The 144,179-nt window shown below is 43.7% G+C and overlaps 3 protein-coding genes across 5 annotated transcripts in view; 2 read left to right on the top strand and 1 right to left on the bottom strand.

Moving 5' to 3' along the window:
- LOC147421805 (uncharacterized) overlaps window positions 1–393 on the top strand; it is a 15,506-nt gene extending 15,113 nt beyond the window's left edge. For all 3 annotated transcript variants that reach the window (XM_086502615.1, XM_086502616.1, XM_086502614.1), the window contains one exon: window positions 1–393. This exon is cut by the window's left edge and continues 104 nt beyond it. The gene's annotated coding sequence lies outside the window, so the exon portion shown is untranslated.
- Window positions 394–1,297: 904 nt separating this feature from the next.
- On the bottom strand, window positions 1,298–2,947 carry LOC147421804 (uncharacterized). Its single transcript, XM_086503442.1, has 2 exons — window positions 2,414–2,947; window positions 1,298–1,638 (listed from the first exon to the last, which is right to left on the bottom strand). Exons 1-2 carry the CDS (start codon window positions 2,574–2,576, stop codon window positions 1,514–1,516), a joined length of 288 nt encoding a protein of 95 aa, XP_086359568.1. The 5' UTR covers window positions 2,577–2,947; the 3' UTR covers window positions 1,298–1,513.
- Window positions 2,948–55,201: 52,254 nt separating this feature from the next.
- LOC147421803 (uncharacterized) lies at window positions 55,202–125,378 on the top strand. Its single transcript, XM_086502829.1, has 8 exons — window positions 55,202–55,513; window positions 76,804–77,153; window positions 114,964–115,078; window positions 115,475–115,593; window positions 115,701–115,771; window positions 116,509–116,588; window positions 116,687–116,871; window positions 124,904–125,378. Exons 1-8 carry the CDS (start codon window positions 55,270–55,272, stop codon window positions 124,985–124,987), a joined length of 1,248 nt encoding a protein of 415 aa, XP_086358955.1. The 5' UTR covers window positions 55,202–55,269; the 3' UTR covers window positions 124,988–125,378.
- The last annotated feature ends 18,801 nt before the right edge of the window (window positions 125,379–144,179 follow it).

The raw sequence follows: 144,179 nt of genomic DNA, 5'->3' as shown, positions 1-144,179 counted from the left end.
AATGACTAAAAGCAGAAAGAAGTCGAGGCAATAGTATTCCATACTTTCTGGTTGCAGATAGTCTTGAAGAGTGTTACAGAGAGGTGGCACATCAAGTAGGGAGAAGATTTATTCGGAACAGCGTGAGGTCACCTTGCAATGAGATTAGCTGCTTCGGATGAAGCCTCTGTACAGTCATGTTTCTTGGTGCATAGGCAGCTTGGATTTTGCAATGAAGTTTTTACTGGAGCTAATTTAGCAAAAGTTTACAGCCTTAGCCAATCTACAAGTAGTAGGTTTTGAAAATATGGACAGCAGTAGCTGAGTTGCAAGCTCTTCTCAAAGCATGTACATATACAGGAAAAATTATTGACAGATATATGTTAATGTATGTTGATAGAGAAAATTTTGTAAGGATGGGTGTGTTATGTCATTGTCATGTCTCTTATTTGAAAAGTTTTTGTGATTATGCGGATGGTGTGGAGGTTTTATGGGGTTCATCAAAAGAAGTAAAGTGAATGTAAAACTGTAGTTGTTACATCTCGTGCCAAGGGTCACAAGGAATCTCACAGGTTTTCTTCTAAAGTAGAACTTGGCAGGCCAAAAAAATTGTAAAGTTTCGTGCTGGTTCCTCTATTCCTTCGAAGACCAGTATTATCGATAAGTTGAGTTCTCCTTTTCTTTTCAATTGATGATATCCATAGGCCTTGAGCATAATTCACCTGATCAGAGGAAATGTCATGGAACTCTATAAGATCATTTCTGATATGGTTTGAGTGTCGGTTCTATTTTGTAGGCACTCAAAACCACCTCATGTTATCTCGGGGTTTACACAAATTGAATAGGAAAAGGGTTGGTTTCATTCATGAAAAGCTTACAAATAAGGTAGTTTTGAATTAAGCCTTGAACGCACGTAGTATATAGATTTTATATAGGGTAACCTCTTCGAGGGTATCAAGAAAACCATAGTTTCTCATATTTATTTCTCTGGTAGATTCAAAGCCACAATCTTCTTAAGATGAGGCTTCGAGAACCTCATCTCGAATATGTCAAAATTACTAAAAATCTTACGACACCAAACCAATATAGACATTATATCAGCACAGATAAAAACTTGCAGTATGATGTCATGTAATGAGACTTTTCTAAGCCCTGTGTATTCCATATGTCTGGGTTTTTTTACTTTTGAATAAAGTATGGTAAATGGTTGATGGTCTATCTTCTAAAAGCATAGAAATGATTCAAAAAACACGAAAGATTAAAATGCTTGCTATTTAAACCACACACTGATCGTCTTAAAAAGCAATCAATTGAATTACTGATTAAGGAAAGTTGGCCAAGATAGTCTTCTGTTTAAAGCATATGGTAGAGAGAGCCCAAAAAGCTTTCAATCCTAATTTGTGGATATTAGACAAAGATTGTTTTCAACTGATTAATTCAAAACTCTTGTGATGAAGGTAACAAATGAGTGAAGTTCTATCTGTATTGATAAGGAAGTGGCTTGATGAGTAAAACTCAATCTTTGTCCATCATATCAATAGAAGAAGAAGATGGAAAAAACAAGAGCAACCGTGATCGAGGCTAACGGAAGGTAAGGCTTGAGAAACAATCCACTGCTTGTCATGCTAGAAGTTGAAGCATCGGTTGAACTGTCGAAGTCTGCAAAACAAAGGCCCCAAAAGAAAAATCTCAGTATAGGAGCACATTTATGAATTTTTAAGCCACTACAATGCAAAAGAAGAAATTTTGTGCACCAGCATTAACCATTCTGTGCACTTTTGGATACATGGAGGTCTCTGTCATAAAGTATCTGTAAAATAATCAACATTTTTTCTTTTGCTAAAAAAGGATTATGTACAAATTTGCATCCAAAACCTCCATGTGGAGAAGAAAGTTGAGACTAAAATTGCTTAAGTACATATATTCATTGCTTCTGATACTTTATTTAAGAAGTGATATTTTGAGTTCTGTAGTGGGGTTACATTGAACACTGATGCCAAATCACCCGTGCCACCATGGTGGGCGTCGGTATATGCTATGGAAATGGTGGAGGAAAACAAGTTTTTAATAAAAAAAATCAAATTTGAATTTTTGCTGTTTGTACCAGTGCATCTTCATGAAGCATGTTGAGCTAGGAATCCATGCTAGTTCTGATGGTCATATGGAGATAACAAGTCATGTTAAGACTCTGTCAAGATCCAACTTCAAATCATAAAGCATAAAATTCAAGTATACCATAGCTCATGTTTCTAAAATTTGACTATATATGTTCATGGCTTTGTTTAAAACCTCATTGTTCTTGCCACCCTAGCGGCGGTGCTGCATCTGGAGGCAGTGGAAGTCCTACTTGTATTTATAAAGCATACAAAGCCTATAAATGTCCAACTTGATTTTCATGGAAGCATAAAGAGTGCAGTAATATTGAAACACTTACAGAGAGTGTGGTCGACGGAGTGGAATCGAGCATGCGGCTGCGATGTCGCAATGGCACCGAGGAAGAGGAATGATAAACAAATCAAGGCAAGAAGAAGAGGGATTTGTCTTGCAGGCACGGCGATGTGATGCTTGCTAACTTCTGACCAGCTTGGGAACGCCATGTATGTCTGTGGGCATTAGCTGGGGGTGCCGTGCAGAGAGGTTCTATTTATTGTTGGACGCGGAGAGAGAGAGAGAGAGGGAGCTGGTACGTAGTTTGCCATGCAGACAACTCCGACCCTTCCTTTTCATTGAGCCTCTCTCTTGCTGCCAGCCACCCTTCCTTTTCATTTAGCCTCTCTCTTGCTGCCAGCCACCGTTCCTTTTGTCACACATGGGCGCCCAAAAGAGGCTAGCTAAACCTCTGCAGCGAAAGATGTTTGGCCAACTGGATTACTTCAACGCTCAATGGGAAAAGACAACCGAACTGTTGCACATCGCGCCTACATCGCACATCGAGATGGGTAAGGCCTGACGGTGGGTCCAAGCCGGCCTGTTTTGCCCCTCAGCAGATGAGAGTCAGCCAACTCAAGTGCGAAGTTGTCCGGGCGCCTATGTGTGGCATGGGCCTTATTGTCTGACCCCCTCTTCTCTCTCTTTTTTCAATAAAGCCTCACGCTCCTCCACGCTGCCCATATATCTTATGTCACATATTGAACGTCATCCTACGGTTAATAAGCATCTTAGAAGCTTTTCATATGCCATTGTTTGCTCTCTTTACAATTACATTGCATGCTCTTCCAACTCTGTAAATTTTTGCATACAATCTATAGTTGAGGCTTTGCCAAAAGCTAGCACCTATGATCAGGTCACTACATGGTTGGCCTAAGCCAATTTTGTCCAATAAAGCCTCACGCTCCTCCACGCTGCCCACATATCTTACGTTAGATATTGAACCTCATCCTAAGGTTAATAAGCATCTCAAAAGCTTTTCATATGCCACTATTTGCTCGCTTTACAATTACGTTGCATGCTCTTCCAACTCTGTAGCTTTTTGCACACGATTTATAGTTAGGGCTTTGCAAAAAGCTAGCACCTATGATCAGGTTGTTCCTTGGCTAGCCTAAGCCAATTTTGTCCAATAAAGCCTCACGCTCCTCCAGGCTGCCACATATCTTACGTCAGATATTGAACCTCATCCTACGATTAATAAGCATCTTAGAAGCTTTTCATATGCCACTATTTGCTCGCTTTACAATTACGTTGCATGCTCTTCCAACTCTGTAGCTTTTTGAATACAATTCATAGTTGAGACTTTGCCAAAAGCTAGCACCTATGATCAGGTTGCTACTTGATTGGCCTAAGCCAATTTTGTCCAATAAAGCCTCACGCTCCTCCGCGCTACCCACATATCTTACGTCAGATATTGAACCTCATCCTACAATCAATAAGGACCTCAAAAGCTTTTCATATGCCACTATTTGCTCGCTTTACAATTATGTTGCATGCTCTTCCAACTCTATAGCTTTTTGCATGCAATTTATAGTTGAGGCTTTGCCAAAAGCTAGCCCCTATGATCAAGTTGTTACTTGGTTGGCCTAAGCAAATTTTGTCCAATAAAGCCTCACGCTCCTCCACACTGCCCACATATCTTACGTCAGATATTGAATGTCTTCCTACAATTAATAAGCATCTCAGAAGCTTTTCATATGCCACTATTTGCTCGCTTTACAATTACGTTGCATGCTCTTCCAACTCTGTAGCTTTTTGCATACAATTTTCTGTTGAGGCTTTGCCAAAAGCTAGCACCTTTGATCAGGTTGCTACTTGATTGGTCTAAGCCAATTTTGTCCAATAAAGCCTCATGCTCCTCCACGCTGCCCACATATCTTACGTTAGATATTGAAGCTCATCCTACAGTCAATAAGGATCTCAAAAGCTTTTCATATGCCACTATTTGCTTGCTTTAGAATTACGTTCCATGCTCTTCCAACTCTATAGCTTTTTGCATGCAATTTTTTAGTTGAGGCTTTGCCAAAAGCAAGCACCTATGATCAAGCTGTTACTTGGTTGGCCTAAGCAAATTTTGTCCAATAAAGCCTCACGCTCCTCCACATTGTTACATATCTTACGTTAGATATTGAACCTCATCCTGCAGTTAATAAGCATCTCAGAAGCTTTTCATATTCCACTATTTTCTCGCTTTACAATTATGTTGCATGCTCTTCCAACTCTGTAGCTTTTTGCATACAATTTTCAGTTGAGGCTCTGCCAAAAGCTAGCACCTATGATAAGGTTGCTACTTGATTGGCCTAAGCCAATTTTGTCTAATAAAGCCTCACGCTCCTCCAGGCTGCACACGTATCAGATATTGAACCTCATCCTACGGTCAATAAGCATCTCAGAAGCTTTGCCACTATTTGCTCGCTTTACAATTACGTTGCATGCTCTTCCAACTCTGTAGCTCTTTGCATGCAATTTATAGTTGAGGCTTTGCCAAAAGCTAGCACCTATGATCAGGTTGTTAGTTGGTTGGCCTAAGCCAATTTTGTCCAATAAAGTCTCACGCTCCTCCACGCTACCCACATATCTTATGTCACATATTGAACCTCATCCTACGGTTAATAAGCATCTTTTCATATGCCACTATTTTCTCGCTTTACAATTACGTTGCATGCTCTTCCAAATCTGTAGCTTTTTGCATACAATTTATACTTGAGGCTTTGCCAAAAGCTAGCACCTATGATCGGGTTGCTACTTGATTGGCCTAAGCCAATTTTGTTCAATATAGCCTAACGCTCCTCCACGTTGCCTACATATCTTATGTCAAATATTGAACCTCATACTACACTCAATAAGCATCTCAGAAGCTTTTCATATGCCACTATTTGCTCGGTTTACAATTACCTTGCATGCTCTTCCAACTCTGTAGCTTTTCGCATGCAATTTATAGTTGAGGCTGCCAAAAGCTAGCACCTATGATCAGGTTATTACTTGATTGGCCTAATCCAATTTTGTTCAATAAAGCCTCACGTTCCTCCACGCTGCCCACATATCTTACGTCAGATATTGAACCTCATCCTACGGTTAATAAGCATCTCAGAAGCTTTTCATATGCCAGTATTTGCTCGCTTTACAATTACGTTGCATGCTCTTCCAACTCTGTAGCTTTTTGCATATAATTTATAGTTGAGGCTTTACCAAAAGCTAGCACCTATGATTAGGCTGCTACTTGACTGGCCTAAGCCAATTTTGTCCAATAAATCCTCACGCTCCTCCACGTTGCCCACATATCCTACGCTAGATATTGAACCTCATACTACGGTCAATAAGCATCTTAGAAGCTTTTCATATGCCAGTATTTTCTCGCTTTAAAATTACATTGCATGTTCTTCCAACTCTGTAGCTTTTTGCATGCAATTTATAGTTTAGGCTTTGCCAAAAGCTAGCACCTATGATAAAGTTGTTACTTGGTTGGCCTAAGCCAATTTTGTCCAAAAAAGCCTCACGCTCCTCCACACTGCCCACATATCTTATGTCAGATATTGAACCTCATCCTACGATTAATAAGCATCTCAGAGGCTTTTCATATGTTAAAATTTGCTCGCTTTACAATTACGTTGCATGCTCTTCCAGCTATGCAGCTTTTTGCATATAATTTATAGTTGAGGCTTTGCCAAAAGCTAGCACCTATGCTCAGGTTGTTACTTGGTTGGCCTAAGCCAATTTTGTCCAATAAAGCCTCACACTCCTCCACGTTGCCCACCATATCTTACTTTAGATATTGAACGTCATCCTAAGGTTAATAAGCATCTCAAAAACTTGTCATATGCCGCTATTTGCTCACTTGACAATTACGTTGCATGCTCTTCCAACTCTGTAGCTTTTTGCATACAATTTATAGTTGAGGCTTTGCCAAAAGCTAGCACCTATGATCAAGTTGTTACTTGGTTGGCCTAAGCCAATTTTGTCCCTGGGGGATTCACTATGTATTTCCATATGGAATCAGGTGAGTGTACAAGAGGGGGGTTTTTAGAGGTCAAACATAAGCGTATACAATAGGGGTAGCCCCCCATTATTTCATGCTCGTACTGTATGCATAAGGGAGGGGGGAACCTACCCCGTGGGGGGGGGATATAAAGTGCTTATGCCATAATACGCATGCCCTAACAAGCCAATTAAAGAATCTTTCACATGAGGGTGTTGTTCTTGGTATTTCAAAGAGTTAATTTACTCCACTAGAAAATTAAGATAGCTATACCAATGAGAAAATATGGTACCTCCCTGTCCTCTCCGTTAGCTAACATCTTTAAGACTTGTTCAACAAGCTTCTAGATTTGTTGGGGTCGATGCTACCACAAACTTGACTAATCTTCTTCTATGTAGCCACTAGGCATCAATATCTTGGACATTCAGACCCTCACTAGCCTCTTCAACATCATCATCATCAATACCACCATCTGCATAGCCTTTGTCTCCACATCTACACCCTCATTTTATTTATTGTTGTCTTCTTGCACATCATCCAAGTCACTCTTCTCTTCTTCTTCTTCTTCGTACGCAAACTCAATACCAACATCAATGGCATGATCAAGAGCTTCTCTTGCACCCACGATACCAGCTTTACAACCATCATTGTGATCACCTCCTATTTGATACACACACTCGTTCATTCTTTTTGTGACCAAGGCTCAAAAATCTTAGCACACCTTTTCCAAGCTCCCTCGAGTCAGTTGCGTCCATTGCCTTGGTGTGATATGAGATTACATTACAAAATGATAGAGCTTTATCTTAGGCCCGTGCCACACACGAGCGATCGGATATGTCAGAAAGTGCAATATTTGGCGACGTGTGTGTCAATCACAAATCAAAAAAATTAAGAAAGTGGAACAAAATGATTTTCCATACCAAAATAGAGAAAAATAGTGTAAAAACTTGAAAAACTAAACTTATTTTTTAAATTTCCTCTTGACAAATTCAAGAAAAGAAATTTTGTATGTTTGGGAAAATGGTTTTTTTCGCACACTGTAGCCCATGATCAATCTATCATTTGAACACACATTTAAACGAACGTGTGGACGCGTGTGATACGAGCCTTGGCACAACCTGTATGTCTCCTTTTCTCTATTTGGACGGCAAATGAAATCACTCTTAGGTCTTTTGGCAGATGAGCGGGATGTGCAAAACAGCTAGGCGGCATGTGCAGGCGGGCGTCAGAGACAATCGAGGGGGGGATCAACGTGCAGGAGGCGGGCTAGGTCTGCAGGGAAGATGGAGGAGGAGAAGAGGGAAGGAGGGGGAGGTGGGGAGGCTGGTGCTACCATCCGCGGCCAACTACTGTGGCCATGCCACCTGACTGGTGCCCTCTGTGCAACCCGCTAACTTAGTCTAGCCCTGCCATCCAGAGGTGATTGTTGCATGGCATGGATGACACACAGGTGATTGTTGTGATACAGTATGCCGATAATGAAGTCGATGTAGGCATGGGTGAGGTGAGTAAGCAATCTGGTACAGTGGTGCCATGCAAGGTTTTTGAGGTGAGTGTGTTGTTGAGTGAGAGTTTCTTGTGTGTATATAAAGTGTTGGTATGGTTTTGTGTTGCATGCTTAAACTCGAGTACTCGGTATAGAGCAGTTGTGTAGTGTCTTTGAGAATGGTGGCTAATTTTGATTTCGTAGAGAGTTGCAGCATTGACGAGTGCATGAGTCTTGATGCCATGAGTAGCAATGTAGATGGCGGAGGCAGTCTCACTGGGTGGGAACCGGCTCTTGAAAGCCGAACAGCGGACTAGTCAGTAATTACCATGGCGGTTACCGTAGTAACTTCAAGGGGCTATAATAAGGACCCATTACATTGTAATCGGGTTGGATTTACTTATGGGCTATTTTATCTTTTGACTTCTCATAGCTGTGTGGTTATAGTCCTGAAGCTGTTTCCCAGCTACATTGTCCTCACTTGTACTCTTACTCTGTAATCCCTAATACGATAGTCAAGTGTATTTCAGCTAGATATACTTTGTATCCATTCCTTCTGAACTTTGAATCTGAACACTAATTCCAGTCATTCAGTTTGTCTCTCTCTCAGCAGATGTATTTCAGTTCATGTAATTGTTCCAGTTCAGTTTCTATCTTTTCCTCCAATTCTACTGATTGAACTAATGAATCACAAGTAGCTATAAATTCTAACATTGGAATCAGCTATCTAAAGAGATCAGCTCCAATTCCATTTTGGCGATCACGGTGGCTAGAGCTGTTGCTCGTTGACCAGAAAACTCCTCTCCCAGTGCTGCAATGATGGCACCCAAACCCAGTCGTGGCCGGAAACCATCCTACCGCGTTGACCCTATCCTTGAAGAGTCAGAAAGAGATTCTGATTCCAAGGATGAACAAGTAACTGACATTGAGGCTCAGGGAGGAGCACAGTCATGCTGATGAGGCAAAGGACTCTCAGCATTCTAGTCAATCCAGAAGAAGAAGGGCTAAAAGGGAAGAACGCAAGGCCAAGAGTTCTCGGACCACACAGGGGGACGAAAGGCAGTAAAGGAAGTCGCCATAGTTTCAGTAGAAAAGCCAAGGAGGGATCAGCAACTGAGACAGAGGTAGAAATTAATTGGGATGAAAACACAGACCATTATAAGAAATCTTCAAAAAGGAGTCAAGATCCCAAGGTGAGAAGAGGAAGAAATGATGCTGATAGACATGATTACACATCTTCATTGAGAATTTCTTTTTCCGTGTTCAAAGGGGGAAAGAAGGATGACCCAGATGTTCATATCCAAGCCTTTGAGCAGTATGCAGAGTTAAAATATGTTGATGAAGATGACTAGGGTGAATACTTTCCGCAAACATTAAAGGAGGCAGTAAGAAAATGGTACTACCATTACCCGGCTTGTCAACTCAGATCATATAATAAACTGCTTAAAGCTTTCCGACTGGAATATTCAGACAAAAGAGGGGATGAGGATATACTCTGTGAGATGGATAAGATAAAGCAGAGAAAATTGTCAGTCAGAAGTTATGTTGAGAAAATCAAGGAACTGACTAGACAATTGCAAAAACCACCATCTAAAAAGCAGCTACGAGCATGGTTTTTGCAGTAAGAAGCTTAGGGAACAGGAGGTGCCAGCACCAACCAAGAAATTCAATGATTTGGTGTAGCAATCCTGGAAGCTAGAACATCAAGCAAAGAAGGAAAAGAGTCATAAGAAGGAGGTCAAGTAGTAGAAGTACTTCTACTAAAGATTCTGATTCCAGTAGAGCCTCCAGTAGTTCTGAAAGTAGCTCAGATGAAAGGACCAAAGACAAGATTAAGAAGGGATCTTGGTCTAGGAAGATTGAATAAATGGCCCGGCAAATTGCTGAAATTAGCCAAACCAGACAGCCGGTAAGAAGAATGGAAACCTGGTGTTCAAAGTGTAAATCTAAAGACTATGTTTCAAACGAATGCCCACAGTGTACTTATTGCAAAGCCTATGGCCATCTATGAAACAACTGTGGTATTTGAATTCATCATTTCAAGAAGGGAAAAGATTTGTCAGTGGTGGCATTCACCAATGCTAAACCAGTAAGAGTGAAAACTACCAGTGCTTCTCAAGAAGAGAAACCAGGTATCATTGATATTGGTACAGGGCGCGGTAGATACCAAGCGGGTACTAGCCGGGGCCGAGGTCGTGGTAATTTTTAGAATCAAAGCGTGAATTACTATACATGTGGTAAGTATGGGCATTTTGCGGCTCAGTGTCCAGAAACACCTGTGGCTGCGGATACTGAGGCGAAGGTTCCAGAACCAGTTCCTGTACGAGCAGTTACACGAAGTAAAGGGGTGGTGATTGAGGAAATTCCAAAAAATCCAACAAAACCAGTCACTCCTGAAAGTAGCAAATGGACTCACTAGAGAGAGGTATGGAAGGCCAAGGGTAAAGAAAATGTGGTTTTGATGAATGGCAGGAGGTATGGAAGGCCAAGGGTAAAGAAAAGGTGGTTGATGAATGGCAGGAGCAGAGAGAACTAGCAGTCAAAATCACAGAGGATTTAGCCAAGAAGCTGCCAGAGCAGCCAGAGAGTTTTGACGCCCGAGTCATTCATAAGATACCTACCCAGTTTTCTGAGACAACACAACCAAATCAGTCAAAGCCTGGGATGCCTGAGACCATGTTGGCTGCAGTACAAGGGTTGATGGAAGAGTTGGGAACTGTTAAAGGAGCTGAAAGCACTAAAATAAAGAAATGGTATTGTGAAGATACTACCAGTTCTTCAAGTTCTGACAACAACTCTGATCATGAGAAAGAGGAAATTCATGTCAAGATCTGTGACGAAATTTAGAAACTCGCTGTGGAGTTAGAGGACATTAGAAGAGCTTTGCCTGAAGCAGCAAAATTCATCATACAGCGAATGAAGGCTAAGGCGGAGGCCAAATCGGCCGACTTAATAGCTGTCAGAGATGATGAAGTGTCGGTGATTCAGGTGGATTACAAAGTTCGGAAACAATGGGAACCACTATCGAGCGTCATACTAGATGTAGGAGCAGGGGTAAACATTCTGGGAGCACATCTTCAGCAAAGGATGGGAATTGCTAACCTGAAACCAGCACCTTTCAAAGTTCAAATGTCGGATCATCGAGTGGTGCAGGCAACTGGAATGATAGAGAATATGCAGATAAGAGTGGGCAAAGGAAAGTTCAAAGCTAGTTTCCTAGTACTGTATGTGCAAGGAGCGTATGGGATGCTATTGGGACGTCCATGGCTGCGAACGACGCAGGCTGTTCATGACTATGCTAATCAGACTTTGACAATACAAGGGGCTAGTGGCAGAATCTACATTCAGACGAATAACACTAGAAGTTGGAGAAAAGAACTGAGACCCAAAGAGCTTTGCCAGAAGTACAAGGTGAAGAAAATTGAGAGAATGTTAGTGGCTATGAATATTTTTCCATTAACAGAGATAGATCTCAATGCAATTTTACTGAACAAAGATGAAGATGAAAAACAAAAGAAACAATTTCCAGATCAGTTCACTGAACCGAATTTAGGAGAACGTCCAGTTTGGCTAACTGGAAGGCCAGTAGAACCAGTTGATTTCAGCACACCAGTAGAATAGGCACACTCTGGGGGAGCTACTCAAAATCGGAATAGTGATTCAGAGCTCAGAGGATCGTTCTGGGATTATGCTAAGGAATCAATCAAGAGAAAGGGTGGAGGGCCTAACTGGTTGCTTCCAGATGATCAGGAGATAGAGGAATGGAATTTGGGGTCTGAGGAAAACCCTAGAATAATCAAGGTCAATAGACATCTAAATCCTACGATGAAAGAGAAGGCATGACATAGTTCCAACACTATAAAGATATGTTCGCATGGGAATGTACTGATCTCAAAGGAGTAGATCCAGAGGTCTGTCAACATCAAATACCACTGAAACCCGATGCCAGGCCAATATGACTGCAGTGCTATCGAATGAATCCAAATTATGCTAAGAAGGTCAAGGAAGAGATAAAAAAACCTTCTAAAAGCTGGGTTCTTTACTGAAGTAGCCAATAACGATTGGTTGTTTCCTATCGTGGTTGTGCCTAAGAAGAATGGAAAGCTGAGAGTATGTGTAGATTATACGAAATTGAATGCTCAAACCATCAAGGACCCATTTCCATTACCCTTCAAAGATATGTTACTTGATGAAATTACAGGATATGAGATGTATAGCTTTATGGATGGTTATAGTGGCTATAACCAGTTACAAATTTCTCCTGAAGATCGGGGTAAGACCACTTTTATTACGGAGTGGGGAGCATATATGTATCTAGTAATGCCATTTGGCCTTTGCAATGCACCGGCCACTTTTCAAAGATGTATGATGGAAATATTCACTGAATTTCTTCATCAATTCGTCGCCATATTCATGGATGACTTCACTGTACATTCCACAGAGGAAAAGCATTTGCTATTTCTGGAGATGGTTTTTAAGCGCTGTCAAGAAAAGCGGATTTGTCTAAAGCCATTCAAATCTATTTTCTTAGTCTGGAAAGGACAGCTACTAGGACATGTGGTGTCCAGAAATGGAATAGAAATGGCCAATGACAAGATCCAGCGCATTCAACAGGCCAAGGCACCTAGAAATGCATCATAATTAAGTTCTTTTTTGGGATATATTAATTTTTACAGACGATTTGTGCACAAGTTTGCCTCCCAAGCATTACCATTGTATGAACTTATAAAGAAAACCAGCAAGTTTAGTTGGACTGCTGAATGTGAAGAAAGTTTTCAGAATTAAAGAATGACATCATCAGTAAACCATTTCTTGGACAACCTAATTGGGATGTTATTTTTCATGTACATGTGGATACTTCGGAACTGGCGATGGGAGCAATACTAGCTCAGCCAGAAGGAAGAACTGATTATCCAGTATACTTTGCCAGTCGTAGGTTCAGTCAAGCTGAACAAGGATATACAACTACTGAAAGATAAGCCTTAGGGATGGTTTTTAGTGCTACCAAATTCAGACATTATTTGCTGGGCAAGTTGTTTCATTTCTATGTGGATCATCAAGCCTTATTATTTCTGATTAATAAAGTCATTATTCAAAGCAGGCTGATACGGTGGATGATGTTCCTTATGGAATTTGAATTTCCTATTTTCCATAAACCTGGCAAAAACCAATGTGGTCCTAATTTCTTGTCTAGGAGTACGGAGGGCTACTCTTAGGAGCCTTTAAGAGACGAGCCAGTAGATGCAGAACTATTTCAGCTAGAACTAGCAGAATCAATTGATCTAGAATTGTATGAAGTATATCCGTTCCTGTCTAAGGGTGGGTTCCAGATGATTGGACTCAGAATCAGAAGAAGGCTCTGGTGATTAAAAGTCTAAAGTTCACTATCATTGGCGGCTCACTCTACAGGTTGGGTGTCGATGGGATTCTTCGCCGATGTGTGCCTATGGAGGGTAGAATGCAAGTTATTGCAGAGGCACATAATGGGAAATCTGGTGGACATTTTTCTACTAATATTACTGTTAAGTATGGAGCCTGATTTACCCTTGTAATTTTCTGTGGTAAAAGCGCACATTTGTAAGGCCCCGATTATGAGGAAAGCCATCGTGCGTGAAGGAAAATCACTCACCGGAAACCAAAATTTTCACGGACAAGAATCAGGGGCAACTTTAGAGGCCTCCAGGAATATTCCTTTTCACCGGAATATTATGGCCGGACGGCGGCCGGAAAGTGGTCGGAAAACAACCGGTCGGTTGGCCGGTGGCCTGTAGTCAATGGCCGATGGCCGGTGGTCGGAAGTCAATGGCCGGTGGCCAAATTCAAAAGTGGACCTGTCTTCTCAAGGGCGGCCACACATGGGCGGATTGGAGGGTCCGATTTGGAGTTATTCGCACAAGGGCGGCTACACATGGCTGTCTCTCATAAGAGAGGGCAGCCCTTTTGGCCTATAAAAGGAGGCCATTTCTACACACATTTCATAGTGTGAAGTTGATGCAACAAGGTGAGTGTGAGGTGGTGAGAGTGAAGCAAGGCGGGAGCTCTATCAAGGGTTTAATCCCTTTGTAAACTACTTCTTCTTTTGAAGTGCTAAAGCCATTGAGTGGCTGCTTTCCCGTGGACGTAGCCCACATTGGGTGAACCACGTATATCGTGTGTACTCTCTCTCTCTCTCTCTACTCTATAATCTCTTGTGTGTGAAATCTATCTCTCTCCATTAAGTAATCTACTCAAAAATCTATTTAGCTACGTCTTATTTTCTAACAATTGGTATCAGAGCAAGGTTTTCTCGTAGCTAAATTATCTCAAGGAAAGGATTCCTTGAATTGAGTGGGAGTTATGGCGGAGGAAGGGAAGCTCAAGATTGAGAAGTTCAACGGTAAAAACTACCAACATTGGAAGATGCAGATTGAAGACTATCTCTACCAGAAGGACCTCTATTTGCCACTAGGCGGTCTTGCGAAGAAGCCCGCAACAATGGCAGATGAAGCATGGATTGTCCTTGATCGAAAGGCACTGGGAAAAATCCGGTTAAGCTTGGCGTCAACGGTGGCCTTCAATGTTTCGGAGATGAAGACCACGGAGGACTTGATGAAGTCACTTGACGACTTCTACGAGAAACCATCGGCATCCAATAAGGTATTTTTTATGAAGCGCTTGTTCAATCTAAAGATGGCAGAGAATGTTTCAGTTGCAGAACACCTAAATGACTTTAACACAAACATAAGTCAAATTCGATCAGTGAAAATCAATTTCGATGACGAGGTGCGAGCTCTCCTTATACTATCATCTCTACCGGATAGTTGGGACAGCCTTGTGATGGCTGTAAGTAATTCTATCTCTGGCACAGATACTCTTAAGTTTGATGATGTTGTGGGTGTTCTCCCAAGCGAGGAAATGCGAAGGAGAAGCACAGGAGAATCATCAAGTGTTGCACTATCAGTGGAAACAAGAGGAAGGCCTAAGGAGAGGTTCAAAAACCAAAAGGGTTGTGATCGCTCAAGGCGGAGCAAGTCACGCACAAAGTCAGTTCTTGAATGTTGGAACTGCGGCAAGAAGGGCCACGTCAAGAAGGATTGCTGGTCCAAGAAGAAGAAGGAGACAGAGTCTCAAGACAACAAGCCAACATCGGAGGCCAATGTGGCACGTAAAGTAGAGCAAGATGCTCTAATTCTCTCATTAGACAATGTGTCTAATTCCTGGATAGTAGATTCCGGGGCTTCATTCCATGCGACACCACACAAGCAACATTTCCAAGACTACACCAAAGGTAATTTTGGGTATGTATACTTGGGAGATGATGAAGCTTGTGAGATTGTCGGCCAAGGTACAGTTTCTGTCAAAACTGCTAACGGAAATGAATGGAAGCTTAAAGATGTTAAGCATGTTCCTTCTCTTCACAAAAATTTAATCTCTACAGGACAATTGGACGATGAAGGTCACAACATTGCATTCGGAAACAAACGGTGGAAGATCTCAAAGGGATCTTTGGTGGTTGCCAAGGGAGAAAAAGTCGCTACACTTTACTTGTGTACTGTTAGCACGCAACCTTCAGCTTGTGCAGCAACTACAGAAGTGGACAGTGCGGTGTGGCACTACCGACTTGGGCATATGAGTGCCAAAGGAATGCAAATCCTTCAAACAAAGAAGCTTCTACCAGGTTTGAAAGAAGTGGACTTAGAGTTCTGTGAAGATTGTGTTTATGGTAAACAAAAGAGGGTAAAATTTCAAAAATCATGAAATGAAAGAAAAAATAAAAAACTTGAGTTGGTTCATTCTGATGTTTGGGGTCCTGCAAGTACACCATCACTTGGTGGCTCATTGTACTATGTAACATTCATATACGATGCGACTAGAAAAACATGGGTTTATGTCATGAAGAATAAATCCGATGTATTTTCCATATTTCAAAGGTGGAAAGCCTTTGTGGAGAATGAAACAGGTACCAAGGTTAAATGCCTCAGATCCGACAATGGAGGCGAATATTGCAGCCAAGCTTTTGTGCTAGCAATGGCATTCGGAGGCAAAGGAAAACCCCAAGGACACCGCAACAAAATGGGATTTCGGAAAGGATGAACAGGACAATCATGAAACGAGCACGAAGCATGCGGCTACATGCAGGCCTACCGCTTGAGCTTTGGGCGGAAGCTGTAAGTACGTCTGTGTACTTAATCAATCGGTCACCCTCAACGGCATTGGATGGGGGAGTTCCAGAAGAGGCATGGACAGGTAAACCGGTGAATTATGCATTTCTCAAAGTGTTTGGGTGTGAGGCTTTCATGCACATAGATAGAAGCCTAATATCAAAGCTAGATGCAAAGTCCAAAAAGTGTTTCTTCATTGGCTATGGAGAAGGAGACTTTGGGTATCGCCTATGGAATCCTGAAGATGGTAAAATCTTAAGGAGTAGGGATGTAATTTTTAACGAACAAAATATGTACAAAGATTACTTAGAAAGAAAACAAACAAAAGAAACAGGTGATGAGTACATGGAGCTTGAGGACGGTGAAGACTCAAGGACTGCAAACGGTGACAATGTGCAACAACGTCAACCAAATGAGGAGCCTCAACCTATTCCCCGAAGATCTACAAGAGCAAGTAGACCTCCAGAAAGGTTTGTTCCTTCTTTCAACAATTTCTTGATCTCAGATTCTGGAGAGCCAGAATCATACGAAGAAGCTATGCAACATGAATCCAAAGAAGAATGGACGAAGAGCATGAAAGTGGAGATGGACTCACTACATCGCAACCAAACATGGGAGTTGGTTGAGTTGCCTAAAGGTAAGCGGGCACTTCAAAACAAATGGGTGTACAAGCTAAAGGAAGAAGAAGGTGGGAAGAAAAGGTACAAGTCTAGGCTTGTGGTAAAAGGTTTTTCTCAAAAGAAAGGTATTGACTTCAATGAAATATTTTCTCCTGTTATAAAAATGAACTCAATTTGGCTTGCCTTAAGCCTTGTGGCTGCTCATGATCTAAATCTCGAGCAAATGGATGTAAATACGGAATTCCCTCACAGTGACTTAGAGGGGAAATCTACATGCTTCAACCAAAGGGGTATGAAGTAAAAGGTAAGGAGAAAATGGTTTGCAGATTAAAGAAGAGCTTGTATGATTTAAAGCAAGCATCAAGACAATGGTACTTGAAGTTTGATAGATGGATGTTGGATCATGGATTCACAAGATGCAACTCGGATCACTGTGTCTACACGAAGAATTTGGGAGATGGGAAATTCATCATCCTAATGTTGTATGTTGATGACATGTTGATTGCAAGTGCTAACATGCAGGACATCAAAGACCTAAAAGAGGAGCTGTCCAAATCTTTTTCAATGAAAGATTTAGGTTCTGCAAAGAGGATACTTGGTATGAAAATATCAAGGGACAGGACGAAGAAGACAATAAAGCTATCTCAAGAAGATTACATCAAGAAGGTACTAGAAAGGTTTGCAATGCAAATGCAAAACCAGTTTCTACACCTTTGGCTGGTCATTTTAAACTAACGAAGGATATGTGTCCAAAGACACAAGAGGAGATAGCCTATATGTCTAAAGTTCCATATGCTGCAGCGGTAGGCTCTCTAATGTATGCTATGGTCTGGACAAGGCCATACATTGCACATGCAGTGGGAGTTGTGAGTAGGTTCATGGACAACCCATGTAAAGAGCATTGGCAAGTTGTGAAGTGGATACTTAGGTATCTAAAAGGGACAACAACAAATGCTTTGTATTTTGGAGGAACTGATATTTTTCTAGAAGGGTATGCTAATGCAAATATGGCAGGTGACAAAGATACTCGAAGGAGCACTACTGGCTATGTGTTCACATTTGGAGGCACAGTAGTAAGCTGGGCTTCAAAGCTGCAGAAAGTGGTTTCACTTTCTACCACGGAAGCAGAGTATGTAGCAATGATGGAGGCAAGCAAAGAAATTCTGTGGCTTCACAGATTCTTAGAAGAGCTTGGATTCAAACAAGACAATTGTGTCTTGTACAGTGATAGCCAAAGCGCTATCCATCTTGCAAAGAACTCAGCCTTTCATTCAAGGACAAAGCACATTGAGGTGAGATATCACTTCATACGCACTCTTTTGGAAGAGGGATAGCTAAAGCTAGGAAAGGTGCATACAAGTGAAAATCTTGCAGACATGTTTACAAAGGTGGTCAACAAGGAGAAGTTGAGCTTTGCTCATCTTCAATCGGCATTCAAGGATAAGAAGCAAGAATGGAAAGCAGTCACAGGTTTGGTTTGGAGATCACTCTCCAAGTGGGAGATTGTTAAGTATGGAGCCTGATTTACCCTTGTAATTTTCTGTGGTAAAAGCGCACATTTATAAGGCCCCGATTATGAGGAGAGCCATCGTGTGTGAAGGAAAATCACTCACCGGAAACCAAAATTTTCACGGACAAGAATCAGGGCCAACTTTAGAGGCCTCCGGGAATATTCCTTTTTGCCGGAATATTATGGCCGGACGGCGGCCGGAAAGTGGTCGGAAAACAACCGGTCGGTTGGCCGGTGGCCGGTAGTCAATGGCCGATGGCCGATGATCGGAAGTCAATGGCCGGTGGCCGAATTCAAAACTGGACTTGTCTTCTCAAGGGCGGCCACACATGGGCAGATTGGAGGGTCCGATTTGGAGTTATTCGCACAAGGGCGGCTACACATGGCTGTCTCTCATAAGAGAGGGCAACCCTTTTGGCCTATAAAAGGAGGCCATTTCTACACACATTTCATAGTGTGAAGTTGATGCAACAAGGTGAGTGTGAGGTGGTGAGAGTGAAGCAAGGCGGAAGCTCTATCAAGGGTTTAATCCCTTTGTAAACTACTTCTTCTTTTGAAGTGCTAAAGCCATTGAGTGGCTGCTTTCCCGTGGATGTAGCCCACATTGGGTGAACCACGTATATCGTGTGTACTCTCTCTCTCTCTCTCTACTCTATAATCTCTTGTGTGTGAAATCTATCTCTCTCCATTAAGTAATCTACTCAAAAATCTATTTAGGTACGTCTTATTTTCTAACAATTACTTTCAAGAAGATTCTGCACGCTCGTTTATGGTGGCAGACTTTAATATTTGATGTCAGAAGCTTTTGCAAAACCTGTGATGTATGTCAAAGAATTGGCAAACCCACAGCAGCAGATATGACTCCTTTAACACCAGTCTAGCCACTGGGTGTTTTCATGAAATGGGGTCTGGATTTTATGGATCCATTCAAAAAGATTACTCCCAGGAAGAATAGATATATATTAATGGCTACCTGTTATGTGACCAAGTGGGTCGAAGCTAAGGCTCTTCCCGACAATACAGCAAAATCCACGCCTAGGTTCCTATTTGAGAATATTGTCTGCCGATACGGGTGTCCTGTGGAGATTGTGTCAGACCAAGGTACACACTTTATAAATGACACTATGGATATTCTCCTGGATATGCTTTCAGTCAAGCATTGGAAATCAACACCTTATTATCCTAGATGCAATGGGCAAGCTGAAAGCAGTAACAAGACTCTCAAGACTATCCTTACCAAGATTGTGCAGAAAAAGCCAGAGCAGTGGGACTTGAAACTTCAAACTGCTCTATGGGGATATAGAACAACTTATAAAGTCACTATGGGGTTAACACCATTTAGAATGGTGTATGGCACTGAAGCTGTTGTACCAATGGAATTTGTCATACCCAGTCTTAGGATGGCAGTCGAGCATGGCTAATCACAATCTAAAAAAGAGACTGGAAGAGATAACACAGCTAGATGAGCTGAGACAGAGGGCTATGCTAGAACAAGAAAATGTTCAGCAAAAAAGAAAACATTGGCATGACATACGAATTAAGGTCAGGGAGTTTCAGAAAGGCGATCTGGTTCTCCTATATCAATCAAAATTAGGCCCTAAGAAACCAAACTTAAAGATAGCCTGGGCAGGACCATTTGAAGTTGATTGGGTGTTCTCCAATGGCAAGGTAAGGCTGAAAGATTTGTCTGGATTACTATTGCCAGGGGTATATAATAGAGCTAAAATCAAGCTCTATTATTCAGAAGCCGGGGAAGCTTTTTTGGGAAAAGGGTATTGATGGTCTGGGAACTGAAGACCAGGAAATTCTAGAATCAACTATTTTAGGTCTTTTTCATGTATAACCAGTTCCAAATCTAGTCAAAAAGTCAGAATAGTACCAGTGCGACCAAACCCTGTCCATACCAGAACCAGAAAAATATGGAAACCAATATCAATTCTTATGGAAACAACAGTCGGAAGGACTATCAGAGGTAATCATTTCAAAGACAAGAGAGAGTCTTGTCCAATGCATGAGTGCCACGTCACTTGCGGTGCACAGAACTCTAGGAACGGTAAGTGGTGGAGCTTTTATGGTGCAAACGTGTATAACAGTGAGGCGAGTAAGCGTTAGAAGGTATGCTATCTACAACACTTACAAAGGATGAAAGAGAGGAGTTCAAGTGTGTGCTAAGGAAATTTCCTAGGCTTTTTGCTAAAGACTACACCGATGTGCGTGGAGTAGATGCTGTTCAACACAAGATTGAGTTGAAGCCAGAGGCCACACCTAAGGCTCAAAAGCTACGAAGGCTAGGAGTCATTAAGGAGCAGGCTCTACTCAAGGAGGTAAGAAAGCTTCTAGCAGCAGGTTTCATTTATCCAGTGGAGAATTCAGAGTGGGTCTCTCCCGTTGTTGTCACTCCTAAGAAAAACGGCAAGTGGAGGGTGTGTGTGGATTATCGTCCACTTAATGAGGCAACAAAAAGAGATCACTTTTCCCTCCCATTTCAGGATGAGATACTAAATGAAGTAGCTGGTCATGAGAAGTACACTGTGTGTGATGGCTACTCGGGTTACTTTCAAATAGGTATCGCATTGGAGGATCAATTGAAAACAACCTTTATCACTCCTTGGGGTTGTTATGCTTTTAGAGTCATGCCATTTGGCCTGACAAATGCTCCTGCAACTTTCCAGCGCTTCATGAACATGGTGTTTCAAGCATTCTTTGGAAAGTCCAGGAGGGTTTTTATTGATGATTTTTGCATTTATAGCTCAAAATCATTGCATCTACAAAGGGTAGAAGAAGGTTTAAAGAAGCTCTATGACATGGGAGGTCAACTCAACCCCGACAAGTGTCACATAGCTGAGGATGAAGTGATCTTGCTTGGTCACAAGGTTTCCTGTAAAGGCATTGAGGTGGATCCTTCAAAGGCAAAGGCTCTTATTGAGCTCCCCTCACCCAAGAATCTCAAAGAGGTCATATCATTCATTCAAAAAGTGAAGTATATGTCACGCTTTATTCACTTAGCTTCGGAGTTGCTTCATCCTTTGCAAAAGTTGACACAACAAGTAGAATTTGCATGGTCTGATGAGCTTGAAGAGTATTTTTGTAACATTAAAATCATTTTGTCAGAGCTACCAACACTCATGCCTCCTTGTTGGGAGTACACATTCTTTGTTAGCTCTAGTGTTGAAAGGGAAACAATTGGTGCTGTGTTGCTACAACAAGATCCCCACAGTACAAGGATGCGACCCATCTACTTTGCTAGTAGGGTCATGAATGCTTTGGAGAGAGACTACACAGAAGCAGAACTCATGATGCTTTCTCTCATGTTTGCGGTGAGAAATTTTAGATCCTACCTGCTACCAAAACCTTTTGTAATTCTCACTGCAGAGAATTTGTTCCCTTGGGTGTCATCTCAAATGAATCTTAGTACTAGGATCTCAAAGTGGATTATGGAGTTGCAAGAGTTTCAATACTCTTTCAAGGTAGAAGATAGTGTGCGTGCACAATTGGCAGGGATTCTCACTTATAGGGTGCATGGAAAGGAGATTAAGGTGCCTGAAGTAAAGACCCTACCATTACCACCACCAAAAAGTATTCCTAATGCTTTTACCTTGTTCTTTGATGGAGCTTTTCGTCGAGCCACAGGAAAAGCAGGGAGAGGGCTAGTGTTGCTCAACCCAAGTGGAGAGGTGGTCATGAAAGAGAAGTTCAATCTACCAAGTTCAGCTAGCAACAATGAAGCAGAATACGACACACTAATTCATGGTTTGAAGATGTGCATTGGCCAAGGGATAAAACGTCTCATGGTAAAAGGAGATGCACTTCTCATTGTTAAACAGATTTTAGGCATTTGGGCATGCAAGAATGAAAGCAAAAGGACAAAAGTTCATGCCATTCGTAGGATGTTCAATCAGTTTGAAGAAGTGCAACTATATCATATTCCGAGGAAACAAAATGAAGATGCCGATTTACTTGCACAACAAGCAGTTACATGTGTTGAGAGAGAAGTGCAGGTCATCATGGTGGCAGCAGCTGTCAAGCAACCGAGATACCAGGGATTGGAGTCATTGGCTCCCATTATCGGCTACATTTTGGAGGGTGAGTTTCCACAAGACTTCACGAAGGCTCAGAAGAGGAGACTCATGAAGAAGGCAAGTTTCTATCTCTTCCTAGAAGGCTCCCTCTATCAAAGAGGGAAGGATCAAGTGTGCAGAAGAGTACCAACTATCGAGGAAATTCCAGCCATTCTAAAAGGTTTGCATGAAGAGGCATGTGGTGGTCATTTTGCCCAAGAATCTACTGTGAAGAAGATTTTGCTTGCGGGGTATGTTTGGCCAAGCTTGCATTTGGATGTTCAACATTGGTGTAAAAGCTGTCACAATTGTCAGATAAATGGAAATAGAAGGTTGGTGCATGGCCCGAGGCAAATAGTGCTTGCAAATGGACCCTTTGAAAAGTGGGGCATTGATGCTATGGGTCCTCTGCCTAGGACAAAAAATGGTAAACTCTACATTCTAGTGGCTGTAGACTATATGACTAGGTGGGTGGAAGCTCAAAGTGTGGCAAGAGTGAATGAGAGGACAGTTAGCAAGTTTGTGTACAATCACATTTGTTGCAGATTTGGCACACCTTTGGAGATTGTTTCTGATAATGGTCCAGGGTTTAGGAAGGGCTTGCTCACAGAAGTTTGTGAAGAGCTTCACATTCTACATCGTCATAGCATACCATACTACCCACAGTCAAATGGTTTGGTGGAGAAGGCTAATGGTGTCATTGCAGGAATCATTAGAAAGATGGTGCAAAACAAGACAAAATTATGGGATGACTTCTTGGATGGTGCCTTGTGGGCATATCGAACCACATATAGGGAAGCCACGGAGTTCACACCATTTCACTTGGTCTATGGTCAAGAGGCTTTGCAGCCTATCGAGCTCAACATTCCAACAATGCGACTTCATGGCAAAGGAGCACAAGATGATCAAGAGGTATGGATGGATCGACTTCTTACGTTAGTGGAGCTTGAGTGGAAAAGAGAAGCAGCATATGAGTGCTACAAGAGAAAAGCCACACAAGCGAAAGAAACGCACGACAAGAAACTGAAGGACAAAGGCATCAAGGAAGGAGAGCTTGTGCTAAGGTATGACAATCGACTTGACAATCGTTTTGATGCCAAATTTGAAACAAGATGGCAAGGGCCATACATAGTCAAGAAGGCTTTCAATTCAAGTTACTATCAGCTTATGGACTTGAATGGTAAAGAGCACTCCAGGAAAGTAAACGGGTATCGCTTGAAGCCCTATTTGAGTCGCCTTCTACCAAAGGATCTACCAAAGATCTCTCAAAAGGCCACTGTCTCATGTAATTATTGTTACATGAAGCATGAGTGTAACTCTAGCCAAAATTCTGAGGGGCCAAACAATAAAGATCTCGTCAAGGACTCTGAAGCACTCTCTTTGGAAAAGATGCTCTATGATGGTACATGAATATACCATCATCCAGGGGGAGGGCTAATGATAGCCGTTTTTCGGCTCTTTGTAATTGTCACAGTGAGTTACCTCACCCTACCAAAATCACCCAAACACTGTGTCTATCCCTACCATTTCACTGTACATAGGCGTGCGTGAGTCACGGGACTTTTTCCATATCTTCTTAAAAAACCCTCAATTAGCTAGTCATTGGGCTAGTTGAGCCAAAAAAATAAAAATAAAATAAAAAATATAAGTATATTATGGCCCATGCGTATGTAAATATTTCTTTGTAAATAGGGCCTAAATAAAAGATTTTTTCATAATTATTTTGGTATTTATTTAAATATTTCTACCTAGGTGTGTGTTATTTATGCTCTGTACATTGCCTCACCATTACCACAATTTTTCTTACCATTTTTCATATTCTTTATTCCATATAGAAATATTTTCATGTAAGCTTCTCTTATATTTGGTGTAACTCCACCCCAACAAAAATCCAAAAAAACTAGTTTTATTTATGTGTATATTTTTCACTATTGTGATTTTTCTCTTCCTACATCTATTTTGTTTTTTTTTAGAACACCAAAAATATTTATCTTTTTATGGTAGCCTCATAATGAGAGAGATTTCTTTTGACCCCTTTATATTTTTTCCACTTATATTATTTATATTTGACATGTACATATTTTTTAGACCCCTCAATATTTGATTTTCTTAGTTGTACTATTCACTTATATCATAATCTCAACAATATCTTCAATTATAGACCTGCCAAATAAGGTCAAGGGTAGGTGGCATGCATACATGCACTATGGAGGGCTCACTCTTGGAGGTATTCAAAAGAATCATCCAAAGAAGGACCCCACAAGGACCTTGTGCAGTGGAAAAAAACGATCGGTTTTGCTGAATTTTTAAAGTTCACTTGCTCTCCGAATTTGAAAAGGTGATACAAACAAAAGTTGTAGCTTGTGGGCTGAACTTTTGCCTCAAATTTTTTTATATTTTTTTGAGCTACGAGCTGTGAGCTATGATTTTATTAGTGGACCCCAGTTTTCCCATGCTATGCAGCCACACTCTCTCTTCCACTTTATCATTTTCCTCTTTCACACACACTTCTCCACTCATCATCCCCACCTCTCTCACCACTCCTCTCTGCACCCTACTCACCTTCTCCTCAACCTTGAAGAATAAGAGAAACCATGGTGAACTCATACCTCCCACACACAATTCCATTCCAAAATTGACCACCTAGTCTCATTTTTCCTCCTCCAATTTACCCATATCTATCAAAAAAACCACAAAATTCAGCCTCTTCTCTTAAAAGACAGCATCATGGTGGTTGATTACTCAGCTTCAATTACCTTGTCTCTCAAGGAAGGTCAAGAGTGGAGAAAAAATGTACTGTCAAAGCTAGTAGACCATCAACAAGCGTCAAAATTGGCCCTACTCAAGACACTTGGAGCATCAACCTTGTAAGAAATCCACCTTTTCTTACCTCTTAAGAGTTTTTCTTCCTTATTTGTATCCTACATGGATACTCCCATTGTAAATATCCAATTCCATTTGTAAATTAATACTAACTCTACTAACACTAACCCACTATGAAAAATCCTATCACCTCCATTTCTCTCCTCTCTCTTTCCCCACCAACTTCTTGATAATTCCAAGCAAAAGAAATTAGATAAATTGCTGAAAATCTAACCCAACCATGGTTAGAGGAGTAACCCTAGCCTTCAAAATTTCTATAAAAGGAGGGTGTAGCTAGCACAAAAGGGGGGGCCATAAGCAAGAGCACTATGCTATAGCTTGAGAAGCCAAGCTCAACCTCTCTAGAAGGAGCTCTTGAGTGGAAGCTCATTGTCTTATGCATGTGCATGTGTTGTAATAGGGGATTAGCAAGGGAACTCTATGCCATTGTAAGAGAGAGAGTGATCATTCAATTGAGAGTAGGAAATCTATCATTTCTCCTACTAGTGTAAGCCCAACATTTGCTGAATCAAGGAGGGTGGATTTGGACTAAGCTTGGATACTTTGTCTCCCTTCCAACGTGAAGTAATGGACAACAATGATGCGTAAGTGTCTTGGTGTTTTTTGTTAAGTTCTTGATAGCTTGTTTCTTGTGTTGTCATCAATCTAGCCATAAATCCCACATACTATAAGAGGGCGACAGGGTGGAGAGGACTCCCCTGGCTTTAAGACAGTGATTGGGGTGGCTTTTCTTGTGATGTGTTGTGGTGAAATTTACGCAAGCTATGTTGAACAAATACTAATCTCACTTTGATTTGTCATGACAGATTTGTAAGAAGGTATTAATGCAACAAGCACCCCTTCCCCCTTTCTCTCTCTTTCTTAAATATATAGTTGTGTTTGCTTGATCATTGCCGATACGTTTCAAAGCAGCCCGAGCACTATCTCTCTCTCCCTCTCTCTCTCTCTCTCTCTCCCTCTCTCTCTCTCTCTCTCGTGTTTTAGTGTGTGAGAGTGTTCCATTGGTGTTAGGGTTAGTGTAAATTCCTTGCTTGTTTGTGGGTTGCTCTAACGATTCTCCTCTTTTGCGTCCTAGTTCTCTCTTAAACTAAGTGGTGCCCCTTGTGTAGTTGGGATTTGGCTGTGGGTTTGTTGTTTTGGTTTGTGTTGTGTTGTGCCCCAGCCCTATTGAGCAGCACGGGAGCCTTGAAGGGTGTCTAGAGGTTGCTCTTCTTGTTGCCCGCCCCGGACCGCCTCACCATATATGGCTCCTGTCACGGTTTATGAGCCAACTGCCTGTGACCCAGCCACAGTGAAGGATGGTCGTTCTGTACTCATTCAGTCATCTTGGAATACTATTGTGAATGCTTCGCTGTCAAATGATGAATTAACCAAGGTAAAAACTGAATTGAAGGAGGCTGAGCAGCATATTGAAAAGATGGACCAGGAGAGGGCAGCCCAGACCCTGCGCCACAGTATCATTGAAGCTCAGTCAACTAGGACCATTCAACAATTAGAGAATAGGTTATCCAAGGTGGATTCTAAGATGCGCGGACCTTGAGGGAAAAGAAGGCAAAAGTTGAAAGGGCTGCAGACAGATTTGAAACTCTGCTCAGAATGAAGCAAGTTGATTTCAACTCACTACTAACTAACCACACTACTCTGAAAGCCACATTAACGGAAATATGTCTATAATAATCTGGCTGAGATATTAAATCCAGAAGAAAATGTTGTTTTTAATATGGATAATTTGAGGAATCTCATGGAGACAATGTAGAGTGACTTGCAAGACAAACTCTCTGAATATAATAGTGCCCTGGCAAATCAAACTATCCTTGATTATATTGAATAGCAGAATAACCTTGAGGAAGATGATGATAAGGCAGAAGCTGAAGAAGACGAGAAGGAGGAGGAATTAGAAGAAGGGCATGATGATGATGAGTCTCCTCCATCCCCTCCTTCAAGACCTGGTATTGGTGGAGCAGGGGCTACCGGAGGGAATCAGTCCAAGGTAGACCAATCAGAAAAGCATGAAGGTCAGCAGTCGGGTGACCAGCAGGTGGGAGATCAACAATCCAGCAATGTTGGAAATTCACCAGTACACCAGTCACAGCACAGTATGGATGATAAAGGGAAAGGCAAAGCTATGACTGAGATTCTAACAGGTTATGAGCAACATTCATTACAGCTCATCACGTTGAACAAGAGATTATGACATCAGCAGGCTCCCATAACCAGGAGGTATCTGGAGGATGATGATCTTATCACTGATTTGGAGCGATTTCAGCGACTATATGTCTGCACTAGGTAAATGGTTCAACATTGGAAATCAGCTGCTTTCCATGATCAGGAGGTGTGTCAATTGCCTGAGCATCCTAGTACAATACAACTTCTAGAGAGAGTGTCTGAATGGATACTAACTGCTGAGGAGAAAGTAGTTAATCCACATTGGCAGCGGCATTCTACTGCAGATTGTCATTCTTTAGCTATGGAATTAGAGCTCCTGTTGGGGAATAAGCCGACATATAAATGTATGAAAGATGTCAGAAATCAGTTAAAAGAGGTCTTAGTGCAAATGCAAAGTGCTAGGGGAGTTCTGGATTAGAGATGTGAGCTATTCTTGAAGACCAGACTACTACCAACAAGGGAACTCAAACTAAAATGATAGCAGGAGAACAGGCAATTGCTCTCCGAAGATTATTTCAGCTGGTTAAAGTTACCAGAAAGATGATACAGCAGGAGAACCAGGTTGTCCTTAATTTTCAATGATGCTCTTCAATTAAATGATTTCCAGGAATTAAGAGATGAGGTGCAGAGGATCAAGCTGTGTATGGGATAATGGAAAATTCAGATTAGATGCCTCACTAAGATCACAAACGAGCTACTGCAACTCGCTGTTGAGTCCTTCGGAGAGAGACAAAATGAGAGTTTATTTAGCCAATTTAAAGGCAATCAACACGATGCCTCTTAAGGCAGATTAATTGAATGTGAGGTTACTCACTCCTTTCCTTGCTCCTCGTCTAAAAGAAATCATTTGGTGGAAGATTTTTGCAATCCTCCCCTCTCGACCAGCTCCCATGGTTCGTGATGTGTGCCTATATCTCCTTGTGTCCCCCCCCCCCCGGCGCGACCAAAATCACTAAGTAGGACACTTTTCTAAAACATCCCTTGCATTTTGACTTCATGGTTTGTTCTCTTAACATCTATTGCAAATGAAAACACATTGCAATCTACACTTCTCTGTTCATTTGCACTTCAATATGTATTTTTGCAAAAGCATGTGCTTTTAAAATTGTTATGTTACTAGCATACGTAAAATAGCGGGTCATTACATTCCGTACGAAATATGTATGAGGGGGGATGGATGATTATGAGAAGTCCGTATCTTGTCCGTATGTAGGGGAGTAGGTTAGCATGTAAGATACCGTACATAGGGGGGTTTCTCTAATTTTGATGCACCCCGGGCATTTTATTTATTGTTGTCTTCTTGCACACCAGCCAAGTCACTCTTCTCTTCTTCTTCTTTGTATGCAAACTCAATAGAAACATCAATGGCATGGTCAAGAGCTTCTCCTGCACCCACGATACCAGCTTTACAACCATCATTGTAATCAGCTCCTATTTGATACACACTCATCGTGCTTTCTGTGACAGGCTCAAAAAGCTTAGCACACCTTTTCCAGGTACCGCCCAAGCTCCCCCAAGTCAGCTGCGTCCATTGCCTTGGTGTGATATGGGATTACATTACAAAATGATAGAGCTTTATCTTAGGCCCGTGCCACACACGAGCGATCGAACATGTTAGAAAGTGCAATATTGTGCAATGTGTGTGTCAATCACAAATCGAAAAAATTAAGAATGTGGAACAAAATGATTTTGACAGTAAACAACTATAGGTCGGGAAAAATGATTTCAAAAATGCCGGTTGAGGGCAAGTGCAAAAGGAGAATTTCCATTCCAAAATAGAGAAAATAGTGTAAAAATTTGAAAAACTAAACTTACTTTTTAAATTTCCTCTTGAAAAATTCAAGAAAACAAATTTTGTATGTTTGGGAAAATGGTTTCTTTTGCACACTACAGCCCAGGATCAATCTATCATTTGAACACACACGTGCGGACGTGTGTGATACGAGCCTTGGCCACAACCTGTATGTCTCCTTTTCTCTGTTTGGGCGGCAAATGAAATCACTCTTAGGTATTTTGGCAGAAGGCTGGGATGTGCAGAACAGCTCGCGGGATGTGCAGGCGGGCGTTAGAGACAATTGAGGGGGGGGTCAACATGCTGGAGGCAGGCCAGGTCTGCAAGGGAGATGAAGGAGGAGAGGAGGGAAGGGTGGGGAGGCTGGTGCTATCATCCGCGGCCAACTTATGTGTCTGTGCCACCCGACTGGTACCCTTTGTGCAACCCGCTAACTTGGTCTAGAGCCCAGCTATCCGCAGGTGATTGTTCCATGGCATGGACAACACACAGGTGATTGTTGTGATGCAGGTTGCCCATGTTGAAGTGGATGTAGGCGTAGGTGAGGTGAGCAAGCAGTCTCGTATAGTGGTGCCATGCAAGGTTTGTGAGGTGAGTGTGTTGTTGAGTGAGAGTTGCTTGTGTGTATATAAAGTGCTGTTATGGTTTTGTGTTGCATGCTTATACTCGAGTACTTGGTATAGAGCAGCTTTGTAGTGTCTTTGAGAATGGTGGCTAATTTTGATTTTGCGGAGAGTTGCAGCATTGACGAGTGCATGAGTCTTGATGCCATGAGTAGCCGGCGAGGAGATGGACTTTGAGCAAGGTTTCTTACCCATGTGAATGTTATGTTACTTGAATCTTTTGATGGCTACTTGTCTTTTCGTGACGTGTTGTTTATGATCCGGTGATTGGTTTTCATAGAGTTGAAGAAAGTTGTTGAGGGTTCTAGCGAAGGTGGGCATGCGCCACTGAGTTGCGTTCGAGCGCCATGCACTAACCTCAGCCCCCAGCTCTGAAAGGGTGCAACAGGGATACGCCAAACAGGGGAGGTGTTGGCAAGTCATTCCCTGACAAGAGGAGCGGCAACATGGGGGGTGAGGAACCATTCCATGCATTTAGTTCGTTCCTTTTTTTATTGCCAGGAGTTTTTTAACTGTGCTAGCTACCTTGGTGCTGGGGAGATTGATGGTCTCTGTTCTAGCTGATTATACAATTGTGCAAGGTTGATTATGCCGGAATTTTAATCGCCCCCGTTGTGGTCATAGTGTTTTTTGTTGTGCATGGCAGTAGTATTCTAATTATGTTGAGTTGCCTTGGTGCTAGGGATATTGATGCTCTCTGTTCTAGCTAATTATGTGATTCTGCAGCAATGACTGTGCCATTCTGGAGGGATTTTTGATTGTCCCCCTCTTGGTTGCGAGCAAAAGTTTGGTTTGGTTTTGGTTAGAAATGGTTGTATGCGTTTACTGTCTTGGTTTTGTGACTTCATGGAATCCCCCAAATTTACTATGTAGCATTGAGGAACAAATTTTAAAGCGGTACTGAAATCTCTCTCTCTCTCTCTCTCTCTCTCTCTCTCTCTCTCTCTCTCTCTCTCTCTCTCTCTCTCTCTCTCTCTCTCTCTCTCTCTCTCTCTCTCTCTCTCTCTCTCTCTCTCTCTCTCTCTCTCTCTCTCTCTCTCTCTCTCTCTCTCTCTCTCTCTCTCTCTCTCTCTCTCTCTGTGTGTGTGTGTGTGTGTGTGTGTGTGTGTGTGTGTGTGTGTGTGTGTGTGTGTGTGTGTGTGTGTGTGTGTGTGTGTGTGTGTGTGTGTGTGTGTGTGTGTGTGTGTGTGTGTGTGTGTGTGTGTGTGTGTGTGTGTGTGTGTGTGTGTCTGTGGGTTATGCTCTAGATCGCCTGCACGTAGTTCCTTTTTGTAGCGAACGCCAAAAGTATGCTTATTTTTTCATTGCCTTGATGCTGGGGAGGTTGGCACCCTGTGTTCTGGTTGACTATGTGATTGTTCAAGGCTAATCATGCCATTTTGCAGGGTTTTTAAATCATCCTCCTTGTGGTTGCGTCCGTTCCCGTTTTGACTGCCAAAAATATTTTAATTTTGTTGAGTTGCATTGGCGCTGGTGATATTGCTGCTCTCTGTTTTGGCTGGTTTTGCATTTTTGCAGGGCTAATTATGCCGTTCCATAGGGATTTCTAGTCGTTCCCTTTGTGATTGCGAGCTGAATTTTTCTTTGATCTTGGCCAAGAGTGGTTGAATGCATTTACCATGTCGTTTCTATGTATTCGTGAAATCCTCAGGTTTATTCAGTGGCATTGAACAACAAGTTTTGAATTGGAATTAAAATTTCTCCCTCTCTCTCCCTCTCTCTCTCTCTCTCTCTCTCTCTCTCTCTCTCTCTCTCTCTCTCTCTCTCTCTCTCTCTCTCTCTCTCTCTCTCTCTCTCTCTCTCTCTCTCTCTCTCTCTCGGGCTTACACTCAGGATTGCTTGGATCTTGTGGCCCGAGGTTCGAGCATCATTCCTGCCAGTTGATGACAACAGGACATCAGGGAAATCAACTTCCTAGGTTGTGTCGTGGCCGCTACAACATAGATCGTTGACTGCTTGTTGTGGGCGTGTTGCAGCTTCTGAGGCAGTAGAGGGGCATCTTTGAAGGATGAGATGCACTCTTTCCCATTTGAGTTGTCCATTACCTTGTTATGAGATCACAGAAGGTCCAAACTAAATGGAAAGCTGGCAAGACTAGGAGTGGCTTGAGAGGTGCTGCTATAGGCTGAACTGTTGGGGGTCGTGCTCTCCATCATGTCAACCATTTATAATCTTCAGTTGTAGTTTCTACCGCAGTTTATGTAATGGGTAGATTTTGTATCATCTTTGTCTTTTGGGTCGCAGGAAGTGAATTGATGTTGTAGACTGCAACGTAGTTCTCCTCATCCCTGCTGCTCATTGCATCATTCTTGAGAATTATGCGTGCTGGTTGTGACTTTGTAAGCGCTTGATTCAGTGGAGAACCCTGCTCTATAAAATCTTGAATCCAATTTTGTTTTTGCAAGTGCCATGTGCTAAATGGTTTGATGATTTTCTTGGCTAGTGAATGCATGTTTGGTAGGGGATGTCTTGTCATAATAATCAATATCTAATTCTCCTAAATGATTTTCTCATGGTAAACTAATCATTTAATATGGGGAAGTGCCAGGGGAGAAAAAGCTAGAATATTGGGTAAGCTAGCAGACCGGCCACAGTAGGGATCCAAAGGAGGGAAAATAGGGATCCAAAGGGGGGGCCATCTGCAAAAGAGCCATGTGCAACAATGTGCTTAAAAGACCCTAAGGTTCAGCCCATTAAACTTCCAAAATGCTAAGGTTCCAAAATTCAAAGGTTGTGTCCAAAGGTCAAAGCATGGGGGGAGTTGGATGCTTTGTGTGTGTCCCAAAGTCTTTACAAATCCCTACATAAGAGGGGGGGAGCCTTGGGAGTAGGGGATGAGAGAGAAACTCACACACACACACACACACACACAAGTTCCCTTTACACAAAGGGAATGAGGGGCACATGTCAGCTCCCTAGCCCAGATGCCCACAAGGTGTACCCAAGTCCTATTGGATGGCCTTGGAGGTGGACCAATGAGAATTAGGCTAGATTAATTCTAGTTTAATTAATTTAAAAACACTTAATAAAAGAACCAATGAGAATTAAGCTCTCTAGAAGACTATTGGACAGTCTCCCAAGGGGTCCAATGAGCATTCAGCAACCCAATGGCTTGCCTGATTCCTATTGGCCAAGAGGCAAAGGAGTCCAATGAGAGTTTAGTTGCATTTATTAATTACATAAAGCTCTCACAAAAGGGGAAAGGGGGACACATGTCAAAAGGCTATCACTTATACTGCTTAATTATCATTGGCTAGCCCTAGGGAGGTCCAATGAGACTGTAGCATGAGCAAATAGCAAGAGGGGTCGACCAAGAGAGAGAGGGGGCTGATTTTGGGAAGGCATTATCACACACACACTCACACAATCTCATGTGTGAAGAAAAGAAGATTCTCTCTCCTTCTCAAGCTTTAATGGAAAGCTTACCACTTACTCCAAGCTTGTGAGAAGGGAGGCCTACACCAAAAACTCTTGGCTTTGTGATGCAAATCCAACCAAGAGCCAAGCTTCAATGCATGCTCATCTCCTCTACCATGCTGATTACTAAGCTAAGCTATGCTAATATGAGTGATTATGTGAGGAGATGTACATCTCTCTCGTAAGAATACTCCTTCTTCCTCTCAATCCACCTCATACCCCGCTAGCTGTCACCATCTTCGAAGGTGTGTGAGGTCTTGGGTCTGAGACCGGAGAGAATTGATGTTGTGCTTGATAAGTGTTTTGCTTAGTGCATGAAGCTTTCATCTTCATTGCACTAGCTAGTCTTGAAGGAACACAAAGAATTGTATTGTACAATGTCTCTCTTGATGGGAGAAACCATAATACAAAGCCTTTTGGAGGGGGGACCGGCTCCATGTAAATCCGGTCCTCAACTATTGTCAATAGCTTAATTTCTCTCTCTTTGAAAGTATTGTTCATGCTATCTAACTAGGTCTTATGCTTTTTGTTGCTCTCTCTCCACCCAAGCACTCTTGTAATTCTCATTAGGAATCTATTCTAATGAAATGCCCACTATGTTCATGCTAATTTCCACTACACACAAGTTTTTTAGGCCATTAAATGTTACATTGGTATCAAAGCACAATGTTTCTCTTTTCTTGCTCAAGAAGGGAGGTCCTCAAGCTAGCTACAAATGGTTGGTATTATTAATTGCCTGTGAGTAAGTAGAATAGGGATTTTTCAGCCTTCCAGTGCGCTTGCCTTCGTGCAGCTAACGGGGCATCACCGTCGAGAGCTATGGTCTTAATAGTGGAGCCCTACGGGGCTTGTCTACGGCTTAACTACTATTGAGCTATTAGAAGCTTGACAGGAGCCGGTGTTGTTTTGGTGTTGAACGACCCTCTCTTCTATTCCTTGCAATTAATGGTATTTGAGCCACGGGTACAGTAGCTTGAGTGCTTTTTCTAAAGGGGTAAAGAGGAGTAGCAACTAGGGCTTGAAGTGCCAAAGTACACCTAAAAGTTGTTAGAATGGCTGACAATAGTAAAGAGAGTGAAATTAATGTTGATAACTTTGATTTTGCTAATGAGCAAGTTACTAATGATGCCCCGATGCTTGTTAACTATCTTGTTTCTAAGCTTCAACAAGCCATGGGCAATCCATATCTCCAAAGTGAAGTGCAATGGCAGCTCCGTGCTCATGGAATTCTCCAAGCTCCCCACCATGACAAGAGAACACCTAGGAAGCCTCCTTGTGAGACTTCCAAAAGAGGTCTCTCTCCGATTCGGGAAGAAGAAGAAAATCCATACAAAGGGCTCAAGAATTTACTTCTTGATGATGCATCTCCTTCCCAAAGGAGAACTCAAGAGCCTCCACCGAAGGAACGAGAAAGAAGTGAGTCTCCCGCCACCTCGGCAGAGATGGCTCCACGAAGATGGCGGGCTAAACGCTTTCCATCACCTCCAAAACGGAGAAGACCATCGCACCCTTCTCCACACCATAATTCAAAGAGGGATGACAAAAAGCAAGAGAAGAAAAAGGCGAGAAAGAGGACACCCTCTTCTCCATCTTCTTCGTCCTCTTCCTCTTATGAAAGTGATGGTGAAGACCTTCTGAAGAAAGTGATGGTGCAACCTTTGAACCATCAAAAAGAAGAGGCCATAGGAAATCATATGGCACATGGAAGAGGTCGTCCAAGCTCAAGAAGTTTAAAGAGGGAGGAAAGAGCATCTCTTTCCTTACCTATGATGGCACCTTTGGTGCTACGGACAAAGTCTTGGCCTTTATCCAACAATTTGATGCGGCGTTCGGAGATGAGGGCTTCACGGAGTCCTCTAAGCTACACCATGTAGCTATGCACTTTCAAAATTCCACCAGGAAATGGTGGTCTAGCTTACGGGCCAATGGTGAAGCTCCACGAACATGGAAGCTTTAAGAGCTTCCATTATGAAGCAGTTTTTGGCCACCGGTGCCAAAGACAAAGTACTCACGGAATGGTGAAGCTTAAAGCTCTCTCCCTATGAATCCATCCACAAATATGTAGACAAGTTTTGGGACCTACAACTCAAAGCCACTGTCTTCAAAAAGTTGGATTTTGGAGAGCAAAAGCAACAATTTTGTGCTTGCTTAACCGAAGAAATGGCGGAGTATGTTAACTCCCAAAGGCCACGTATCATATCGGCGGTAATACACCATACTATGGTGGCCTCTCGAATCAATTTCCAAACGGGGGCTAAAAGAAATAATAAGCCCACGGAAAACAAGGGTTCCAACGAGCCTAAGGGGAAGGACAATGTCCAAAAGTCTCCTAAGGGCAACTCCAACAAAGCTAAAGAGAAGGGAGTTTACAAAGGTAAAAACAAACTCTCTCTTGAAGAGCTTGAGCGTTATTGCAAGGATAACCGGTGTTTCAAGTGCGGCGAACAAGGGCATGCATACCGTGCTTGTCCCCAAAAGAACAACCGCCAAGATCCTCCTAGAGCTACCTTGGTTGAAATCCAAGAGGAGGACACTCACCAGACTCACCACAAAGGATCTCCTCTATGACATGCTTGGAGAAAGGTAAGAGAACATGATGCTTTTATTCTCTTTCACCCTGGTTCTACTAAGAATTTTATATCTATAGAGTTGGCCATCAAGCTAGTGAAGGAGTACAAGCGGAAGTGCGACGCGAGAGAGAGTGCGAGAAGAAGAGCACGATGATATGGTGAACTCGCTCTACTGTAATGTGTAGAGCATAGTGAGTTCTTATTAGGTTTTTACAAAAGAATATGTGTACATACTTGGCGGCCCTCCCACTTACCTGGGCGACCACATTGGGCTTTATACCCCAACAACCTCCCACTTAAAGTCCAATGTGGTACTTTAAGTGTGAGAGAAGCTACTATACAAGCTAATATACAAGAGATGTAGAGAAGTGATGTACTACCCTACACCTAACTGCTTGCGAAAATTCGCAAAGCTCTCTGAGGGAAGTCCTTTTGTAAGTAGATCAGCAGGATTTTCTGTGGTGTGAACTTTGACAAGCTGAAGTTGCTTATCCTCGAGCATTTCCCTGATGAAATGATACTTCACATCCACATGCTTTGTCTTTGAGTGATAAACTGGATTGCGAGCCAATTGTATAGCACTTTGACTATCACAATATAACACAGGCATCTCTTCTTTGATTCCCAAATCTGTTACTAGTCGATTAAGCCAAATTGATTCTTTGCATGCCTCTGATGCTGCAACATATTCAGCCTCTGTAGTAGACTGAGTAACACAATCTTGTAATCTAGAACGCCATGATACTGCTCCACCAGCCAATGTAAAGACATACCCTGACGTAGACCTTCGGTTGTCTTAGTCACCTGAATAATCTGAGTCTGTAAAACCCTTTACACTTAGCTCCTGACTCCCATAGCATATACGCATACTCTTTGTAGCTTTCAGGTATCTCAATATTCCTTTCACTGCCTCACAATGTTTCTTGCCTTGGTTTGACATTTATCGACTTACTACTCCCACTGCAAATGCAATGTCTGGGTGAGTAGCCATCATTGCATACATCAAACTACCCATTGCAGACGCATATGGAATCTTATCCATTTCAGCCTGTTCTTCCTCAGACACAGGACAATCTTGTTTGCTAAGTTTCACATATGGTGGCAATGGAACACTCAGTGCCTTTCCCTTCTCCATATTGAAACGTTGCAAAACCTTGTCAATATACTCTGTTTGAGATAACCAAATCAACTTCTTTGATCTGTCTCTCTCAATGTGCATACCAAGTATATGACTTGCCTCACCCATGTCTTTCATGTCAAACGATTTTGCCATCTTTGACTTCAAAGCTGAAATTTCTTCCAAGTGCTTACCAGCAATCAACATGTCATCCACATACAAAATAAGGATCAGCCAACTACCATCCTTAGCCTTCTTTGTATATAGACAGTGATCGAACTCACTACTTTTGTAGCCTTGAGAAAGCATAAACTTGTGGAATTTATGGTACCATGCCCTTGGTGATTGTTTTAAGCCATAAAGACTCTTTAACAACTGGCATACCCAATCTTCCTTGCCTTTCTCAACAAACCCTTCTGGCTGCTGCATGTAAATTTCCACATCTAAATCACCATGCAAGAACGCTGTCTTGACATCCATTTGGTGCAACACCAAATCTAATATGGCAACTAATGCAAGAAAGCATCTCAATGTAGTCATCTTGACCACCGAAGAGAAGACTTCATCAAAGTCAATGCCTTGTTCTTGCTTAAAGCCCTTGGCAACAAGCTTTGCTTTGTACTTTGGCTGACTATCATGAGCGGTGATCTTATACCTGTAAACCCATTTACAAGGTAGAGCCTTTTTGCCCTGTGGTAATTTAACTAGCTTCCATGTCTTGTTTTTATGCAGAGCTGTCATCTCTGACTACATGGCCAATTGCCAATTCCCGGAGTCCTTCATTTGCACTGCTTCCTTGTAACGTGAAGGCTCATTGCAATTAGTCAACATGACATAGTTCATAGATGGAACAAACCTATCAGGAGGTCGCGTGACACGTCCAGATCTACGCACAATAGGTGGCTCAGGCTCAGCCACAACCTGTGGTTCCACTCTATCCTGTCCTTGCTCCTCTTGAGCCCTGACATTTTGTCTTGCACGTGAAGGTCCATCTTCTTGGAAGACAACTCTTCTAATCTCCTCAACCCTCTCTGGTTTAGAATGATATTTGGATTCATTAAAGTGAACATCATTGCTGCGGACAACCTTTCTGGATTTGGGATCCCAAAGTCTGTACCCCATCTCACCAGAATTACCATAGCCTAGAAAGATGCACTTTCTACTTTTTTGCTCAAGTTTGTTCCTAAATTCCTTTGGAACGTGAGTATATGCCTCACAGCCAAAGACTCTGAGATGCTTGTATGAGGGCATTTTGCCTGACCATTCCATCTCTAGCACTGAATCCTTCTGCAAAACCTTGCTAGGAGATCTATTTACAAGATGAACAGCTGTTGATACAGCTTCAGCCCAAAACCCATTTGGCAGTTGTGCATTAGACAACATACTTCTGGCCTTCTCTTGTATGGTCCTATTCATCCTCTCAGCAACACCATTTTGAGGAGGATTGTAAGGAGCAGTAAGTTCACATTTTATACCTTTTGACTCACAAAAGTCCTGAAAGGCCTTTGAAACATACTCTCCACCATTGTCAGTGCGTAAGCATTTAAGGTTCTTGCCACTCTGATTCTCCACAAGTGTCACAAACGTTTTGAAAACACTAAACGCTTCATCCTTGTGCTTGAGAAAGTAAACCCATACTTTCCTCGAGTAATCATCTATAAATGTCATAAAGTAAGAAGCTCCCCCTAGAGATAGGTTAGGCATAGGTCCACACAAATCACTATGAACAAGTGCCAACTGTGTATCTCTTCTACTGCTTCTATGCTTATGTGGCTGCTGTGTTTGCTTACCATACAGACAATGTTCACAGAATTCAAAATCATTAAATGAAAAGCCAGGCAAATAACCAGAACGAGACAAGATTTCCATTCCCTTCTTGGACATATGTCCTAACCGGCTATGCCACAAAGAAACGTTCGGCTGCTCGGTTACATTGATTACATTTTTAGAGACATTTGATACATAAATCATGTAAAGTCCTCCAGACTTTACTCCATGTGCTATTGTCATAGAACCCTTGGATATCTTCCACATGTTTTGTCCAAAAGTGGTGACGTAGCCAGCATCATCAAGTAAACCTGTGCTGATCAAGCTCTTTGTAATTACGGGAACATGTCTCACATTCTTCAGCGTGAAAGAAGAGCCATTCTGAAACTTCAATTGAACATCTCCAACACCTAAGATCTCACATGTCTGCCCATTTCCTAGCCGAACATGATCTTTAGTGGTCACATAAGAGGTAAACCACTCCTTGTTTGGAGACACATGAAGTGATGCCCCTGAGTCTATAATCCAGTCACTCAGTGCATTTCCATCAGATGCTGTAAGAAGAGCTGAGTCCATTGTATTCTTCAAGAAGTAGATGTCTCCTGACACTAGACTGTCATCCTCTGCAACAGTGTTTGTCACATTTATTTCTTGAATCTTCACTGAGGACTTGTTCTTCTCACCATGGTCTTCAGCTTTCTCTTTGCCTTTTTCTGCTTTCCATTCTCTGCAGTCTCTTTTCATGTGACCCTTCTTGCCACAATGGTAGCATTCTATGTCACTCTTGCCTTTAGCACTACGGGACTTGCTACGAGACTGATTCCTCTTTCCACCTTTGTACTTTTCTTTGGTCCTTCCCCTGACAACTAAGGCTGCTCCTTTGCCTTTGTCCATTGTATTTCTATTGGTTTCTTCAGTAAGCAGACTTCCTTCTACACCTGCTATGTTCAAACCATCTGGAGGTGCAGAATTACTCAAAGCTGTGCGAAAAGTGTCCCAACTTTCCGGCAATGTGATCAACAGGAACATAGCTCTAACAGGTTCATCAAACTTGACACCTTGAGCTGACAATTGACTATAGATTGTGTTGAATTCATTCAGATGATTGGACATAGGTGTCCCTTCTTTCATCTTCAAGTCAACAAGCTTCTTAAGCCAGTATACTTGTGAAGTTGCACTCTGCTTCTCATAAAGATCACTCAGCTTTAACCATGCTTGATAAGCCAACATCTCTTCTGCTACATTGAAGTAAACGCTTTCTGCCAAAGTCAACATAATGGTAGAAAGTGCCAATTCATCCATTTCGCTCCATTCATCTTCGTCCATATCTTCTGGTTTTATCCCCTTGAGCTTTATAGGTTTTATCTGCTTCTTTTGTACCAACACGTGCCAAATCTGCTTCTTCCAAAATGGGAAATTGGTTCCATGCAGCTTCTTGATATTGTAAAGAGCAGTGTCCTGTGATCCAGCCATAGCTACGCTTCACAGTAGTTTACTTTCCTGGGGAAAATTCGGCAGAGTTTCCCCTGTAAGCTGACCTCTGAACCAATATCAACCTGTCAAATGAACCAAGAAAGCTTCAGATTCTGCAGAAATTTTGGCAAAGTCTCCTTTGTAAAATGGCTCTGGTGTACTAAAAACAGACCAAAAACAGCTCAAAAAACCACTGTCTCTCTAACACTGTAAGCTGTGGGTAAACCTGTCATGCACCTGTACTGTCTCTGACTGTCCTGTCACTGTCCTGTAAGCATAGACTGCGACAATGCCTCAACGGCAGTAAAGCAAAGATGCAATCCCAACTGTCTAACTCACAATCAATACATCCTAGCTGCCTATCTAAGGGTGCTTGAGGGATCGCTCCAAGACCTGTATCACCGAAAGGATCTCAACATTCGAGAATCCCCCAGCTCAATAAAACCTCACTTGACCCTCAACAAAGGCTGCAGTAAATCTGACAGTACATAGACTTCCCACAAAGTCATACATCCACAAATTTCCCACTGTATGCTGTAACCGCTGCGGCGGTTGTTTGCTGCGTGACTCACAGCCAGCAAACCCTCAACAGACATACATCATCTCTGACAATACATCCCATGTGGAAGTACCTGCAATGTCAGGATGAAATCTAGAATATCAAGCAGCAAACACAAGCTACCTGATGAACTAGTGGATGTCGCCTACAGTCTGTGTGTAGATGCGCCCGTGTCGTATGTGACACACCTCCAAGAACTGTGAGCCATCCTTCGATGTGTAGACAGCCACAAATCAACACTCTGGGAGTGTCGATATCCTCAGCACCTGCAGTCGTAGGCCGAAAACCCCAAATTTGCAGAGTCGGATCTGCACCCGTCGAGACCACGTAGTCGAAAATGGCGTGCGTAGACCTTTGTCGAAGCCGAACGGTGGCCGAGATGACCTCAGAATGAAATTCTGAGAACACTAAGCCCTTCTCGCTTGCCCACAGGATTTGGGGCCGTGTCTTCGCTTGTCGAATTTCACTCCAATCTGAGCTGGTGACTCTAGCCTCCTGCAGTGCTGCCTCGAGCCTCGATCTGAGCTCTGATACCAGTTGAAGGAGTACAAGCGGAAGTGCGACGCGAGAGAGAGAGTGCGAGAAGAAGAGCACGACGATATGGTGAACTCGCTCTACTGTAATGTGTAGAGCATAGTGATTTCTTATTAGGTTTTTTACAAAAGAATATGTGTACATACCTGGCGGCCCGCCCACTTACCTGGGCGATCACATTAGGCTTTATACCCCAACATGGACGACGTGTTCCTCTGTATTTGAATACGGGTAAGTGAACATTCAGTTCAATCTCCAGGTACGCATCTATTGATTTGGTGTTATTCCAGTTTTAGTATGCATTGCTTGTTTTTTTTCAAGTCGTTTAAATATGCTTGAATATTTCAGGGCCATGCCAAGGGCATGTCGAAACAAGTATTTTGGGCCGTAGTGTCCAATGTACATTATGTTGTTATGAATCCACTTGTAGGATTCAATTTGGCACATGTTGTCACATGGAATACAACATGGTCTAGGGACTCAAGGAGTTCGGTTTAGCCAATGTGGAGCAATGATTCTCACATGAGACATATTCCACATGTGGAGAATATGAGTCTCTGGACTAACACTGGCGCTGCTATTTCAAATATGTGTCACGACAAAGTCACTAGGTGCTGGTCAAATCTGTATTCTAGACCATTTTTAGCACGACGTATCAGGAGCAATTTCAGTGGCCAGAAATTGTCGGATACTTAGAATGACTTGTTCAGCTACAAGTATTGCTAAACAACATTACAGATGGTTGTTTATACATATAGCAAGGCTCTGCGTGGTTAATGAACAAGTTTCATTGTTGTCCCTAGAAGTGATTAAGGTTTCATCTTCTATTATGGTTCAAACATTTCAGCAAGGCTTGAAAATGATTACCACTGCAAGTATTTAGTTTCTTTTCGAAACTATTTACATTCCTCTTTACTGTGTGTTACGCACATCACATTCGCCATAAGTACTAGCAAAGAGGATCATGGATATACAGGTTCGGATCTGTTTTTTGATAAATGCATGCACACTAGGTGTTATGGGCCCTAGTGTTTAGCAAAGGCTGATTTGGAACTGCATGCATATTCCTCAAGTTGTTGCTTATGAAGCATTTTGCACTCTATGTGCAGTATCTCTATGAGATTACTTTTGGGGTCTACTAATCACCAATAGAGGTCATGGCTCGATTTGGGTGTTTGTGGATTTTTCAAATTGACCCACGATGGTTATTCTGGACATTGTTGATTCCTCGACAATGTTATACGATATTGTAAATCCCCGCTTACCACTCGTCTGGGAAGACTGTCTGTAAACCCGTGGGGGAAACACACCTCAGTACTGTCAGTATCCAAGGGGATAGGCAGATTACAAAGTGTAATCTTGGGCTAAAGGATATGCAAAGTGCGTACATTAGCACCAAGCAATCCAATTAATAAGCATTTATTGCTCTTCTTGGAGTTTACTTACTATCAGTTAACGCATATTGCGACTCAGTAGTCTCTTCATGTATAAGTCAGGTTCTCAACCTTGACACTCATTAGGGTGGGGTTGTTTACTGATGAAATTTGAGAACAAGTCAAGGACGCATTTATTGCTCTTCTTGGAGTTTACTTACTATTAGTTTGCGCATGTTGCGACTCGGTAGTCTCTTCATGTATAAGTCAGGTTCTCAACCTTGAGACTCATTAGAGTGGGGTTGTTTACTGATGAAATTTGAGAACAAGTCAAGGACTTACACTTGGCTGATGATTTAGGTGAGCAAGTTACTTTCACAAAAAGTGAAAAGCAGTACTCTTTCAGGTACATCTTTGTCGTGATAACTCGTTTAGCATGCTCATGTGCGTTCTAAATAGAGTCCACACACTAGATGGTTGCAAATGGACAACAATGTGGAAAATCAAGATGTTACTCTTGGTTTCATTGAACCTCCTGCGGAACCGTGTTCCGGGAAACCAAACAGCTGGATCCATAAGGGATGCCACTTGGGAAAACATTAGTGTTCTTAAGAAGAAGTTCCCCACTTTTGTTTTCGAGGATGAAAACTCTTCTTTAAGGGGGGAGTAATGTCAGGACACCGGCAAGGCCGAACTAGACAAGGGCAAGGCCGGGCTAGACAGTGCGGAAAGGGAGTCCAACTAGGGCAAAGGGCCAGGGGCCAATGCTATATAGTGGGTGGTTGGGTGGTGGACTCCTAGGTTCTAGTTACCCTTGTCTTACACTCTCCCTATGTCTGCATAGCTCTAGCAAAAACAACCCAAGGTATCTCTGATTCTGATTTCTTGTGACTCTAGCCAGGGTTCAAACCCCTCTCCGAATAGACATTGAAAGCGACCTCATATTTCATAGTACACTAGACAATGAAATATGTTATGTAAGTCTGTCTCTGGTTTTATATGGCACAACTGGTAAATTTTGGCCTTTGTTAGTAGTCTCCTGGATCAACTAGTCTCAAGTCTCTAGCTGATGCAATGATATGTATATCTGACCAATAACTCATAGTAGCCCATGGGATAAATGAGTGTCCATATAGGCAGGTATGATCATAAATCCATCCTTTGTGAGCTGAAGAGAATACTCTTTGTAGAAATCCATCTTCGTGCCAAGATCTTGTGTCGACTCTGTCCATGTCCTCCTAGTGTCTAGTTGAACCAAATTGTGTCTAATGAGGTGAGCAATCTTGGTTTGTGTGAGGGACAAGGAGGGCACATCCAATGGGTACTAGAAAGGGGGTAGTCTATCCCTACTAAAATGGACTAAAAACTCATAGCTGAAACCAAGATGTCATATGTGCATACCAATAAGATGTGTCTCCCTGTGAAGAAAGCTCTCGAGAAGACTCCAAAGCTAGGCAAGCATGTTTATCTTTGGGGAGATCCCATATACTATGTATAAAAGAGACATATATGGTAAGTGCCTCTATGACCAATAGGGAGCATCAAGCTCTATCTCATGTGGTACCGAGGCCTTGGACCTAATCATATGGGAAATCATAGAGACTAGAGGCCTCTCCATACATCTTCATCCATCAATATTTCTAGCTTGGCTATGATGATTTACTGATAGTCCCCATATCTACACCCAATAAAGCATAGCTGAAATAACCAATGTGTCAAATAACCAGAGCTTTGTTTGAGGTTCCTGAAACTAAAATGGGAACACATCCTCTCCATTCATTAGGAAGGGAATGGGGTGTTGGAGGGCATCTTTATTTGCCACGAGATAAAAAATGAGATTTGAGGAGTTAGCAAATTGGGGATTGCCATGTGGAGTGAAATGGTGGGTGTGGAAGGTCCATAAAGTGAGTGGTGAAACTTATATGCCTAGAAGTAAAGGGGTGTTTTCTTTATTGATAAAATCATAAAATAAAAAGTTTGAACCTTCTTTCATAAAGTTGGTGTAAAAACGCAATCTTTCCTCGGTCTAGAGGTTGTTGACTCCCCATCTCCCCCCTAAAAGGAGGTCTTTGAAAAAACATGCTGACATTCTGAGTCCTCTTTACTCTCTTGGACCTTGGCAAGTTTTTATATAAAAAGTGTTTACCTTGAGAGCTTTCCTCAAGATATTCTTCTATAGCCACGCCTATGTCACATCGAGACAAAATAGGTGTGAAAATATGTCTCCCAAAGCTTGGATAGTCTTCTGCAATAACCTAGACCAGAAAATGCATCAAGACTAACAACAAAAAGAAGGATGAAGGTGGATCTACATGTTGCAACCCTTTTTTTTAATTCCATCTTTAGCAAATTTGTACGGTCTAAAAAAGAGAAGGGTTTTACTTTTAAGGACATCTTGTTCCTATGATGTATCGTTGTACAAGCTCAACCACAAGGCCCTATCTTAATGAAAATCTTGTTTTACATCCCATCTCTGTGCATAGCTCTAAATTTTGAAGTTTAAGTTCTTTTTTAGTTTATAGTTCAATTTAGATGGTGCTTTGGTGGTTGATTAATTATAAAAGTCATTTGTGAAGTTGAATAAATTTCAACTTAATGCATAAAGTTCTTTTTTTTTTTCTTCTTCTTCTTTTAGGTCCTTTGAAGTCAAATATGAGTCTTATAATTTTTTTCGCATAATAAAACCATACTTTCATTACTATTTCATATTGTATACAAAAGTTAGGGTCAAATTACCAAAATCTGCCATACGCTAATTTAGTGGCCCAAGCCACTAACCTGATCCAAGGCACTTTTTTGCATATGTTGTAAGGGCCACCACATACATACAACCTAAGACTAGTGTTAACACACCCTACCATTCTATCCTTTGGTAAAAGATTGATGAAGTTTTAAGAACTTCCTTAATCTGCCATATAAAGAGGCCCTCATATGCCCATTCTATTCCTAATGTGTGGTTGATTGTACTATTAGCACAACCATGTACACATTTTAGTTTGGATGTCATTTGTTTAGAAATTCCAATAATGAGCTTTCCTTTGATTTATGGTGCTTTGTGACTAACCTTTCGCTAGTCACTGTTGACATCCAATTATGTATATGAATGTGTCAACTACAAGAGTTTCTGGTTGACATGAACCTCGACACAAATTTTGTGTGTGTGTGTGTGTGTGTGTGTGTGTGTGTGTGTGAGAGAGAGAGAGAGAGAGCATCTTCATCATATGCCCCTTTTTTGCATAAAAAATCAAATGGTACCCCCTACTAGTGACTTGAGTTCTCTAAGTGTGGCTTCAGTCCTCTTAATTTAATCTTTGTGATACTTTTCAAGATGACGTGTGAATGATTTAAGGAACCAAATCCATCTCACTAAACCATATCTTTAGTGCCTATTTTGAGGCTATATATCAATGACATCTATAATAGATTGGAAAGATTTTAAAAATGTGGTTTTAAAGTAGAAAATGAAAAGATTTTGTGGGGGAAAACAACGCTCCTCATGGTCAAATAAGTCTTTTGGTGGGCTTCGGGGAGGGACAACAAGCTATTTTTGGAAATAAGCAACAATGCATCTAGTTTGAATTATTAACCACAAATGAAAAATACAAATTCTACAGCTTTTTGGAGATGGATTTAAACTTTTATCTCAATGGATGGGAGTCTCATAAATAAAAATCCTTTCCACAGCCTAGAAAGACACTTTAGATCATTTGGGCTACCAACCTAGTGTTATGCTACTAAGCAAATAATACAAAAACTTTGTTGAGGTATGCCCCATTCCAATAGATGACAAACAACGGAATTGATAAAAAGCAAACTCTAATGCATGGAATCTCTATTCATAACGTGGATACCTCAATGGCAGTGGAGAGTATCTGATTTTTTTAATAAAGTGGCTTATTTGATGTACATGTATTATTTTGTCATACTCATGATCATAATGCTTAAGTTCCAGTACTTAGTGTGCCTATTTTGAATATATTTCAATTGAAATGATCAAAGAGGTACTCATTTGGTGACAATGTTTGTTTTTCTTTCACTCACACACACACTCATTGATTGCATGCACACATGCACACACACAGAGAGAGAGAGAGAGAGAGAGAGAGAGAGAGAGAGAGAGAGAGAGAGAGAGAGAGAGAGAGAATTTTTCTATTGGATTCGAGTTTGGAGTCTAACATGGGAGATCCTTTGGTGGAGTTTTCATTTTCTTCTAGAAAAAAGTCTTGTGGCATGTTTTTGCCGCAACTCTCCTTGATCTTCTTTCTTAGATCATGTGACCAAATATTAAGGGTTTAAGCCCCAATTTTTCTCACTAAGAGAGACAAAAAGAGAGGAGGAGGAGGAGGAGAGACAAAAGAAAACAGGATTTTTCTTTAACATAATAAATATGAGATTATTTCCAAATAATCTCATAGATTGCTCAGACAAGTCCTTTTTTAAACATGCAGAAGAAGGGGATTGAAAGAATTTTGCCCCATTGTAAAAAGGGTGTAGTTTTGCATTCACTAGAGAAATATCCATGAGCAGTTATGTCTAATGTGTTGCATTCACATCAATTCTTTAGATGCAAACCATTAGGCATCCACATGCTCTCCATAATCTCAAAAAAACTTCTGAAATGATGATGCAATGTCCGAGATGCAACCCCGCATTCGTACGGGCATTCGTACAACAAGAATTTTTTAATCAACATGCATGAATGAATCAATCATTCCTTATCCTTTAGATGTACATCCTTGAGATTTGCAACTTAGTCACTATCGTGCATACTTTCAAATGCTACTTTGTATAGATTGGTTATGGTTGCAACTTTTTGCAAAATTAGTCTAAGTAAAAGCTTTATTGCAACATCCACAAGTCCATATGCTCCAAGGAACATATTGTACAAGGGCTGAATCCAATTCTTTGGTAGTAAACCATGTCATACATCACTAATCTCAATGCAAAGTGACCTTTTTGCTTCAAATTAATCTTCTCTGTAGCCCTTATTCAACACTATCTACAACCCAAAAATATGCCATACTACTACCTTGACTTCTTTTTGCTTTGAATTCTACCGAATTCATGTAGCACCTCTCATTCAAGAGTATCAGCAACCAAAACCTATGTGATACCATCTCGAAAACTATATGAAGAAAGAATCCTTTAAAGTTTCGTTAGGAAAAATATGAACCCTCTAGGAGCCCTTTGGGATTAAGGTTAATTAGAGGCCAGCCAATAAGAAGAGGGTGGTGGACAAACTCTATACCCTCAAAAAAGTAGGGAGACAAGGTAGCCTTATACCTCTTAATGGCCTCTTACCTAATGAGAAGGTAAGGGAGGTGGCTAGGGGAAAGGGATTCGGGGGGGGGGTAAGGGGGGGCCACTTTAACCTCTTTTCTCCCACTTTTTGGCCCGGATTTTAAAATACACTAAAAATTTCAAATTTCAAGTTTTCCCTCCTTAAAAGGTCCCCAAACCTATTTCATGGTCAAAAAAGCATTTTTGACCTCCAAAAGTAAAAAACGTGCACTAAAAAATCCAAAATATTATTTTTAAAAAAAATATCAAAACATCGTTTTCCACCCTCCAAAGTCTTTCCAAAACTATTCTATAGCTAAAAAGTGATTTTCTCTCTCTATAAACCCTTTTCCAAGCTCTCCATTGCTACAACAACCACATGCACCCCCTATAGTCCAACATTATCTCTTTGCTAGCTTTCTCCCACCTCCATTGTAGCACCAAGCAAGCTTCTCCCCCATATCTTCCCCTTGTCCACCACATACATATCTTCCCCTTGTCCACCACATAGTTTCACACCAAGCTAGCTCTTATCCCTTCTCTCACCTCCATTACAACGTGAAACAAGATTCTACTCCTTCTACTTTCATTCACTCACACTACATGAAAACCTCTACTCCCGAAGGTGCCAAAAATATGAGCTCACATGACTTGCATACCACAACAACAGAAGGTGTGAATAGTGTGTGGGCATTGCAAGGGTTCATCTCCAACATAGAGATAGAATGGTAAGAAAACTACCCTTGTAGCTTACATTCAGAGCTTAACATCATCTCCATCTTTAAGTTTGTCAGTGGCTTATCAATGCAAGTTGCCCAACCATTGGCTCATACACAATGCTTTTCATGTGAGCCTACTTAAGCCCTACAAAGGAGAGCCACCAAGTGAACCAATTATTGAAGACCCTCCCAAAATCGAAGACGAAGAAGAGGTGCTACAGCCCGAAGCTATCCTTTGGCATGAAGACAAGGTACTACGACATGGTAAGATTATCCGACGATATCTTATTAAGTTCAAAATTTATCCTTTTGAAGATGCTAGATGGATGAAAGGAATCCAGCGTAAGGATAGTATGAACCTTGTCAATGCTTACAATGCTACATTAGAGTAAGCAAATGTACATGTTTCTTTTAAATGATCAATGTTTTTGTCTTATAAGACTAATTCTCTTTTAATTACGCACAAATTTAAGTAGTATGCATACTTAGAATCATGTTTGTGATGACGACATCTCTCAAACAACAAATAGAATTCGTCACTCTATTTGGGAGAATGAAATGGACTAAAGAGCAGACATGCTTGCGAGAGCTATGTCTCCCAAGCACCAAATGGATTAGTCATCCATCTTGGAATGATATCGTAGGGTAAAAAGGGATCCTCTACCTGCTAAGAAACATTGACTAATGACTAAGCCTTTATCTCTTCTACCTCATAGTCGAGGATGACTATGATTTCAAGAGAGAGGTAATGTCATAAAATCTAATATCTAACCAACCCAAATGATTTTCTCATATTAAACTGATCATTTAATATGGGATAATAAATGAGAACAAGGGTTAGAATATAGACATGTGCTCACGGATCTATCTCAACATGGGGCCAATGGTAAAGGGGTCCAAATGAGAGATGGTCTGTCAAAGAGCAAGGCTACCTAATGGAGCTTAAAAATACCTTAGGGTTAGCTTCATTAAACACCTCCAATGGTTAGTGTTAAAAGTCCTTTGACCTTAGGCAAGCTAGGGCTGAGCTTGAGGTGGGAACCCGACCTAAGCTTGAGGTGCTTGTCGTGCTTGCTGATTAAGATGCTTGAGGTGCTTGTCGTGTTTGATGACTAAGGTGCTTGAGGTGCTTCTCGTGCTTGAAGACTAAGGTGCTTGAGGTGCTTGTCATGCTTAATGAGGAAGGTGCTTGAGAAGCTTCCCATGCATGGGGGTAAGGTGCTTGAGTAAAAAAGAGACCCTACAAAGGAGGGGGAAAGCCCCAAAGTTAGGGGAATCTTTGACTTAACCTCCCACTCACCCAAAGGGCACCCCCTTTTCTCAAGGGGCACATGGACATATGTCAAAATCTCCATATGCTTAGCCACATGGTGTGCTTGAATGCTATTGGCTGGGCTAAAGAGGGGTCCAATGAGCTTCTAGTTCCATTCAACAAATATCTAGATATTTTCAGGCTCTCTCTCTCTCTAAGGGGTAAGGAGGGCACTTGTCCAAAGACTACCCATGTACTTGAAATGCATGTTGCTTGTGGTTGGCTAGGGAGAGAGGGGTCCAATAATCTTGAATCTTGAGCAAAAAGGGGGGGGGGGGGGGGGGGGGGGGGGGGGGGGGGGGGGGGGTATACACCTCTCACTCACTCACTTTTTTTGGTACATTCTTACTCGGTGAAAGTAGAGGAACTCCACCTCCTTCTCCAAGCTTGTTGAGAAGTGAGAGCCTACACGAACACTCTTGGCTATGGAATGTAAATCCAACCAAGAGCCATGCTTCAATGCTTAAGCTATCCATCTTCTCCATCTTCATTACTATGCTATTATGTATGCTAGCAAGAAGAGTGATGATAAGTGAGGAACTATTTTCTTTCTCCTATAGAATGTTTCTTCTTCCTCTTTCCTATCCTCATTCCCTGCTAGCTCTCTCCACCTTCGAAGGTGTTTGAAGCCTTGGGACTGAGGCTTGGGATAGTTAATGATTTGTACAAAGTTTATGTTATGCTTGTGATGCATGAAGTTTTCCATCTTCATTGCATCATCTAGGTCACAAGGAACACAAAGATTGTATTGTACCAAGTCTCTCTTGATGGGAGAAACTATAATACAAATGCCTATTGGAGGGGGGACTGGCTCCGTATGAATCCGGTCCTCAACTGTTGTCATGTTCTCTAAACTCTCTCTCTCTTGCAAAAGTATTGTTCATGCCAAGTTAACTAAGTACCATGTTTATGTTGCTACCATCAATTAAATTCACCCGCTATGCTCACAAAGTAATGTCACAAAAGTGCTTTATCTAATCACCTAATTCCGCTACTCTCAAAGTTCATAGGCCAATTTTAATTAGAGATTTTCTGATCAGTGGTTTGAATGAGGTATATATTGCTGAATTTAAGGCTAATTTGAATGCTACTTTCAAGATGAAAGATTTGGGGATGTTGCATCATTACTTGGGCATGCAATTTAAGCAGTGTGATTGTGGTATTACCTTGTGTGAGACAAGTTACACAGAGACATTGCTATGTAAGTTTGGAGTTGAGGATTGCAAACCTATTGACACTTTCATGGAAATAGGTTTGAAATTGAGTCTTCATGATGTTGGTGATCCTGCCAATGTCACTCTTTACCAAATTGTTGTTGGATGCCTTACTTATGTATGCAACACAAAGGCCAGATATTCAATTTGCAGTCTCTTAGGTCAACAAATTTATGCATAGCCCAGAGTCTAAGCATTGGCAGGCTGTCAAGCGGATCTTTCACTACTTGAGTGGCACTTTACATCTTAGTTGTTTTATCCCAAGGGGGGATCATTGCTGCCATATGTACATGCTTTTTCGGACTTAGATTGGGATGATTGTTTTGACATGCGAGTGTCCACAAATGGTTTTTGTTTCATGCTCGACAATTCATGCATATCATGGTTCAACAAGAAGCAACCTGCTGTGGCCACTTCCAGTTGTGAGTAGACAAGAGAATTGTACCAAAGCTCAATGCATTTTATAGGAGTGCACATTGGTTACAAGATCTTGATGGACATCCTGAAACTGTGAGATAGCTATGAGAGTAATGAAGACAACGACATCATGTGAAAAAATCAAGAAGCATTATTTGCTATACATGTGACACATAGATTGGAAGATCATGATGAGGAGTCAAAATCAAAGAATTTCTCTTTTGTAGCTAGACTAAAAGATTGTGCTTAGAAAAAGGATCCTACCAAGTCAGTAAGATACACACTAAGTTAGGTTACTTTTGAAAGACACATATTTAGGGATTACATTGGTGGTGTGTTTTCCAGATGGTACCCGCACAAAACCATGAGAATTTCTTCAGGGGCTTCATGTCCGCAATGTCATCACTTAAGACTGTGTTTATTGCAACTGCTCTACTTTTAACCAGATGAGAATTGAGGGTTTCTTGTCATACAAAGTCTTTTGGAGTGCTCTTGTAAAGAATATGCTCAGCAAGAGGAAGCTTTGAACTGTTTTGCTGGATGCAACACAAGGTTGTGCTTGGCATTGCTTTGATGGCACTTTGGTTGATATGTATGCCAAATGGAAACGTGAAAAGTTCTTTATGGGCATAATCTCGGGAATATCATCACTTGAATGTGTTGATTACAAAATATACACAACATGGTTGTGGAAAGGAAGGCTTTGCATTGTTTTTAACAAGATGTGATCTGAGAGTTTCTCGCCACACAAAGTCTCTTGGAGTGCTCTTGTAGACGATATGCCTAGTAAGAGGAAGCTCTAAACTATTTTTGTTGGCTGCAAGTTGGCATTGCTTTTGGCGGTTCTTTGATTGATACGTATGCCAAATGTGGTGCTCTCACGAAAACATGAAAAGTTCTTGATGGGCATAATCTCCAGAATGTCATCACTTGAAGTGTGTTGAAGGATATGTGCAACATCGATGTGGCAAGGAAGCTATGTGCTATTTTAATTGGATGCGAACTAAAGGTTTCTTGCTATTGCAAAGTCTTGTGGAGTGCTCTTGTAGAGGATATGCCCAACACAAGAGGAATCTGTTTATGTTGGATGCATCACAAGGGTACCTCCCCAACTGCAATAATTTTTTTAATGCATGTTGTCACTCTTCTCTGCTCCATGAGGGCCAAATGATTTTTGGTAGCATGAGGAAAGAATACGGTATCCTACTTGGCAAAGATCTCTACAGTTGCATGATTGTCCTTTTCTTGTGGACAAGGGATGTTTGACAAAGATATGACTAATTTAGATGATTCCATCATCCAATTATTCCCTAGTTTGGTCGGCCCTTCTAGGTGCTTGTTGAAAATGGGGAAATGTGGACTTTGGGCGATTGGCTTTTGAGCATGCAATAGAACTAGAGGTGTCTAATGCTGCATAATATGTGTTGATGAGTAACAATTATCCAATTGTGGGCATGTAGCAGGTGGCACAAGACATTGAATGCAAAGAATGCATGATAATTACGGATGGTGCTCTGAAGTAGCGAAGACGTAGCTATTGCACTAATGTAGTGGAAAGGCTCACTGATTTGTTGACGGCGATACCAAGCATTTGCAAAGCAAGGGCAGGCTGAGGGAACTCTAAACTATTTTTGTGGAAAATGCCCTCATTGTGCTTATGCATGTAGTTGCTTGGGTCTATTGGCTTATCATGCACGAAAAATATGGCAATGTACCATACAAAGAACACTACATTGGCATGGTTGACCATTTCGAGCGAGGAGACATTTTGACAAAGCCGTGAGAGTAATCATGTCAATTGGCCTTTGAGCATTCAATAGAATTAGAAATATGTAATATTGCAACATGTGTGCTAATGAGTAATACTTATGGAGTTGTTGGCATGTAGAAGACAACACAAAACATTGAAGGCACAAGGATTAATAATGGTACTTGGAAGCAACAAGCATGTAGTTGTCAGACTGCTACAAGTTGAAAGGCTCATTGATTTGTTGATGGAGATACCAAGTATAGTGATTGCAGAGTGTGCCCAACATTGCTATGGCAAGGCAACTCTATGCTATTTTCAGAGGATGCTTTCCCTTTGGGGGGGGGGGGGGGGGGGGGTTTGTGTCACAATATAGAGATCTTGTATAGCACGTGCATTCAATAGGCATATATAAAACCCCCTATTCTACATTTTTTGAGCTATATAGAGACCCCTTATGTATGACTTTTCTCAATCAAAAGACTCCTTATGTACCAAAATTTTCACCTTTTCAATATAGAACGCTTCTGTATGTAAAGTTTTTGTAAGTTCATAAGAGAATCAATTCCTTCTGTTGAACTCATGTGCTATTCTACATATTTTTTTGAGTGAACCCCCCGAGGCCTTCCCATCTCTCCACATAAAATCACCTAGGAATGTGTTGATTGCAGAGTGTGCCCACTAACATTGCTATGGCAAGGCAACTCTATGTTGTTTTCAAAGAGGATGCCTTCTCGTCTCTCCACATACAATCACCTAGGCCTTGCATAAGATGCAGACATGGATTTTCTTCTCATGGAGTGCGTTGATTGTAAGAGATGCTGAACTTCTTTGTGGAAGGAAGCCCTAGGTTGTTTCTACCAATAGTGAGGTGAGGGTTTCTCTTCATACAAAGTCTCTTGGGCTGTTGTGATGAAGTTCTGGGTTGATTTAAGGGAACGGCGCCTCTCTCCAAATACTTCCTCCAATTCGGTCAGCTCTTTGAAAGTATGTAGCCTTACACAACGTCTTCACATGAATGAGAATCCACGATGAGATTGCAAGACATACCAATAGAAGCACACAAGCAACATGTCGACAAACTCATTCAAAAAGCTTTAGCCAACATCATCGTGTTGGTTATGACAATCGACAAATGAATGTCGAAACTTTGAATTCTTTACTCATTACTAACGACGCAGGTGAAACGAATGCACTGAAAATTGCATGCTTTCTTTCCAAACATAAAAAAAGAACAACATCTAAAAGTGAACATACTTCAAATGATCCATATCATCACTTTATTTAAATTCTAACCCTTCTTATGGTTCTTTTGCGAGGTACACAACTCAAAATTGGGGCACCACGATCGTAACGTACTAGAGATAGTACCAATTAAGAAAAAAACAAACATGCTTTGATGAAAGGTAACAAGCTCTCTCTCTCTCTCTCTCTCTCTCTCTCTCTCTCTCCGTTTTGTTCTCTAGTGATGTATACTCTTGTTGAATCTTCAAATGACACAACCATACTAACACAAATGACAAGAATGCACATAATAAAACGAGATTGAATCAAAGAACTTATACAATTTAAAAGCTAAGGACATATTCAAACCTATCAAAATTGGGACATGAAGATCGTGGCATTCTAAACATAGAACCATATCAACTTAAGGAAACATGATTTGTGAAAAACAAAGCACAAGCTCGCTCTCTCTCTCTCTCTCCCCCCCTCCCTCCCTCTCTCCCCAAGCTTTTTCTCTTCTAAGTTCTTGCTTACAAATGTATAGTCTTGACGTATACTCTTGTTGAATGTTGGGATGACAAAAAAATGGTAAATACTATCTTGTATGTATGATAAGTATGCACACAATAGTGAGATTGAATTTAAAAATAGCATATCCAAATTTGCACCCACTTCAATTCTACACGTGCAACTAACAAAGCACTGTAGTTCTCAAGTATGGTTTTCACCTACTCATAAGGGGAGTGAAGAGCTGGCGTGCGAGAGTGACATTGTCTTAGTCCCTTATCTGAAGATATTAAACGAACAAATATCACGAAGGGAAAAAAAAAAAAGAAAATTACTACATTAAGCGTTGGCTATGGTGCAAGCAGAGTCGACGAGCACATGGACGCGGACCTCTTCCTCGGAACCAAGATAGCTACCGGTTTCCCTTCGGGCGCTGCTTCTTCTCATTCTCAGCTTTGCTACTCCTTTCACAATATCATCAACAACAGGAAGCGTGCTCCTCGTTTCTTCGCAGGCCCTCCTTCTCGGCCTTTCGTTGCTGGAACGAACACACCTCCCTCTTACGATTATATACGAAAACTCCGTGAGCTTGCCTCTACCAAGACCTCGCCAGTCACATTGGGTAAGCCTTTCACTTTCACTGAGAGAGAGAGAGAGAGGGGTATTTTTCACGTTATGGTTTGCACGTGTCTATGAACTCGACCTCCAGTATTCACTAAGGCGTGATGGAACGAGCACTGTTTGGGTGTTTTGGTAGCTCCCCCTTGAAATTTTGAAGCAAAGCATCACGTACTGCCTGATTTTTTGCAATTGACGAGTTTGTTGGCAGAGTTTGTATTCATTTTTGATGGATTTGTAGAGTTGAGATGTCATATCTAACAGAATTGTAGGCTCTTTCTCTTCACATTGTAATAGTCATCTAATTTATTGCTGAGTGTGTTGGTTCAGAGAATCCTCTCTCTCTCTCTCTCTCTCTCTCTCTCTCTCTCTCTCTGTCTCTTTGCTTCAGCATCGTTCCATCGGAGCAAGTTTGCTCGTGATCATTGGAGACGCGCGTGAAGGCGAGGAGTTCGAGCCAGGTGGCAGCTTATTCCCAACTGGATTGACACTTCTTGAAAGTTCTTCCTGTTTGACCTCGACCTCGAGATGGCTCCCTCGTGTTTGAACGCCATTGACAAACTTACTGGAGACAACTATGGCCATTGGAAATTGACCATGCGGTTGTGATTTCCACATGAAGGCATGTAGGACACGTCGACTTGAAGACGAGACTCGTGCGGTATGGCAACAATAGGTAGACTCGACTTCGGGATGACAAGTTTCTTCAATCATGCGTTGATTGGGATGCAAGTAATGCAAAGGCATGTTTGCCATTGTTCAGGCACTCACAAATAAAATCTTTCCTGCGGTACGATTTGACAGTGAGATGTGGCCAAAGCTTGGAGGCATGTTTGATCGAGACCCTATGATGCGAACGATCACCTTTCTTGGACATTTATTTTCCATCAAATTTGAAGCTTGATGTCATGCCATTTTGTGGGCTCTGCTAAAAAGTATGTCAAAATGATTTATCGGATGAGGTTCTGGACAAATTTCCAATTTAAATAGGTTCAATCATGCGAGTTCTACCGTTTCCGGCAAACCACGTATGAGTGCTGGGATAAGCAATGATTGGTAATTTTGCTGGTTTGCAGGAACTGCACTTTCGATTGTGGGGATTGAATTCGGGGTTTGGTCAGAACTTTCAAGAGTCATGTGGATTCAAGATGAGGGTTGAATGGAAAAAAAATAGTCAAATAAGACCAATTATGCGAGTTTTACCGTTTCCGGAACCATGGACGAATGTTGGGATGAAGCAATGATTGGTAATTTTGTTGGTTTGTGGACTGGAACTGCACTTTCAATTGTGGGGATTAAATTCGGGGTTTAGTCGGAACTTTCAAGGGTCATGTAAATTCAAGATGAGGGTTTCATGGAAAAAAGAAGAGAGCTCCTCCAAGGAGCTCCTTGAGTGCATGCAGGGTAGTTCACGTCCGACGGACGTCCCATCTCGTCCCGTCCGGTGGTTTTAACGGCCATTACAAAAAATCCTCAAGCTCTCCATTGTATAAACCTCTCAAGCTCAAGTTTCAACCCTCAAGAGTCAAGCTCTACATCTCTCAAGTGTTCTATCAATTGTCTAATTGTCTCAAGTGTTAAATTTAGGCTTAAGAATTGCGTGTTTTTATTTTCGAATGTACGTAACGATGTCGTACGACCTAAAATTTTCTAGTTCGATGAGTACCGCATGTCTTCGTACGTGGACAAAACGTGCGTGACCGTACGAGACCACCCTGAGTGCATGGCTATGGCACTTGACACTCCACGTGGGTGTTGTGTGCAAGCTCGAGCCGCTGGTGTCGTGTATTGGATTTGGTAACAATGCCGACCACTGTTGGTGGTCTACAGTGGTGGTTCGGCGACCATAGTAACAAGGAATGGCCATTTTCAGGCCCCCGTTCCCTGTCCCATCCCAATTTCCTGTTCCGAATCCCTGTTCCGTGTTTCAAACGTGAGTATCCGAAACAGGGAATGACATTTCATGCATGTTGCCGTTCCCCAATCCCCGTTCCGATTTCCTGTTCCTGGTAACTATATCGGCAACGGCTATTGTTGGGGGGTTGTTTACACTGGGCGGCCCCCGACGGCCCTGTATGTATGAGGGGATTCACATGAGTGGAATGTAAAGAGAGGCTTGTAAGAATGCCGTGATAAGGGAATCTGGAAGTGGGATGCATGTAGTCATGGATGAGTTGCCAAAACTAACAAAATAGTGCTGTTTGTGTACAAACGCTTAAAAGAGGGAGAGGAAGTCATTTTGGGATTATTATGGTCTATACTGCGGGGTTTTGGAAGAAGAAAAAGAGGAGCTCAAGGCAGGAGAAGAGGGGAAAGAAATATGTCGCGTGCGCATTGCACTAGAGCCATGTGGACAAGCTGCTTCTATAGGTCAGCATCAGTCTTAGTTAGTATAGCTAGGATCTAGCTTGGCACTAGCCTGTGTGTCCTAGGTACCTGTCTGTTGTGGGCATGCTCAGCCTTGGGAGGTTGCGCATGCACCGTGGGTCAAGATCTTCTGCGCTAAGTGGTCTGCGTGCAAATGAAGGAAGTCCCGAATACTCCACCCTTTGATGTAACCATCCCCCACTCACCTTAGGTTTCAGGACCACCTTCGGGAGAGAGAGAGAGTGTGTCACGAACCAAAAGGCGAACTGCACACCGGCAGCCTTGGCTGCAATTGAAGCTGCCGTGCACGGGGTCTCCAAGATTTTCCCAATCTCGGAACCAATCCTGGAAAGAAGCGGCAAGTACTCTCGCCTCAGGCCGGGGAAGCACACCGAAAGAGGCAAGTCTGCCTCCTCTACAAGAACATCCAATGCACGATCGAACCCATGGCGCCAGTGTAAGAGCATGGATAACCGCGAAAAGCTCTTTCTCATAAATCTGTGCTGTCATTTCCGGCCTTGAGAACAATCAGCTCTCGTAGGCAATGACATGGCCTTCTTGCATTAAGACCGCACCTAGACTACGACCACAAGCATCACAATATACTTCAAATGTCTTCTGCAAGTCCGACAAAGTCAAAACTGGTCCCGTAGTCAATTTCTTTTTCAATGTCTGAAAGGAAGTCATCTCTGTGGGTCCCCACGAGAAAGGGACTCCTTTCTGTGTCAAGATATGCAAAGGGGAAGCAACCTCTGCAAACTTTCGAATGAACCGCCTGTAGTACGAACACAATCCCAAGAAGCTTCTAACTTCATGGACATTCTTCAAATCGGGCCAATCACAGATAGTCTCTATCTTGGCTGGATCCATTTGCACTCCTTGCTGCTGCTGACACAATGTGTCCCAAAAAGTGTCTCCGGTAGGAAAAATTCACCTTTCTTTGCATTAATCACTAACTTGTGATCTCGCAATGCCCGAACGACCTAAAGCAGACAATCTCTATGTTCTGCCTCATTCTTGGAGAAAACAATGATATCGTCAAAGAAAGTGCCAACAAATAGCCTGTGCTCTCGAAAAATCGTGTCCATCATCCAGTTAAATGTCGCAGGAGCATTGGTTAAGCCAAAAGGCATCACCAAAAACTCAAATAACCCAAAAGTAGTCCGAAAAGCTGTGTTGTAGACGTCTCCCGGTGCGATTCTGATATGATGATATCCACTCTTCAAATCAATCCTGCTAAAGTACGAGGATCCCTGTAATCTGTCAAGTATATCTGTCAACTATATCATCGATCCTAGGAATCGGAAATCTGTTTTTGATGGTGATTTTGTTGAGAGCTCGATGCACATTCTCCAAGATCCGTCTTTCTTCAAAACCAACAACACTCGAGAGCAATACGGTAAGTACTAGGCTGGACAAGAAACTTTTCCAAGAGGTCTTTCACTTGGTTCATAATCTCTTCATTTTGTGCTTGGCTCACACAGTAAGGTGGCCGGTTCGGTGGCGTGCTTCCAGGTATCAAATCAATTGTATGATCTTCAGGACGAGCAGGTGGTAACTCGCCTGGCAGGCTACTTCCTATTTCAGAGGGAATGCTCAAACTTGGTGGTCCACGCTTCTATTGAATAGGAAAGCGCTAGTTAAATGGCTGAAATTTAAAAGGCTTTTTATTTCTTCTTGGCTTACTCGAGAGTATGAACGCGACATACGAACTGCTTGGAACCATCTTCGGATGACCAAGAAGGATACTTGGACGCTTGTTGCGAGAGATTCTGGAGCTCTTTTCTACCCGCCTCTTCATTTAAGAATATCTCGTTCAGAGAGCAGATTGAGCGGTTTACCTTGGGTCTTCCTACAGAGATCCGAGATCACTGCTTAGAACAAAAGTCAGATTCCATTCAGGAATTGATCAGTCGTTCACTCTGGCAGTTTGACCTACCCCACTGATGAAATCATGACACAAAGGAATGAACAGACTTCGAACAATGAAAGTAGAAAGAAGAAGAGTAACCCAGAAAAGAAAGAAAAGGATGCACGACCCAAGCTTACTCTTTCACAGAGAGCTCTTTACATCAAAGAGGGGAAGTGCTACGGATGCGAGGAAACTGGGCATATCTCCGCGAATTGCCCTAAAAAGGCACCGAAAGAACAAAACGACAAGGATGAAGACAGGCCAGAGAGTTCGAGAGCAACTGAGGACCGTGGAAGAAAATGCAAGATGAAAACATGACTCGTTCCAGATTGCGTGGGTACTGATCCCTGCACGATGGACGAGAGTACAGAACTTTGCCGAGCTTGGGGCAAAGTGAAAGACCAAGAAGCCCTGATCTTCTTCGATGGAGGAGCCAAGGCCAACTTTATTTCACCAGAATTGGCGGTGCGGCTCGAGATTACTCCCGATCGGATGGGACCACTTGCAGAGGCAGTTCTAGCGGCACCCAGCACGGACGTAGCCATTATATCTGTCATTGGCAAACTTCAGTCGCATTGTTAGGGGTATTTGGGGCATGAGGACTTTTACATAATGCCTTTGGAAGGTTGTGATGTTCTCGAATTCCCTGGTACCACAAGAACAACGCCGTGGTCGACTATCGGGCGAGGAAAGCGACTTTGACCACAGAGAAGGGCATAACCATTGTACTCGATGTAAAACATAAGGGCAAGTCCGTATTGTATCGGCTTCGGCCATTTCCAAATTAATGAAATCCAGTCTGTTTGTTTACTCGATCTTTTTGAAAGAGTTGAGTGATGAGGATAGGAAAAATATGTCTGAACTTAATAAAGAACGCCAAGATTTTCTCCACTCTCATGCCGATTGCTTCTTAGAGGGCCTGCCAGGCGAGGTACCAACCGGTCGTCCTGAAGATCATACCATTGATCTGATACCTACAAGCACACCATCGAACCGGGCACCTTATCGTGTGAGCCGAGCCCTGAATGAAGAAATTATGAACCAAGTGAAAGACCTCTTGGAGAAAGGTCTTGTCCAGCCTAGTACTTCACCGTATTGCTCTCGAGTGTTGTTGGTTTTGAAGAAAGACGGAGCTTGGAGAATGTGCATTGATTATAGAGCTCTCAACAGAATCACCATCAAGAACAGATTTCCGATTCCTAGGATCGATGATATACTTGACAGATTACAGGGATCCTCGTGCTCTAGGAGGATCGATTTGAAGAGCGGATATCATCAGATCCGAAACGTGTCGGGGGACGTCTACAAGACGGCCTTTTGGACGACTTTTGGGTTATTTGAGTTTTTGGTGATGCCTTTTGGCTTAACCAATGCTCCTGCGACATTTAACCGGATGATGGACATGATTTTTCGAGAGTACAGACTATTTGTTGGCACTTTCTTCGACGACATCATTGTTTTCTCCAAGGATGCGGCAGAACATAGAGTACATCTGCTTCAAGTCTTTCAGGCATTACGAGATCACAAGTTAGTGATTAATGCGAAGAAAAGTGAATTTTTCCTACCAGAGATACACTTTTTGGGACACATTGTCTCGGCAGCAGGAGTGCAGATGGACCCGGCCAAGATAGAGACTATCCGTAATTAGCCCGATTTGAAGAATGTCCATGAAGTTAGAAGCTTCTTGGGCTTGTGTTCGTACTACATGCGGTTCATTAGAAAGTTTGTGTAATAGACTTGGACACTCCAAGTCAAGAGTCAATCGCTATAGCACCAAATAACCACTTCCAAAACAGTTCCCAGTTCACAATAGATTTGCATTGGCCCGACGGAGTTCCGTGCCTAGAGATATTGGCCCCAAAAGACTGGCGCCCCTTTCGGTACTTTTTGTATTAATCAAAATTCAAAGTACAAGAGTGGTTGGGTCTCACTCTCAGACTTTGCGTCCAGATGCTCTGCAGAGTGGGAGCCCAATCCACTTATTTATTTGTTTACAGGGGATGCCAAAAGCAGAGCTCCAAAAGCCTAAAATAAAGCAAAGGTTCTTTTCTCTCACAAGCTCTCTCTTGAGCTTTCAAAGTAAAGCAAAGTTTCTTTCTCTCTCTCTCTCTCTCTCTCTCTCTCTCTCTCTCTGATCATTGCGTAGAGAAAAGCAAATTTGCCATAGACCGTAATTTGCGCCGCAAAAAGTGGGATTGTGCCGTACGGTGCCACGTCATCATGTCTCCGCACTTTTCGGGATTTCCCCTGCTGCCATTAGGGTTAGGGTAAGTGTTTTTGCAGTTTTAGGGTTTTTGGCAAGTTTTAGGGTTTGCAGGTTTTAGGGTTAGGGTTTCGGCAGGAGTTAGGGTTAGGGTTAGGGTTTTTGCTCTCGAGCAGCCACGTCATCACTTTGTGACATACCCCCTCTTGAAAGCATTGTAATCACCCTCGGATTACGCCTGCAAAACAGACAGAGGCCATAAACTGTCTTAGCAGACACTGACTGTTAGTACCTACGCACTAGGAACACACATCTAGCACATGTACCAATCGACAGTCACATCACATGACATCACAGAACATCACAGGACATCACAGGACATCACATGACATTCAACATTCATTCGGATCTTAGACCATGATTTATCGGCAATGTTGCCAGCAATCGCATCTAGATCCGGTCGGGATCTCATCGATGTCTGATTGACTAACCCCTATTGCAACCATGTCTATTCGAGATCACTCAGACCAAAATGGTGCAGTCATTTCGTCTATCAATTCCTGCACTTAAAAAGAAGTCAAGAACAAATTAGTATCATATTCAGCAATTCCATTTCATAAAGTCATACAGCAGAATACTGTCAGCTTTCAGTATCCCTGAAGCTCAAAGAGACATCAGTGACTCTAGTATCAAAATCGAGGCATCTGTTGACAAAGGAGCGGAGTGACTCCCCTCTTGTGCATCCCACTGCACCAGATCTCCGCCAAGCTGAATTTTGGGTTCCATTTGGAGTAAACTATGCTAAACCAAAAGCCTCGAGGTAAAGTTTCACAATTTGAGGAGTATCTGCTAGGTCCTCCTCCTCCATCCACTTCGCATCCAATGCAGGATAGTTCTTGAACTTAACCAAGAACTGCCTTCGGATTTTACCTTTCTTCTTCGTATCCTTATGTGCCAAAATCTGTTCAAGAACAAGGATCTCCTCGTTTTTCTTCCACTTCGGGTTGCTCATCAGGCTCCCCATCAAGAGGCACATGACCTTTAAAAGGTTTCAAGAGACTCACATGAAATGCATTGTGAATCCTCCAAATGTAAGGCAGTTTCAGTCGGAAGGAGACATCCTTTGTCTTTTCAGAGATCTGGAAATGTCCGTAGTATTGCATACTAAGCTTTGGAAAAAGTCTTTCCTTTCCTTTTTTCTTTCTCAGGCGTGCCTTCTCAAAACGTAAGAGCACCCAATCATCCTCCTTCAATTTCAAGTCGCGACGATGGCGATCCGCTGCTCTTTTCTGTCGTTCTTGAGATTTTTGCAAAGCCTCGCGAACCTTGGCAAAAGCCGTGTCTAAGTCTCGCGTATATTCATCTGCTTCAAAAATCTTATTTTTCGTGCTTAGGAAGGGTGTAACCTTCGCAGCACCTTCAACAATCTCAAATGGCGCCTTCCCCGTCGAAGAGTGTATCTTGTTATTTAGGCAAATTCCACCAGAGGTAGGTACTTTTCCCGTTGAGTCTTCTGATCCGAGATATAAGACTTGAATAAATCTAAAACCATTGAATTGGCAATCTCAGATTGCCCGTCAGGGACGATGACGAGAATTGCAACCGCGTGCCAATGTTCTTCCAAATTGCCTTCCAAAACAAACTCGTAAATTTGGTGTCCCTGTCGGAGACAATCGTCTCAGGCATGCCCATTGCCATGTAATCTGAAGATCTGGGCCACAAACAGTCTCGCTAAGTGATCCGGCTTGATTGTTTTCTTCACTGGAATGAAATGAGCTTGTTTGCTAAATCTGTCAATAACAGTCCAGATACCATCGTGACCACTCGGGAGATCAAAAATGAAATCCATTGCAATACTTTCCCAAGGCGGGTGGGTATGGGCAAAGGCTGTAACAATCCCTGTGCTTTATGCCTGTCAAACTTGACCTTCTGGCATACCAAGCAACTGCGCACAAACTCTTTCACATCCTTCTTGAGTCTCGGCCAAAATAAGTATCTCTCTACCCCTTTCATGGTGGTAGCAATGCCGCGGTGACCCGTAAAAGGTGGATAGTGGCACTCGGTCATAACCTTTTCCCTTAACGGCTGTGTAACGCACAACATGGTTTTTCTCATCAAGTAGCCATCTCGAATGGAATATCCCGCTAATGTCTCCCCATCCCGTATCCGTGTGAAAACGTCTGCAAAATCTGTATCTGTGGCATACTGGTCGACCATATCCTCGAAGCTCCTATGATGTATCGCGGAAATAGCCAGAACCAACGGCTTCCGAGACAAAGCATCTGCCACCACATTCTTCTGTCTCTGCACATGGACGATCTGGAAGTGAAACCGTGACAAGATGTTCGCCCACCGCATCTGCTTTTTCGAAAGCTGCTTCTGTGACAAGAAGTAGCACAAACTCTGATGGTCTGTAAAGACAGTAAAATCCGCTCCGAGTAGGTAATGTCGCCTCTGAGTAAGAGCATGGATAACCGCCAAAAGCTCTTTCTTATATTTGTGCTGTCATCTCCGGCCTTGAGAACAATCGGCTCTCGTAAGCAATGACATTGCCTTCTTGCATTAAGACCACACCCAGACTACGACCACAAGCATCACAATATACTTCAAATGACTTCTGCAAGTCCGGCAAAGTCAAAACTGGTCCCGTAGTCAATTTCTCTTTCAATGTCTGAAAGGCAGTCACCTCTGTGGGTCCCCACGAGAAAGGGACTCCTTTCTAAAGGGACTCCTTTCTGTGTTAAGATATGCAAAGGAGAAGCAACCTCTGCAAACTTTAGAATGAACCGCCTGTAGTACGAACACAATCCCAAGAAGCTTCTAACTTCATGGACATTCTTCAAATTGGGCCAATCGCGGATAGTCTCTATCTTGGCCGGATCCATTTGCACTCCTGCTGTTGAGACAATGTGTCCCAAAAAGTGTATCTCTGGTAGGAAAAATTTACTTTTTTTTGCATTAATCACTCGTAATGCCTGAAAGACCTGAAGCAGACGATCTCTGTGTTCTGCCTCATTCTTGGAGAAAACAATGATATCGTCAAAGAAAGTGCCAACAAATAGCCTGTACTCTCGAAGAATCCTGTCCATCATCCGGTTAAATGTCGCAGGAGCATTGGTTAAGCCAAAAGGCATCACCAAAAACTCAAATAACCCAAAAGTCGTCCGAAAAGCTGTCTTGTAGACGTCTCCCGGCGCGATTCTGATATGATGATATCCACTCTTCAAATCAATCCTGCTAAAGCACGAGGATCCCTGTAATCTATCGAGTATATCATCGATCCTAGGAATCGGAAATCTGTTCTTGATGGTGATTTTGTTGAGAGCTCTATAATCGATGCATATTCTCCAAGATCCGTCTTTCTTCAAAACCAACAACACTGGAGAGCAATACGGGAAGTACTAGGCTGGAGAAGACCCTTTTCCAAGAGGTCTTTCACTTGGTTCATAATTTCTTCATTCTGTGCTCACTGCTTGGCTCACACGGTAAGGTGGCCGGTTCGGTGGTGTGCTTCCAAGTATCAGATCAATGGTATGATCTTCAGGACGAGCAGGTGGTAACTCGCCTGGTAGGCCCTCTGAGAAGCAATCGGCGTGAGTGGAGAAAATCTTGGCGTTCTTTATCAAGTTTAGACATATTTGTCTTATCCTTATCACTCAATTCTTTCATAAAGATCGAGTAAACAAACAGACTAATTTTCATTAATTTAGAAATGGCCGAAGCCGATACATTAGAGACAGACTCGCCCTTCAGTTTAATGTCAAAAGGCATTATGAAAAAGTCCACAAATACCCCTGACAATGCAACCGAAGTTTGCCAATGACAGGTGTAATGGCTACGTCCCTGCCGGGTGCTGCTAGAACAGCCTCCGCAAGTGGTCCCATTCGATCGGGAGTGATCTCGAGCCGCGCTGTCAATTCTGGTGAAATGAAGTTGGCCTTGGCTCCTCCATCAAAGAAGATCAGGGCCTCTTGGTCTTTCACTTTGCCCCAAGCTCGACAAAGTTTTGTACTCTCGTCCATGGTGTTGGGATCGGTACCCACACAATCTGGAACTAGGCCTGTTTTCATCTTGCCTTTTCTTCCACGTTCCTCAGCTGCTCTCGACCTCTCAGGCCTTTCGTCGTCCTTGTCAATGTGTTCTTTCTGTGCCTTTCTAGGGCACTTCGCGGAGATACGTCCATGTTCCCCGCATCCAAAGCACTTCCCCTCCTTGATGAAGCGAGCTCTCTCATGAGGAGTCAGCTTGGGTCGTGCATCATTCTTTTCTGGGTTGCTCTTTCTCATTCTACTTTCATTCGCTGAAGTTTGTTCGGCTCGTTGTGTCACGACCTCATCAGTCGGGTAGGTCAGACTGCCAAAGTGAATGGCAAAGCCCCGTTTCGCATGACTCATCAACTCCTGAATAGAAGCCGACTTCTGTTCCAAGCAGTGATCTCGGATTCTGTAGGTAGACCCAAGGTAAACAGCTCAATCTGTTCTCTGAACGAAATCTTCTTGAATGAAGAGGCGGGTAGAAAAGAGCTCTAGAATCTCTCGCAATAAGCGTCCACTGTATCTCTCTTGGTCATCCGAAGATGGTTCCAAGCAGCTCGTATATCGTGTTCATACTCTTGAGTCAACCAAGAAGAAATAAAAAGCTTCTTAAATCTCAGCCATTTAACTGGCGCAGTCTTGTTTAAAAGAAGCGTGGACCACCAAGTTCGAGCATTCCCCTTAAAATAAGAGGCAGCTCTCCGAATCTTGGAGTGCTCTGAGTAGCGTCCTCCTGCGAAAGCGATGTCAAACTGCTGTATAAAAGACAAAGCCTTCGAAGCATCTTTATATCCTGAAAAAGTGTCAAATTTAATTGACTGTCCACCTTCCTTAAACTCTCGGACTTTCTTGGTTTTGTCTTCCAGAAAGTCATACTGGTTGGCTTTATAAAAATTCTTCTTGTTCGCGTAAAAGTTGCCGTCATCAGAGTCTGAACTATCTGTAGACGAGTCCTCTGTAGAACTGTCACTCACTGGGCGAGATTTAAACTTCTTTGCCTTTTTCTTGCCCTTTCCGAAGCGTTGTTTCTTGCTTTGCTTTTTGCCTTTTCTGTCTTCTTCGCTCGAATCCGAAGAGCTAGAAGAAGAAGAAGAAGAAGAAGAAGAAGAACTGGGTACTCCTTCAAATCGAACACGCTTCTTCTGTTTTTTTGCCTTATCAAATGTCGACTTACGACCCAAATATCCCGGGAAGTCAGTGCCTTTCTTCTGCTTTTTGCAGTGCTTTTTAGCTTTGTTCTGCGTGTCAAAAAGCTAAGCAATCCGTGCATCAACCACCTCTTCTAATTCCTTCTCTAAATATTTTTTGTGAGCAGAAGGTTTCTTGAGAGCGTGTTTCGGGGGTGGTGGTGTGGTTTTCTGCCATTGCTCGTGCACTTCCTGAAAAGAAGTCTCGCTCATATATTTTGCCAATTTTGGGTCCTTCGCAAAACTGAGCATCATCTTTACTGCATCGCCGATCAATTGACGACGCTCCATCTCTCGTCGCTCCGCTTGAGTAGGCCGAGGCGGGCCATACTCTATGCCGGAATCTTCGTTGTGATCTCTTCCCGCATCTCCGGATGCAGAGGGAGTCGACTGATCCTTGCGTGAAGCCAAAGGTACCGCAGAAAAAAAAGAAAAAGGGATCGGATTTCCCGTAGAAGAGAAATCGGCCGTGCTCTGATACCACTGTAACAGACTTGGACACTCCAAGTCAAGAATCAATCGCGACAGCACCAAATAACCACTTCAAAACAGTTCACAGTTCACAATAGATTTGCACTGGCCCTGCGGAGTTCCGTGCCTAGAGATATTGGCCCCAAAGATTGGCGCCCCTTTCGGTATTTCTTTTTGTATTAATCAAAGTTCAAAGTACAAGAGTGGTTAGGTCTCACTCTCAGACTCTGCGTCGAGATGCTCTGCAGAGTGGGAGCCCAATCCACTTATTCATTTGTTTACAAGGGATGCCAAAAGCAGAGCCCCAAAAGCTTAAAATAAAGCAAAGGTTCTTTTCTCTCACAAGCTCTCTCGCGAGCTTTCAAAATAAAGCAAAGTTTCTCTCTCTCTCTCTCTCTCTCTCTCTCTCTCTCTCTCTCTCTCTCTCTCTCTCTCTCTCTCTCTGTGATCATTGCGTAGAGAAAAGCAAATCTGTCGTAGACCGTAATTTGCGCTGCAAAAAGCGGGATTCGGCCGTACGGTGTCACGTCATCATGTCTCCGCACTTTCTGGGATTTCCTGTACTGCCATTAGGGTTAGGGTTAGGGTTTCTGCAGTTTTAGGGTTTTTGGCAGGTTTTAGGGTTTGCAGGTTTTAGGGTTAGGGTTTCAACAGCAGTTAGGGTTAGGGTTTCTGCTCTCGGGCAGCTACGTCATCACTTTGTGAAAATTTGCAGAGGTTGCTTCCCCTTTGCATATCTTGACACAGAAAGGAGTACCTTTTTCGTGGGGACTCACAGAGGTGACTGCCTTTCAGACATTGAAAGAAAAATTGACTACGGGACCAGTTTTGACTTTGCCGGACTTGTAGAAGTCATTTGAAGTATATTGTGATGCTTGTGGTCGTAGTCTGGGTGCGGTCTTAATGCAAGAAGGCCATGTCATTGCTTACGAGAGCCGATTGTTCTCAAGGCCAAAATTGACAACACAGATTTATGAGAAAGAGCTTTTGTCGGTTATCCATGCTCTTACTCAGTGGCGGCATTACATACTCGGAGCCGATTTTACTGTCTTTACAGACCATCAAGGTTACACTACTTCTTGTCACAGAAACAGCTATCGAAAAAGCAGATGCGGTGGGCGAACATCTTGCCAGAGTTTCACTTCCAGATTGTCCATGTGCAGGGACAGAAGAAATTGGTGGTATATGCTTTGTCTCGGAAGCCGTTGGTTCTGGCTATTTCCGCGACTCATCATCAGAGCTTCGAGGATATGGTCGACCAATATGCCACAGATACAGATTTTGTAGACATTTTCACACGGATACGGGATGGGGAGATAGTAGCGGGATATTCCATTCGGGATCGCTACTTGATGAGGAAAACCATGTTGTGCGTTACATAGCCGTTCAGGGAAAGGGTTATGACCGAATGCCACTGTCCACCTTTTACGGGTCACCGCGGCATTGCTACCACCTTGAAAGGGGTAAAGGAATACTTCTTTTGGCTGACACTCAAGAAGGATGTGGACGAGTTTGTGCGTAGGTGCTTGGTATGCCAGAAGGTCAAGTTTGACAGGCATAAAGCACAGGGATTGTTACAGCCTTTGCCCATACCCACCCGCCCCTAGGAAAGTATTGCAATGGATTTCATTTTTGATCTCCCGAGAATACAGAGTGGTCACGATGTTATCCAGACTGTTATTGACAGATTTAGCAAGCAGGCTCATTTCATTCCAGTGAAGAAAACAGTCAAGCCGGATCACTTAGCGAGGCTGTTTGTGGCCCAGATCTTCAGATTACATGGCATGCCCGAGACGATTGTCTCCGACAGGAACCCTAGATTTACGAGTTTGTTTTGGAAGGCAATTTGGGAGAACATTGGCACGTGGTTGCAGTTCTCGTCATCTTTCCACCCGCAGACTGACGGGCAATCTGAGATTGCCAATTCAGTGGTTCTAGATTTGTTGAAGTCTTACATCTCAGATCAGAAGACTCAATGGGAAAAGTATTTACCTTTGGTGGAATTTGCCTACAATAACACGATACACTCTTCGACGGGGAAGGCGCCATTTGAGATTATTGAAGGTGCTACGAAGTTTCACCCTTCCTAAGCACGAAAGATAAGATTTTTTGAAGCCGATGAGTACACGTGCGACTTGGACACGGCTTTTGCCAAGGTCTGCGAGGCTTTGCAAACATCTCAAGAAAGACAGAAAAAGGCAGCAGATCTCCATCGTCGTGATCTAAAATTGAAGGAGAATGATTGGGTGCTCTTACGTTTTGAGAAGGCACGCTTGAGGAAGAAGAAGGGAAAGGAGAGGCTTTTTCCAAATTTAATATGCGCTACTATGGACCTTTCCAGATCGCGGAAAAGATAAATGATGTCTCCTTCCGACTGAAGCCGCCCGAAACATGGAGGATTCACAATGCTTTTCATGTGAGTCTCCTGAGGCCTTTTAAAGGCGATGTGCCCGAAGACGGGGAGCCTGATCAGCAACCCGAAGTGGAAGAAAAAGAGGAAATCCTTGTTCCAGAACAGATATTGGCACTTAAAGACAGAAAGATTAAGGGTAAAGTAATAAGGCCATTCTTGGTTAAATTCAAGAACTATCATGCATTGGATGCGAAGTGGATGGAGGAGGAGGACCTAGCAGATACTCCTCAGATTGTGAACCTTTACCTTGAAGCTTTTGGTTTAGCATAGTCTATTCCAATTAAAACTCCGAGTTCAGCTTTGCCGGAAATGTGGTGCAGTGGGTATGCACAAGAGGGGAGTTACTCCGCTCCTTTGTGAACAGATGCCACGAATTTTTTGATACTAGAGTCATTGATGTCTCCATGAGCTTCAGAGATACTGAGAGCTGACCTTATTCTGCTGTAATGACTTTATGAAATGGAATTCCCGAATATGAAAATGATTTGTTTTTGACTTGTTTTAAATGCAGGAACTGATAGACGAAATGACTGCAGCATTTTGGTCTAAATGATCTTGATAGACATGGTTGCAATAGGAATTAGTCAATCGAGCATCTATGAGGTCCTGAGTGGATCTAGATGCAATTGCTAATTGCATTGTCAATAAATCATGGTCTGAGATCCGAATGAATGTTGAATGTGATTTCTCATGTGATGTCCTGTGATGTCAAGTGATGTCCTATGATGTTGTGTGATGTGACTGTCGATTGCTACATGTGCTAGATGTGTGTTCCTAGTGCGTCGGTACTAACAGTCAGTGTTTGCTAAGACAGTTTATGGCCTCTGTCTGTTTTGCACGCGTAATCAAGGGCGATTACAATGCTTTCAAGAGGGGGGTATGTCACAAACTGGACGTGGCTGCTATATACACACCCCCGCCTGTGACATGATGACGTGGCTGCCCTGTAAGAGGCTGAAATGCTGATGTGGCGAGGCTGCCCGGATTCTGCGGAAATGATGACACGTGGCAGGTCCGTACAGGCTGGCCCGGATTTTGCGGTGTTTTTGGCGGGCTGTTCTACGGCAGCTTTTGGGGCAGATTTTGGCGCATCTTTTGGACATTGCTTTTCTACGCAAGAGATGAGAGAGAGAGAAGCTCTTGCTTTATTTTGGGCTCAAGAGAGAGAGCATGAGAGAGAGAAACCTCTTCTGGTTTATTTTATGAAGAGCTTTTGATTTTCAGCTTTTGGGGCTCTGCTTTTAGCATCCCTTGTAAACCTTTATATTTGTAGTTTGGGCACTCACCGCGCAGAGCATCTGGACGCAGAGTCTGAGAGTGAGTTCCGGCTACTCGCTTGTACTTTGCAATAGATTAATACAAGAAGAAATATCGAAAGGGGCGCCAGTCTTTGGGGCCAATATCTCTAGGCCTGGAACTCCGCCGGGCAAGTGTTGAATCAATTGTGAACTGTGAACTGTTTTGAGGTGATTATTTGTGGTGTCGCGGTAGATTCTCGACTTGGAGTGTCCGAGTTTGTTACAAGCTCTTGTACTGCTTTTCTGCCTCTCTGATGCCCCTAGGACTGCATTTATACTTCTTTTAGCCATTTGCCCTATCTACTTTTAATAAATGTCATGTCAAAGTCACTTATTAATTAAAGACTTAAGTGACTGTTCATATGCCTATATGCTTAAGTGACTTAATTGTGCAAGTGAGGGTATGCAACTATGACGTTCCTAATCATGCACGTCTTGCTAGAGGCTCACAAAGTGCAAGGCTAGGTCCTAGGCTAAGACTCTGACAGATGCTAGACTGTAGCAGACGCTTGTCCACGTGGCGCAAGTGCAGTGCGCATGTGACACCCCTGGTGGCCATCTGCAATCCCACATCGAGAAGGATCCAAAGGTGCATCAAATCAGCCTTGGAGGTGCCTTGTCTCGAGGAGTTACCGCAGCGACATTCCCCATTCGAGTTAGTAGAGTCTGCACTTGAGGTATTGCATGTGTGTACGTTCCATTTATGCAATCTAAAGCAAATACCACATCGGCAACGGTGTGGGGGGCCCTTGAGAGGGTTGGTTGGGATCCAATCGGGTGTCATTTTCCTCTTCTCTCTCTCTCTCTACACATCTCTACCACTCTCTCTCATTCCCTCTCTTCAGGGAAGGTAAAAGAAACCATCATTCAAGTTAAAAGAAATCACTAACGCAAGGAAAAGAAGTAAAAGACTTGTGGAGAAGTAAAACCTAGATCTTCGCCATTTCATTTCGCTGCACCTGACATTGGTATCAGATCTTTGAAGATTTTGCACTAATCCGCTAATCCCCAAAAAGTTCTTTTCCTCGTGTTATTGGTTGTGTTGGCCATAGTTACATGGGACGGCGGGTCGGGGTCGGGAACGGGGTCGGGACGGCAAAAGTCAGGAAACGGGGATGGGGGTCGGAACGGCAAAAAAAAAAGAGAGTTTTTTTGGCATTTTTTGACCTACACACATGCCACACACATAGAGCATCACTTTGACCATAAATTTACACTAAATAGACCAAAGAACACGAGTCATATAAGCTGAAATGTGCTAATAAAACATCGATGATCGATGGATACAAAATGAGAAGTGCATGCCACAAGGGCTCAAGAGTCAAAAAGCCTAAAGGACTTAGGACAAGCCTGAGGCCTCAAGGATAACAAAAAGTACAAAGGGCTATGTAGTAGGTAGAGTCGTAGACTCAAGAGTCTAGACTCGAGAGTCGAGTGATCAATGATCAACAAACTCAAGAAGTGCTCGCCTGCTCAATCTCCACATTGTCGTCGTAGTCAAGGTCGTCAGCAACGTATGAGGGCTCCGGCTCGGGAGGCTCGCATTGAGGCTCGAAATCCTCCTCTAGCTTCTCCAAAAGAGTATCGGCCATAGATGGATTCTCTTGTGCCATCTCCCACTCAGTGAAAGGATCTGCCTTGTGTGTGACGCTCTTGGCAAGCATGCGCAAGTTAGCGCTCACAAACACCATATCATTGGCCCTCTGAACCCCAAGGCGATTCCTCTTCTTAGAGGCAATGTGGCTGTACACACTCCATAGTTGCTCCAAGCAACTAGTGGTACATGCTTGGCTAAGGACACGAACAGCCAAGCACTGCAAATGTGGGCCATCTCCTCCATAGTCCTCCCACCACAAAACCGAGCCAATCTTGTTGCGATCAAGCTGTGCATCTACACATCCATAGGAGCCCTTCTTTTGCCTGTAGTTGAGTAGCTCGTCTCTAATCTTGCGCCTAATGTCACTGCTAGGCTCAAGGCGCTCCAATGCATGCCGCCATCCTTTGCTCACCTCCTTGTCGGTCTCTTGACGCCTTCCTTGAAACTCAGGATCAAGCACATAAGCTGCCGCATGAAGTGGAGAGTAGTATCCATTCCACCTCGACTCACACAAGCCATGAATCTCTGCATACTGAACAGGGTCAGGCACAAGCTTCTCAAGTGCCTCTATCATCCGATCCATGGCTTCGTAGACTTTGCCAATGCATGGTTGCAAGCCATCCACCACTCGAAGTAGGTGTAGAATAGGCTTGACCATGGCATCAAGAGTCTTCACCTCCTCCCACCAAGCGGCGTCGTCGGCCCATTCTTGGCATTTCAATCCTACTGCTGATGTAGACTCCGGCATGGCCTGGAACTCATCACTGAGAAAGAGGCCTCTTAAGGCTCCGCCACATGTAGACAAGCGGCCTAGCATAAGCCAATTGAATGCAAATCTTGTCTCTGAATATTTGAGCAAAGACAAGTGGCTCCTCTTTGAGAATTCATGGTGCACTTTTTGATGGTTGAGCACAAAGGAGACAATTCGAGAGGCGTCACCAATGGTGGGTGAAATCCATGACAAGTTCCCTATGTCCTTGAGGAGGTTATTGAGGCAATGCGCCATGCAAAATGTGACATGGATGCTGGGATACATGCCCTCAATGATAGCTCCGGTTGCCCTATTTGACACCTCTCCATCTGCAACCATACAAAGGACATTCTCCGGGCCGGTGATCTCTATGGTGCTTGTCCACTCCGCAGCAAGCATCTCGGCGGCCTTGCCACTATCGGATGCATCATGTGACTCCACAAAGTACGTCTCCCCCCGAGAGTAGGCCACCACCCCGTGGATTGACCGCTTGCGGGTGTCGCTCCATCCATCTACAAGAAGAGAGATGCCATTGGTCTCCCACAAATCCTTTGTTTCTTGGGCCGCTTGCTCCACGGCAAGCTTCTCTTTGTCAAGGAGGGTGGTGCGAAGCCTCTCTGATGAAGGTGGCACATAAGAGGAGCCATATTCCCCTATTTTCGTAACCATGGTTCGAAAGTATGGAGACCTATCCACACAAAATAGAGCATGTTGCGTTAGTATGGAGAGTCGAGAAATTATAACCCATTATGAATACAAAATGGAAGATTGCAATGTGCATATGCCAAGGGAAACTCACTGCGAAGCATGGAAGGCAATGTGGTCGTGGAAGAAGAATCGGGCAACCGACCTATCCACCTCTTCCTTCAATTTAGGATTCCAATTTTCGTTGAGAGTGGTTTGGCGATGCGGAAGGGAAGAGGACGGTGTAGATCCATGGCTCTTGAAGGTTCGAGAGATGTCGTCAAGGTTGGCTTCCCTTTGCTCTCGCGGTGTCGCCGTGGCGGAGGGATCAACGGCAACAAAACGGCCCCTCTTGGCCGCTTCCGCAACCTCAAACACCGTGAGTTTCTCAAGAAGATCCAACCTCTTCTCGGGAGCTACATGAGGGCAAAACTTCACCTCGTGACCGGGTTCATGAAGAAGATGGACTCGCACTTTGTTTGAACCACCCGATCTCTTGTATGGACATAGCTTGCACGTCCATGGTCTTGCACCGCCACCTTTGCCACGCGAGCTAAAGTCGACTTCATCCCACCACGACCATGTTTGCACGGCGGGCCTCCTTCGAGAAGAAGCGGCTTGAGAAGTGGAGTTGGCTTGAGATGAGATGATGGTGGAGAGACTCGAGAGAGTAGAGCTTAGAAGTTAGAAGGGTTAGAGGAGAGCTTGTGTGGAGAGAGAGTAAAGGAGAGCTTCAAAGTGGGTAGAAGAGGGAGAGGAGAGCTTCAAAGTTCAAACTTGAGCCTTGAGCTTGAGGGAAATGGAATGAGCATTGAGCATTGAGACTATGAGTATTAAGAGGCCCAAGGGAGCCTTTTATAGCCTCCCAAGGGCCAAGGCTTAAAAAATATGGCAGTTGGGGCTGCACAGAGCCATTGCAAACGGTAAAAAACGGCCATTTTTTTGAATCCGACCCCGGCTGACCCCTGCCGTCCCTGTCCGGTCCGTCCGACCCCGGTCCGGCCCCGGCCGTCCCCCCTGCGACCCGCCCGTCCGGCCTGTTTTCCGTCCGTCCCTCGGCGTTCCCAGCCGTTACCGGCCCGGTTACGGCCGTCCCCCGGCCCTAGGGCCCGTCCCCCCCGTCCCCTGTAACTATGGTGTTGGCAGCCCTTGGGTGTATACTCCTCCCTCTCTTGGAACAGCAAGCCTGTCATTGCGCGTAGGACCGTACGCCTTGAGCGTCAGAAAATAGCAACCAATTGTATACAAGGTGTGAACTATCATCCGGTTTCCTTGGTTCTTTCTTTCCTTGGATGATTCTTGCCCCGTTGAGGTGGACACTGGCTTGTCCGTAGGATAGTTCAATGAGCTGGCATGGATACCAAAACCTTCCTTGGCATGTCCCACAAGTCTTCGAATGGAGTCAGACTTCTTTTGGAGACAATACCGTCTAATCTCTTTTGGCAGGCATTAATGTTTAGCAACTAACTTTGCCATATGCAGTTTGAATCTCCTGGTATGGTAGGTAAAGTCGTTTCACAAGCATGGATCTTCTTTTTCAACTTGTAGTGATTTGCTTGTATTCCTTTTCTTGTTTTGATACCACACCAAGTCGTTTCACAGGCAATGGATCTTTGTTTTCAACTTGTCCTTTTCTTGTTTTGTAATCACACCAAGGAACCCATGTCCTTGTAGGAGCTTGAACTTGAAAGGCATTCCCAGACATCTATGGTTGTCCCCAACTTCTACTTCTACCTTTATGTAACTATGCCAGCATGTTGATAATAGGTGTTCACGATGCTAGGGCTCTTGCCCTTGGACACTCGAGTGCATCCTCCTCTTGGGGTGGGTCACCCGATGAGGAGGCTCCTAGCTGGTTGCTACGAGTTCTCTCCATCATTCCCAGCACGTGGTGCATCGATTAGGTGGCCATAGTGATGCCTACACGTGGCTCTCGCCCGATGGTACGCGGCCCTTGCCCGACCATGTAACATGGCTAATATTTGGAAGGGAAAAGCACCTCCCCCTGTGGGCCCTCTGGTGTCGAAAAAACAACAACTATGCCAGCATGTTGATAATAGGTTTTCAAACTTCTTAGGCTGGGTTACTGCTCTCTCTGTGCTTTTGCAGACAGATGTTACAAAGGATAGCTGTTTTAAATTTAAGTACGGGTGCATTTAGCTGCTTTAAAGAAATTCTTTTTTTCTTGTCTAGCTGCTTGTGGTCTTGCTGCATAAGGTGACATCCGTTTTCTGTATATTCTGGAATGATATGCCTGTCTTTATAATGCATGAAGTTGTTACCTTTCAAGATAGGCTGGTCTCTTTCAGCAAGAAAGTTTTTTGTTCTGATTTTTTGTTTGTTTATATACTTATCTTTATTCATTAGTTTCATGCAGGTGAAAAAAACAATAAATCCTACACAGCAAGAGATGTTGCTTTGGGATTGATTGATGTTTTTGGATGGAGTGTGGATGCTGACGGGAAAGGTGAAGTGGGAAAAGTAGCAGAGATTGTACATGTTGGAAGATTGGGTGCAGGGGAAGATGGCACAATCACACCTTATGAGTATCTTCTAAAGGTAGTTCGGCCTTTTTCCATCGAAGAGGAATCAGGTCAAAGAAGCTTGGCTCCGGTTGCTTCAAACCATTATGACCTTCTCGGAGCAAGAGAAATTAAGATATTGATCCCCATTGTTAACGAGTTCATGCAACACATCGACCCCGTAAAGAAGCGACTCCTTGTGAAGGTAAGCTATACATATGAAATGGTAGTCCCTTGCTAACCGTATCAGTTAATTTTCTAAATCATTTTCGGGACTTTGTAACAAACGATTTCTGACACAAGCTGCAAGATAAGAGACTGGAGCATTTTAGGCATAGGGTCATATGTTGCATATGTACCCAGTGTGGACACTGTATTTTATAGTCTTCACAAATACAATGAATTGTGGAATATTTGTAATGGAGTGAGGCTTTGCTTACTTGTGGCTTCTTTGGGGCATAACATCGATAGTCGTTGAGGTAAGAGCCTATAAAAAAGGTTCCACTTTCAATCAGATGACTTTGGCAATGGTTACAGGGTTAGGGGCACCCATTGTCTGGTACATACACGTTACTACCAAAGTCGACGATGCGGAAGCATATATAATATAAATATATATATATATATAAATATAAATATAAATAAATAAATAAATAAATAAATAAATAAATAAATATAAATATATATATATATATATATATATATATATATATATATATATATATAAATAAATAAATAAATAAATAAATAAATAAATAAATAAATAAATAAATAAATAAATAAATATATATATATATATATATATATATATATAGAGAGAGAGAGAGAGAGAGAGAGAGAGAGAGAGAGAGAGAGAGAGAGAGAGAGAGAGAGAGAGAGAGAGAGAGAGAGAGAGTCTCCTGAGTCAATCAACCTTGACAATGAATAATTGAATCTGTAATACAATGGGGGCAAGGGGTTGCATATATAGCAACCTCAGTAAATTGCCCTACCAAGGCTTTGACAAATAAGTAAAGTAAATACCTAAAAGCCAAAATAAATAATGGGACCACATTGGGCAGTTCACTTGAGATTCCAAAACTCTTAACACCCTCTTTGCAGCTCATAGTGGACATCAATAGTGAGACCAAGTCGATGAAGAAGCTACCATAGACACCCCACTAGAAGGCCTTGGACTACTGGATACACCTCGGTTTTGCTACCCTCAACTTTGTTCCTTACAAAAAAAAAAAAAGAATGCCATCTTGAGCATCGGTTGCCCTTTTACGTAATTGAACTGTAGACCACACTACGTCCAAGAATCCGAATTCGTGAAGTGTGAACACATCACGTCCAAAATATAATACTCCAAGATAATGAACTGTGGAACACATCCTGACTATGGTCAGACGAACCATATTGGATTGGTGCACTCATCCATAGTGTTTTGGATTTGTTTGATTGGTTCCGTGCCAGATACATGTGCCTTGATACATGTGCCTTGAACTCTGACCTATGGGTTCAAACACTGATAACTTGAACTCCAACACAAGGGTCCAAATTAATTATCCGGAGCACTTTTTGCCCCTCTTTGCCACTCACAAGCCTCTCTAGGGCTGAAGTTGGTGGCGGCACCAATTTCCATGTGACTAGAAGGCGGGACACCTTGCCAGTGTAGACCCCACTACACCAGCAGCTGCTTTGCTGTCCTTCCCTACGTCACTATCACTGCTTTCCTCCTAATGCTTGCTTTTACCTTTGTCCTTTGTAGAATCTTTGTCTTTGCCATTCCGAAGGAACCACCTGTTTCAGAAATCTGAATTTTTCCTTGAGTTATCAACACGGTTTCCTCAATGAGAAAAGAGTTGAGACCATCAAATTCCAACTTTTCCTTAGTGACTTGTAGCCAAAGTGTCCTAGACACCGTTTCATACGCCTCAGGCAACTCGTGAGAACCTAAGTAGCTAATTGAGTACTCGTCAATACACTTTTCATAGCTGATAGTTGATCACAAATAACTTTAGCCTTCATAAGAAATGATTGCATGGATTTTCCTGGTGTAAACTGGATGGAAAATAATAGTCCAAGAAGGGTGATTGCTTGCATCGTAGAATCCCGATCAAACATTATGATGTCATATCGTTGGCAGTCTTTAAAGTCTGAATGGCCGAAGAAATATCCTTTGTAAGAGATTCCGCAATGGCCGACATTGCCTCCGCATTATCCTCATCCCAATTGACACACGAATTGAGATTTTGTCATCTTGAAGGCGGGCGTACAGTTGTCGACAATATCCCATAAGCCTTTCCACGAGAACCAGAGTCGCATGATCAAATTCCGATGAGCATAGTTATTTCCGTTCAGTTTTTCGCTGGTGCTCGAGTAAGAGAGGGCCATGTTGAAGTTGCAAGATCTAGTAATCTGGGAAGCCTTTTCGCACTCCAAGGGTGGCCGCACTAACCAAGCCGCAAAATAAACCTCCAAGCTGTCCAAGCCGATCCACTCCTCGGCTATTCCCAAGCTGCTCCGCAAAATTCGCTATCCCCTCTTAAGCTCCAAACTCCGCCTCTTGTCTCCCAAGCCGCTTCAAAGCACTTAAAAATGGCCGCACGGTTAGCACAAAGCTGCTCCAATAAACCAATCCAAAATGTTCAATTCTCCCTTTGCAGGCGTCCTTCTCACTTCTCCAAGCCAAGTAACTTCCTCCAATGCCCCTATCTTGGGCTATAATCTCCCAAAACAAGGTTGCATAAGGCGTTTAAAAAAAATTGCTCAGCAGATTGATGATGGGGTGGTCAAGGAGGAAGGGGGGGAGTCGTTGGCAAGGGAAGGGATAGGAAGTCTTGGGACACTGCCTGCTGCAAGGAGAGAGAGCCCAGTTGCAACGTCGTTAACCACTTCCGATAGCAACGTTTTAAAATGCTAGCAACAAAGCGCTAGAAGCAACGTGGGGAAGTCCGGCACCGTCGATGCGAGCACAAATGCTGCGTCTCAAAATGCTAGCGACAAAGCTTCAACACGGGTAGGCAAGGGACGAGCGCCGCAGTGTTTTAAAACGTTAGAGACGGGAGGGGGGAAAGCCACGCGGCGCCGGGAGAGAGTAAAGGCTTAGCGTTTTAAAACGCTATTTGCAAAGGTGTGGGGAAGTAGGACGCCGACGACTTCTTCTCCGTGGGTACTCCTCCACCAAAGCTTTTCACCAACACAGCTCTGATACCATGTCAAAGTCGACGATGCGGAAGCGTAGAGAGAGAGAGAGAGAGAGAGAGAGAGAGAGAGAGAGAGAGAGAGAGAGAGAGAGAGAGAGAGTCTCTTGAACCAATCTACCTTGGCAATGAATAACTGAATGTGTAATACAATGGAGGCAAGGGGTTGCATATATAGCAACCTCAGTAAATTGCCCTACTAGACTTTGACAAATAAGTAAAGTAAATACCTAAAAGCCAAAGTAAATAATGGGACCACATTGAGCAGTTCACTTGAGATGCACAAACTCTAACTGTTACTTCAAATTGTGCTTCCGTAAGAAATAGAAAACTTTGAGGGTCTCTATAATAGGAGCTCAGAATGACAAATCTCCATTGGGGCGATATAGCTCGTGTGTCATATCCTCTCTTTCCCTATGGCCTCTTTCACGTTCAGTTGCAGTTTGGTATTTGATTTGTGGTCATGTATTAGTTTAAGTTGGAGCTTTTGTAATAGAAACCACTTGGCCTCTTCAGCAAGACGAGGTCCCCGCCTCCTTTCTCCCCGCCAACTCCTTCCTATTCTGCCGCTCCCGCCTGTCACGAGGACGTGGTAGTTATTAACCATGTCACAAAGATGTGGCAACTGCTAACCTTGGTTGTTGGTTTCTTTCCAATGGGGTTTATTTTATTTGTTTTGAGACCCTCTTTTTGAAGTAGCAAACGGTCGGACATTGTATGGCCAATGTGAATGGTAGATTCACCCGCAGACGGGAAGTGGTCGGCACTGGAATTCGTATGGTAAGAGGATGTCTAGGCTCAGAGCAAGATCATATAGGTCCCCCCCGTCGCACTTAGCAAGTTGGTGGATACTAGGAAGTGAACTCAATAAAGGCCTAAAGTCAAGGTGTGACTACCAGCAGAAAGTATCCAATACTTGGGCCACATTGCACTTTTGGATGCGGTCCCAATGAGGATAGATGGTGAGAAGACCAGTGGGAGCCCAATGGAAGCATCTCCTAAAATTTAGGGAACTGCTATTTTGGGCCACGAAATGTGTTCGCGTCATTACCTTCGGTATGACTACGGGAACATGTTATAACTCTGCCGCGAAGTCAACTGACGCTTCGGTTGGGATATTTTTAAGCGACGAACCCGAAACGGGCAAATGCTTGAAAATGCGCCAAGTGTCATTTTCTCATGCACTTACCTCTTCAGGAAGAAGTGGCGCTGAATTTTGAAGCTGGGAAGGCCTTCATTTGCAATTTGTCACAGGTTAAGAGCTATGGAGTGCTTCCTTTCCCTCTCATGTACAGTGTGGTGCTAGGAGTGATGCCCTGCACACTACACACTGCTCTCTCTCTCCCCTACGTGCAGTTATGTGATGCCCCACAAGAGGGCTCCTCATTTGATTGATGTACAGCTGTGGGTTCATGCTTTTGCGTTGAGGCAAGAGCCTCCTTGAGCAGGGACATGGGTAGCTAGCTGCTGCTCCAAAGCAGGCACTGGTGAGGGTCATAACCTCACCATACAGGTGCAAAATCAGCGTTGTGTATGCGCTGTAATTTTACTGTTTTTCAGTCATACGGACGCCAGAACCTTTGGGAATCGTGCCCCACTGGCAGAGGACAGTTAGGGGACTGTTTGAGGGCTGAAAACAGGGCAAAAACTAGTAAATACAGTGTGCTGAATTTACTGTTTTTGGGCAGGAATCAGAGGGTATACGCCAGTAAAAGCGAGTTTCAGCAAGGTAATTGGTTTCGCGCAAGTTTAGGGGCTGTTATGTTGCCGAAATTTGGCCAAAACAGGCGGTATCTAGTGGGATACAGTCAAAGGATTCCCAGGACTCTTCTTTGTACTTTACCCTCCTAAAGAATAAAGAAATACCGAAAGGGGCGCCAATTTGGGGCCTACAGGTTGTCGGCGTGTGCTCGGAGCATTCTAGCTTCCGAGCCGTGTGTGTGATTAAGTGTTAATTCCCGTTATAGGTCTCCTTTGCAAAGTGCTCTGTGTGTGTGTCTAAAGTAAAGAATTTCGGGTGAAAGCCAACGCCTACCGCCCTACGGGCCGGTTTCATAGGATTCATTGTCGGGATATCAATCACTTTTTCCTTAAAGAGTGAGCCTGGATTGTTTAGGGTAAAGACACAGAGTGCAGGAACGCGGGGATTACACTATGGCCGACAAGGGGAAGGGAATTATGGAAGAGGGTTCCTCTTCATAGGACAGGGAGGAGATTCCTATGATTTTTGAGATTGGCGAGAGCTCACGGCCACGTCAGTCTGTACCTCCCGTCAACGTGAATGTTCCTTCAGTAGTACAGGGCTTTATGACTGGGCAACTTGAGGATGATGCGTTCAAGACTCAGTTAGTTGCCGCGGTGAATGTCTTTTCGCAGCTGGTGCAGAATCCGAGGTTTATGGAATTCTTGCAAGCGCCACCAGTGCAACAGCAAAAGAGGCAACCTACGCCGCGTACGGAGCTTGTTGATGCTCAAGCCAAGTACTTCATGTGGCGTAGGAGGAAAGGGAACACTCGCATGTTGCGGAGTCGGGGGCTCCAAAGCAGGTTCTTCTCGTGTGTCACAAAGTGATGACGTGGTGGACAACAGAAACCCTAATTTCTGCCAGAAACCCTGAAATTCCTGCAAACCCTAATTTCTGCCAAAAACCCTAATTTCCGGAAATCGCGGAGGCGGATTATTATTTATTTATTTATTTATTTATTTTTTTGGGAAAATGATGAGCGACGCGAATTTTGCTTTTGCTTTTTTTTTATAAAAAAAAGAGAAAAGACTCTCTAAGAGAGAGAGAGAACTGATGCTTTTGATTTTAAAAGCTTTTGGGGCTCTGCTTTTGGGCATCCCTTGTAACCTTTAAATTAGTGGTGAGGGCCTCACTTCTCAGGGCATCTGGACGCAGAGTCTGAGAGTGAAACCCTAACGGCTCTCTTGTACTTTGATGATTGATTAATATAAAAAGAAATACCGAAAGGGGCGCCAGTCTTTGGGGCCAATATCTCTAGGCACGGAACTCCGCCGGGCCAGTGCAAATCTATTGTGATCTGTGAATTGTTTTGAAGTGGTTATTTGGTGCTGTCGCGGTTGATTCTTGACTTGGAGTGTCCAAGTCTGTTACAGTGGTATCAGAGCACGGCCGATTTCTCTTCTACGGGAAATCCGATCCCCGAATTTTTTTTCCGCGGCACCTATGGCTTCAGGCAATGATCAGTCGACTCCCTCTGCATCTGGAGATGCGGGCTGGGATCACAACGAAGATTCAGGCAGAGTATGGCCCGCCTTGGCCTACTTAGGCAGAGCGGCGAGAGATAGAGCGTCGCCAGTTGATCAACGATGCAACAAAGATGATGCTCAATTTTGCCAAGGACCCGAAGATGGCAAAATATATGAACCAGACCTCTTTGGAAGAGGTACAGACGGAGTGGCAGAGAACCACAACACCACTCCCGAAACCCGCTCTCAAGAAACCTTCTGCCTCCAAGAAATATACAGAGAAGGAACTGGAGAACATGGTTGATGCACGGATTGCTGAGTTTTTTGACACGCAAAAGAAAGCCAAAAAGCACGGCAAAAAGTAGAAGAAAGGCACTGACTTCCCGGGACATTTGGGTCGTCGGTCAACATTTGACAAGGCAAAGAAATTGAAGAAGTGCGTCAAGTTTGAAGACCTACCCAGTTCTTCTTCTGACAGTTCTTCTAGCTCCTCGGATTAGAGCGAAGAAGACAGAAAAAGCAAAAAGCGAAGCAAGACACAAAGCTTCGGAAAGGGCAAGAAAAAGGCAAAGAAGGCTACATCTCGCCCAGAGACTTACAGTTCTACTGAGGACTCGTCTACAGACAGCTCAGATTCCGATGACGGAAAGTTTTATGCGAACAAGAAGAATTTTTACAAAGCCAACCAGTATGACTTTCTCGAAGATAAAAAGCAAGAAAGTCCGAGAGTTTAAGGAAGGTGGCCACTCGATCAAGTTTGATACTGTTCAGGATACTCAGATGCTTCGAAGGCTTTGTCTTTTATACAGCAGTTTGACATCGCTTTTGTGGGAGGACGCTATTCAGAGCACTCCAAGATTCGGAGAGCTGCCTCTTACTTTAAGGGGAATGCTCGTACTTGGTGGTCCACGCTTCTATTAAGCAAGACTGTGCCAGTTACATGGCTGAAATTCAAGAGGCTTTTTATTTCTTCTTGGTTGACTCAAGAGTTTGAGCGAGATATACGAGCTGCTTGGAACCATCTCCGGATGACCAAGAGTGATACAGTGAATTCTTATTGTGAAAGATTCTGGAACTCTTTTCTACCCGCCTCTTCATTCAAGAAGACCTCGTTCAGAGAACAGATTGAGCGGTTTACCTTGGGTCTACCTACAGAGATCCGAGATCACTGCTTGGAACAGAAGTCAGCTTCTATTCAGGAGTTGATGAGTCATGCGAAGCGGGGCTTTGCCATTCACTCTGGCAGTCTGACCTACCCCACAGATGAGGCCATGACACAACGAGTCGAACAGACTTCTGGGAATGAAAGTAGAATGAAAAAGAGCAACCCAGAGAAAAAAAAAAAGGATACACGACCCAAGCTTACTCCTGAGGAGAGAGCTCGCTTCATCAGAGAGGGGAAGTGCTTTGGATGCGGGGAACATGGACATATTTCCGCAAAGTGCCCTGATAAGGCACAGAAAGAATAGAATGATAAAGACAACGACAGGTTTGAGAGTTCGAGAGCAGTTGAGGAATGTGGCAGAAAAGGCAGATAGAAAAGCAGAACTGGTACCACATGGCGTGGGACCTGCACCGAATCTAATGAATGAAAGTACAAACTTTGCCGCTTTCGGGGCAAAGTGAAGGATCAGGAAGCTCTTTTGAAGGAGCCAAGGCCAACTTCTTTTCACTTGGAATTGGCGGCTCGATTTGGAACTACGCCCGACAGACTGACACCACAGGCGGAGGTAGTTCGACTGGCACCCGGATGGGATGTTGCCATTACACCGAGCATTGGCAAACTTTGTTTGCAATGACAGGGGTGTTTAGGGCACGCGAGTGACGTTCTACTCGGGATCCCTTGGTACCACAAGAACTACGCCGTGGTTGACTACCGGGCCGAGAAAGCGACTTTGATAAATGAAGGGCTTAGAGATTGTACTTGATGAACTTCAGTTTTCTTACTCATTCTTTTGGGAGAACTGAACGATGGATAAAGGTTGAATATGTTTTGACCTGAAGAAAAGAACGCCAAGATTTTTTTTCTCCACGCTCATGCCGATTGCTTTTGAGAGGGCCTGAAGATCATACCATTGATCTGATATCTGGAAGCACGCCACCGAATCGGCCACCTTATCGTGTGAGCCGAGTACAGAATGAAAAGATTATGAACTCAGTGAAAGACCTCTTGGAAAAGGGTCTTGTCCAGCCTAGTACTTCACCGTATTGCTCTCCAGTGTTGTTGGTTTTGAAGAAAGATGGATCTTGGAGAATGTGCATCGATTATAGCACTCTCAACGAAATCACCATCAAGAACAGATTTCCGATTCCTAGGATCGATGATATACTCGACAGGTTACAGGGATCCTCGTGCTTTAGCAGGATTGACTTGAAGAGTGGATATCATCAGATCAGGATAGCGCCAAGAGATGTCTACAAGACAGCTTTTCGGACGACTTTTGGGTTATTTGAGTTTCTGGTGATGCCTTTTGGCTTAACCAATGCTCCTGCGACATTTAATCGGATGATGGATAGGATTTTTCGAGAGTACAGGCTATTTGTTGGCACTTTCTTGGACGACATCATTGTTTTCTCCAAAAATGAGGCAGAACACAGAGATCATCTGCTTCAAGTCTTTCAGGCATTACGAGATCACACATTAGTGATTAATGCTACGAAAAGTGAATTTTTCCTACCAGAGATACATTTTTTGGGACACATTGTGTCAACAGCAGGAGTGCAAATGAACCATGCCAAGATAGAGACTATCCGTGATTGGCCCCATTTGAGGAATGTCCATGAAGTTAGAAGCTTCTTGGGACTGTGTTCGTACTACAGGCGGTTCATATGAAAGTTTGCAGAGGTTGCTTCCCCTTTGCATACCTTGACACAGAAAGGAGTACCTTTTTCGTGGGGACCCACAGAGGTGACTGCCTTTCAGACATTGAAAGAGAAATTCACTACAGGACCAGATTTGACTTTGCCGGACTTGCAGAAGTCATTTGAAGTATTTTGTGATGGTTGTGGTCGTAGTCTGGGTACGTCTTGATGCAAGAAGGCCATGTCATAGCTTACGAGAGTCGTTTGTTCTCTAGGCCGGAGATGACAGCACAGATCTATGGGAAAGAGCTTTTGGCGGTTATCCACGCTCTTACTCAGTGGCGGCATTACCTACTCGTAGCGGATTTTACTGTCTTTACAGACCATCAGAGTTTGCCCTACTTCTTGTCACAGAAGCAGCTTTCGGAAAAGCAGATGCGGTGGGTGAACATCTTGTCACAGTTCCACTTCCAGATTGTCCATGTGCAGGGACAGAAGAATGTGGTGGCAGATGCTTTGTCTCGAAAACCGTTGGTTCTGGCTATTTCCGCGATACATCATAGGAGCTTCGAGGATATGGTCAATCAGTGTGCCACAGATTCAGATTTTGCAGATATTTTCACACGGATACGGGATGAGGAGACAGTAGCTGGATACTCCCTTCGGGAAGGCTACTTGATGAAAAAGACTATGTTGTGCGTTACACAGCCGTTGAGGGAAAAGGTTATGACTGATTGCCATTGTCCACCTTTTACGGGTCACCGCGGCATTGCTACCACCATGAAAGGGGTAGAGAGAGATTTCTTTTGGCGGAGACTGAAGAAGGATGTGGAAGAGTTTGTGCGCAGTTGCTTGGTATGTCAGAAGGTCAAGTTTGACAGGCATAAGGCACAGGGATTGTTACAACCTTTACCCATACCCACCCGCCCTTGGGAAAATATTGAAATGGATTTCATTTTTTTTGATCTCCCGAGAATATAGAATGATCACGATGATTTTCCGATTACATGGCACGCCTGAGACGATTGTCTCCGACAGAGACCCCAGATTTATGAGTTTGTTTTGGAAGGCAATTTGGGAGAACATTGGCACGCGGTTGCAGTTCTAGTCATCGTTCCACTTGCTGACTGACGGGCAATCTGAGATTGCCAATTCAGTGATTTTAGATTTATTGAAGTCTTGTATCTCGCATCAGAAGACTCAATGGGAAAAGAACTTACCTTTGGTGGAATTTGCCTACAATAACACGATACACTCTTCGACGGGGAAAACGCCATGTGAGATTGTTGAAACTGCTGCGAAGGTTCCATCCTTCCTGAGCACGAAAGATTAGAAATTTGAAGCGGATGAATATTCGCGAGATTTGGATACGGCTTTTGCCAAGGTTCGCGAGACTTTGCAGGAGTCTCAAGAACGATAGAAAAAGGCAGCGGATCGCCATCGTCGCGACTGGAAACTGAAGGAGGATGATTGGGTGCTCTTACTTTTGAGAAGGCACGCCTAAGAAAGAAAAAGGGAAAGGAGAGGCTTTTTCCAAAGCTTAGTATGTGATACTACGGACCTTTGCAGATTACTGACAAGATAAATGATGTCTCCTTCCGATTGGAACTGCCAGATACTTGGAGGATTCACAATGCATTGCATGTGAGTCTCTTGAAACCTGTTAAGGGTGATGTGCCTGATGATGGGGAGCCTGATGAGCAACCCAAAGTGGAAGAAAACGAGGAGATCCTTGTTCCTGAACAGATTTTGGCACATAATGATACGAAGAAGGGTAAAGTCCGAAGGTGGGTTCTTGGTTAAGTTCAAGAACTTTCCTGTATTTGATGCGAAGTGGATGGAGGAGGAGGACCTAGCAGATACTCCTCGGATTGTGAAACTTTACCTCGATGTTTTGGTTTAGCATAGTCTACTCCAAACGGAACCTAGAAACTCAGCTTGGCCGAAGATCTGGTGCAGTGGGATGCACAAGAGGGGAGTTACTCCGCTCCTTTGTCAACAGATGCCTCGATTTTGAAACTAAAGTCACTGATGTCTCTTTGAGCTTCAGGGATACTGAGAGCTGACAGTATTCTGCTGGATGACTTTATCAAATGGAATTCCTGATTATGATACTGATTTGTTCTTGACTTCTTGTGAGTGCAGGAACTGATAGCCGAAATGACTGCAGCATTTTGGTCTGATTGATCTCGAATAGACATGGTTGCAATAGGGGTTAGTCAATCGGACATCGATGAGGTCCCGATTGGACCTAGATGTGACTGCTAGCTACATTGCCGATAAATCATGGTCTAAGATCCGAATGAATGTTGAATGTCATGTGATGTCCTGTGATGTCTGGTGATGTCCTGTGATGTCGTGTGATGTGACTGTCGATTTTGTACATGTGCTAGATGTGTGTTCCTAGTACGTAGGTACTAACAGTCAGTGTCTGCTAAGACGGTTTATGGCTTTTGTCGGTTTTGCAGGCGTAATCGCGGTCGATTACAATGCTTTCAAGAGGGGGGTATGTCACAAAATGATGACGTGGCGGACAACAGAAACCCTAAAATTCCTGCAAACCCTAATTTCTGCCAAAAACCCTAATTTTCGGAAATTGCAGAGGCGGATTATTAATTTTTTCTTTTTTTGGGAAAATGATGAGTGACGCGAATTTTGCTTTTGCTTTTTTTTTTTTATAAAAAAAAGAGAAAAGACTCTCTAAGAGAGAGAGAGAATTGATGCTTTTGATTTTAAAAGCTTTTGGGGCTCTGCTTTTGGGCATCCCTTGTAACCTTTAAATTAGTGGTGAGGGCCTCACTTCTCAGGGCATCTGGACGCAGAGTCTGAGAGTGAAACCCTAACCGCTCTCTTGTACTTTGATGATTGATTAATATAAAAAGAAATACCGAAAGGGGCGCCAGTCTCTGGGGCCAATATCTCTAGGCACGGAACTCCGCCGGGCCAGTGCAAATCTATTGTGATCTGTGAATTGTTTTGAAGTGGTTATTTGGTGCTGTCGCGGTTGATTCTTGACTTGGGAGTGTCCAAGTCTGTTACACCGTGCTTGAACAGGTGGCTAGAACGCCTATTCCACAGGTTATGCCAGTTCAGCTCGCCACCTTTCAGAGCCAGCATGCTGTCTTGAATGGACAGGGAGCTGGATACCAGGCTATGCACTCAGTTTTTCCACCATCCACGGTACATCCTGGGTATTTCGGGGGTGGATCAGTGTTCCAAAGTATGGCTGGTTATGCGCCTGGAAGTCAGCCGTACATGCCAGGAACAGTGTTTGGGGGTATGCAAGGCATCATGCCAAACCCCATGTATGGTAGTATCGGCATGCAGCAAGGTTTCCACTGCAACCAGGGCCAGTTTGGGGTGCCACAGGGTCATTTTGGCATGGCTGGTTTTTCTGGACTGCAGCCAGATATCGCACCTCTGACGCAAAATGTGAATCGCCAAGACGTGCTGATCATGCCTACTACAGTGCCCATGTTGTAGACCATCCCTTATGACAACTTGGGGGCACTAGAGAAGCCGAAGGCTTACAAAGAAGGTGGTGCAGCAGTAAAGTTCAGTACCTTCAGTGGTTTCAAGGATAAGACAAAGGCCCTCACTTTCCTCCAGCAGTTTGATACAGCTTATGCAGGAGGGAATTTTACAGAGGCCTCGAAGGTCAAGAAAGCTGCCACTTTCTTAAAGGACAATGCGCTTACATGGTGGACGACATTGTTAATGCAAGGACAGGCACCCGCCACTTGAGTTTACTTCAAGCAAATGTTTGCATCTGCTTGGCTATCAAATGAATTTGAAGCCGACGTCCTGACAGATTGGCACCAGCTTACTTCAGCTCCGTGCAAGAGCTTGCTGGAGTACAATAGGAGGTTTTGTAAAGCGTTACTCTCAGTACAGATTTGTGCCACTGACAGAGCAGATAGAAAAGTACTGTTGTGGGCTGCCTAAAGGGCTTCGCGATTACTGTACAAAGAACAAAGTGGCTACCCTTACTCAGCTTATGGAAGTTGCGAACACTGGTCTTGCCTTGTTGAAAGGAGAGGACAATGGATTTCTGAGCAGTGACAAAGGAGGGCAGCAAAAGAAAAATTCAGCGAAGAAGCCCTTTGTGAAAACGGCTCGTGATGCGTCACAGGGGTCGGAAAAGGCCACCAAAGGCAAGGATTCAACCGGGACTTCTGGAGCGCAGGCAAAGAAACAGAAAAGGAAGCCTTTTGTGCGCAAGTCGCTCGAGGAAAAGAAGGTCCTAATGGTTGAGAACAAATGCTTTATATGCGAGCAGCCTGGTCACTTTTCTATCAATTGTCCACAAAGGAAAAGGCCAGCTGACTCAGAGGATAAAGAAAACCAGAAAGGCAAGAAGCCAAAACCCACGACAGGTTTAGTGCTAGACATGGTGGGTGACAGGCCCAACACAGATGCCAGTGAGTTATGCAGGGCATGGGGTAAAGTTAGGGATCAAACAGCACTCATCTTCTTTGATCCAGGTGCCAAAGCAAACTTTATCTCACCAGAGTTAGCTATGAAGCTGGGCATCAGAGCTGAAGAGATGGGGTACACAGCAGAGGAAGGGTTGGCATGTCCTGGCCACTCAGAGTGTGTTACCCCCATCATTGGAAAACTGCGTCTGCATATTTAGTCGTATGTGAACACTGAAGAGTTTTACATCATGCTGCTGGAAGGTTGTGACGCCTTGTTGGGGATCCCGTGGATGTTCCGAGTGCATGGAATCTTGGATGCCTATAACAAAAAGATCACTGTACAGCATAGGGGCAAAACTCACATCTTGGATGTAAAGCTTAAAGGAGAGTCAGTCCCTATTGTATCTGCTTCTGCTATCACTTCTGTAATAAAGAATCATCTTTCTGTGTACTTGATTTTTGCACGTGATGTCTCAGATAGTGATCAGTCAATTTATCTGTGTTAGATAAAGAAAGGTCAGCATTTTTGCAAAAGTTTAGTGACTGTTTTTCTGATTCATTACCGTCGCAATTGCTGCCAGAGAGACCTGAGGACCATTGGATAGATTTGGTGCCAGGGTGTAGCCCACCAAATAGACCTCCCTACAGGGTTAGTGCGGCGCAACAGAAAGAGATTATGGGCCAGGTTGAGGAGTTATTAGAGAAGGGGCTGATTCAGCCTAGTTCTTCACCCTTTTGCTCCCCAGTGCTCCTAGTGCAGAAGAAGGATGGCTCATGGCGCATGTGTATTGATTACCGTGCGTTGAATAAGAATACCATCAAGAATAGGTTCCCTATTCCTAGAATTGATGATATTCTCGATCGTTTAGAGGGTGCTGCAATTTTCAGCAGGATAGACCTTAAGAGTGGGTACCATCAGATTCGTATAAGGCCAGAGGATGTGCACAAGACTGCATTTAGAACGACATTTGGTCTTTATGAGTTTCTAGTGATGCCGTTTGGGCTAACAAATGCTCCTGCCACGTTCAACAGAATGATGGACCGGATTTTCCGCTCGCATCAACAGTTTGTTGGAACGTTCTTCGATGACATGATAGTGTATTCGAAGAATGAAGAGGAGCATAGGCGTCACTTGACCATTGTGTTTGAAGAGCTGCGCAGTCACAGGTTACTTGTCAATCCTAAGAAAAGTGAATTCTTCCTCGAAGAGATCCACTTTCTGGGCCACATAGTCTCAAAGGATGGTGTTAGAATGGATCCCGCAAAGGTCGAAGCTATCAAGACATGGCCAGACTTGAAGACTGTGCACGATGTCAGAAGCTTCCTGGGATTGTGTTCCTACTATAGAAGGTTTATCAGAAATTTTGCAGAGATAGCATCGCCTCTTCAGGCATTGCAAAAGAAAGAGGTCACTTTCAGATGAACCCAAAAAGAGATTTCAGCTTTTAGTCTCTTAAAGGAAAAGTTGACTTCAGATCCAGTTATTGTTTTGCCAAATCTCAGGAAGTCACTTGTGGTCCAGTGTGACGCGTGTGGCAGTAGCATCGGAGCAGTGCTAATGCATGACGGACGGGTAGTAGCTTATGAAAGCCGAATTTTGCAAGGGCCAGAGAGGATTATGCAAGTCTATGAGAAAGAGCTCTTGGCCGTGATTCATGCGCTTTCTAGCTGGAAGCACTACCTCTTAGGTGCTGATTTTGTTGTCCAAACAGATCATCAGACCTTGCGATACTTCTTGACACAGTCAAAGTTATCCGAAAAGCATATGCGATGGGCAAACATTCTTTCCATGTTCCACTTCCAGATTATGCATGTGGAAGGCAAGAAGAATGTTGTGGCTGATGCGTTATCAAGAAAGCCACAAATTTCAGCTGTGTCAATTCCTTATCATCATGAGCTAGATGACATGAAGGAACAATATACTGCTGATGAAGATTTTGCAAGGATCTTTGAACAGTTACAAGAGGGGCAACATCACGAGCACTACCTCCTCAGAGATGGTTTTATGATGATGCATGGCAGACTTTGTGTCACTAGGCCACTGCGACATAAGGTCATGGAAGAGAGTCATGTCCCACCGTATGCAGGGCATCGTGGCATTGATGCAACAGTTAAAGCGGTAGAGACATTCTTCTATTGGCCTACCTTGAGGAGAGATGTGGATGCCTTTGTGCGAACATGCATAGTTTGCCAAAAGGTCAAGTTTGATAGGCAAAAGGCACCAGGGTTGTTACAACCATTGCCGATTCCGGATAAGTCATGGGAAAGCATTGCTTTGGACTTTATCTTTGATCTTCCAAGGACGCCATCAGGGAATGATGGTATATGGACCATTATCTGCAGATTCAGCAAGCAGGCCCATTTTATCCCTGTCAGGAAGAAGATAAAATCTGATCAGATGGCACGCTTGTTCATGTACAATGTGTTTAAGTACCATGGCATGCCACAATCGATTATCAGTGATCGTGATCCTCGCATGACCAGTTTGTTCTGGAGAGGATTGTTTGAGAACATGGGCTCTACGCTCAAATTCTCGTCTTCGTTTCATCCACAAACTGATGGACAGTCAGAAGAGGCTAATTCTACCGTCTTAGATCTGTTGAAATTCTATGTGTCAGATAATAAGGGCAAGTGGGAACAGTATTTGCCTATGCTTGAGTATGCGTACAATAATACGGTGCATTCGTCTAATGGCAAAGCACCTTTTGAGATTGTTGAAGGCGGCAAAAAGGTTCCTTTCATTTTGCATACAAAGGACAAGATCTTTGAGGCAGATCGATATGTTGAGAACATGGATGAGATGTATAAGAAGATTAAAGTTGCCTTGGAGAAGACTCAGGCAAAGCAAAAAAAGGTTGCTGATCGTCACCGTCGTGAATTGCTGTTATCACCTGGTGATTGGGTTCTGTTAAGGTTCGAAAAGGCAAGGTTAAAGAAGATGAAGGGCAAGGAACGGTTGTTTCCTAAGCTCAGCATGCGTTACTATAGTCCTTTTCAAGTGCTTGACAAGATCAGCGATGTGGCTTACAGGCTGAAATTGCCTGATGCATGGAAGATTCATAATGCGTTTCACGCGAGTCTTCTAAGACCCTTCGTGGGTGATGTGCCAGAAGATATGCCAGATGAGGATCAGCCAGAAGTTCAGGAACTTGATGAGATCCTGCTACCTGAGCAAGTTTTGGCACATAAGGACAGAAAAGTTAAAGGACAAGTTGCAAGACGCTATTTGGTGAAGTTCAAGAACTATCTGCCTATGGATGCAAAGTGGATGGAAGAGCATGAACTGTCAGAGTCACCAAATGTATTGCAGCTTTACCTTGAAGCCTTTGGGTTACAGCCTACTTATGCCCCAACCCAACGTGTGCAAAGGAGGGGTAATTGTAGAGCTAGTACATCAAATGTACATATGAATTCAGTGCCATCGATGAAAATGGCAAAAGTATGAAGGTCTCATTAAGTCATTTGTATCTATGTATGTTACGACCTTTCTTGCGGATACATGCGATGATAAAAGAGTGTTAATAGCACAAGATCATCAGTGGCGTGTATTTATGGTAGTCAATGGAGGACGTTTGCAATTTCAAGAGGGGGGTATGTCACGAGGACGTGGCAGTTATTAACCATGTCACAAAGATGTGGCAACTGCTAACCTTGGTTGTTGGTTTCTTTCCAATGGGGTTTATTTTATTTGTTTTGAGACCCTCTTTTTGAAGTAGCAAACGGTCGGACATTGTATGGCCAATGTGAAAATGCGCCAAGTGTCATTTTCTCATGCACTTACGTCTTCAGGAAGAAGTGGCGCTGAATTTTGAAGCTGGGAAGGCCTTCATTTGCAATTTGTCACAGGTTAAGAGCTATGGAGTGCTTCCTTTCCCTCTCATGTACAGTGTGGTGCTAGGAGTGATGCCCTGCACACTACACACTGCTCTCTCTCTCCCCTACGTGCAGTTATGTGATGCCCCACAAGAGGGCTCCTCATTTGACTGATGTACAGCTGTGTGGGTTCATGCTTTTGCGCTGAGGCAAGAGCCTCCTTGAGCAGGGACAGGGATAGCCAGCTGCTGCTCCAAAGCAGGCACTGGTGAGGGTCATAACCTCACCATACAGGTGCAAAATCAGCGCTGTGTATGCGCTGTAATTTTACTGTTTTTCAGCCATACGAACGCCAGAACCTTTGGGAATCGTGCCCCACTGGCAGAGGACAGTTAGGGGACTGTTTGGGAGTTGAAAACAGGGCAAAAACCAGTAAATACAGTGTGCTGAATTTACTGTTTTTGGGCAGGAATTAGAGGGTATACGCCAGTAAAAGCGAGTTTCAGCAGGGGAATTGGTTTCGCGCAAGTTTAGGGGCTGTTATGTTGCCGAAATTTGGCCAAAACAGGCGGTATCTAGTGGGATACAGTCAAAGGATTCCCAGGACTCTTCTTTGTACTTTACCCTCCTAAAGAATAAAGAAATACCGAAAGGGGCGCCAATTTGGGGCCTACAGGTTGTCGGCGTGTGCTCGGAGCATTCTAGCTTCCGAGCTGTGTGTGATTAAGTGTTAATTCCTGTTATAGGTCTCCTTTGCAAAGTGCTCTGTGTGTGTGTCTAAAGTAAAGAATTTCGGGTGAAAGCCAACGCCTACCGCCCTACGGGCCGGTTTCACCGCCCCCACTACCCCCTTGCTTTTACATCTCCTCCCGCTCCTACCCCGCAGCCGACCCATGGGGTAGGACCTTCCTCGACTGCTAGGACTCTTGGCAGCGCTTTTGCCACGAGTCGCTTGTCGAGAGAGGGACAGCCTTTCTTACGAACTGTAAGGATTCTAGATGCTAATCGTTAATTAAGTACTTAAACTCATGATTAAGACTTAAGAAACTGAACTTAGAAACAAGACTTAGAAGACTCTGTGTTTGATTGAATGATGACTTGTTTACAACTGAGTACAATAGGCTCCTTATATAGGAGACGAAGAGACAAAAATGAAAAGACATGTCTCCTGGTGAAGAGACATGACTTTATACGTAAAGACACATGCTTTCGGCGAAGAGCTGCAACCATTTGGCAAAGAGTCGCACCCGTAGAGCGAAGGGGTGTGACCAGTCGTCGAAGGAGTGTGGCTTTTGGCGAAGAGGCACGTCTCTTGGGCGAAGGGGTGTGACCATCCAAGCGCAGGGGTCCTCCTTAGCATGGCACTTCGCGTATCTGCAACTAGGAGTAGATGTATTGCTGTTAACATAGTCACAATCGTGACATTCCCTCCCTCTTTAAATAAAACCCAGGGTAGTTGATGAAAACTCTGGGAGAAGGAAATGTATGGTTGTGGTGCTTCTGCATCCAAAGCTCTTTCTGTTAAGTTCCATGTCATGGCACTGTTATTGATCGTGATTATTTTGCGAAACTGAAAACTGATCATATTTGCAACTTGTCTCATCTTTGTCAAAAGTATGAGTATCACATCTGCAACTTGATTATTGCCTTTGTCAAAGTCATTTGTAACTTCGAGCTTTGTCCAAGAAAAGATTGAATTTGTATCTGCTTCGAGTGAAATTATTGGTAAACTGACTTTAGTTTTCTGTTGAGTGATGACCACTGGTTGGAAATCTGTAAGGTATTCCATTGGTTTGTCTAAAACAGTAAAATCCTCCTGAAGGGCTGTCGTAGACTGAGACAGAGTAGTGTCTGAAGGTATATCCATCTATAAAGGTTTATCACTGGAACAAGTTGTGTCCAAAGATTCAATTGCAGCGACTGAAGTCATGCTGCAACAGTCTGCATCTGCTTTATCCTTTGCACCGTTGAAGGCAAGGACTGGAGTCTTCAAGTTTGAAGAATTATCATTCACCATAGCATCTGGTATCTGTTTAGAGACAAAGACTGTATTCTGCAAGGGCGGTGACGAGGTGAATTTTCCTGCCTGGATCACGGTCAAAGAAGGGTTTTTGTGCTTGTTGGTTGTCACATAAGAACTGGAATCTTCTGAATCTTCAGCTTTCTCAGCGGGTATTAAGGCTTCCAATTGACAAGGGGGAGGTTGAGGAAGTTGTTGCCTCTTAGACCTCTGAAGGATCCTCTTGCACAAGGAAAGGATCAATAAATCTGTAACTGTACCACCATCAGATAAGAAAGACTTATGTATGACATGGCTCGTGAGGGGGAACTTGTCGAGCCTCGCGACGTTCACGACCGAGTACTCGACTAGGGTCGGATATTTGTGCCACTAAGTAAGCCCATCTTGATATTGTTGATGATCTGTTGGAAGCTTCATATTGCTACTTTTGTTGCTGATGATTCCAATAAGAAGTTTGCTGCTTAGAATTGTAACTTTTCCAAGAATATTCATGCTGAGACTTTTGCTGCTCGCACGAAGGTACTTTGCGTCTAGTTGTCTCTGAGAAACCCTGCTTTGGGTGAGAAAATTTGAGTCTAATTTGGCTTTTGTTTGAGTGGTTCTTCCTGGTCGACCACTGAAGCGTCGGAAGAAGATCCATGTATTGTCCGAGAAACTGTTGGGTGACTCCAAGAAGAGGTTTGCGTCTGCATCTGATCCAAGCGAGTATGAATCGATGCGAGGCTTGTTGAAATTGCTTCCATCTGCTTTTTGAGAACCGCTATCGGATCCTCGGGTAATATATTGTCGTCGCCATCTTGTGATTCGGCCATGCCGATTGCTTCGAGGGAATAATTGAACTGTGGCGTGACGATGTGTCACATACAACCTGTATTCCTGCTGGAGAACTGGTATGTACTGTGGCTCGAGAATTAATTCTCGAACACGTTCCGGGTTCCGTGTCCGCCGTCGAAGTGTTGGGAATAGTAATTACCTTGTGGCTAGGGAGGTGGTTATCCGGTAAAATCTCCTCCGAGGAAAGGGGTGGGTACATTCAATTCTTCATCGGCCATGATGCGCGCAAAGTGGTGGTGGGAAGTGTGTCAGCGCCGAGGGAGAGAGAACGTACCTGAGAGTGGGCTGGCAGAGAACGGTTTTGTTGGCCATGATGGCGAAGAATCCCATGCACGCACCAGGCGAAGGCCAGACTGTGTAGCGCGGAAAATTGGCAGAAGAGAGGGCGGCAGTCTGCAAAAGTTGCTCACACTGGTGCCGAATTGTCATTGCACTGGCTGTTTCGCTGGCTGTTTATTCTTTATTTTTTTTAATATTTGGTACCCAATGGGTGCCCACCTAAATTATTTGGGCGGCTGGCCAATTCCCTTAAAAATTTTAAAGGGTGGCCCAATTTAATAAACTTCTGCGCTGGCTGTAAAAAAAAAACGATGTGCTGACAGGAATCCGAACGCTGCCAGCGTGGGCTGCTAAACGATGCGCTGCCAGCGTGGGCTGCAATGTGTGAGTTGCTGGGTGAAGGGGCGGCCTGGATGCATTGGCTTGTGTCAGATGCGCAAAGGGGGGGGGGGGGTGCGAATCTTCGTGGGAAAAATCGCAAGTCATCCACGCGAAGAGTCACCTACTGCTGGAGAGACTTACTCCAGGAGTGCAACCGGTATGCCGCAACACCCACTCTGTCTTCCGTCTTCTGCTTGTCTTTATGTAAGTGTAGAAGAAAAGATTACCTCATACTGACGTGGATATTGTCCATCTTTCTTCTGCTTCCATACAACTCCGGGAAGGGGGGGGGGGGGAGAGGGTAGCGGCGAGGGTGAGAGGCTCACAACCTTCGGGTCCCGGGAAAAATTTGCTCTGATACCACTGTAAGGATTCTAGATGCTAATCCTTAATTAAGTACTTAAACTCATGATTAAGACTTAAGAAATTGAACTTAGAAACAAGACTTAGAAGACTCTGTGTTTGATTGAATGACGACTTGTTTAAAACTGAGTACAATAGGCTCCTTATATAGGAGACGAAGAGACACAAATGAAAAGACATGTCTCCTGGTGAAGAGACATGACTTTATACGTAAAGACATATCCTTTTGGCAAAGAGCTGCAACCATTGGGCGAAGAGTCGCACCCGTAGAGCGAAGGGGTGTGACCAGTCGTCGAAGGAGTGTGGCTTTTGGCGAAGAGGCACGTCTCTTAGGCGAAGGGGTGTGACCATCCAGGTCCTCCTTGGCATGGCACTTCGCGTATCTGCAACTAGGAGTAGATGTATTGCTATTAACATAGTCACAATCGTGACACGAACCCCCATTCTGGTGCAGACGTCTCCCTTTGTAGCAGTTCGTCGTGGACTGACGAGCTTCGACATTCGTCGTAGGTGGGACTTCTTCGCCTACGACTTCACACGGTTTCTCAGACTTTGAGGCAGCTTATTTCAGAGTGCATGTATTGTTCCTTGCAGCTAGACGGATAGAGGCCCTAGATTGGCGGTTGGCTTCTCTTTTCCCTTATGTGGCAGGGACCAGTCTGAATGGACTCTGGACTCAGTGATGGAGTGGCTGCAGGCACAGGCCCTTGAGTTCTCTCACCACATGGAGACTTGGGGGTTACAGACCTGGTACTGACTTTGTGGCCGTTGGCCAAGTTCTCAGTGACACCTCCAGACTCGGCAGGATGTAGACACATTGTGGTACACTTCTTTTCTGACAGGCAAGCCCTCCATGCTATGTATACATACATGCGAACTCCTGGACAGAGGAGGTTTCCTTGTGCACGACACGCTCTTCTTGGGCGTGGGCTAGACATTCTTTGCAGTCACGCCTTTCTCGAGGATGCTCGGATGCGGATTATTTTCCATCCAAGCCAGCCTCGAAGATAGCACGGTTAGCTGCTCATCATTAGCTCTTTCTTGTTCTCCATGATGATTGTCTCATGGAACGTGCAGGGATTAGGTGGGTCCCAATTTCAGTTCCAGCAGGGTCGATTGCGTCAGGAGCTTCAACAATGCCTTGTGGGTGGAGAGATTGATCTTCTTATGCTTCAGGAGCATCATCTTTGTGAGAGCCGCATTAGACGATGTGGTCAGCTTTTGCGTGGGCGATATGAGACATTTTGGTCGGTTGCATTTGGACCTGGTGGAATCCAGGGAGGGGTATGTATGACTATTGCGGACTTTTGGCCGCAGGCCATTGTGGGCAGAGGTATTATTGTGCCTAGCAGGGTTCAATGAATTATTTTGCAGGTTCAGGGCTGCCTACTGGGCTTCCTGAACATCTATGCGCCCAATGTGGCAAGTGCACGTGCAGAGTTTTGGTCTCACATTGTAGAGTGTTTGCCGCATGCTGAGCAATGGTGCATTGGGGGTGACTTCAACATGTTGGAGGACCCCTCTGATAGGATTGGAGGTAGCCATGCTACTGTTCACGGAGCTGAGTTGGCTGCTTGGAAGAGGCTATTTATGACTTTGAGGGTTTCAGATGTTTTGCAGCATTCTGGCTTTGTGAGGCTCCTAGACAGCTTAGCCTTCTCTCGCTCGGACCGCAAAGTGGGAGGAGTGAATCTATCTCGGATAGATCGCTTCTAGGCCAGTGACCACATCTGTGACTTGGGTGGGTCAATTTGCATTTTGCCTGGGACATCTTTTTCGGACCATGCACCAGTGATCCTCACTGTGACAGATAGAGAGAGGAGGGGGAGCACGATGCTACGCTTCCGTGAGAGGATCTTGTTGGACTCAGAGCTCAGAGAGCGAGTGGTGACTCTTTGGACAGAGGGCTTGGACACGCAGGACTCCCCCGTTGACAGAGTGGCCTCTGGACTTGCTCAGCTTAGTCGTTTCTTTCTCCAGGAGTCTACGGCCCGCTTGGTTGCAGCGAGAAAAGAGGAGAAGCGTCTCCGATGGGGCATTGCTTCCTTGCAGAGGATGCAGGAGCACTAGACAGTCCTTGGTTGGAGGAGCAGTTGCAGCAAGCTCGTCAGGAGCTTGCTAGCATAAAGGAGAGGCGTCATGAGTTTGCTTTCTATCGACAGGCATCTCAATGGACCCAGGTGGGTGACAGAGTGACTGGGGCGTTCTTTGAGGCAATGGGACCTCGTCATGCGCACCCCATTGCTAGCCAATTGAGGAGACCTGACGGGTCGGTTGCTTCAAAGCCAGAGGATATGCGTGCAGTTGCTACTGAATTTTATCGTGACCTACTATCAACAATGCCTCAATCAAAGCGTTAGGATGCATGAGAGAGCAGGTTTGGGCACAGATGCCTTGTCTTGTGACTGAGGAGATGCTCCAGAGGCTTGAGCTGCCTCTTCAGCTAGAGGAGCTCCATGCGGCGCTCAGAGCACTTCCTCGAGGTAGTTGTCTTGGTGAGGATGGTTCGACTCCCAGTTTTTTCTTGTAGTACTGGGACTTGCTTGGCATAGACCTTTGTAGTGCTTTTCAATATATCTTGCACACAGGAGAGATGCTTGATAGCATGAGTGAGGGCTTGATCTACCTCATTCCCAAGGAGGGTGGCTCCTTGGATGAGATTCAGCAGTGGCGGCCCATCACCGTCCTCAACTCAGCCTACAAAATTCTAGCCAAGGCTCTGAGTTTGAGGATTCAGCCACTTCTAGAGAGCATTATACATGGGACCCAGACAGGTTTTGTGAAGGAGCGCAGTATCCCTGACAACATCTTCACTTTTTGGGAGGCGTTTACCCTCGCATGCCTCCGAGGTGAGGATTTGGTGATACTTCTTCTCGATTTTGAAAAGGCCTACGACAGAGCTGACTGGGACTTCTAAGTTCTTGGAGAGCACTCTACGCAGGATGGGCTTCTCAGATGCTTGGATCAGAGGTATGTCAGCTTCCTACAGAAGTGCACACAGTCGGATGCTTTTGGTAGGAGGTAGATGGGACCGTTTCATGCTTACACGCTCGGTCAGGCAGGGCTGTCCTCTAGCCCCCTTCCTCTTTCTGTTCTATCCTGAGGCGATGAGCAGATTCTTGGTTTCACAGCAGGCTGGTCTATGTGGCTTAGCGCTCCCTATTCGGGGTGATGAGCTACTGGATGTTGAGTTTGCAGACTACTCTCTCTGTACTTGGAGGGCCAGGAGGCCAACCTGCACAGGTGTAAGCAGGCTCTAGAGACGTTTTGTTGTGCATTAGGTGCACTGATCGATTGGAGGAAGACATTGGATTTGTGGGTTGGCATTGCTCCTATGCCTGATTGGCTGCCAGGTGAGGGTTTTAGATGGATTCCCCCAGGGACTGCAGCTCGCTACTTGGGTTGTCAGGTTGGCCTGGACTTCTCTCCTGAGCAATAGATTGCTCCCCTCCTCCTGTCCATTAGGAGGAAGTTGCTACATCGGAGTTTGGCACGACTCTCTTTGGCAGGCAGAGTTGTAGTGGCCAACCAGATGTTGTTGGCTACTATGTGGTACGTTACATCTTGTTGGATCTTTTCGAGTTCCTGCATCAGCTAGGTAGAGAGGCTGATCAAGAACTTTTTGGTCAAGGGGTGACACTCAGATAGCCTGGGCAAAAGTAGCTTTGCAGGTCATCACTCTACCATGTTCTCAGCCTTAGTTGTTGGTTTCTTTCCAATGATTTTTGTTTAATTTTTGAGACCCTCTTTTTGAAGTTGCAAATGGTCGGATATTGTATGGCCAATGTGAACGGTAGTTTCACCCGCAGACGGGAAGTTGGTCGGCACTGGAATTCGTAAAATAAAAGGATGTCTAGGCTCAGTTCAAGGTCATGTAGGTCCCCCCGTCGCACTTTGCAAGTTGGTGGATACTAGGAAGTGAACTCAATAAAGGCCTAAAGTCAAGGTATGACTACCAACAAAAAGTATCCAACAGTTGGGCCACATTGCACTTTTGGATGCGGTCCCAATGAGGATAGATGGTCAGAAGACCAGTGGGAGCCCAACGGAAGCATCTCCTAAAATTTAGGGAATTTCTATTTTGGGCCATGAAATGTGTTCGCGTCATTACCTCCGGTATGACTAGGGGAACACTTTTCAACTCTGCCGCGAAGTCAACTGGGCGACCAGTCGGGAGATTTTTAAGCGGCGAACCCCAAACGGGAAAATGCTTGTAAATGCGCCAAGTGGCACACTTTGGTGCACTTTCCTCATGCAAGAAGAGTTGGCGCTGAATTTGATGCTGGGAGAGGCCTCATTTGCTCTCTGTCTCATAGGTTAAGAGCTATGGAGTGCTTCCTTTCCCCCTTATGTACAGTGCGGTGCTAGGAGTGATGCCCTGCACGCTTCGCACTGCTCTCTCTCTCCCCTACGAGCAGTATGTTATGCCCCACTAGTGGGCTTTTCATTTGACCAATGTACAGTTATGTGGGTTCATGCGTAATTGCCGAGGCAAGAGCCTCTTGCACAGGTACTGGATTAGCTAGTGGCTAATCCCCCGCAGGTACAGGTTAATTCAGAGAGGTTCCATGTTAGAAATCTCGTGCGATTCAAAGGGCAAGTAGCCCTACAGGTGCCGGAGCTCGAGATCTTGCTACAGATACGACCGGCACGCGAAACAGAGCCCAAAACAGGGAATTAGAGCCTGCTGTGTATTTTTGCAGGTTTAGGGTTTCGGCCCTAAATGGACACTAATACCCCCAAGAGGTTCGGGGACGCGAGGGGACCGTTGTACAGGTGAACTGGCGCATTTTCGGGGCAGAAAACAGAGAATTCAGCGTGCTGCAGATTCTCGCCAGGTTTTGCAAAGTGTCCGTATGCGTCGGGAAAGTCACCTATTGCGTGGGGATACTGACTGTGAAGCGTCCTAGTACAGTTATGTTGCCGAAATTGGGCCAGAACAGGTGTTTCTTAGTGTAGATTGTGTGGGGCAGCTTGTAGATCACAGGTTTTATTCCCTTTGTTAAAGAATAAAGAAATACCGAAAGGGGCGCCAATTTTGGGGCCTACAGGTTGTCGGCGTCTGCTCGGAGCATTCTAGCTTCCGAGCCGTGTGTGTTCTTAGGTGTTAATCCCCGTTACAGGTTACGTTTGCCAAGTACTCTGTGTGTGTCTAAAGTAAAGAATTTCGGGTGAAAGCCAAAACCTACCGCCCCACCACGGGCCGGTTTCAAGGTTCCATTGCCGAGACAAACAGGAAATTCGGCATGTTCGCCCTGCCAAAAAGTGATCAAATTAGGGCTGATTTTCTGTTGCGTTTTTAGGGTTTGTAAGTATGAACCAAGATGAGATAGGGAGAGGTCTCACGATGGTAGATTGGCCACTTGATCTCATGCGGGAGTGATGTGGGTCTGCCAGGTGGCACGCTGCGTGCCGATTCTCTGAGGCGATTGCTTGGATTCCATGACGCATTGGGAAATCATCTTGAAATTTGAGCTTGCTTGGTCGTGGGTGATACGTCAGTGTTGTGGAACTATGCTCGTTTGCAGAGGCAAGAGCCTCTTGCACAGGTAAAAAGTTAAGGGACAGGTTGCAAGATGCTATGTGGTGAAGTTCAAGAACTATCCACCTATGGATGCAAAGTGGATGGAAGAGCATGAACTGTCAGAGTCACCAAATATATTGCAGCTTTACCTTGAGGCCTTTGGGTTACAGCCTACGTATGCCCCAACCCAATGTCTACAAAGGAGGGGTAATGATAGAGCTAGCACATCAAATGTACTCATGGATTCAGTGCAACAGCAGTGTACAGTTTGACAAAAGTATGAAGGTCTCATTAAGTTTTTACAGTCTTTCTTGCGGATACATGCGATGATAAAAGGGTGCTTACCACACAAGATCATCTATGGCATGTATTTATGGTATGCAATCGAGGACGTTTGCGATTTCAAGAGGGGGGTATGTCACGAGGACGTGGCAACTGCTAACCTTAGTTGTTGGTTTCTTTCCAATGATTTTCGTTTATTTTTTGAGACCCTCTTTTTGAAGTTGCAAATGGTCGGATATTGTATGGCCAATGTGAATAGTAGTTTCACCCGCCGGGAAGTTGGTCGGCACTAGAATTCGTAAAGTAAAAGGATGTCTAGGCTCAATTCAAGGTCATGTAGGTCCCCCCGTCGCACTTTGCAAGTTGGTGGATACTAGGAAGTGAACTCAATAAAGACCTAAAGTCAAGGTATGACTACCAACAGAAAGTATCCGACAGTTGGGCCACATTGCACTTTTGGATGCGGTCCCAATGAGGATAGATGGTCAGAAGACCAGTGGGAGCCCAACGGAAGCATCTCCTAAAATTTAGGGAATTTCTATTTTGGGCCATGAAATGTGTTCGCGTCATTACCTCCGGTATGACTAGGGGAACACTTTTCAACTCTGCCGCGAAGTCAACTGGGCGACCAGTCGGGAGGTTTTTAAGCGGCGAACCCGAAACGAGAAAACGCTTGTAAATGCGCCAAGTGGCACACTTTGGTGCACTTTCCTCATGCAAGAAGAGTTGGCGCTGAATTTGATGCTGGGAGAGGCCTCATTTGCTCTCTGTCATCACAGGTTAAGAGCTATGGAGTGCTTCCTTTCCCCCTTATGTACAGTGCGGTGCTAGGAGTGATGCCCTGCATGCTACGCACTGCTCTCTCTCTCCCCTACGAGCAGTATGTCATGCCCCACTAGTGGGCTTTTCATTTGACCAATGTACAGTTATGTGGGTTCATGCGTAATTGCCGAGGCAAGAGCTTCTTGCACAGGTACTGGATTAGATAGCGGCTAATCCCCCGCAGGTACAGGTGAATTCAGAGAGGTTTCATGTCAAAAACCTCGTCCGATTCAAAGGGCAAGTAGCCCTACAGGTGCGGGAGCTCGAGGTCTTGCTACAGATGCGACCGGCACGCGAAACGGAGCCCAAAACAGGGAATTACAGCCTGCTGTGTATTTTTGCAGGTTTAGGGTTTCCGCCCTAAACGGACACTAATACCCCTAGGAGGTTCGGAGACGCGAGGGGACTGCTGTACAGGTGAACTGATGCATTTTCGGGTCAGAAAACAGAGAATTCAGCGTGCTGCAGATTCTCGCCAGGTTTTGCAAAGTGTCCGTATGCGTCGGGAAAGTCACCTTTTGAGTGGGGATACTGACTGTGAAGCGTCCTAGTACAGTTAGGGTGCCGAAATCGGGCGAGAACAGGTGTTTCTTAGCCTAGATTGTGCGGGGCAGCTTGTAGGAGATCACATGTTTTATTCCCTTTGTTAAAGAATAAAGAAATACCAAAAGGGGCGCCAATTTTGGGGCCTACAGGTTGTCGGCGTATGTTCGGAGCATTTTAGCTTCCGAGCCGTTTGTGTTCTTAGGTGTTAATCCCCGTTACAGGTTACGTTTGCCAAGTACTCTGTGTGTGTCTAAAGTAAAGAATTTCGGGTGAAAGCCAACGCCTACCGCCCTACAGGCCGGTTTCAGAGCCTTGGAAGGAGTTTGTGCTTCAAAGGCTTAGAGCTCGAGTGCCTCAGGCAGGAGTCCCTCTGAGAGCTTCCATCAGATGGATCTTTACAGAGATGCGCAGAGTTGGTCTGAGCAGGAGACTGGAGGATCGTTTTGTTGTGAGCCTGCTTCGGTCTTGGGAGCAACTACGGAGAGGCTTGGAGCAGCACCAACCCACCTGCACGGAGGAGCGCTTGAGACAGTCCCTTGTTAGGAACCCCATGGTCAGCACGCAGAGAGGCCGCTTGGTTGGTAGTAGGCCTCATGTTTCTTGGGGTCCCACGATAGAGGGTCCAACACGCCCGCTAGGTGACTGGCTTCCGTTCTCAGGTTTGCCAGAGGAGTTATAGACCATCCAGTTGCAGGGCATGAGAGGGGTGCAGAGCATGTGTCAGGACATCACAGAGGCAGTACGAGCTGAGTGGCTCATGGCTCTAGAGACAGCAGCTCCCAGATGGATGGGGATTTTCACGCGACTGGAGGTCCTCATCGCAGTTCGAGCTTGCTCAGAGACTCTACCCTCCATGTTCTTTGAGATACAGGGCGAGGGTCGATTACATAGAGTCTTAGTAGAGGCTCCACAGGTTGCAGAGTGTCGTTTTCAGAGGATCCGAGTAGTGGGCATTGCGGGAGGACTTGTGTCATCGATCGTGACTCAGCAGCTCTTGGGACAGGCCATTGGAGGCTTTGGGCTTGGGAGAGCTGTCCACTGGCACGAGTGTAGTGGGATCCTGGAGAGTGGTTTTGAAGGGACCCTTTCTCCTCAGCCGACCATTTATGGGTCCCTTTCTTTTAGTACACGGTTCGACTGGGACGTCACATATTGGCAGCATGGAGAGAGGCTTGTCCTGCTGCATCACCTCCTTGGCAGGAGGAGGGTCTCACAACTGAGTTCTTGTCAGCCTTTTGGGCGAGGTTGTGGGACGCCAAACAATCGCTGCGAGTCACTTTGTTCCAGTGGCTAGTTGCACATAGAGCTACTGTAAGGTGCAGCGGAAATGAATGTCGAACTTTGCTCAAGATGAGTGCTCCGAATTGTGCTCAAGGTTCCTTTTACTTAAGGAAGGGAGAGCCTCTCGTTCCTTTAGTGAGAGTGCAATGGACACAAACAAAGTGAGTGGACACTGTGAATGAAAGTGCATGAGACTGAGAGATAGAGAAGAGAATACGACACCAGAGACGTTGTAAAACCCTCCTCCGAAGGCCCCACTCTCTATGGCGAGAGCGGTCTACTTATGATTGCACAAATCTCTACAATGCTTTGGACTTGCTGACGATGTCGACGACGAGACGGGCTGAAATCTGAAAACTTTAAGGGCTGAAATCTGCAAATCTTAATCTGCTCTCCATGTCGGTGATGATGTCGATGACGACGATGCAACGACGACGCGCTGAAAACGCAGATGCTGAAATCTGCGTTTTCCGGGCTGAAACTGCAAACTTCGCGGGATTTGACCATGCGGCGAGGATCTGCTGCGGGAAGGTGAGATCTGCGAGGTTCGGGGACTCTACTGCGGTATCTGACGGCTGAAAACTGAAAACGTTGGTGTTTCTTGATGTTCCGTCGCGGTAAATCTGCAAAACGCTGAAGTGTCTTGCAGATGCAAAAATGCTAGGGCTGAAAATAGTCTTGCTGTGGAGAATCTGTTAATGCTGGGGCTTCTTCTTGGTCTGCTGCTGTTGCCAGGGATCTGCAAGAGCAAAAACGCTGGCTGATCTGGTATAAAAAGGCTAGCTTCTTGCTGTGAAGCAAAAACGCTAGGGCATCTGGGGGTTCTGCTGAGAAGTTGCCTGTTGAGCAAGTGCTCCTGCTGCCTCTTCTGCCAAAAAGTGCTAGAACTGGGTTTGCTTATATACAAACTTAGCAAAATTGCCCTACCTACTTTCCAACAAAAGTCACTTAAAAATAATAAGTGAAAAATGTCAAAAATAGGGAAAATAGGTCTATGCACTGTGAAAATGCTACTGATGGGATGTGACCGGAATCTGATGGTCATGCTGTGTGCAACCAGAGGATATGCATCTAATCTAAGTGTCTGGACATGCTCGGTCTGCGAACAGACTCACAAAAGTGCCAGATCACTTCCTATTCTAGACTGACTTGATTGAACTGAACCCTGATCATGTTGTAGCTTGTCCACTGACACATAGGGTTGGATGTGTCACGTGACATCCCCTCCGTTTCAAAGTGAGGTACTGGTACCGAACTGTATGGCGTCGAGGGAGATCGCCAATAACATTCGGAATCCTGGAAAGGACTCTTCGCCGGCCCACTCTGATGTGTGGGTCGTGCGATACTTGAACTTCATAAAGGTCTGTAATGCCTTCTTCTTTGGGCCGCACCGAAAGCGACACAGTCATCTTCAATGCTTCCACTTCGTCTATAGTCATGCGTCTATCTTCTTCAAGAATCTCCGAGGCTGAAAATTCGTGAAACCACTTCCAACACAAAAACATGAACATACCCGTTCCAGGTAAAGTGACTGAAAAAATACTACTCTTCTGTAGAGCCTGTGCATGCAATGTAGATGAACATAGAGACGGAGTGCCAAACCGTTCATCAAACACACACAAACAATGGGGTCTAATCTTGACTTTTTGATCTAAATCAATCAACTGTGGCAAATCACAATGGAAATGCCTATGCTTGATGCTCAATCCTTCTTGTGCTCTTTTTGATATTGTGTCATGCCAAGGAAGAGACATGGAATGTGAATTCCTTGAATGCAAACATTTCATCTTTTCATGAATCATCCGCGTACATCCGTGCTCATTCATGAGGGAATCGTGCTCAACGTACAATATGGCATGCCTTTGAAAAGGGATCACATAAGGACGCTGACTAAAATACAGGAAACGATCACGAATGAAACACTCGAACAATGCGTGCTGACTAATCATTCGAACACATAATACTTTCTGTGAGGGTTTTTTGGACCTAGGCTTGAGAGCCAAGATCAGTTCTTCCTGAGGGGTTCTGTAGACCTCGACTCGAGAGCCAAGATCGGTTCTTCGTGATTGATCAAATTTGCAATGAGGTTAGCTTCACTAGAGAAAGTATCAACTAACACATCATTCTTGTGAACAATCGCATCATCTTCATGCTAATCATCATGCTTGTGAGAAATCACATCTTGATCAACATGCAAATCATCCTTCTTGTCCTTATCATCCAAATCATCATGCTCATCATTGTCATGCAATTCATCATGCTTATCATCATGCAAATCCTGTGTGTCTTGCTTTGGAGAAGAAGAGACTAAGAGAGTTTCCTTTTCCTGAATCTCTTGCATCTGTGCCTGCACTTGAGAAAAGAGTCGCAACAAGGCGGCTTTCCTTTCGTTGTGCTCACGCTCTATGGCTGCCATTCTTTCTTCGTTTTCACGGGCTATGGCTGCCATTCTTTCTTCGTGTTCGCGGGTTATTTTTGCATTTCTTTCTTGGTGTTCGCGCTCCATTTTGGCTCTTCTTTCTTTGTGCTTGCGATCCATTTCTGCTTTTCTTTCTGCTCTGCTTTCTTTGCGTTCTAACTTCCTGTCCATAAACAACTGCTTCAACTCCTCCATAGGAGTTGGTGCAATCCTTGGCGTAGATGGGGAATGGGGAGGGTCAGAGAAACCTCCTAGTGGGGAAAATTCTTCTTCGCCAACTCCATGCTTATCACCTTCATGCAAAGTATCCATACCGCTTCGGGTGATGACCATCCACTGAAGTCTTGGGTCTTAAGTTCACGAGGAACTTGGGTTCTTGCGGGTCTTGGGTTCTTGGTTCTTGAGTCTTCAGGTTTTGGAGTCTTGAGGTTCTTGAGGTTCTAGAGTTCTTGAGGTTCTTCTTTCGCTTGCAATCTGTGTTAGAGAAGGATCTTCTCTTCACCCGAGTCTTGCTCTTTCCCGCGGGCGCACCCCTTGGCGGCCTTGCGCTCACACCAAGGTTGCTTTTTCCCACCTCACATCGATTGGCCGGCCGCTAAGTGCACGGTCCGCTCTCAATGAGTGAAAAGAGGCACAAGGGGAGGTTGGACAAGCCCTTCTTTCCTGGGTTTCCTGTCACTCTTCAAAAACACGATTAGGAATCGACTCGCCCAAGTGGACTTGGGTTACGTGCGACCACAAGAAGCAAAAAAAATTTCTGTGGTTCTTTCCTTGAGTGATAGAGAACACTACCAAAGCTCTGATACCAATGTAAGGTGCAGCGGAAATGAATGTTGAACTTTGCTCAAGATGAGTTCTCCGAACTGTGCTCAAGGTTCCTTTTACTTACAGAAGGGAGAGCCTCTCGTTCCTTTAGTGAGGGTGCAATGGACACAAACTGTAAATGAAAGTGCATGAGATTGAGAGAGAGAGAAGAGAATACGACACCAGAGACGTTGTAAAACCCTCCTCCGAAGGCCCCACTCTCTATGGCGAGAGTGGTCTACTTATGATTGCACAAATCTCTACAATGCTTTGGACTTGCTGATGATGTCGACGACGAGATGGGCTGAAATCTGAAAACTTTAAGGGCTGAAATCTGCAAATCTTTATCTGCTGAATTCTGACTCTATGTCGGTGACAATGTCGATGACGACGATGCAACGACGACGCGCTGAAAACGCAGATGCTGAAATCTGCGTTTTCCGGGCTGAAACTGCAAACTTCGCGGGATCTGACCATGCGGCGAGGATCTGCTGCGGGAAGGTGAGATCTGCGAGGTTCGGGGACTCTACTGCGGTATCTGACGGCTGAAAACTGAAAACGCTGGTGTTTCTTGATGTTCCGTCGCGGTAAATCTGCAAAACGCTGAAGTGTCTTGCAGATGCAAAAATGCTAGGGCTGAAAATAGTCTTGCTGTGGAGAATCTGTTAACGCTGGGGCTTCTTCTTGGTCTGCTGTCGCCAGGGATCTGCAAGAGCAAAAACGCTGGCTGATGTGGTCTAAAAACGCTAGCTTCTTGCTGTGAAGCAAAAACGCTAGGGCATCTGAGGGTTCCGTTGAGAAGTTGCCTGTTGAGCAAGTGCTCCTGCTGCCTCTCCTGCCAAAAAGTGCTAGAACTAGGTTTGCTTATATACAAACTTAGCAAAATTGCCCTACCTACTTCCCAACGAAAGTCACTTAAAAATAATAAGTGAAAAATGTCAAAAATAGGGAAATAGGTCTATGCACTCTAAAAATGCTATTGATGGGATCTGACTGGAATCTGATGGTCATGCTGTGTGCAACCAGAGGATATGTATCTAATCTAAGTGTCTGGACATGCACAGTCTGCGAACAGACTCACAAAAGTGCCAGATCACTTCCTATTCTAGATTGACTTGATTGAACTGAACCCTGATCATGCTGTAGCTTGTCCACAGATAGGGTTGGATGTGTCACTTGACAGCTAGAACAGTGGGGAGCTGGCTAGTACATAGTGGCATGTGCAGCTTGTGACCATCCTTTGGAGAGTCAGCGTCACTGTCTGTGGGACTACCCTATGGCACAGCAAGTTTGGCTTCCGGTCCTTCGGCTGATGCCAACTCTTTCCACAACACTACAGTACACTTGGGGGGCAGTTGCTTGGTCCACTCTCACGGGCCTTGCAGTACAGTTTGAGCTAATCTCCACCAGTAGGATGATAGTGATAAGGGGGGTCGACCTACACTCCAACCTGCTACAGAGCTTACCCCACAGGAGTGGTGCAGTGAGAGAGAGGATTGTTGGGAGCTCGTCTGTGGCGTGACACTCTGGTTCATTTGGCGGGCCCGTTGCTTCCGCATCTTCGAGGCTCGCCTTGTTCCGAAGGATTAGAGGAAGATGGGGTAGAAGAGTTACCATTCTTACCATTCTGTGGGTTCTGAGGAGTATGAGAGGTACTATGAGAAGACTTGTTCTCCTTGGGCTTTCCTTTGTGGTGCTTCATCTCTTGTGCTAGAGCAATCGCTACCGCCTTGTTGAGATCCACGGGTTGAGTACTTCGACATCGAACTTGATATACTCATCCAACCCGAAAGGGAATGCCTCTTTGCGCTCATCATTCGATTTGCGTAATTGGGTGCCGAGCTGCAAAACACGGTTAGAGAAAGACATAACTGGCATACCATTTTGCTTGAGACTGCGCCAATCGTCTTTCAACCGCGCTAGGTACTGAGGTGGCATAAACCGCGCCTTCGGCTTGTCTTGGAAGTCGGCCCAATTGAAAGAAAGGGGCATGCCTTCTTCGGCTTCCTCTAGGTGCACGGCCCATTGTGCCTCTTGCCATGCTTGATACCAAATAATGGCATCACCGGCAAGAGACATGGCTGCCGTCAAAACCTTCCATTTCTTGTTTTCTTAGTTGTTGCAAAGTAAGCATTAAATTGATGCAACCTAGAATGAATAACATTGGCATCCATCTTACCGTTATACTTACTGAACGTTAACTTCTCAGTGACTGGATTGTTGGAGTCCGCATCTCTACTTGTCCCACCTGATGAATTGCCCACATCTTTGACTGGCTCGGATTTCGAGGTGAGTACCTGTAGGACCAACTCTTGCATGCGTTGGTCTCTCTTTGCCTCACGCTCTAACTCCATAGCCGCTCGCCTTTCTTCGGCCGCTATGCGTTGCGCCTCTTGTTGTAGCATCATGTCGATCATTGACTTGACCAAAGCCTCCATAGGATTTGGTGCAACCCGTGGCGTAGATGGGGATGGAGGAGGATCGGGAAAAAATCCTCCTGGTGGGGAAACTTCTTTGTCACCAGCTCCACTCTCATCATCTTCATGCAAAGTATCCATTCCGCTTCGGGTGATGACCATACACTGAGAGCTTGGGTACTAAAGTTCTTGAGGAACTTGGGTTCTTGAGGTTCTTGAATTCTTTAGCTTGCAATCGGTGTTTGAGAAGGCTTTTCTCTTACCCGAGCTCGACTCTTCCCTGCGGGCGCACCCCTTGGCGGCCTTGCGCTCACACCAAAGTTGCTTTTCCCGACCTCACGTCGATTGGCCGGCCGATAAGTGCACGGTCCGCTCTTAACGAGTGAAAAGAGGAACAAGGGGAGGCTGGACAAGCCCTTCTTTCTTGGGTTACCTGTCACTCTTCAAAAACACGATTAGGAATCGACGCGCCCAAGTCGACTTGGGTTACGTGCGACCGCACTACGCAAAAAATTTATTGTAGTTCTGTCCTTGAGTGATACAGAACACTGCCAAAAGCTCTGATACCAATGTAAGGTGCAGCGGAAGTGAATGTTGATATTGCTAAAGATAAGCGCTCTGAATTGTGCTCCAGGGTTTCTTTTACTTATGGAAGGGAGAGCCTTCCGTTCCTTTATAAAGAGAGTGCAATGATCACAAACAAAGTGAATGCTACTGTGAATGAAGGTGCTGAGACTGAGGAAAGAGAGAGAAGAATACGACACCAGACGGTTCTCAAACCCTCCTCTAAGGGCCACCTCTCTATGGCGAGAGAGGTCTATGCTATAGATTTCACAAATCTGGTACAATGGTCTAGATGCAATGGACTTGCCGACGATGTTGGACGACAATGATGATGACGACGAGGACGGGCTGAAAACTGAAAACGCTAGGGCTGAAATGCTGAAATCTGCAAACCGCTGACTTGCTGCTGAATATTGATAGTGTGTCAGCGAGGATGGCGATGACGACGACTCGACGACGATGCGCTGAAAACGCAGATGCTGAAATCTGAAAACAGCGGGCTGAAACTGTAACCACTGGCTGACTTGACGGTACGGCGAGGATCTGCTGCGGGTAGGTGAGATCTGCGAGGCTAGGGGCTAAATCTGCAAAGGCTAAGTGCTGAAAACTGAAAATGCTACCTGGCTTGCTGATGTGGTGCCGGAAACTGCAAAACGCTAGGCTTGATCTGTGACTGGAAAACGCTGGGCTGATCTCCTGTTGGAGGAAACGCTAGGGAGATTCTGCTGCAGAAAACGTTAGTGGATCTGGAAACCAAAAACGCTGGCTGCTTCTGTTGGTTGAAAACACTAAGGGTCTTTTGCCGGTCTTGCTGAGAAGTTGCACTGCAAGTCGCCTGAGCTTCTTCTGCTGGAAATGGGCGCCCCCTATCTGCTTATAATATATATAGCTGTTGAGAACTTGGTCGAGCAGTCACTCCTACAGCCCACGACCCTGGAAATTGGCAAAATTAAATAATAAAAATGCCCAATTCTCTGTAAAACGTTCTGTCCCAAAACTGGCCGAGATTTGGACCGGAGAGCGAGTCTTCACATTTTGCTGAGAATTTTGACTATTCTGCAAGCTTTGCATCTCTAGCAAATGTTCTGCTTTCAAAGATCTTGCCACCCGAGTACTTTGTGGTTGGTCCATGGAGATCTCCTGATGTTTCTTTGAGGAGTGGGCCATTATGTGTCGACATACTTTTCCTGTAGATATCAGGAACACATCATATTGTCATCGGCCTAGAGAGAGCCCTCATGATGAGATTTAGAGTATAGGTTTTACACGAGGACTCCTTTTGGACAGGGAGGCTGTCTATGATATCTTACAGGAGCAAACAATGGTTGAGGCCAATTACGTTATGGATATTAGGCAGTTTGCACATTTGTTTGAGAGTTAGTTTAGAGAGGCCTCAGGGAAGCTGGTTTGGTCGATGAGATGTGCATCTTGGTACCTTCCCTTGGCTTTTGAGGTGGACAGTGAGTGGGTCCCCCCTGCCTCTCTTACAGTTTGGTTGTGCCATAGATCCGTATCCTTTTTTGGAGTTCATCATCAGGAAATGTTAGAATGGATGCGAATGATTTTAAAGGCACAGCCAGGGGTTTCACAGTCCCCTGGCTTTTGTGAGCTGCTATAGGAGGTTCTTACAGAGCATGGTGTTAGATAAACAACACTGGAGGTGGTGGTTTTCGCTACATCGCCCGAGATGGACAAAGATTTGGGCAGATCTAGGTAGACTTGATCACTATCCAGATAGCTATACTTCACCGCTTGGTTAAAGTATCTCTATCCCCAGATGTTTCCTGTGGTTTGTTATGGGATTTTCCCCCATGATTTCATTGTACATCTGTGAAGGGTTTTCCCATATTTCTTGTACATGGACCGATGGTCGATTTTTATGTAATGTAGAGGGTCAAGCCCCACTTTCATTGTGTGTGTGTGTGTGTGTGTGTGAGAGAGAGAGAGAGAGAGAGAGAGAGAGAGAGAGAGAGAGAGAGAGAGAGAGAGAGAGAGAGAGAGAGAGAGAGAGAGAGAGAGAGCGAGAGCGCTAAAGTTTTTCAGTGCTTCAGCCTCCTGATGGCCTTCTCGAGTTGGCTGCAAGACCTGAGGCAATTGCGAAGTTACAGCCTGAAATACAGCTCTTTTGCAAACGATATGCCAGTTTCTTGGAGGAAAGGTTTATTGGTAAGTTTTGTTTCATGTGATTATCTTCTTGACCTTTCTAGCAATGAGGATTTGCAGAAATCAATGTTTACTTTTCCACAAATTGTGCACACTGTAGTCTGTTCTCGTCTCCAAGTGTCCCCAAAAATATTTGGTGAAAGGAGCTCTTGGTTCAGTCCTGTTAATCTAGATGCTATAGAAACCATGTGGAGTAACAAAAGGCCTAGACTCTACAGACTGAAGGTGGACTAGAGATTGCTGTTATTATGTGAAGCTTACTCTCTTAGTTGATTTCAGCTCAAAACTTTGTCAATATTGAAGATCATGCTGTGCCATATCAAAACTGTTTGATGTGCATCAGGGACGCAAGTTTTGAAATTTTTGAGTGACACTTTGTTTATGATGCTTTCATTGCAGGAAGAAAGAAAATATCGAGAACTGGATGTACAGATTATCAAAAGGTCGTCTTCTCCTACATGCCCACCCGTGAACAGATGTTTGCAGTTGGAAGGGCAGATCTTGTGCGGCGAATCAAGGTTGGTTACTCGCGACTTCTTTTGTAGGAGTATGAAGACACTTTCTGATGGCTTTTCATTACGAATCAGCACCCATGTGATTTTTGAATGATTGTTCTGGTTTTCAGGATGCAGGAGGCTTTTTGTATGTGGCACATGCCTTAGGTTTAAAGACAACTCGCCGTCCAAATGGTTTTTGGTGCGTCTCTATATGTCTCCTTGTGCAACATCACATAAAATATTATTGCACGGCTTCCGCTTTGAACTTGCAATGGGTATGTATGGTTCAAGAGGCAACGACGGCATGACATCCACTGGTTCTTAGAAACTGCAGGAGTGACATCATGAGCATTGCTTATGCTGGAGAAACCAGATGCAGCTAATGGATATTTTAAATGCTTGTTATGATTGGTAGATTGTGCCTTTATTTTGCTTACTCTATATATTCATCATTGTTGCATCGGGCCATCAACCCTTGGCAGGAATAACATGAACAAAGTGTGAGAGTACGGACGGCATTCTTGTTGCTGGAGTACTGCTTGTGGTTTTCAATTGTTGAAAAAGACACGTACATGGGTTGATGCATCGTTGAGTTCTATAGAAAAAGTGGATGTTGTATATCTGTCCTGGCTTTTGCTCGTAAACTTCATGAGGGTTGACTTTTTCTTGTGACGGAGTACAAGCACACCCATTTGAATCAGAGACAATATCATTTGTTGTGACCTCTATACAATGGCCAAGAAGATGTCACGTGGTTAGCTGGATAGCAGAACCAGCGTTTTTGAATAGAAACTAGGACATCAGTTACTGAGATGAAGTTAAATGAGATTAATGTGACTCCCTGGCCCTGTAAGGAGAGTTGGGGATGCTCATCCTGTGTTGGTATATATGTTTAACCATAAATTTTTCTTGATACTTGTTTCTTGTCTCTAATAGGGACGATTTGCGGCGGCTTGATTTTGAAATAGAGTGCTGTTTATTGGAAAGCTGGGTAAAGCATGTCAATAAGGAAACTGGTAGGAGGTTTCAATGTGATGTAGCTGCTGCTTAATTGAATCAATAAGAAAGGGACGGGTGTTTTTGATGATGTATGTATTACACTGATATGTTTCAGGTGAGGTCAACTTCAAAAACGTCATTTCCAATGAAATCACTGCTGAGAAGCCGCAAGTTTCTATTAAACTGCCCATCACAATGAATGGCATGTCATCGTCAGTTGTGGATGTTGGTAGTAGCTCCAAAGTTATGCCTCAGATGAATCTTTTGGGAAAAGCTGGGAGGTGGGATTTACATCATGCGGTAAGTTTTTGCTCAGCTTCTAACTAGTGAGACCATGACCTGTTCTATTACTTTTTTTTTTCCAAGAGAAGGATTCTTCCATAATAAAACTGCCCAAAGGGCTACAACCAACCTCTGCTAGAGAGGGCTACATCAAAAACATGGGGAGACTCTCCCAGTGAGAAGGCAAAGTATGAACAATAAGGGCTAAATCATGAGATGGGAGGAGGAAACAACCACACTGTTGGCCGGTGGTTCCATCTAGGCACACCCTGAACCATGGTGAAGTAAGGCCCTGGGCGCCAGAGTCGCAAGAAAGCCTCACGGCGCTGCCGCATGTGGTTGGAGCTGCCCGTAAGTCTCAAATTGACCCCTGAGTGTATGGATATATATATATATATATATATATATATATATATATATATATATATATCGAGAGAGAGAGAGAGAGAGAGAGAGAGAGAGAGAGAGAGAGAGAGAGAGAGAGAGAGAGAGAGAGAGAGAGAGAGAGAGAGAGAGAGAGAGAGAGAGAGAGAGAGAGAGAGAGAGAGAGAGAGAGAGAGAGAGAGAGAGAGAGAGAAATGAAATGAAATGATATATTAACGTCTTCAAAAGGCCAAAATGACCTATGAGACCATCAGATACAAAGTGGTGAATCTAATACAACGTCTGAAGTACAAGTACAAAAAGTACTGAAAGTAAAAATGAAAACTGAAAATGAGTGTGAAATGTGAAATGTGAAATGTGAAAATGTAAAATAGGCCATCAATGACAATCTGGGTGTCGTGCTAGAATGCCTATGATCCTCTGTTGGAGTCCCCGTCGATGGAGTGTGCTCCTGTGTCTCGGTCGTGGTCGTCTCGATCTCCCGAGCTCAGTCGCCCTGTCAATGAGGGTGCCTCTCGTATGAATGCGGGTACAACCGTGTGCTGGTGGTTGGTCTCTAGGCTCCCTCGATCCAAAGAAGTCTGTGATCTGTCTCTGCGACTGTCGTGCTCCATGTCTCCTCAACAGACTATCTCTATGTCGGTGTAGCTCAAGTAGATATAAGCCAAGGCATCTCTGATCCTGATACCTCATGACTCTATCTAGGGGTCCAAAACCCTCCCTGAATAAGCAATGGAAGCGCCCTCGTATCTCATAATACACAGTGCAGTGGCATATGTAGTGTAGCTCTGTCTCTGGCTCTCTAGCGCATAGTTGACATATCCTAGACTCCGGCGGTATCCCTCTGAATCTACCCGTCTCAGTCTCCAGCTGGTGTGAGGGTGTGCGAATCTGACCAATAGCACATCGCAGACCATGAGACAAATGAGTGTCCATGTAGCTCGGACGAGTCACAAACCCATCTCCCGAAAGTTGGAGAAGGTGCTCTTTGTAAAAAGCCATCTTCGTGCCCAACTCCTGCATCGGCTCTACCCATGTCCTCCTGCTGTCCAACTGTATTAGATCCTGCCGAATGAGTCTAGTGATCTCCGTCCGTGTGACTGGCAGGGAGGGTGCATCTAGGGAATACTGAAAAGGAGGCAATCTATCCATGTTGAGACCATGCCTCTGAAACCATGAGGTCATCTGCGCATACCAACATGATGCATCTCCTTGCATCGCTAACTGTCTAGAAGACTCAAGAGCCAATCTAGTATATCTGCCTCTATGTGTATCCCATAGACTGTGCATAAAGGACACTGATCTAGTAAGAGCCTCAATCTCAATAGGAGGGGTGGCTACCTCCGCTCGAATAATCGCATGTGGTACGGAGGCCTTGGCTCTAATCATCCGGGATATCATAAATACCAAGGGTCTCTCCATGTTCCTCCAACTGTCATGATTCACAGATGGTCCCCAAACTTGGACCCCATAAAGCATAGCTGAAGCAACCAAAGTATCAAAGAGCCATAGCTTTGTTCGTGGTTCTTGAAATTGAACCTACGAACACATTCTCTCTAGCCCTCCCAATGCCGCATAGGCTCTGGACAGTCTAGTCTCTGCTGCTCTCCCGTGAATACCACCCCCAGATATGTATATTCATTTGTGTACTCCACAGTGTCTTGACCATATACGAGTGTAAGTGCCGATCTCTTGACCCACTGTGGTGTGGTGTTAAACACCATAACCTTGGTTTTACCAAGGTTCACATACAGACCACTATCCTCTGCAAAGTTGTGCAATGCATCTAATTGTCTCTGCATGCCCTCTGGCGACTCTGATATCAACACAATATCATCAGCATATAATAATAAAGGAATCCATGTCCCTGCTAGCTGAGCGCCTCTGTCACCCTCTCTGTCAATGTAGTCAGAGACCTCATCTACATACATGCCAAAAAGTGTAGGGGACAAAGGACACCCCTGCTTCACTCCAATAGTGGAATGAACAATGTCAGAAATCCCCTCAAGAGTGCGTACCTGGCCAGTCACTGAGCCGTATAAAGCCATGATCCCCCATATGATCTCTGTGGGTACTCCCAACTTCAGTAGCCTGTGCATCAATCTGGCCCTCGGCACTGTGTCAAATGCTTTGCGGAATTCCACAAAGCAACAATACATCCGTCTCCCATGTGCCCGACCCTCCTCAATAATGGCTATGAGTGTAAGAATATGGTCCAAAGTGGAGAAACCCCTCCTGAATCCAGCTTGTTTTGCTGCTCGTATGCCCTCATTTTCTGCCCATTTACTCAGTTGTTGTTCAAGAATGGATGCATACAACCGTGCCAATGTGTGCCCTATCATAATAGTACGGTAGTTCCCTGGCAGTGGGGTCCCCTGCCTTGAAGAGAGGTACAATAGTAGATAATCTCCAGGACTCGGGTAGTCCCTCACACATGACACGGTTAAACAACCGCGCAAGAACCTCTGACAGTAAATCTCTAGTATGTATCAAGTGCTCTGCCACCAAACCATCATGATCATATGCTCTCCTAGTCCTTATCCTGTCAATGGCGTTCTTCACCATCTCAGTGGTAAAGAAGGTACTAGTGGCTGGACATGGTTCTAGAGGGTCTGGTAATGGTGGTTGCCACAGTACAGAGAGAGAGAGAGAGAGAGAGAGAGAGAGAGAGAGAGAGAGAGAGAGAGAGAGAGAGAGAGAGAGAATCGACACAGTACTGGGGACAAAAGATGTGTTGGTCCCCCCCCCCCCCCCCCCCCCCCCCCCCCCCCCCTCCCATTAAAGTATCTTAATTACTGGGGCGAAGTCTATACAAGCACTTGAATGGAAAGTATTACCACGTTTGTTCTAGAATCAGACTCGATGGTTCCCGGAAGCCTCAACTTCTATTCCTAGGGCAAAACCCTACTCCAAGGAACTTCCATTCCTTATTCACAATCCTTGAGAACCAAGGTTCTCGCATGAGGATCTCACCTTCTAGACTTGGGGCATGGCATCCCTACAACTCTTTTCCGACTCTGTTCTAGAGTCCTCTTCCTGCAGACGAACTCTGCTCTCTTGGAGGCGAAGTCCTTCCTTGGGAATCTCAACTTCTGGATCCCAGCTCGAGAGTCTACCACTCTTAGATCACTCGGGGCAGCCGTGGGTATCACCGACGGTGGCGTCTTCATGGCTGAAATCTGCAGCAGCCCCCTCTTGCTACTAACGCTGGCTGTTTCTGGGTGCCTGTGAGTGAAAGAGAACCTGCTTTTGTAGCCCATTTCAGCCGGTTCCTCCCGCAAGAATAGGGCAGGTGGGGGCGCCCTCCAATAGAGAGAGGAGGGATCGCTTTTTTTCTTCTGCCAGAAAGAGAGGAAGAGTGGGGGCTTGCTTTTTTTACCAGGGGGCTGCCCGCTTATAAAGTGGGGGGCCAACCGCTTGGTCTGAACCTGTTAAAAACTCGGTAAAACTTTATAAGCTGAAAACAATGCTTACACAACACTTCCTAGGCGTCCTTGGATGCAACCACATGCACAGGTGCAATGCAGACATAGACTTTCTCGCGGGAAAGCATCTGCTTTCCCGAAAAGCAACCTGCTTTCTAAAAAAGCAATTGTATTTCCTCAAAGTTTCCTTTGAACCCATCTTCATTCAAGTGGTTGCTCATCCTTGTGCACACCTTTAACATAGTTTGGAATTTCCTCCCGACTATGGAATATTCCCTTTCCGATGTCCCTGTCACCTACCTTGTGACGCATCAGGAATAACCATCACCTAGTTCTTTCCTACCAAACTTACGGTACAATCTCCTTCCTGATGCTCTATGTCACCCATCCTATGACGCATCAGAGATGTCCGTTCCCGGATGATCGAATACTTCTACCCGATGCTCCCTGTCACCCATCCGATGTGACACATCAGAAGTACCCGTTCCTTGTGGCCTTATAGATATTCCCATTCATAGTGCTCCCGTCATTACTCTAAATGACGCACCAGAAATATCTATACTCGGATATCTCCAGTGAGAAAACCCTCTCACTTATAATTCCAATAATTCATTTAGATTATTTTTCCTCGTGTCCCAAGCGAGAAAACCCTCTCACTTATAAATCCAATAATTCATTTAGAATTATTTTTTTGTCAGATAAAGCCAATTTAGCAATGTATAGCTTCTGTGATATCCCGACACATGCTCTGCACCCCCCTCTTGCCTCATAGCTGGATGCTCTGAATCTCCTCAGGAACGCCTGAAAATTGTAGCAGCCTTCGAGGGTGCTCTACCATGGGACCCCAAGAAACATGAGGCCTACTACCAACCAAGTGGCTTTGCTGTGTGCTAACCATGTGGTTCCAAAGAAGAGACTACCTCAAGCGCTCCTGCATGCATGTGCTCCTCAGCTGCTCCTAGGACCTAAGCAGGCTCGCAACAAAGCTGTCCTTCCAACTCTTGCTTAGGCCAAATCGGTGCATCTATGTAAAGATCCACCTGGTGGACTGGGCTCCAAGGGCCGCCCGTATGAGGGACTCCGGCACGAATCCGGTGTAGCAACAACTCCTTCCAGGGCTCCTCCCCTGGAAGTCCTCTGACCATAAGCTCCCAAGGAGGGCTCTGCTTTGCCGTGCTTGGTCAATGACCTGCCAGGCTGCCAGCAGGCCGGGGCCGACTGGGTGTCGCGCCTTGACCACAAAAGTTTCTCGATCAGCCTCTCTAGCTAGCAAATGCAGGAGCTCGAGAAGATCCAGCAAGACTGATTTACCACATAGTAGCCAAAAGCACGTGGTTGGCCACTACAACTCTGCCAGCCAAAGAGAGCCATGCCGAGTTCCAATGTAGTTGTATCCTCCTAATGGAGAGGAGCAGTTTGTTGCTCTAAAGACAGATCCAAGCCAACCTGATAGCCCAAGTAATGTACAAAAGTCCCTTGGGGGATCCACTTGAAGCCCTCTCCCGGTGACCAACCGGGCGTAGGAGCACGGCCAACCCAGAAAGCCAGTGTCTTCCTCCAGTCGATCAGCGCTCCTGATGCTCAACAAAACACCTCAAGAGCCTGCTCACACTTGTGCAGATTGGCCTCCTTGCCCTCCCAACTACATTCCTAAATCGTCAGCAAACTCAATGTCCAGCAACTTGTCTCCTCTTAGAGGAAGCTCTAAACCACGCAAACCAACCTCCTGTGAAATCAAGAATTTGCTCATCACCTCAACATAGAAGAGAAAAAGGAAGGGGGCAAGAGGGAAACCCTGTCTAACCGAATGTGTGAGCATGAGGCGTTCCCCTCTTCCCCCTGCCAAGAGCACCTGACTGTGCGCATACCTGTAGAGAGCAGACGCTCCTCTGATCCAAGCATCTGAAAACCCCATCTTGGGCAGAGTGCCCCTCCTGGGAAATCCCTGTCAACTTTGTCGTATCTGTTCTCAAAATCGAGGAGTATCACAAGATCCGCTCCTCGAGACGTGCGAGGGCCTCTTCTGGGAGACTTGCGATGACAAACCATAGTCAGAAGGGACGCATTCCGGGATGGGGAACGAGGGACGGGGCTCAAATGGGATTTTTAGTGTAAAAGAGAGGGCGGGATGGCAAGTGGGGACGGGAAGCCCGAAAGGGCGTCCCCTGTTACTATGGGAGAAACGCCTCCCGAAAGGTAAAGATGTTGTCAAGGATACTGCGTTCCTTGACAAAATCTGTCTGGGTCTCGCGTATAATGCTCTTGAGTAGTGGTTGAATCCTCAAACTCAGAGCCTTTGCTAAGATTTTGTAGGTTGAGTTGAGAATGGTGATGGTCCGCCATTGTCGAATCTCATCCAAGGAGCCTCTGTCCTTGGTGATAAGGTATATCAAACCCTCACTCATGCTGTCAGGCATCTCACAAGTGTACAACATGTGCTGGTAAGCACTACACGGATTTGGACCAAGCAGCTCCCAGTACTCCAAGAAAAGGCTGGGAGTCAGACCATCCTCCCCTGGGCAACTACCTCGGAGGAGTGCCTTGAGGGCCTCGTGGAGCTCCTCCAGCTGGAGAGGCATCTCTAGTCTCTGATGCATCTCCTCAGTAACTAGGCAAGGCATCTGCGCCCAAACTTGCTCTCTGCATGTATCTTGGCGCTTTGACTGTGGCCCAGCTGAAAGCAACTCACGGTAAAAATCAGTAGCAACTGAAGGTATATCCTTGGGCTTTGTAGCAACTGACCCATTGGGTCTCCTCAACTGACAAACATTGGTGCGTGCATAGCGAGGACCCACAGTCTCAAAGAACTCACCAATAACTGGGTTGCCCCCTTGGGTCCATTGAGATGCCTGCCGATGGAAGGCAAACTCATGACGCCGCTCCTCAATGGTGGTTTAGCTCCTGTCAAGCTTGCTGCATCTGCTCCTCCGATCAAGGACTGTCAAAGTGATGCCGCTGTAAGAAAGCAATGCCGCGTCGGAAACGCTGCTCCTCCTCCTTGGCTGCAGCCAAGTGAGCTGCAGACTCCTGGAGGAAAAAGCGACTAAGCTCGGCAAGTCCAGTGACCACTCTACTAGCAGAGGTGCCTTGAGTGCCCAAACTCTCCGTCCAAAGCGCCACCACTCTCTCTCTGAGCTTTGTATCCAGTAGAATCCTCTCATAGATGTGCAGCATCGCACTCCCACTTCTCTGTCTGTCTGTCACAATAAGAATCACTGGCGCATGATCTGAAAAGGTATTCCCTGCCAAACTGTATATAGATCCTCCCATGTCAACAGATGCGGTCATTGACGTAGAAGCGATCTATCCAAGATAGATTCACTCCTCCTATTCTGGGTCAGATCGAGAGAAGGATAGGCTGTCTGGGGGTCGCACAAAGCCTGCATGCTGCCAAACATCTGAAATCCTCAAGGTCATACACATAAGCGCTCTCTAGCATGGCTGCCTCCAATCCTATCTGAGGGGTCCTCTAACATGTTGAAGACCCCCCCAACACACCACTCCTAGGCATGAGGAACCTTTCTATTACTCTTCAAGCGACCATTATTTTTTCATGTTTATTAATCAAGGAGTCAGTTGTAAGTAAGTAGATAAAGGCCTTATCCATCAAGGTCGGGGGGTGACTGATCTACACTGCCAAATTAGCTGCCCTTCCTGAGTCCTGACCATAATGAGGTACTGCAGCCGCCTGATGGCAGCCATGTCAGCAGACGGCATAAAAAACAGCAGCAGCGGCGCTGCAATCGACACATGAGCCGGTGGAATAGCAGCATCAATGCTGCAGTCGACATCTGAGCGAACAGAAGGGCCTCGTCGTGTCTCCCTGACACCTGTCTCTGCTGTGTCCTGAGCCTGGAAAGCTGCCTCCTGCTGTCATGTGGCACTATGTTACTGGCCCTCCTCCCCTCTGACCTTGACGACTGGGAAAGGTCTCTTAAGTGACTTTTCCCTGCTACATGGCGCTCCCGCATGGCTCCCGGCATTCGCCTGTCGCCATGCAGTTGCATGCATTACAGGGAAAGGTAACCTGGAGACCTTTCTCTAGTCCTTAACAATATGCGTTGATTCCTGGCTGTTTTTGGCAATATCTTTGATTTGATGCATATTTGAGTGAAAGAGGGCCAGACGAAGTGTCTATTGTTAAGGGCTTTATTTGTGGTTATGGATTTCTTAGCCAAGGTAAACAACTTTTAAAGGACTCTTTTTACATTGAGATGATATTGCATATGTTTTGGTTGCAGATAGTCTTGAATGGGGGTTACAGAGAGGTGGCACATCAATTAGGGAGAAGAATGACTCGAAGCAGAAAGAAGTCGAGGCATTAGTATTCCATACCTTCTGGTTGCAGATAGTCTTGAAGAGTGTTATGGAGAGGTGGTACATCAAGTAGGGAGAAGATTTATTCAAAACAGAGTGAGGTCACCTTGCAATGAGATTAGCTGCTTACTAGCAAAGATCGGATGAAGCCTCTGTACAGTCATGTTTCTTGGTGCATAGGGAGCTTTGGATTTTGCAATGAAGTTTTTACTCGAGCTAATTTAGCAATGTGTTACAGCCTTAGCCTATTTATAAGTAGTAGGTTTTGAAAATATGGACAGCATTAACTGTGTTGCAAGCTATTCTCCAAGGATGTACATATACAGGAAATATGATTGACAGATATATGTTCATGTATGTTGATAGAGAGAATTTTGTAAGGATGGGTGTGTTAAATCATTGCATGTCTCTTATTTGAAAAGTTATTGCGATTATGCGGATGGTGAATGTAAAACAGTAGTCGCGACATCCCGTGCCAAGGATCACAAGGCAATAGAGTTTCTCACAGGTTTTCTTGCTTGGCAAGCCAAGAGAACTGTAAAGTTTCCTGCTGGCTCTATTCCTTCGAAGACCAGTATTATAAGTGAATTGAGTTCACCTCCTTTTCTTTTAGATTGATGATATCCATAGGCCTTGCGGATATAGAAAATTGCTCATTATTGATCTTCCTTTATTTTTTGCTATTAGAGATTCTGACTCCTTAGCTTCTTCATTAGATCTCTCCTTGTCTTTTTGGCGATTAGATTCCTCCTCTTCAGAAGATGTGTAAGATGCTGTCTTAGCTTAAGTAGTTCAAAACGATTTTTTGCGCTTTGCGGATTCCGGACTGCCACTTATTATGTTGAAATGTAGAGCCCTTGAGAGGCCTTCTTGTTGACCAATTTATAATCACCGAGCTTATCAGGAAAGCCACAATTTCTCATATCTATTTGTTTAGTAGTTTCAAAGCCACAACCTTGTTAAAATGAGGCTTTGAGAATCTTATCTGGAATATGTCAAAGTTACTAGAAACCTCAAAATGCATCGATAGCATAGACATCATATAAGAACGTGCAATCTGATCATGGTCTATCTTTTAGAAGCATGGAAATTACCCTGATCATCTTTGAAACAATGAAGTGAATTGCCAATTTAAGAAACTTGGCCAAGATAGTCACCTATTTAAAGCCCAAAACCTTCCAATCCCAATTTGTGGATATTAGACATAGATTGTCTGTAACTGATCAATTCAAACTCTTATAATTATGCTAACAAATGAGTGACATTCTATCTGTATTGATAAGGACGTAGCTTCACGAGTAAAACTCAGTCTTTGTTCATCATGTCAATAGAAGAAGAAGATGGAAAAAACAAGAGCAAAAGGGTGCACAGTCCACCGCTTGTCATGCTAGAAATTGAAGCATCGGTCGAACCATCAAAGTCTGCAACACAATGGCCCAAAAAGAAGACCCTCGGTATAAGAGCACATTTTATGATTTTTTAAAAAACCAAGAGATATATTTAGAGGTCCACTGTGATTCAAAATAAGAAAATTTGTACACCAGCATTAACCAATCTGAGAACATCTTGACTCGTGGAGGTGCCACAATTCCCTTTGTCTAATTAACATTTACTTTTGCTAAGAAGAGTTCTGTCCAAATTTACATAGAAAACCTCAATGTGGAGAAATTTTGAAGTATGAACATTTGGACTAATTGCCTCTTTAAGCAAATCTAAGAAATGTGAAAATTTAGACCAAAATTTCATTGCTTTTTGAAAGTAAATCTATGAAATTTTGAAGTAAACCAATGAAATATGAAAATTTAGACTAAAACTTCATTGCTTCTTACTTTATTTAAGAAGGGGGATTTCGACTTCCATAGCGGGCTTAACTTGAACTTCTATATGTCCTTGCACAGTGGTTCTCAAGTACACCATGCAGGGTTGTGTTTACACGGGCATTACACCTGTTTTGGGGGTACTTCTTCCGTTTTTTATGGGGGAGAATGTGACCTACCTTTCAAAAAATACATAAAAATGCCTAAAAAATCACAAAATCTTTGGGCAAGGGTGCCGGTCGAAAATCAACCCTGACCCCATGTGTGCGTCAAGGGCTTCTTAAGAAGTGCAACACACACACATTATAATCTTTAATGATACATGCCAAATTATCAATGCTGATGCAAATGGCTTGCATTAGTATAAGTTATGGAAATATGGAAATGGTGCAACTTTTTTGCAAGGAAATTCAACTGTGAACTTTCAGAGTTCCCACCCGCGCCGTCTTGATGAAGCATGTGAGGTAGAAACCCAGAGTAGTGCTCATGGTCATTATATGGAGAGAACAAGTCTTTAACCATGTTAAGACTCTGTTAACTCATAAAGCATAAATTCAAGTAGACCATATGTCACGTTTCTAAAATTTGAGTACATATATGTTCATGGCTTTTTATAAAACCTCCTGCTTCTTGCTACCGTAGCGGCGGTGCTGCAGCACCGCTGTTCGAAGTAGTGGAAATCCCACTTGTATTTATAAATCATACAAAGCCTATCAAGGTCCAACTTGATTGCCATGGAAGCATGAAGAGTGGACCCAAGAAGAGGAATGATGGACAAATCAAGGCAAGGAGAAGAGGGATTTGTCTTGCAAGCATGGCCATGTGATGCTTGCTAACTTCAGACCAGCCTGGGAGCGCCATGTATGTAAGGGTTTTGTTGTGCAACACCATTGCCACACACATATACAAAGATGTTCTATTTATTGCTGGACGCAGAGAGAGAGAGAGAGAGAGAGAGAGAGAGAGAGAGAGAGAGAGAGAGAGAGAGAGAGAGAGAGAGAGAGATTGAATTATCGTCCACGGAGGTCATATATGACCCATGGGACCAAAAAACACAACATTACAACGAGTCCTTCGCAGTGCGGATTGATACATATCAGTTAAGGACTGAGGGTCCATCAAGAGGGTAGAGTAGGGAAAAAGAGAGAACAAATAAAAACCTAAGAAGGTCGGCTGAGGGGAGAACGGGTTTGGGATTTTGAAATTCCTAGATGATTGCTTTGCCGCCTCGGTAGACTGCCCATTTGCCTTGCTTACATGCTTCATGCATCTTCTTGAGCTTGCCCGCTTTACTCTTGAGTTGATTCATGGTTAACTCTTCAGCAATCCAAAGCTTTTTTCCCTTGAGAAGTCGAGATTGACATAGAAGCTTCATACGCTCATCTTTGTCCCTGAAAGTGAGTATGCAATGTTCGGGTGGCACATGTCTGTGTGTATCGTTGATCCAAGCAATAGTTTTTGGCTTGATGTAGACAGGTTGAAGAATGTCATTGAGCTTGGTGATTGCTTCCTCCAGGGTGTCCTCTGTGGCACACCATGGTGAGTGTAGCCCCCCAATCCTGCCCTTGAGGCCAAGAGATTCTTGTAGCCGACCATTTTGTAGGGCCGTCTGTATCTTGGTGTCAATCTTCTTATGTGCTGCTTCATGTGATTCTTTCTGTACTGCCATGACAGTTTCGGTGAGCGACGCTTCGACTACATGTGCTTTTTCAAGCAAAGCTTGGCTCTCTACTTCTTTCGCATCTTCAAGCTTTCGTAAACGTTCTTTGAGTCTCTCATTCTCCTCGACGAGTTCTTGAATGTGAGCCTCAAGGGCTGTGATTCGTGCTTCTTGGCGGGCGGCGGGGTCCTTCCTTGGTGCCGCTGCCACCGCAAGAAAGCTTTTGCGAGCAATAGGGGTACCAAAAGACGACATCAGTCTACAAGAGGAGATTCTTGTTGAAATGCACAGTGATGCATGAGAACATGGGCTTATTCTGATTTAATTTTAAAGTAGAAGCTTTAAACTCTGTGTAGGCGGGATAGAGCTTGGTTTTCGACTGCTGGCTGAGAGAAGGAGAGAGAGAGAGAGAGAGAGAGAGAGAGAGAGAGAGAGAGAGAGAGAGAGAGAGAGAGAGAGAGAGAGAGTGATGATAACGGGCAGGCAGTAGCAGGGTCAGATGCGCATTGTAGCAGGCCTCTGCTCGTTGTAGCAGGGTCGGGTGCTCGTTGCAGCAGGCCTCGAACTAGAGAACGCTGAGAGCAGCAAAGCAGGTCGTGCAGCAGAACAGCTCGTTGCAGCAGGCCTTGAACTAGAAAACGCTGACGAGCAGCAAAGCATGTCAAAGCAGGTGGGCACGCAGCAGAAGTGGGTGTAGTGTGCGGCTTGGGCATGGGCGGGGCTTGTCTGTTAACGCCCCCCACAGGGCGCCCTCGCCCAGGCGAGACGAAGAGGGTATTAGAGTTAGGTTTTGACTGCTGTGAGAGAGAGAGAGAGAGAGAGAGAGAGAGAGAGAGAGAGAGAGAGAGAGAGAGAGAGAGAGAGAGAGAGAGAGAGAGAGAGAGGGAGATAGTACGTAGGTTGCCATGCAAACAACTCCGGCCCTTCCTTTTAATTCACGTATGATCTCTCTTGCCCGTCCAGGGCTAGAAAAATACATTTTGCCCAATCGAACAAGGCTGGCACTAAATTGCCAACGGCGGCACTGCTTGTGTGTGTGTGTGAGAGAGAGAGAGGGGGAGAGAGAGAGAGAGATGGGGGGGAGATTTGGTTATACTTAGTCACAGAGAAATAGGGATAGGGAAATGGTCTCATTTTCTGCATTGGATTGTAGGGAGACACAGGAACACACAAGGTGGAAAGAGAGGGAGGGAGGCAATGTCAAAATTGAAATGTTAAAATAAAAGCATGTGGAGTTGATATTTTAACGTAGACATGCGGCGAGTAGTTGAGTACCTGATGTGATAACATGTGTCTATGATGTGAAGGTAGAAGAAGCTGACAATGGGATTGTGTGTATGAGCTGGTGGCCGTCGAGCAGCTTTCAAAATGTCATAGTACTGCATGGGAGATATCTTCATAAGTACGGATTTGATCCCACCAAGGCAAAGATATGCAAAGTGCAGTGGAAGAGGTTTACTTGTAGTTGGCGGTGTTGTACAGGGAACGTAGTTGTTGTTGTTTTTTATTTTGAGGGATATGTATGAGATCGTGATCTGTCCAGTATACTGGGTAATTTTTTGATATGATTTGATTTTCTGCAAAGTTTGTCCATATATGATCTAGTTGAGATTCGTAGACTGTTGTTGGTCCGCTGTTAGTAAGTTGGAAGTTGTGTTCTGTCATTACGGCGATAAGAGTGTCTCGATCTCTTGATTGCCGAAGGTAGTCAATGTTGAAATCGCCCAACACAAAAGTTTTCATTGGTTGGATTGTGCGTTGCAAGGTGCTGCTCAGAGTTTCAAAGAATGTGTGTGTGTCTTTGCTGGTCGGCGAGCGATATAAGTTAACAATTTTGATTGCTTGGCTAGTATCTGTCAAAAGCAATGTTTCAATGATTTCGTGGTTTGGATGTTTGTGTATTGATGTGGTTGATAGTGTGTAGTTTTTATTATACAGTGTGATTGTGTTATTTTGCGGAGGGGCAAGAAATTGCATTGTATAATGTTAGCTTATTTGTTATGATGGAGTCGGTGTCTTTTGCTTCTTGTAGACAAATGATGTCACTATATCTATAAAGTGGGTGTGCCTTTAAGTCCTCAAAATACTTAGGTAGTGATCTAGTGTTCAGAGTACTTATGATGATTGTTTGATCTCTGTTTATGACAAACGGGTCTATTGAGAATTTCCAATTGCTTGCTGTGGACAATCTGTGATCTTCATTTAGTACATGTTGATCCAGGGAGAAATTTCTAGCTTGTAACCGTTGTAAGAGAAATAGTTGTTCTTTGGTTCTAACTCTAGATAATGCTGTGTAGACTAACCCATGTGTGTGTGCTTTGTCAGGTGAGAAGGCCATGGTGTCTAGAGATAACCCTTGGGATCGATGTACAGTTCTTCCTGATGCTTGTTGAATGGGAAATTGTGTTCTGAATAGTTTGGTTGTGTTTGCATTTGATATATGGAACTCCTTTGTGATTGGAAAAATACATGTCCATGTAGATTTTATGTTATCAGTATAAAGATGGTGGTATTTTTGGCGTGTTTGATGGCCAACATTTGTATTTAGAAATTGTATCCAAATAATTGTTTGATTCTTGTAAGCTGATATTGTTTGAAAATGCCCATCGGCACCATTGACAAGGCCATCTGCTATGTCATAATTTCCTGAGCAAAGCTCAACGAGCATTGTAGGTTTAAGCTTGAGACTTTTTTGAAGGCCTGCTGTTTTTTTAACGTCTTGTGCAATTCGTGAAGGCAATGTTGGAGAGGAGTCTATTGCTATTAGGGTATATGTTGGGCCTTCAATTTCTTGGAACAATAAATTATTGTGTTCTTGTGTTTTTTGTCGCGTGTAAAACAGGTGTGGCATGTGAATTATGTATGTTTCTTTTGCAAGGCAAATGTTGTTCATGTAGTCAATGTCTTGGATATCATGAGTGTTTTTCCTTATTTTATTCAAAATGTTTACAAATGTGGGGTCTGTTTGGCGCATGACTTGTGTGAGTTCGTACTTTTTGAATTTTTCTCGCCATAAATTTGTGTGCATCGGTGTAATGTCTTTGAAAATCCATTTGTCTTTGACATGTGGAAGTTGGTATAAGTCACCAAAACATATGACATGTAGCCCTCCAAAGGGTAAATGATGTGTGTGATGGATTGTCTGTAGCCTTTTATTGATGTGTGTCAACATTGTTGCACCGACTAGTGAGATCTCGTCGATAACGACTACTTTTAGCTCGCTATAATTTTTTGTCAACGCATCCAATTGTTCGTCGGGCACCTGTGTGAGCACATTTTGATTGATGGGTATATGTAATCTAGAGTGTATCGTTGTTCCGTCTATGTTGTATGCCTCTTTTCCTGTGAATGCTAGTTTGAGTACTTTGGTTTTAAGTGGGTCACTTTTGTGGACTGTATTGTAGAATCTTGTTAGGTGCTCGACAAGTGTTTTCAGTACTGTTGTTTTTCCGGTGCCGGCTCCTCCTGTGATGAAGGCACATATTTGTTGTTTGGTTTCATATGTGATTTTGAACATGATATCATCAAATATGCAGCGTTGTTCGGGATTGAAGTTCCTAATATTTTTGAAATGATCTTGTGTATTGCGCTGAATTGTTTGTGCAGGGAGTAATTGAATTTTTTGTGAGCTCTTTGTTTTTCTATGTGGATTTTCAAAGTCAAGGTTGAGGTCATAGCTCTCTATGTTCTGTGTGTTGGTAATATTGATGTGGTCCATGGTTTGTTCGTATGTGTCTTCTTCATATGCTTGTAATGGTATAGTTTCTAATTCTTGCTATTCGTTTCTATTTGCTATTGGTTTGCTATAATTATATTTTTCGTAGTTCTCAAGTATGGAGTCTTGTTTAGACAAATATGCTTCCTTCCAGGTGGCATGGTGTTTAATGAGTTCAGTTTCTTCTTGTCGAAAAGGAGCATGTAGCAGAAGCATTTCTCTGTAATGATTCTCATTGTCCTTTTGTTTGTTATAACGTATACTTCTCAAGATTCTTGGTTTCTTCCTTTGAGTGAAGTATTTGTTGTAGTTATACTTTGTTGCAATGTCAGCTAAGGTTTGGCTTTCTAAGCTTGTTGGATGCTCTTTATATTTATCTATGATTGATTCTTGTGCGATATCTGTGGAGTCATTAGGCAGATCTTGCAGTTGATGTCGGCGTTTGAGAATGATAGCACGTTCATGTGTAGGATCTGTGTTTACAAATTGGAATTGCCTTGATGAATGGAAGAGAGGTAGTGACAATATAAAATATATTGCCTGTTGTACAGACATTTGCTGTGTGTTGAGCAATGCGGAACCTAGTTGTTTTATTCGAGAAGCTACATCAGTTTCATTTTTTTAAAGCTTTCGTAGCAAGTGTTGGTACGTCTTGGTGATTGTATTGTCCATTTTTGTTAGATAAGATGTGCAATATGTTGCAGCTGCATATGGTTCAACTATAAATTGTGAATCTATGTTTGCTTCCCAAATATTGACAAGGTTTTTTGCAAATGCATTTGTGCGTATATCTGAGATTCGTCTTTTGAGGAAAACTGTGGGACGTTTCAAAGTACTAGAAATTGATCTCTTGTAAGTTTCTTCTGTCATGTTCATTTCTTGGAGGAAAGTATTGAACTCCATGTCATGTTCAGCTAGGTCATTTTTTTGTATGTATTCAAAGATTTTTGTTGCGTTTGCAATGTCATTGTCGGTTCTGTCATCCAGTGGTTTTAGAATCGTTGTCTGTGGGAAAGGTGGTTGAGGGTATTTAAATCTGCATTGTTTTCTATTTCGTTTCCTACATGTATGTGTGTGTAGATGTGTTTGGATGCTTCGTAAATGTTCGTGTATATCTCTTTTATCGCACGATATGTATGTGTCAATGAATTTTGTTATGGCTTCATTGTTTGAGCCATCAAATACTAGAGCATCTTCAATCCATAGTAGGCCATGGTCATGCTCGCTACCCCTAGATTGGAACTTTGTGACAAAGAAGTAATCGGTTATCTTCCCATATATGTGTGATGTTTTCTTTAGTAATTTACGAAGGTTTGAGATTCTGTGGTGGTAGTATCTTGCACAAGTGACAGGGTCTTCTCGTATCAAGTCATTCAAGTTTCCGTTGTTCATGTGAGGGTTTTTACTTTTCTTGAAGAGATGCTCTAGTGCGTCATACAGAGGAGGCCAATTTTTTTCACCACTTGTGAAAGTGACAAAGAATGTTGGAGGTCCTAGTTGCCGGATCATAGCAAAAATGTTTTTTCGTAGGCCTTCATAATAATCTGGCAAATTTCGCAACCGTTGAAGGTCTCTATAACCAACATGTGATTTTATTATGCTCTCAATGTCTGTTGAGTCTTTGAGGTCTCTAGCGCATATAGTTCGATTGTGCAGTACAGCTTTACGGAGCCGTACCCATGCTGATGTCCAAATTTGATGGATTATTAGTTTAATCACTTTGAAAAATATGTTTGTGATGTGATATGCAAAGCGACAATCGGTGTTCATTATTTCTTATTGACACAACTCTTGATAGGTGAAGTGACATGAATGTGGTGATGTGTGCCGTTGACTACCGTAGAACAAAGTGGGAAAGGTGAGCTCTTCACAGTCCTTATCTGAAAACAAGCCTAGTGGTTGCTGTTGTTCGCATGGAGCTATAGCCAAAACCCTCGACGTAGCATCGTAAAATTCATTGGAATCTATGAAGTTGTGCAATAATGTATCAGTATGCAGTTCAGTCTTTTCTTCTTGATCGTGGATGTCCTCTTGATCATCGTCCATGTAGCTCATGTCATTAGTTTGGATTTCTTGAGAGTGGCTAATGTTCAAGGCTGTCAAATTTTTGGATAGTAGTCGAATATTGTGCTTTCTATATAGTGGAGTAGCCAGTAGAATGTCTAGAGCCTTGGTTATTTTTTTTGGATGTATTTGCCCGCTCCTGTATATCGATTTGTATTCTAGTTTTCTTTTGATTGCAATACCAATTGTGGTGTGCTCAAGGTCTATTCTTGGCAATGTTGTTTGGATTATATCAAGGTTTGCAGGTATGTTTATAATGCTCCCTTTTAAAAGATACTGTCCGTAGTGCATGTATTGACGTATTTGAGTGAATGTGTTCCTTGGGGCGGTTAAGCGCTCTTCAAGATCTGTTAGCGATTGTACTTCCTCAATTGTTGAGTTTATTCTTATGAAAGTGGGAGAGTAGTATTTTGAAACCTTACCTTTATTACAATAGTAAATGCAACTATTGCAGATTGTTTTTTTACCATTAGAGTCTATTTGTAATGGTATTTTGGTATAGTTCTCGATTAGTTCTATTGCATGCTTACAATATCTTGAAAATTGTGATGGAAAGTACAATCGTTTACAACAACTGCACGGACAAATTGGTTTCTCTTGTATGCTCGAGAGGAATTTTTGTAGGCACCTCTCTCTGTGATCGTCATGTGTTGTATGCGTTTTGTTTTGGTGAAGATTTTGTTCCTCTTTTTTTTTAATGAGACGGTAGAGATGGGTGCGGGTTCTCTCCAGAAGTGTTGCTGGCAAATTGTTTGTTTCCAAGAAATGTTTATAGAGTGCAGCTCGCGAAATACTAGGATGTGTTATTTGCAGTGAGTACAGGGTACTCTCTAGCTCTTCTATCCATATGATAGTTTTATTTTCTGGAGCTATTTTTGGGAATGTTTTTTTTTTTGTTTTTTCTGTGATATCCTTTCTCATGAGAGATGATAGTTTGTATTTCAAACTTTTCCTGGGAATGTCCTTATGCTCTTGCAAAAAAATATCACAAATAGTTGAGATTTTCAAGTCTTTAGAAGTTTGCAAGAGTTGTATTAATTGATTCTCAACTTGTTTGTTCCATCTGTAATATGTTCTTTTTTTTAAAAATGGTTCGTTTAGGGTGCTTTTTGCACTTGGTAGGGTATCCTCTTCCTGATGTTTCCTCTTCTGTAAAGTAGGTTTGTTTAGGAATTGTTTAGTGGGTTCGACTTGTTTCACAATGTCTTCTCTGCTTTGTCTTGGTTGCAAAGGCTCGTAATGGCCATTATTTCCATTTTCATCGTGAAATAGTAAATCAATCGTTTTATGTTCTTGAGAGAACTTTGTGTTGTAGGTAACTCTATGTAGCGAGGAGCTCCATATATTGATATTCAATTTCAATGCTCTTGCTATCCAATACAAAATCACTGCATCGCCCCAGAGCCCACCATGTCTTGACGATGTTGACATGAGTTCGATATATTGGGAAAATGTTTTAATACTGTGAGTTTCTTCAAGGAATGTTGTTGCTTGGTGTAGTTGTACACATTCCAATGCCTGTGAGTCACTATTTTGAAGTTTTTGCAGGAGTTCCGTGACTCCAATTTGTCGTAGGTCTTGACTGGAAATGGTATGTGTCAAGGAGTGTGCAATGCTATCGAATAGGCAGTCTCCAATATTGTAATGAAAATTATGCGTTGTTTCAAGATCGGCAAAACTCATCTCATGTTTTGTTGCAGTGTCTGGTGTGCAATGGGTTTTTTTGTCTATGGTTATATGTTTCTCAGATGGAATTAAAGGTTCAAAGTGGCCAACATGGTTTGGGCGGTCATCGAAGAGAATGTGCAGTGTGTCTTTTAAATGCGAAAAGTAAGTGATATATTTTGTTCCCCTTTGTTTTGACCATAGTGAGATACTTCGTTTGAATGTTTTTGCTGACCAATATATACAAAAATGGTCTCCCCAGAGCCCTTTATTGGAAGCTGGTAATTTCATGCGGGAAAGATATTCATTTACTGTTTGAACACCGTGCAAAGCTGAAAGCAAGTCCAAGTTCAGGAATGTTCACAAACAGCGTAATGCATCTGGGTCATTTGTATTGAATGAGGTGATGAAGTTGTTTATTATGTGTATTCTTAGGTCCAATGTTGTGTGATGGTAATTTAGTAAATATTTCAAGCAATCAAAAAAACAGTCTCCTGCACTGAAAACAAATTCTTCTGCCGGGTAAAGTTCATTCTCAACATATGTACACCTCTTGTGATCTTCTTCTTCGTTGCCTACTCTGAATGACATTTCTTAAAAAGATCAATGTAATGAATGAGGACTATATCAAATGGGAACGCAAGATAATCGTATGTATGAAAAAATTATGTGTTGAAGGTAAGACAATATAAGATGTTGAGCTCTTTTCTAGAATGCTTGTATATGTATGGTATCTCTTCTAGTCATATGGGCGCATGGCAGAAAACCTAAAACAGTAAAGAAGCAAGAATTAGAGCTATTAGAAGCAACAAATGGCATTGAGCTCTTTATTTCTACTGAAATATGTAACGTACCTAACACAAATCAGTAATTCTTTGTCTTTTCACGTGTGTGCCATTGTAAGAGATAATGGTGTTCGCACTGTTAATTTTGAAAAGACCGTAGATATTTGCCTTGTTCAACTTTTGATAAAAGTCTCTTTTAGATGCTTTGAAATATGCTTCTATTCGTTGCTCAATGTGTAGAAGTTGTAGTACTAGATCACTTATAACATTGACCTTTGTAGAAGCCGTATTGGTTTGGATAGATCCTTTCAAACATGGTATAAATGTCAACTCAACTTCAGTACCGCATCGCTTACAGTAGGACATGGGTTTTTTCTCTTTTGTCTCTGTGTTCAGTTCGTTTTGAATTTGTGTATTGCATTATTTGCATCCAAGATAGTAAGGGCGTGCGCATGGTATGAAGCTCAAGTGGCCGTTTACCTGTGAAATGGAAAACGTTACTTGGAAGGAAGTTTACGAAGAATTTGTCATTGACAAAGGAAGACTTTACCTCTGTGAGCTTTGTGAGTTGTTTTCTCCAGTAATCTGCTACATGTTGTAAATGTGTATTGGTTTCTTCATCTTCTACAGACACAACTATTGTTGTCGTTCGGAATTGGAATGAGCGAGTTGCATTATAAATGTATGAGTAAAGGTTTTTAAATACGAATGTCGCATATGGTCTTTTGCGAAATTTGCCAAGTACGTACTCGCAGTCGTCTTCAGAGAAACTTGTGAAAGTAATCTAGCATAGTAGAGAGGAAGTTAGCTCACGGCCTATCTATCCGGACAGTTAAATATATGTTCGTAAAGGAAGCAAATAAGTACTAAGGGTATGTTTGTCTGCTTCCTCAATACCATCAGCACAACGAACATTGTGGATCACCTTGTCATTTGAGGTTGTTTCCTTCCCTCCGTCCTCCAAGAGTACATTATCCTCTCTTGGACCAGCTACCTCAGATTGAACTATACTACCTCAGATTGAACTATACTAGACAAGCTAGTGTTTGAGAAGAATAGAATATTCAATTCCTTTGGAGATATGTTGGTTACTTTTGAATTTCCATTCACGACAAGCACCATGGATGCATCACCCTTATCAAACATTGGCTTGCTTTTTTGTATTGCAAAATTCTCCAGTCTAAGCCAGGTCCTTTTCTTTATGAAAGGCGCAAAAATCGGTATAAAGTCTCTATCCACCAATAGTGTGATTGTCGTAAAGCCCTCGTCATCGACTAGATGTGCACGTAGGTTGAGGTTTTTTTCACTTGGAAAATGCTCATATGTTCCATATCTACATAAGATATAACCGTCAAAAGTTTCTCCGTGTGACATCTCCTCAGATATGTCGCCAATTTTCAAAATGGTTGAAGAAGGTGACTTTGGTGGAGCCTGCACAATTATGCATAGATAATTCTAGTGAACAATATTAAAGAAAACATGAAAGTATCCAACTTAGCTTGTATTTCTTCTGCTAATTTGTAGAGCACTGGAAAAATTCATGTGAATTGCAAGACAGTAAAAAAGAAATGTACGAGTAGTAAATTCTTCTATATATTGAGGAGAACTCCAAAAGACAACGAATATATTAATAGGTAGCTCGATACAAAAAACTGGAGGCATGAAAAAAATGTGTTCTTGTGTGGAACTCAGTCAGCAAGAGGACGAAGTCGAAGGAGCTTATGTTCTTCTGCGTAGTCCCTGTCGAAAGGGCTGAATGCAGCAAAGAAGTCCGATAGCGCCGGTCGGTATGTCGAGTCCTTGGCCAAAGTTCTTTCACAAATTTGTCCTATTTTATCAACAATGTATTACTCCGCAACGTTTCTTGGAGTACATACTCTGAGCATTTTATAGATAAGGAAAGATGCAGAGTACATATCATGACTGTAGGTGTGAGCTGGAGGTGAAGTAGAGAAACACTCCGGAGCTATATGGCGATACTTATGCTTGTAAGTTCTCATTGTATGTAATGCAGTATCTGGCATCGGTTTGAATGTCTTCAAAGTTGATATGTGTGTGCTTCGACTGAGCCCGACAATGCCCAAGTAAACATTATCAGATCTTTGGTCGAAGTGGAGAACAATATTCTCGTTGTAGATGTTATTATGTAAAGTCCCAGTACAATGCAAGAAGTGTATTGAGAGTAAACAAGTTCAATGCCATGGCCTTTCACCATTTCTAACGTGCCTATCTCTGTTGGGATATCAACAAAGTTTCTTGGCATTGGCCTATTCCCATCTGCCGTTGCCAAGTATAGACATCTCTCTAAGCATCCACCATTCCAAAATCTATACACAATCCCTGGTGAATCAGGGCTTGTTGAAATTGCTAAGGGGTGTACGACACTAGCGTGCCGCTTCGTAAACATAGAGACTTGTATGGCCACATTTGCAATCCTATCTTGGTAGTCTTGATTGAAAATCTTGAAGCTGTAGTGTGGGTCTTTGAAATCCTTATCTTCGATGGTTACTTTGTAGACACGGGTATGCTCCCCTAAACCAATGCATGCTGTCGAGAGAAATTTTATTTGTGAGGGGTTCAAAAGTTTGATTGTTGGAGTTTCTCTTGGTTCAGATGTTGCATTGTGCTTTACTTTCACTGGTGATTTCCCTTTGTAGCTAGAATATAATGACTCCAATAAGGTTATTCTTTCTGAAAGGAAACTAGTCGAAAATTCGTCGAAGTGTATAGCCTTTGCACTCTGTTGAATTTGACCTAGTATCCTCTTACATTCGTTATAAAGGGAACCCTCGTTTACTTTAACGAGGTCATTGCGTCCTTGGAATTTCGGCCAACGAATTGAAAGCTTCATTAAGACCTTTCTCGATATAAGACCATATTAGGTATTTTGGTAAAAATCTCACATTATGGGAATCTCCAAATCGACCGAATTCATGTAATTTGGGAATTTTCCACTTAAAGTGGGAAAAATTGAGGTGTGTGGCTAGTAAATAAAGTGAAAATCTCATAGGATTGTGGTGTTGATAAACACCAAAAGTCAAGAGGATGTACAACACATGGATTTGAATAATAACTATAAATTACATAAAACAAAGGAAGATACAAAAAAGATTTTGTTTACAAATTGACTAGTATAGTCACAATAGAAGCTCCACATAATTCTACTCCACATTTGATACCATATCTGAACTTTGATCCAAGTGTGGCTGATGTGCACGAGTGAGGCCTTCTTTGGCTTTTAGAGCATGTCTTTCTGGAATCTTTATTCTAGAAAATGGTCCTTCTTTGTTGGGTCTCCAGGACCAAACAATTGCATCTATAGTTTCCCACACTTGTGGGTCCTTATAGTTGACAGCCCAATAACCCTTCCAACAATTACTGTAAGCTTGAGTATCTGTCATCCCACTTTTTCTCGCGCAAGGTGCCCAATATTGAATCAAGAGTTTTCTGTAGTTTGGTGATGTAGGCTCATTATCAATGTCAGATAAAGCCATTGCAAGCCACACTGGATAGATTTCTGTGTCACTCGGAACAAGCATAAGAAAGTCACCTTGGTGCACATCAGACATAGGGTCAAACTCTTCCCTTGGCCTATCTCGTTGAGGCCCACAAAAATGATCATTCAACTCTTCAAGGCCTAGGAATCTTTCTGCTCCTTGTTGCAAATTCATTGTAGTGCTTTGTAGATGAGAATATTCTTGAGTTTTTGGCCAAAACATTTCATACAAGACTCCCTCTGATATGATTGCTTTTCCAATCTCTTCAATTACCTTACTCCAATAATCTATCACGGGTCTATAATATCGCGGAATACTTGAACCATTCCCTAAATTTTTCCAAAATTTTATATAGTTCTTTAGCCCCAAAATGACTTCTTCGTGGGCCTTGACATACTCCGCCATTTGTACTAGAGGTGGATCTCCATGTGGTAACATTGGCTTGCCTTCTGTGTCTGTTTTCCAAAGGCGAATACTTCCACTCCAACTTGATACACCTACATGTGCCTTATATTGCATCATTGGTGTCTCATCTTGCATAAAGAACCTGAACTGAAGCGGTTTGGAATGTCCAACAAGTATGTCTTGTCCATCACAAAGATAGCCATCACAATATTGCTTGAAATCAGGGATCTTTGTGAGAAAAAATGGAGCTGGAGATGAAGATGAGCTGTTTCGTAATGTATCCATCAAATGTGGCAAAGTATAGGTTTGTGTAACTCTCAACTTCTCTGAAAACCTACTAAACATGGCGTCTATGTCCTCATGTGTATGCCCAACCATTAAAAATCCCAGCTGGATGGTTTTGAAAACACCCCTTGCAACAAGCATTGACAAATAGGCAAATAAGTATCGATTTTTGTTTTCCCCTGCACAATTATCCAATTGCAGCAACAAGTTCTCTGGCAATCTGCGAAATGTTGACCCCAATTCCTCTTCTGCAATTTCTGACGACTGCACAATGGGCTCTTTTCCATCACTCAAGTTATGGTAGTCCAAAGCATCCCTTGAGTTCAAAGCATGTAGTAGTGAAATATTGCTCCTTGGAAGTCCATTTGTTACTAGATCACCAAGAGGATGCTTATCTATCCTCTCGAGGTTATGTAAACAATTAGCAATTGAGCCAATTGTAAGATTTGGATCAGCTGGCCACAAACCATTCAAGACAAAGTGTCCGTAATGACCTTCTCCATGTCCATGAGTGATCATGCCAATCAATGCCACCTGCAGATTATATCCTGAATCCACACCCTTGGGAACAATGCGTAATCTAGGAATGGCAGTCTTCTTTTGATCCATCTTATCATGGATTATGCATACATATTTTTGTGGTTGAGTTTCTGAATACGTGCGCCATGCATAATATAGGCTTCTGCAACTCTTTTGTTGTGCCATGTGAACTTCTCTCTCCCTCAAGAGAAGAGCTCTCTCTTCAAGAGAAGGTTTAGCTTCTAACCTTGCCTTGATTGAGCTACAAATATTGCACTTAGAGAACTCACTCGTCTTTGTTAAAGTGACATGTGGGTACTCTTTGTTCCAAATTCTACCAAAAGAAGATTGGGATAGCTTCTTCTCATAGCCCATTTGGTCAAGTGTCGTGTTGATTTCACATAAAATATCCACTTGTTTGTATGTTGATGGAATCACCAATTGAGTCTCTCTTGAGCCATCTAGCAGTGTTCTACTTCTATGTGGCATTTTCTCAGAGTTATTTTCCACAAACTCGTTTAGTAGTGCTCTTGCTAAACTAGTATGTTGAAGTCCCCTTCTCAATGTACATGTGTTCCCATGTACATATTGGCGCACACCATTTTCAAAGTTCTCCTTGTATCGATAAAATGATGTCTTTGGTATTCCATGTAGCTCATACCATGCTCTACAACAAACAATAGAGCCATTTAGCCTGAATTGGTATCGTGACTTCTCATCTTTCTGATAACATATAGAAAGAACATCATAAACATAATTAGTGCGTGATTTTTGAGACTCTCCCCAAAATTGTTGTCGTAACCTTGTCACCATATCACGATCTGCAAATTGGCAGCATTTTTGTGCACAACAATCAATGCATGATACCCTTTGAATTGATTTGTTTGAAAGGTAAAAAGTCGAAGCTGGTGCTGCTTTTGATTTTTGAGTCCTGTTCATGAAAGTGTATCGTCTCTTCCTTGACAACTGGACAACATTACTCCCATCAAGTTTTTTTCCAACATTGCCATCGTTGGATACATCCTCATATGTAGCATGCATGCCATCAACAGGAACAAAGCGTTGTAATGGGCTCCCATTCAACATTGTTGTCTGCTTGATGGGCCACTTTAGCAAAGTGATGCTACCCACTTCAACCACATCATGAATGCTTGCATTTTCTCTTTCAATACCCACACCCACACAATCAGGACCAAGTTCCTGAAAGTTGACATAATCATGTGGAAATACATATAAGATGGTCCCTTCATTCATGGTTTGCATCATTGTGTCATCTTTTAAAAGGACCCTCTGATTTCTCCAAGACTCTCGAATCATTGCTTCAAATTCTGGGCTTGTCATAGGTATTGCATCTGTAACTAGAGGATCAGAATGATCATGTTCTTCATCACCATTGTAGCTTTCGTGTGGATCAATTAAGTTCCCATTTAATACAAAAGATTGCAAAAGAAGCTTTGACCATCGAACAGCACTCCATAATGAGCCTTGGAGAGATGAAGTATCCATTGTAGGAAAAGGTAGGACCACATCCTTCAAGCATTCCTCCACTAGTATGGAGACATTTCCCAGCCCTATCTTTGTACCACCACAAGTGGAATCTGGATCTGTTCTACACACACAACCAATACCAACGATTTCATTGTCAAGTATCATATGTACTTTCTCCCCAGATTCAAAGTCCATCCTGTAAGTAAAAAGATTACATTGTTAAATCCATAGTTATAGAAAAATACTCTTCAAACCAAAAATCATGCTACAACATGAAAAAGGTTTGCATAGGTTGGACAAGTGGTGAACCTTGAGACCAAATCCTCCTTGCTATATTAATGGAAGCAAGGTTGGACAAGTGGTGGACCTTGAAACCAAAGCCTCTTTGCTATATGAGAGCATAGGTTGGACAAGTGGTGGACCTAGTTGTAATACCCACTGCCACCTATCATCTACTATAGGACTATGCTTTCCAATGTCCAAGTATCCCTTGAGTCTTTCAAGGTTGAACACGTGGTGGACCTTGAAACAAAAATCCCCTTTCTATATCAGAGCATAGCTTGGACAAGTGGTGGACCTAGTTATAATGCCCAATATCCAAGGTGAAATACCTTAGGACTTTGCTACCTTGCTTGCCAATGTTTACGTAGCCCCTCATTTCTTTAATGGAAGTAAGGTTGGACAAGTGGTGGACCTTGAAACCAAAGCCTCTTTGCTATATAAGAGCATAGGTTGGACCTAGTTTTAATACCCACTGCCACCTATCAACTACTATAAGACTATGCTTTCCAATGTCCAAGTATCCCTTGAGTCTTTCAAGGTTGAACACGTGGTGGACCTTGAAACCAAAATCCCCTTTCTATATTAGAAAGGTTGAACACATGGTGGACCTTTAAACGAAAATCCCCTTTCTTTATCAGAGCATAGCTTGGACAAGTGGTGGACCTAGTTATAATGCCCAATATCCAAGGTGAAACACCTTAGAACCTTGCTACCTTGCTTGCCAATGTTTACGTAGCCCCTCATTTCTTAAATGGAAGCAAGGTTGGACAAGTGGTGGACCTTGAAAGCAAAGCCTCTTTGCGATATGAGAGCATACGTTGGACCTAGTTGTAATACCCACTGCCACCTATCAACTACTATAGGACTATGCTTTCCAATGTCCAAGTATCCCTTGAGTCTTGCAAGGTTGAACACGTGGTGGACCTTGAAACCAAAATCCCCTTTCCATATTAGAAAGGTTGAACACATGGTGGACCTTTAAACGAAAATCCCCTTTCTTTATCAGAGCATAGCTTGG

The sequence above is a fragment of the Adiantum capillus-veneris genome, chromosome 27 (genome assembly GCF_014529385.1).
Source record: "Adiantum capillus-veneris isolate H3 chromosome 27, ASM1452938v2, whole genome shotgun sequence".
In the NCBI taxonomy this organism is placed as follows: domain Eukaryota; kingdom Viridiplantae; phylum Streptophyta; class Polypodiopsida; order Polypodiales; family Pteridaceae; genus Adiantum; species Adiantum capillus-veneris.
The sequence above is the reverse complement of the archived record's forward strand: the minus strand, read 5'-3'. Positions and strand labels throughout refer to the sequence as shown.

What these genes read in the sequence shown, in the direction of transcription:
- LOC147421803 (XM_086502829.1), top strand. Translation starts at nt 55,270, where the DNA reads ATGGACGCGGACCTCTTCCTCGGAACCAAGATAGCTACCGGTTTCCCT. An exon ending in GACCTCGCCAGTCACATTGG is followed by an intron (nt 55,514 to 76,803) that starts GTAAGCCTTTCA and finishes AGTTTCATGCAG; the next exon opens with GTGAAAAAAACAATAAATCC. An exon ending in AGAAGCGACTCCTTGTGAAG is followed by an intron (nt 77,154 to 114,963) that starts GTAAGCTATACA and finishes TCAGTGCTTCAG; the next exon opens with CCTCCTGATGGCCTTCTCGA.
- LOC147421804 (XM_086503442.1), bottom strand. Translation starts at nt 2,576, where the DNA reads ATGGCGTTCCCAAGCTGGTCAGAAGTTAGCAAGCATCACATCGCCGTG. An exon ending in CTCCGTCGACCACACTCTCT is followed by an intron (nt 1,639 to 2,413) that starts GTAAGTGTTTCA and finishes TTTGTTTTGCAG; the next exon opens with ACTTCGACAGTTCAACCGAT.